This window comes from Danio rerio, chromosome 7 (assembly GCF_049306965.1).
Source record: "Danio rerio strain Tuebingen ecotype United States chromosome 7, GRCz12tu, whole genome shotgun sequence".
Classification (NCBI taxonomy): Eukaryota; Metazoa; Chordata; class Actinopteri; order Cypriniformes; family Danionidae; genus Danio; species Danio rerio.
In genome coordinates this window covers 45,441,822-45,586,000 of record NC_133182.1, presented here as the reverse complement: position 1 = coordinate 45,586,000, position 144,179 = coordinate 45,441,822, and the positions used below count along the sequence as shown (strand labels likewise).

The following is a 144,179-nucleotide window of genomic DNA, read 5'->3' as shown; positions in this document are numbered from 1 at the left end:
GCTTGGGCGATATTACGGTATTATGGTATACCGCGGGATCTAAAAATAGCAACGGTGTCAGTTTCAATACCGTTATACCGTCATAAAGTATTAAATATCCTTTATTTAATGCCTAAAAAACGTGTGTGTGGTTGTCATCACGGGACAGTGTGGAGGAGAGAGATAGAGGAAGAGGGAGGGGGAGAGGGTGAGAGGGAGAGGGAGAGAGGGACAGGGAGACGTGACGTGACGAGTCGCGCTTCAAAGTGTCCTGCAGTTTGGCAGTTTAGACTGAACAGAAGGGAGACGTGGTTAATATGAACGAGAGGTCTGCATTAGAGCTGAAGATCTTTGCCCGAACCCGGCGAGACCCGAAAAAATCCAAATCCCTGCATTAAAATCCATCCCTGCAAAGGTGAAGCAAATTATGACGAAGTAGTAAAAAAAGAGAATTTTGACGGCGGTCAAGCCAGTCAGAAAGAGCGCATTCCAGCCGCAGGTATTTAGCGGTCGCTCATACACTGCGTATTACGGTAGAGCCCTAAACCGCAAGCTGACAGGTAAAATGACGAGGCCACTCGCTACCCTTAAACTACGGTCATGGAAAATTAAATGGATGTTCCTGACTGGTATAAGATGAATAAACAATCCTACCTAAAACTTGCAAAATCAGCCAGATCAGAACTCTGCATCTCGGCCTGTAGCAGTAGCAGTGAAACGGTGTTCAGTGCTGCTGGACGCACATGAGCGCAAGACTGCGCTAAAGCCAGTGGATTTAATAATGTTCCTCCACAAACACACGTAGCCTAATCTTGGTGAGTAAAGGGTTTTAAATTATAAATAAATATTAATTAAACCATATAATCATAATGTAGACAGAGTATACAGACTAATGGTGGCATTATTCTTTTATCATTCAGCTTCAATTTAGTTACTGCCAAAATACCCGTCATCATTTAGAGTTTATTTGATTTGTTAAGCAAGATTTCTTTTCATTGGTGTGTTGGCCAATTTAAAGGCTAAGTGCATGTAGACCTACAGAGTGCTGAGATGTTACGATGTTTCAGAGGACTTATTTTATTTCTTTGTTCCAACTTTCAAGTGGGATATAGTCTACGTTTGTTACGAATAAATGCTGTTAAAACATATAAATTACTCATTCTTGAAAAAATGCATTAGAGCTGTAAGGGCTCGGACTTTATAAAGCTGTCAATCAAAATGTACGTGTCGGACTCGGGACCTATCGGGTATAATTTTTATGGCCCGATTACAGCTCTCTGCATTCCCGCGGGAGCCGGCCAGATTTCTTACGGTGTGGGAGTAAATTTCTGAATAAATCGCGGGAGAGATGTGTGTGTGTTTGTGTAAGACAGAGAAAGTCTCTCTCTCTCTCTCTCTCTCTCTCTCTCTCTCTCTCTCTCTCTCTCTCTCTGCCTAAGGTCGCATAGAATGTATTCAGTTTCTGAATGGTTTAGGCTCAAGCCAACAGTTTGGTGACGCTGTCTGAGCCTTACGTCATAATTTTTTTTATTACGCCGGTAATACCGGATACCGGGGTAAAATATGGAGGCGGTTTGGCGGTCTCAAAATTTGGACACCGCCCAAGCCTAATATATATATATATATATATATATATATATATATATATATATATATATATATATATATATATATGTATTCGCAAATCCATACAGGCCACTGTGTAAGCTTTTTCAGATCTCAAATTTCTCTCGCAGGTGGCATTTGTACCTTGCTGTTTGTGTAAATCCACCAGATTGACTGATCGATAGACCTGTCCACCCACTTCCCTAAACCCAACTGACAGTTTTAAAAAGCAATCCAGACAAAGAAAAGCCCTTGTCTGATTTGTACCACGTTTTCAGATTTTACCACATTCTCACCCTGTTATTGACTTGTTTATTTAAATTTTTTGGCTATTGTTTTTGTCTTACCTGCCTTCTAGAATCGTTCTTCGCTGGACTCAAACCCCATTATTGTGGTCAACTCCTCTCTGTGCCACAAGTCCGCTGACATACATGGCAAGCTACTGGACATACTAACAGCACGAAAGCCATCCATACGGAGATAACCAGTCAACTGGTAAGCGTGAAAAGGAACAGCATCATACTGACCCATAGCATTAGTTTTAGGATGAAATGCAGCCATACGTTCCTTTGGCTACATAAATCATGATCTCCAGAAATGTATATAGGGCTACGTTTTCAGAATGAGTCTGTGTTCCCTATGCTATAACTTATGTTTTTGATTAACAACAACGAAATTTGGTTTTAAATATACAATTTTGGGCATTTCATTAATTGTTCATTTCACTAAAATATAAATATTAAGGATTTTACTCTTCCATTTTGTTTTTTTCCAATATATTATCATATATAATATATCAGTAAGTATTTGTGTTTCATTCTGAATCAGACGGCAGTGCAGTGAAGCCTCTGCGTTAATGAAAATCTGTAGCTTGAAAGATTTGTCATTTTCAGGGAGGCAAACATTTTCACCCAGGAGAAAATAAAGCTGTTCGGAGTTCTCTATAATAATCTGACCCCAGGGGGAACCGCGGCTTGCTGGGAAAAAAAAAAAAAGAGTAGTCTTCACTCTCTCACCGTGATCCTTCTGTTTACCATTGACTATTCAGCACAGACTGTTCCATGCACACTTCTCTGTCAGAAACAAAGCTGTCTGTGACTTCTGCAAGAAATGCTCGAGTACAAGGTAAGATGGCATTAAAAATCGAGTAAGCGCTTTATTTCAGCTGTCCAAATGTCAACATACAACAGCGCATTCAGCAAGCCGTTGTTTTCACAAACATTACAACTGCAGCAAAACTGACTGAGAAGTTGTCTCTCTGTCACACGGGTATCATCATTAGGTGATTATGTTGACCAGTATGTCAGCATTCATGACAGCAGCTTCAGGAGAACTGCAGTCAGAATAAGTGCTAGTAGGCAGATTCTCATCTCCAACACCACAACAAAATAAATCCCAACTTCTCAAAGACTCCCATCAAAGGTCCTCCTTTCCACCAGCGAAGGACACGCACGTCTAACAACAGGGATCCTTTTTATCCCAACCCTCTTTTTTTAGCCCTGCCCGTTTCAGCACAAGATTGCAACATTCACAACACATCTTCAATCTCACGAGAGATGACAGCTGCACATCTGTTTCCCCCTCCTTCACTTTCAAGGAACGGATCAGTCAACAGCCTCCAGAACGCCACCAGCTGCGCTTTGTAAAACACCGACTGAACGTGAACATCTTCCTGACTCGGACTCATGATCGAATCAGTTATGGTTCTACTGATGGTACTGTCAAAATGCCAGCAGATGTTTGGGAACAGCTGGAGTGGAGATTCTGCCAATCAGCACGTGAGCCATGTGTTTAGGAATTCAACGGGTTGATCTGCATACTAACTGAGCGCAGATCAGTTTTTTTGGCATGACGGTTACTGACTGCCAATGATACATTACTCAGGAGAAAACTTTTCAAACATATTTCTTCTCTTTCCCGCAGAAGTGTCTAGCGCAGGACCTAATCATTATATAACAACATCATAAAAGCTTCATGCAGGCAATATGACTTTATGAGCATAGTTGTCAAGCTGTCAGAAGAATCTGGTCTTGTTTTAAAGTCTCATAGGAGGATATATTGCACAAGCTATTGAAGGGGCAATTTGATCTTCCTGTGGCAGGTTAATGCTGATTTGATGCTTTAGGATTTAGTGCCGGACCATCCATCCTTCTTTCCTCCACCCCGTCTGGCATTCTCATCCGCTGTCTCCAGTCACAAATCGTCAGGGGAGCGGCACACCACCCACCTAAGCATTTAATGAGATATTATATTAAGAGGGTATTAATTTGTTTCCATTTTCATATGCTTATTAAAATCCCAGGCTGGCCGCAGGCATTTAAAAACGGCCCTTTTAATTTCATTTAGACACAGTATACATGTTTTCTCTCTCCATAAAACAGAATTAAGGCTTAGTCTTTAAATGAAGAGCTGTCATGCAGGATTTGTGTGTGTTTATGTGTGTGTGTGTGTACTGTATGAGTGTGTATGTGTGTGTGTGCCCATGTGTCTACCTATCTCAGAGGGGACATTAGTTTCATTACACACCCACTAATAGGGGACCTGGAGCCAAGAGGGGATATTTTTCCTGTGTGTATGTGTGTGTGTGTGTGTGTTAACATAGTGGCAACCAAATATCCTCACCTGAAATTATTTGCATTGTAAAAACTATCCAAATAAAGAAAATAAATACTGTATGGATGCGCTGGAAGCATTTTTTCCAGAATTATCATTGGAAAAAATGACAGAATAGTGTGACATTTTTAACTTCACTTAAATAAAATGACCCTGACCAATATTGAAGGTATGTTCCAAAACAGAGGACTCAAAATAGCCATTTAGGAGTATTTATAAAGGTAGAAGTTATAATTACTTTATTTCTTTTTGTATGATTTTTATTTATTTATTTATTTATTTATTTTTTGACATTTTGGGTATTTAAAAGCGTAATTTCCTTCTATGCTTTTCCTCTGGAGTGTAAACACATGAAAGTGATTACTAGGGCAGTATAATGCTGTCTTATGACTGCAGTTTCTAAGTTACCAAAGTGAACTAGCACCTGAATTCCTTACCAATCAATTCATGTTAATTATTGTTGCCTAAACTATGCTATTATTGCCAGTTTTTGTTTACTATATAGCACAGGATGTACCCAATTAGCCTGAAAGCTTGGTGTTTGCACTTCACCTATATGTATTCATATATATATATATATATATATATATATATATATATATATATATATATATATATATATATATATATATATATATATATATATCTTTTTTTTTTTTTTTTCATGTTATTGTTTGTTAAATTAAGATTGGGACCTTTAAATTTTTGGTTTAAAAATGAAAAATGTAATCATTAATTGCAATCACTTTTTTTGTTTGTTATTATTTAATTGTCTATTTTATTATATAATATTCATTAAGTGATAGAAATCACATTATGTCCAATGTTGTTCACTTTACAAAATAAGCACATATTAAAGGGCACCTATTTACCATTTTCAATATTTAAGATAAATATTGTGTGTCTCCAGAATGTGTCTGTAAAGTTTCAGCTCAAAACACCCATCAGATCTTTTTTTTTTTTACCTTTCAGAATTGGATTTTTCTGCTCTGAACACAATGTAGATGTTTTTTGTTGCCTGTGCCTTTAATGCTAGTTCCCCCAACCCACCATTCCCATGTGACTGTCAGAGTGTGCATCAATCTCCACCTCGGCTGTGTCAGATAAACAGCACAGTGACAGACAAGGCAGATCTCACGTAACGTTTAAGAGAAATACCACAGTAAGAACTTTCCCAATGATTATTTGATGTATTTGTTGTGGAGTTGCAATGATGAGTCACACACAGTGTGCGTGTTTAACTTTGCACTGTTTTTGCACACAAATGTGACAGGATACATGTTAATATTCACTGCTGTATGGATATCCATTATGTTAACGTACAAAATAAACCTGATTTAACGGAACAAAATGAAATTAAAGCACCTTCTTTTATAATTGTACTTACATGTGGCTGCGGTGATAAAGTAAAGCTGAGGTAAATCTCTGTAATTCATTAAAAACATGCACTGTTTTAAAATCATTTTAAAGCTGTAAAACTCATTCTCACATTTAATGATAATTGATGATCACAGAGAGCTCAACAGATCTTTTAAAGTCTCCAAGAAATATATTTGAACCATATGATTTCGTTAGCTCATATTAGCTGTTTCCATACAAAAATCCTAATTTACTTTGTGCAAAACTGGATTAACGTTTTAATCTAACAAGTCAGATATCAACAGTAAAAAAAAATGCTGCATTAGGAGAAACTGGGCAAATCTTTTTTTTTATTTAATTTGTCAAATTTAACTGCAGTTTAGCACTTTTATTCAGGAACATTTCATGCATGCCCCCTGTGACAGACGAGATATTGGATGCAACTATGAACTGCTGAAAGAGTTTTGTTTTAAATGGAATTTGATATCGCACACTGAATGGGAGAAAAAAAAGCATAAGAATAAACCCAAAGAATAGTGTCAAACAGCTGTGTGTGTGTGTTTGTGGACAATCCTTTCGCAAAACACAGGGTAAAGTTCTGTAATAGTTTGATCGCTGTGTTTACTTGTCTGTACTGTACTTCAATAATGCAATGAAAATCATTGTACTTTACATGTCCTAACTCAATTTCTGTTTAGTTCCATTATGACCTTAATCGGATTAAATTATTCAAAAATCACTGTTTAACATAAAAACATAACACAAAGTCCACATTTAAAGTCAACAGAGATCTTAATAGTCCAAGCAAATGTGACTCAATGAAAGTAAGAAATACCTTCAATAAATTATTGAATGCAACTTAAACAACTATACAATAACATTAAGATTCATTAATCGAGTTAAAGCAACAAGTTTGCATAATTTAAGCAAACTTCAATTATATATTTCAGTTTGTTTGTTTTTTTTTGTTCGTTTGTTTTTGTTTTTTTTTTTTACTTGAGATTATGCTTTTTGGTACATGCTGCATGTGGATTTCTGTAAGTCTACAATGTGGAATATTTAGATACATTAGAAGTAAATGCTAAAAGAATGTATGTGTGTTTGGTACATTTTTTTTTTTTTTTTTTTGCTTATTTTTCTGGATGAAGGGTTTTCTACCTTAGGGAATCACGCTGGATAAACAGAAACATGGAAAACACTTTTTTCATAACTTGAAAGCACATTATTCTTGTGTACGCATGCAGATGTGTGAGCCATTATGCACAAGTTTAATTAGGGAGAATCAAAAAGCTTTAGCATACTGAATGAGGACAACCCTCGTGTCCCCTTCTAGAAAGTGTTCACTGTAATCACAACATTAACACAAACACCAGCATGCCACCAGGGAACAAACAAGGCTATTTATCCTGTTCCCTCCTCAAAGAAAACCATAAAACACATTTTAATTGTAATAATTACAATACTCTGTCTGTGCAGGGGAATTATTTACTTTTTAATTATATTTCTATAGTGTATGCATAGTTACATTTCACATTCATGTAAATTAAATTAGATCTGATTTGAAATCTGTATTCTGGTTAATAAATATATATATATATATATATATATATATATATATATATATATATATATATATATATATATATATATATATATATATATATATATATATATATATTTATTTATATATATATATATATATATATATATATATATATATTTTTTTTTTTTTAAAAGCTAAAATTATGAGCAATAGAATATGCTTATTTAAAAAGAAAAAAAACTAAATTGTTTATCAGATGAAATATTAACATTCATTAATTCATTTTCTTTTCGGCTTAGTCGCTTTATTAATCAGGGGTTGCAACAGCAGAATGAACTGCCAAAATATTAACAAAAATAATTAATTACTCCTACATATTGCCCTAATTTAACTTAAAGGTGTAATTTCTAGAGAAAGTAGTCTGTAATAATAAATTAATAATACTATATAATTATATATTTTTTCATTCATACTACAAATATTAGCAATACCCAGTCAGTCCAAATGTCCAGTAAAGGAGATGGTATTTTAATCCAGAATTGGTAGTGCAGAAACTGCAGTCAGTCCTAAAATCCATCATTACTTTATTTGAGCACTGTCAAGCTCATTAACTGTCATTAACTACATCTCATTTGCGCATTTTGAGGACTTTGCCTGTGGAGTTTGCATACGAGGACTGAATTTAGAGGATATCTCTTTTTTGAAAAGATTTTTATAATGTTGAAATAATGCTTTCTTTGAATGTCATTTTGCTTTTCTAAATGAGGAAATCAGACATTGTTTTGCAAAAATCTTTTTAAAAGATTTAACGAAGTCGTGTGGCAACACAGTGTGTGAAAATAGTCAGCCTCTAATGGTAAACAAATTATTCATTCTAATTTTTTATAATCATTCATTCATTTTCCTTCAGTCCCTTTATTCATCAGTCTCCACAGCAGAATGAACCACCTTTGGATCAAAAACCCTTGGTTTATCACCCTTGATAAAAACGAATTAATATTCTTCCTTTGGACATGTCATCTTAGGGGAAATCCCCGCTCATTAGCGACAATCTCTTCTGCCATTAGAGTTATTATTGTATACCTGCTAAAGATAATGTCAGCAACTAATAGGAACATAAGGTGTTTTGGTATATAAAAATGAACACTGTAGGCTCCAACCTTCAGGGATAACTTTAGTCCTGTTGTAAATCTGCTACTATGTTGAGGCACATCCATTTGTAGCTCCTATCTCTTTTGAAAATAGCACAATCTAATGTAATTTAAATTGACAGTCATTAAAATTTCAATTCCAAAACCACCATTTTGATCTAAGTCTAAGTGCTGTTTCAAAGAGTTATACAAAATGCTTTGTGTGGTATTTTGAGCTTAAACTTCCCCAGCAGCCATTAAAAGACATTAATATTAGGTTAGATTTAGGTCATGACGCCAGGTGACCAAATTTGAAGTTTAGCCATCGTCTAATGACAACGTTATTTCGATGTCCAATAATGACGTCATTTGGTTGATTTTAGATTGACCAAAATCCAAAGTCGAGACAGCATCTTAAACCAACATCATAATGACATCAAATACTGACATTTACCATCAAATATAGCAACCAAAATCTATTGTCTGATAGACGTCATGGTGGTAACATCCACACAACGTTAAGCTGTATCATCATTAGACATTGATATTTGGTTGATTTTAGGTAGGAAGTTGGACATTGATGTCGGCCTGTCAATGGGTTCTGACGCCAACCCGATTTTCATTTCCAAAAAAAATAGAATGTAACCATCTGAAGTCCTGTGCCTGCTGGGTCACCTCTAGAGAAATCAGAGACTTAAAAAGGGGCATCATAGGTCTCCTTTAAACCTCCAAACATGTAAGGATTTCTTCAGTTTATTATTACAAAATTGTGGTGGTATGGTGAAATAATAGTTCCCCCCAAATAAAAAATTACAAAGTACAGTCTAAAAATATTTTTTATTTTAATTTTTTTTCAAAGCCAAAATTGTGTAAATATGGAAAAACACTACTGCTGGGTTGAAATTGTACTTTAAATAGTGAAGAAAATAACATAGAAATGAACCCAGTGGTTGCATTTAACCTCAGTATTGACTTGAAACAATCCACCATTTTTAGAGAGAAGATACACCTTAAATGGAAGGTTATTTAAGGGCAATAATAATAAAAAAAATACTTTAAAATTGTCCACCACTGAAAATAGCACAGAAATATGAGCTGTATTGAAACTGAATATGGCCTCACACTCACAGTACAAGAATTACATATTTTAAGATCATGAAGAGACTCTGAATTTGCTCGTCTTTTAAGTGTCTCTTCACCTTCACAGATCCATCGTTTTTCAGAAAGTCCCATATATTATTTATAGACCCAACACTTCTTTTCTTTGCATGTCTTTTACCTCTCCGTTATTGATTGCCTTGATCTCCATTGCATCCAGAGCATCTTTTTGCTTCTCTCCAGAGCATGCTTTCCCTTTTATTACATTTTCTTTTGCTCTTTATTGGTTATGAAGCATTTGGTCAAATGGACACACACAGATAAAGGTGGGTTTGTGCCAGTCATGCTGCTTTTGTCTCTAAACAGACTGTCAAGAGGTATCTTTTTTCTTTAGCTGAGCCATACTGTAGACTTTTCATTTTCACTCACCCACACACACACATGCACATTTTTAAAAGGAAAATATAAATAAATAAAGATAATGACTTTCCCTTATTTAAGTTTCATACTATTCCTCAAATGGAAAGTGCAGAAGTAAACTTAGCTTATTATTATTTTAGTTTTGCACAAACTAAAAATGATTATGTGGTGTCTGCAAAAAAAGGACTGAATTTGTAGTCTGGACATTGTTTTATTTAAACTTAAAGTCTAGAGTTTGGACACAACAACACGATAACGCTTGATGACTGACTGTAAGTATAGTAAGTTCATGAAAATAATGCTTAATGGTTCAAGTTGTACAGCATTTACTCTATGAGACCTAACTATTTGTGCACTTATCTAATTCTTCATTCATTCATTTTCCTTCGGCCTAGTCTCTACTAGGTCGCCACAGTGGAATGAACAGCCTAATCTAATTTTTTATAGTCTTTGCTGTTGTTTTTTGTATTACATTTTTACATTTCTTTAATAAGCTCTAACTTACTGTGCATAAATAGACAAACATGTTACCTTTAAATCATGAAACATGCACCAGATGTCACATTCTGACTGTTTACATTAATTTTCAGGCACTTTTATTTTGTATCTGTCTTACTTGCTGTGTTCTTTCTTCATGTCAGTCATTATTTAACATGGATAAATGTAATAATATCAATTGAAGTATTTTATTTAATCATCATTGTGGATGCAACATTCTCATTTTACTTAATTTCCTTACCAATGGTGTTTGGATTTCAATTCTATTTTTTATGTTTTTTTTTTTTTTTTTTATGTTTTGCCTCTGTGGCTTTATTGAGTAAATAAAATGACCATATGAGTGATTCTAGAAATGGTAAAAAAAAAATTTGTCTTTAAGATAAACCCTCTATACTTTTTCATGAACAAAAGCTTGAAATTGTTTTGAATAATAGCACAAACTATATTAAGTTACCCATGAATATAGCGTTTAAGGACATTTTGTCTTGATATTAACTTAAAGAGTCCCACTGTACTTAAAGACTCCCATTTGACTATATATGCCCTATAAATTACACAGTTTCAATTATTGTGAAATAATTAGGTTGAATTTTTATCTTTTTAGAGTATTTACTCTTTTAGGTTTAACATTTGCATTAAACATCAATTTTGTTTACTATTAGTCATTTCAGTTATATAAAGAATGCATATAACTATCTGTGTTTAAGTTGTAGACAACTCTGTTACATTGGTTGTGCAATGACAAAATGATTTTTAAGAAAAAAACACTTACAGAAAAAAACAAAAACAAAAGCAAAAAAAATGACTTGCTCCAAATGATGCCAATTCCTCTGGCAGGAAGCTTTGGAAGGCACTCAGGCATGTCATTTATTTCTCTCTCGTTTGTTCAAAAAGTTTAAGATGCGTTAATAATTGATTCATTATTTGTCAACTCTGTTTCAGTAGTTTTCTCAGTCACTTTTTAGAAACAATATAATAAATTTCTATTTTAGACATGCCATAAGTATGGCCAGACAGAATCTGCGGACATGTTTTGCTATTTCTGTGCAGAAATTTGGTAAAAATCTGTAGATTTATATGGCATCATTTTGAGAGTATCATAACTAAAACCTTAATATATGAAATAAAAAGTAATACCTTTTAAACTTGTATTTAATGTTTACAATGCAAATCCAATTAGATCCACTTTATTTGGTAAACAAAGCAAGTCCTTTGAATTTACACACATATACTCAAGTAAATCAACAGAATCAATGATGGGCTAAAAATCTGTGGAATTCTGTGCGCACAGATCCCGTCCGGACCTATCCGGTTTGAATTTATGGTCTTGAGCTGACATACAAAATGGTTGAACATGTCAACTCTTGTTATTGTCAATTCTGTTATGGTTTTGAAATAATTAGCAATAAGTTAGACAACAATTATTTACTAAATTAAAAGTTTCCTATCACATTTAAGCATATTGCATTATATGATAATAACAATGGATACATTTCACTGCAAATGATAGATTTATTGGGTATTAAAGTTTAAGCAAAATGAAAAGACTTTAAATGTACTCGCATTACTGGAATGCGTCTGCTGTGTTACTTTGCATAACTCTCCCTCATTGTCATGTTTTAAGATGTATTACTTCATAAATTTAACTTCCAATTAATTCTTATTAAATATCTTAAAATAGTGTGAATATTTTGCGAAAATGATCAAAGGATGCCTAATGATGCATCTGAGTATTTTGTCATATTATTGATTCAGTTCCTCATAAACAGAATTATCAGCCTTTTTTCTTTTTAATTTTATACACACAGATGTGGTGTTGGCCATGCAGAGATGATGGTTCATTTGGGCTGCATGAGAGGAAGATGATACTGAGAGTGGTTATGGCGGATAATAAGATACAATACTGTACAGTAACTTTTACTTCACTGCTTTCAAAAGTATATACTTTGCACATTTATCAAAAAATTAACAGAAAAAACACTCTCATTATTTTTGAATACGTCATTGTAAAAAATTAGTCTGCCCTCATTTCCTAAAAGGGATGAATTATGATAAAAAAGAGAAGTTAACACTTTTTTTGTCGCTGCATGGGTATGAGGCACGGAGATCCATCTCATCAATGGTGTGGATACTGCATTAACATGGAGATATAGAAAGAACAGCTATGAGAACAACAACTTCATTAAACTAAAACTGTATAAGAGCTATAAGTTTAAGATAGTTCTGATTCTGATGAAACTAGGGTACTACTGTAAACATCTCCAGTAAGATCTTCAACATTGTCCTCATTTTTTCTCACATTGTTCACCTCTGGTTAGATCACAGTGACAACTGTGATACAAAATTAAAACAACATTGACACTGGTCTTGATATCTAACCAACATTCAGTGCATGATCACAGTGCATTTCAACTCACTTGTCAAAAAGGCTTAAAATCAGAATACCAAATTTTATATGCTAGCACCAGCATAGATGTGTAACCTTGAAAAGTAAAAAAAGTGCCCTATCAGAACCTGTTCTACAGTTTTCATTTATTTAATTGAATTTCACCTTTCAAAGGAAAAAAAAACCCAAAATGACCTCATTAGCAGTCAAATTACACAAGGGCAGTTGTCAACTCAGAGGGAAACCACGGTGCTAGAGAAAATCAAACAAACAGAAAAAGAGTTTGTGATGTTAATGATGAATAATGAAAGGGTCATTCAGCTAATGACAAACCTACAATCACATGGGATGGCCATAAACTCTTAATGTCTTTATGTGATTGCTCTCAAAATGGTTGAAAGGGGAGAAAAAACTCCACACACCCAAGCATCTGAACCAATTTCCTTTAATCTGAAAATGTTCTACTTCAGTGTAATCATATTAATGTGGTGTCTGCGTATGCTGCTTTGAGAATTAGCAGAAATCTTTTGGTAAAGTTTTGTAAAGGCCAACTCACAAACAAACACTAACAAAAAGCAACAAATGAGTTGACCATTGAATTTAGAATGCTGTAATTAATTATGGTCATGTTCTCACTGCAACAACAATTGCTTCACACAATCAATTAATCAAATGATCCATGTGAGGGCTAAAAAAAGATTACGTCAGAGTTTGTTGGTGTTAAAAATCATATCACACTGCTCAGACATTCTGTGCTCCAACAAATGCCAATTGAACATGCTCAGTAGGGTGAAAACAAACTCAAACAATGGCAACAGACACTGTCAGGGATAACATACTGATCCAACCAACTCCAACAAACTTCTTTGTTGGCGTCTGTCTGTGCCGTGTGAATAGGCCTTAAGAAGCAGAGTCTGTCATGCCTCCTCAAGGGTAAGGGAAACCTGGAAGAGAAGACCACACATAAACAACGTTTAAGTTGAAATAAGTATTTTTATTATTTGGGAAAATGGTTTTATTTAAAGAATTTTGAGAAATTTTAGCTTCAGACGCTGACAAGGCCAAAATAATTTTAAAAGTCAAAGAAAATCAATTGTCCTCTGATTTTTCAAGTTCTCAAACTTCCCCAATTCACTGTCCAAAAACATTCAACAAAAATAAATGGCATTGCTATCCCCACGTTTCCAATTTCCTATAGCCTATATTTTATAGCTGTTTACAATGAGAGACAAACAAATCCACATAGGGTCTATTTGTAAATCAAAGTTGGAGAACAGACAATGGCTATGTTTACATGGATATTAGTGATCAAATTATTTGCCTTAATCTGAATAAGACAATAATAAGATTAAGGTATTCACATAAGTTGCTTTTAGATTTTGCCTTTCATGGTCCCGCTTTACATGTTATAGTACATTATTTGATTAACATCATTGTGTCAGCACAATATCCATATTTCCTCCTGAGTTTCATGTAATTTTGTGTTTCATTCTTAAATTGTTGACTTTAACTGCAGTTTGACACTTTCACTTACATTCAGGAACATTTCATGCATGCCCCCCATGACAAACGAGACATTGTATATGAATATGAACTACTGGAAGAGTGTTGTTTTAATGGAATTTGATACTGCACGCTGAATGGGAGAAAAAAAAAAAACAGATTTCACAATGCAGGTGTCTGTGGTCCTTTACTGACTGGGTAGGTGCAGAGAATAGTGTGAAACAGCCGTGTGTGCATAGACTGTCCTGTCACAAAATTTGCCGAAAATACAACATGATGGTAATAGTTTGATTGTGGTGCTTATGTCTGTACTGCATTTCAACAATGCGACTAAAATCAGCATACTCCACATGTCTTAATTTAATTTCTGTTTAGATTTATTATGACCTTAATCATATTAAAGTAATAATTAAAAATAAATAAATAAATAAATAATGTAAAAAAAAAAAAAAACTGTTTACATGATAGACGCATCAGACTATTGTCTTAATCATATTAAAATCTGATTGTTCTGATTGTGTCCATGTAAACATACTCATTGGTGGTCAGTATTTCAAATAGTTAGCTAATATAGTTAGCACACTAGTAAATTTTAATATTTGCTAGAGTACAACTAACTACCAGCATCAACAACACAAAACACACAGCAAGTGAGCACAAGACTAATACAAGAATACAGATCCTGGATCTGCAAAATTTTGCATCAAAAATGCATAAAAAAAGCATTTTGACATTGGTAAGGGTGGCTGCAACTTTTGCGAAGCATCAAATCACCAGCCTATAGCTGTCAAAACATGTGCATGACTGCAAAAAATATTATTTCTTTACAAAAACAAACAAACGAACAAAATACTGTTGAAAATCGTACATGTCTATCATTCTACAGAAATTGTACTAAAGCTGGATTGGTATCTTTAAATAGTACGCATTTGTATCTAAAAAGTCCATATTAATAAATGTCCTCTTTGACTCTTTGAAGTTTTATATATGTATATTAACATAAATATTATACATTATTTTAAATTATAAATGTGTATATATATATAAACTTTTTTTAAACTATTTTACTTTTTATAATTGAGTAATCCATGTACAAAGAACAGACCCCTGGAGTTTGACCTCATTAATCCTTGAAACTTTCGCTACCTCACAAAACACATCAAAAATCTGTAGCAGCAATTTTGCATAGAGCATATTAAAAACAGAATTTTTTTTTTTCCTCTATATGAGAGCTCAGCTGGACTCAGGTGTGGATAACAGTGCACGCAACGTGCGACAACAATACCTGTCTAAGGAACATTGTTTACCCGAGAGCTTTTCTCATCTGCAAATGGTGAGATCCAGGTGTAAACATGTTAGCACCACAATCAAACTTATCGTCGTGTAGGATTTTCACCGGTTTCCGGGAAATATGGAGGTTTTTGTCGCTCATTCGCCATGCAGTGACAAACATTGCATGAAAAATACACGCTTAGAGCAGTTCCTCGAAAAAAAATATCTCTTTTGTCACGAGGGACATAAATGAATTCCCTGAATAAAAAGACTCCTGCTCAATAGTAAATACATACTAGACAACAGAGATTACAGCGTCAAATGAGCAAACATTTATCAGTTGTGGATGTGCAGAATGCAGCAACCAGGATGAACAAACATCCTTCTCTGTGGTTGATCCATGAGAAGACATCTGTCCTACACCTCTCAGAGAACCACTCCACTGTGGAGAGGTTGATTCAATTACACAAGGCAGCAGAAGGCCTGCTACACTCCCTTAACCCAAAGCTTCCACGACTAAACTTCTTCACATCTGATCTCATCACAGATTATTGGCTAAAAAAAAAAAAAAACGAGGTCCTAATTTATATTAGGTGGTCTTTACTTCTCACCGTACCTCATTTATGGTCTCTCCTTCTGTTCACTGTGTTATAGATTACCACTAGTCATCTGCTTTTATTTGCAGTCACAGATACATAGGTCATGTGGGTTAAATTGTTCCATCTGTCACGTATTTCTTTTTTCCTATTTATACCACTGTATTTCCCTTTTTTTTTTGTCAGTATGTTGTTAATCGTTTCTCTGTTGCTCACCTTGTACCTGTTTTCAGGATGCAGTAAGCGACTGTCCCGTTGGTTTGGGTTTTTTCCCTGTCACTTTCTCAGCGCTCACCTGACACCCACTTAGGTTGTTATCACTCGATAAAATGGGTGTTATCAGTAGCTATCAGTTGATTGATATGGGCCAGTAGGGTCCATCTGCACCTACTGCTAGGCTCAGAAGTCTGTTATCATCATCCATCCACATGGATAATCAGCTATACTAATAGAGAAGACACAAGATCCAGATTTATTTTTACATAACTGTGATGGTTCCGTTTAGAGTTGGGGTAGGGGTAGAGCAGCCAAATGAGATCTTTAGCTGATTAACCATGTGGATTAACCAGCAGTGGTGGAACAAGTACTGAAAAATTATACTTATGCAAAAGTACCATTACTTGCCCAAAGATGTAGCACAAGTAGAGTAAAAGTATCAGTTGTAAATATTACTCAAAATATGAGTAAATAGTAGCCCTTTTCAAAGTACACACATCTTTCTGGACACTTTTTTTACTTCCAAATGGTTTGCTGCATTTATAAAATGCCCATGTCTTGAGGTTCAGTTTGGTGCGATTTCCCTCCTTCTTTGTCAGTATGTTGTCAATTTTTTCAGTTCATGACGCTCTGTTGCTCACCTTGTACCTGTGTCCAGGTTGCGAAGAGCAAGAGTCCCATTGATTTGGATTTTTCCATGCTACTTTCTAAGCTCTCACGCGACACCCGTTTTAAATGTTATCACTCTATTGAATGGGCGTTATTAAGGTAAACATCCACCATCTTCTTATTAGTGGCATGCTGTCTAAACAGTCTCTGGGTCATTGTGTGTAAAGATTTTGGACATCTTCTTGGATGCTTTTAATACTTCCAAATGGTTTGCAGCATTTATAAAGCACCCATGTCTTGAGATTGTTCAGTATGGTGTGCTTTACTTTATATGTGTGATTTGATTGGACGGGTATCAAAGGACTAATTTGTCTACTTTAGCCAATCCCCATGGACAAGAAAAAAATAAAGTAGTGACTGCAAGTTGAAGGAAAGTAGTGGAGTAAAAGTACTGATACATCACTAAAAATGTACACAAGGGAAATTAAAAGTACACATATTCCAAATTACAATTCCTGAGAAAAACTACCCAATTTCAGTGATTTGAGTATTTGTAATTTGTTACATTACACCACTGCCTACTAGTAGGCGCAGAAGGCCCCTACTGCCCCATATCCATCAGCTGATAACCACAAATAATGGCCATTCAATCGAGTGATAACACTCGAATCGGCTGCATCTGACCAAGTGTTTACTAGGAATTGTTGGTCTCTTCTCCAGGACTGTGCCCCTTTGATATCCCTCTATGTTCAGCCAGGTTTTTTTTTTTTTTTTTTTTTTTTTTTTTTTTTTTTGTCCCTGGGACTCACTACTCTATAAACACTTTTTTTCTATAATTGAGTTCACAATTTTTTCCCTTTGACACTACTATGCACTTGCATCACAAAATAAATGCAATATATTTACTGTATTGCAGAATACTTCTGGTGCACTTGAGGTGGGAAACATGTAGGGTTAGGGACAGGTTTGGTGGTATAGGCTTATGGGTGGGTTAAATGTAAGAGATGATCAGCAGTGATTAATTAATTACAGAAATTGATTACAGGTGTTAATTACATGCTGGTATTTAATTAATCATTAGTACAATATAAAAATGTGTATTTACACAAGTCCATTGTGATCACATTACAATCAGTTAAGTACATACAGTTGAAGTCAGAATTATTAGGCCCCCTGAATTATTAGCCCCCCTGTTTATTTTTTTCTCCAATTTTTGTTTAACTTTTGTTAGATTTTTCAACACATTTCTAATCATAATAGTTTTAATAACTCATTTTTAAAAACTGATTTATTTTATCTTTGTCATAATGACAGTATATAATATTTGACTAGATATTTTTCAAGACACTTCTTTACAGCTTAAATTGACATTTAAAGGCTTAACTAGCTTAATTAGGTTAACTAAGCAGGTTAGGGTAATTAGGCAAGTATTGTATAACCCTGGTTTGTTCTAGACTATTGGGGGAAATATAGCTTAAAGGGGCTAATAATTTTGACCTTAAAACGGATTTTTAAAAATGTATAACTGCTTTCATTCTAGCCTAAATAAAACAAATAAGACTTTCTCCAGAAGGAAAAAATATTGTCAGACATACTGTGAAAATGTCCTTGCTCTGGTTAACAAAATTTGGGAAATATTTAAAAAAGAAGAAACAAATCAAAGAGGGGCTAATAATTCTGACTTCAACTGTATTACTTAAGGCCACCTAATATAAAGTGAGACCACAAAAGATATATAAGGATATATTAGTAAGAATGGATTTTTAACTACAGCAGTTCGAAATGTAGTTTTGCAGAATGACTAAAAAAATGATTAGTAAGATGGTGAAATACTGCACATTTCTAGTCAAACCATCTTTCTGCAATACTAAAAATGAAAATAAGGGCAGCATTAATAGCTAAAAAAAACAAAAAAATAAATAAAAATGTGTCAGAGTGTTGTTAGTAAGTGATTGCATGTTATTGCATTCACAATTTTAATTCACAAATACTTAAATAATGAAATTATTTAATGACAATAGTTTGTTATGGTTGCAACTGAATTAGTTACAGAATAACTGTATAAAATGATCAAACATGAAATGATATAAACATATGATAATAATTGTACCCAGCTTAAATGTAAAATAAATTTACCTGAGAGAGAGAGAGAGAGAGAGAGAGTAGTGGAGCGAGACAGAAGGAGGGAGAGACGAAGGACAGAAAGTAGGCCTCGAAGAGAGCCTGATAGCAGAAGAGTCAGAGAAGATAAGTAGGAAAAGAAGTAGGAAAAGCCACAGCAAGAAAAGGGGAAGAGCAAAATGTACCACCTATTTCTGAATCTTTCTTGATCATGTGACCAAATCCCAAATACTGAGACATACAAACTCAACCAAACTCAAACCAATCAACATGTGACCACATGGTAAAAGTCCTCACACATATTAACCAGGCCTTGATCTTATCAAAATCTGCCTTTGAAATCTGTACAAACCTTCTTGGTGAAAAAGGAATGTTTTGCCATATATACAAATATATATGACAATTTACACTCTAACATATAGATATATTGATTGTTTTTTTCTTTTGGTAAAATGGGCCGATTGCTCCCGAAAATTAAATTGTTGGGTGGCCCATTGGTTGCATTGTGGTCATATTAGTTGCTTTTCAAAGCATATGGAAAAAGTTGCACATGACACAACAGAGGACAATGATTCTTCAGCCAGGAAATCACTTTTTATGGAACAAAGCCACCATTAGCAGCAAAGGGCTTTCAAAACCCCCTAGACTATGGGGCTGATTTCCCTCTGCCGCTGTTAAATGCATGACAAAAATTGGAGCGAGCTGATTAGATCAATCTAATAGTGAAAGCTAAATGAATTTTCAGAGGGCCACTTTAGGGAGGTGATGGAAGTGACTCAGCTACAAAGTCAGGTGGGATAGAAAGCGGAGGCGTGTTTTTACACTAAAATCAAATTAAAAGTGTTTCGCGGTCTTCATCACTGTCCTTCTTTCTTCTTCTCCTTCACGCAATGCCCTGGATGTTCTCATTGCAAGAGTGAAAGATGCGAAATGCTTTTCTAATGAAGTTCAGCTAAAGTCCGGTAAAAACACTATGTGATTATACAAAGCTAAAATTGTGTCAGTTTTATTGTTATTAATATTTGCTTTATTGATGAGATGGCTAACTTTTACATCGTTTTCATGGAGTTATAATGAAGGAACATTTAGTGCAAAGTAATATCAGCTAATGAATGTGTCAGATGCATGAGAAAAAAATGAATATTATTGACAAAGTAATTTAAGTGCACTTTGTGGCCAAAAAAGTCCCTATTTCGATTTAAGAGTTTAAAAGTTTTGGCTTGGTTCATTATTGCAATGGTAAGTATGTTGCTGGCATGTTACTGTATATCTTTGGCAAACATTTTAACTGATGTCCTATGCAGTTTCTTATTTTTCAAAAAAAACAAAAAAAACAAAAAAAAAAGCAAAAAATAAAAATAAAACACACAATGGAACTTGGAAGACGTCTTGGATATATTCCAAGTGTCAGTGCCAAGGTTCATCAGGCTTGAAATGTGAAAATGATTCAGGGAGCATGAAGAGGCATCATAAACGATTTGGCCACCACAGAAGCTTTAACCCAATTGACCGTTTTTAAAGATGTGCTGGTGTCGGCTTTACAAAGTGGTTTGAGTCTCCGATTGTCAATATACTAGGATACGATCCGATATATTAGCGATACATTTGTGACATATTGCGATGCAACACGATACAATTCACACCCATATCACGATACAATGCGATAATTCAGCACTAACTAATTAGATCAAGTTTATGAGATGATGTGAAAGAGGATGCTGTGCCATTGAATGAGTTTGATTATTTATTAACCAGGCAAAACCATGACTTTTTTTTACAAACTGGCTTTTCTCTCAGAGCCAGAGTGTCAGTTTACAGTAGAGGGCCATTTTAGAACATATAGCACAAATTATTTAAGTATTTCCAAGATAATCAGAATGTATAAGTGGAATATATATTATAAATGTATATATTTGCACTCTTTTAACATAAAGGTTTAGCATTGCACAACAAGAATTGTTATTTAACTTTTCAACTATGAAAACAAGTTTTACAAAGATATATTTTGCCACTGAATATTCAAAAATTTAAGGTTGTGAACTAGCAGTGTTATGCTGCTTTGAAACATCACTGTCACTGTAAACAACAGGCTAATAAAAATATAACAAACCAGCAATCTTCTTGCTTTGAGGTGGTCAAACTACCCACTGTGCCACCGTGACACCCATTATTTTTATCATTATTATTATTAATATTATTATTGTAATTAAATAAAAATTAACAGGAGGAGGTGTTTAAAACCTTCGTTCTCCATGACACTAGGCTGAATAACTTTGCAGATGAACAATGCAATAACATCCATTATTGGCATAGAGCGCACAAAACTGTTGCGCATGGAAAAAAACTTGCAATGCTTTTCTCACCACTTTTGGAGCTGGTAGCTACAGTTGAAGCAGTGCGAAAGCCGGGGATGCAGGAACACTGGAAGATGCTTCCACAACAACACCATGGCGCCGCTTCAAGTGAGATTTCAGATTAGTTGTACTGCCCGCGTATTTACAGATGCGCGGCACATTTTGCAAATTGCATCTGTCCTGTCAAGTCGTACATCCTTAAATCCATAATCCTTTTAATCCATCCGGACACCTGATACACTGTTGTAGTGTAAGTGTACACATCCGCAAATCCGTTGCTAAGGCATACTTTATGTAGGTCGATTAAATTATGCACCAAAAACAGGTTGACAACAATTGCTAATAAATAAAAAATACATTCTATATTAAAAATATAAGCTGTATCATGGAAACACCGATGCATCTCGCAAAAACCGATGCATCTCGATTTGCTTCCAAAATTTTATTCATCCTCTGCTGCTCTACCGATGCACTCGCATCGTGCACGCGCATGACCACGTATCGATACATATCGATTAATCTTCCCATCCCAACAATAAACAGTGTGATAATGGCTGAAAATGCATTGATGTAGAAAAATAAAGTGGCATCAAAATAAAGCCAACATTTGTCTCTAAAAATCCGGGAGTACGTGGAGGTGGTGGGGGGTGAGTTCGGGGGGTGTGGTGTCTGAATAACACAGTTGAGAACCGGGTTAGTAACTGTGGTGTTAGTAACTGTACCATGGACCGAGTTTCAGGCGATTGTTGTGATCAGATACTAGATACTAAGTTGATCCAGGGATGTTAAAGACTGTACCAAAAAGCTGAGGACCGGGTGGTTGGGTGGGTGAAATTACAGCAGTTTACCAGGAGAAATAACAAAATGGGAGAGTGGCGGGTTCATGGGTCTAAAATACAGGAGACTCCTGGGAAAAAGTGAGTGTTGGCAGGTATGATTACAAATAAAACAAATACACATAATCAAAGCTAAATGGGTATGTTTTGTTGCACATTTTAGATGACAAATCCACAGGAGGGCAATGTCTACATTTGTGCAAATCTGAAATACACTATTCTGGGTATGTTTGTTGAAAAGGAATGAAAATTGTTGGCGTCATACTGCCCCATATAATTCACTTTACCTAAAATCTGCAGTCAAATGTTTATTTAACAAACGGAAGTATTTCCATAGAGCCGGTGTTGCTTATAAAAAACATTTGTAAAGAGTTTTATTGCAGCAGTTTATTTATGCTTGAAAAAAGTAATTGGCACTGAATAGAACATACAGTATTGACGACTTTTACCCTTACTTAACCAAACCAGTCAACAAGTCTTCTTTTTGAACGCATTAGCACTTTGTTGCTGAATGTTGTTTTTTTTTTAAAGACCTGACTATTTTAAGACCTGACTTCAACAGTTATGAGACAGAAAGCAGGATGGCCAGTTGATTTTTTATTTTTTTTGGCTTTATTTATAATTTATGATTGAATAATATTGATTGCTCTCCTCCCAAATCAACTCCACTTTGTTTTTCACCAGCAGGTCTTTTTTGTTTGATTAGTGCACCTTTAAGCCTACTTCCAGCATGAATAACCAAACTTTTTAACTCTTAAAATCAGATACTTTCAATCTTTCACTTGAGTGATATGCAGATTTTGGAATTCACAATGAAAAATAACTGCTTAATGGAAATCCACAGATCCACATATTTGTTAAAATGCACATAAAATTTATAGGACATAAACATGTTATTCTCTATGTGCAACCGAACCAACATTGGTGAAAGCAAGCAATGTAATCAAAGACAAACTGATGAATGCGCACAGAATACATACACGCGCAGCTCTCGCACTGCTCCTGCTTGACGCTGACGTGTGTCCCACTGTTTATTTTTCCCTAATTTCTGTTTAACAGAGACAAGATTTTTTCAACTCATTTCCAAACATAATAGTTTTAATAACTCATTTCTAATAACCGATTTATTTTATCTTTGCAATGACAGTAAATAATATTTGACTAGATATTTTCCAAGAGACTTCTATACAGCTTAAAGTGACAACTAAAGACTTAAATGGGGCTAATAATTCTGACTTCAACTGTGTGTGTGTGTGTGTGTGTGTGTGTGTGTGTGTATATAGTCATGTACAGTATATATATATATATATATATATATATATATATATATATATATATATATATATATATATATATATATATATATATATTTATATATTGTCTGATAAGGATAAATGTGTATGTGCATCAAAGTGGTTCATTATTGTTACCTCCCAGAACTGTCTTGAGCACCTGCTTCAAAACAAAGTGGTCTTGTGCCTCCAAAAGCCATCGTGCATTCATTGCGTTTTGTCTTTGTCTACTGAGGGGCAAGTAATTTATTATATAAGAAAAAATGCACACCGTGTTTTCTCCTAATGCAGCAATTTACATTTTTCATTTCGATACTTGGCGCCAGTATATCAGAATGTGATTGTTTTGTTCTCTTTGACTCACTGGATGGAAACAGTGCTTTATTTGCAAGTGCTTCATTTGATATCCAGTTTTGTGCTTAGGCCTATTGCATCTTTGAGTGGAAACTACCCTGTAAAGCCCACCAGTCAACTTTATCAAATGAAATGAGTGTAGTTAACTCAAAATTGACTGCAAGTTAATTCTACTCATTTGAAAACAGTTTTGAACTCAGTGTTGAAGATGATGAGTTAACTAAATACCTCATTACTTCAACTTAAATGGAGTAAGTTCAAAGTACTCATTAGGATTTGTTTTTTTTAACTCAAATGGTTTGTAGCAATCAGTTTCCTCAAACTGTTTGAGTTGGCTTAACTTATTGGGTTTATAGTACTCAGTTGGTTTGAGTTCTCTTAAATGGAGTAAGTTCACAGTACTCATTGGGATTCGTTTTTAAACTTAAATGAATCGGTTTCCTCAATTGGTTTATGTTACTTTAACTTTTTGAGTTTTACAATGAAAGCCATTTTTGGGGTAACCTTTACTTTACACAGTGAAGTACTCAATTCTTTCTGTTTACTATTTATGCTTTCACCATTTGCCTATTAATGTTGCTGCAGCTAGTATATGTTGTATTGTTTCAATTGAACACACACATTTTTGCAGCAAAAAGTTGTTGTATTTATTTTTGTGTGTGTGCATTTTACATACATATTTTAACAGCTAATGAACTGGAGGTCTCACCCATTTCCAAATAATAATAATAATAATAATAATGATAAACTCAATCAGTAAAATAAACTGTCCAATCTGAGCTGTGTTTTTCTTTTCATTAATTCCTGCCTGCCTGTATATTTATGTGCAGAGTGTAAGTATTTATTTATTTATGTAGGAGTGTTTCGAGCATCCCTGACCTCCTGCATTTTTTCACTATGATATCACTAATATATTTTTTTAATATGCTTGATTATCGGTGGATATTATTTAATGATTTAATAGCACATTTATTTATTTCAAATGTGCTAATGTTAAATGCATCGCAACCATGAAATATGCATTCCATTTCAAAAATATTTAGCTTATGTGCAGCAGGTTCCTTTCTGGCAGAGACCTGTAGCTCAGTGAATCTATTAGCCTGTTGATGGCTGTTCATCAGGACCATTCCTAGCCTTGGAGAACAGATCAGGTTGATAAAAGGATGTAAAAGGATTAGGGCTTCAGACAGCCAAAGAGTGGAAACAGAGAGAGAAATGGGATTACTGCTCTTCTCACTGCGGTTTCCGTTCATGCTGGGTGGTTTACTTCAATGTAAGAGAGAGAGAGGAAAAAAGGAGTTATGCGAATCACACAAAAGGGAATTATGAATAAGACAAGACAAAATGTTTTGATCTTTTTATATTTTTATTGTGCTTTTTTATTATTAAATTTGCACAGATTATGTTTTAAAAGCACACTACATGAAGATTTTCAGCAAAAAGGATATGTAACAACCAGAGGGCATTTTAAATAATGCATTTTTGATAGCTTGCCTACAATAGAATAATGTTAAATTGGAAGGAAGATGTGTTTTAAATAGTTCACAACTTATTCTGTATTTATGAACTATGGTGATGCGTTTCATCAAATACGTTCATTGCTGTTTGATCATATTATTATTTTTGAGGACCTAGTAAGACTTAAAGCATAGTGGTGGACAGTGACAACACATTTTTTTGTTTGTTATAATTTCATTGTCATAATATTCATTCATTCTTTTGTTAATTTTCCTTTGCCACAGCGGAATTAACTGCCAACTTATCCAGCATATGTTTCATGCAGTGGATGGCCTTCAAGCTGCAACTCAGAACTGGGAAACATCCATACACTATCATTCACACCCACACACTACGGCCAGTTTCATTCATTCATTCATTTTCTTTTCGGCTTAGTCCTTACTAATCTGGGGTCATCACAGTAGAAATGAACTGCCAACTTATCCAGCATATGTTTTATGCAAGGGATGCCCTTCCAGCTGCAACCCATCACTGGGAAATATGGCCAATTTAGTTTATTCAGTTCACCTATAGCACATGTCTTTGGACTGTGGGGAAAACCGGAGCACCTGGAGGAAACCCACACCAACACGGGGAGAACATACAAACTCCACACAGAAATGCCACTGACCCAGCCGGCAATCGAACCAGCGAGGTTCTTGCTATGAGAAGACCACTAAGCCAACATGTCGCCCTTCTTTTTAATTTTTATATTTCACATTCCATATGCACTTCCTAAAAACATGCCTGAATCAATCTTTGTTATTTTAACTGCAGAATTCACCTCTCATGAAGTGTTTGTGTCTGAATCATGATGTGGGTGTGCAAATTGCACTAAATTATTTATTTCTGAATGGACTACAACTCTGTTTCAAAACAAACAAGTCAAGGATGCATTATTCCACAGTATAATTCATTTTTGGAGAAACTAGCAACATGAACCATTTTAGTGGCATCAAGCAGGTAGTGGAGTCAAACAGTAGGTTCTGCTAATTAAAAGTAATCTCAAATTAATGTTGAAAGGGCACCTATTTGACTCTTTTTACAAGATTTAAGATAAGCCTTTGGTGTTACCAGAATGTGTCTGTAAAGTTTCAGCTCAAAATAGCCATCAGATTATTTATTATAGCCTCCAGAATCTTAAGCCCCTTTCACACATACAGACCTTTCCGGAAAATTGCCGGCAATTTTCCGGAAAGGTTGTATGTGTGAACAGGTCCTTTTTGAAAATACCGGTAAATTCGTTCTGGCTATTTTCCAGAAAGAGAAGTTATAACATTACGGGCAATTTGCCGGAATGCTGCGCTGTGTGAATGCAGAAGGAAGATTCCCGTAATAAGCGCGTGCACGTCTAGAACTAGCTGACGTGAGACGTCTGCTTTAGCCAATCACAACAGTCAGACGCATTTACGTCCACGTGGTTTGTGAGGATAAAAGCCTTTGAATATTTTTCCAGACACATTTAGCTGCTAGACGTTAGTCAGATCACGTTTATATGTTCTTCTTAATGCCAACTGTGTAAATAATCATCGATGAGATGCTTATGATAAGCTGTTGTTTGTTTACCTTCAAGCTTTGCGTGCGCCTATGAGCGCCTGCACACGCACATATTATGAGAATCTCGACATGCGAAAGTGATCCTGCGAAAGTTGTTCACAATATTGATCATCCACAGAGTTTGTAATTTAGTCAAATGTTTACAAATACAAGCGCAGCCGTTTAAAGCTCATTTGTGGTGAATGATGTCAGAATTTACCGGTATTTTGGAATGGATGTGTGAATGCTCTTTTCCGGAAAATTTCCGTAACGTCCTCGCCTGTGTGAACAGCGCTTTTTTCAATATACCGGTAAAGTCGTTCCGGAAATTTTCCGGATATTTACCGGTATCACTGTGTGAAAGGGGCTTTAGTGTCTGAGTACATTGTGGCTGTTTTTGTTGCTTGTGGCTTTAAATGCAAATGAGCTGCTTCTCCCTGCCCAAAGTTCCCACATGCCATCCTGCTTCTTATCATGCGTTACATCACATAAACAGCACAGTGACAGAGACAGACTCGAATAAAGCTGAAATACAGCTCATTAGTCAAAAATACCAAGTAGGTATATTTGACATATTTGTGGTGGAGATTGTTCAAGCCTTTCTGAAATGATGAGTCTCACACAAATGTCATTTTCAGTACACACACACATGCATGTACAGTTGAAGTCAGATTTATTAGCCCCTTTGATTTTGTTTTTTAAATGATATTTAACAGAGCAAGGAAATTTTCACAGCATGTCTGATAATATTTTTTTCTTCTGGAGAAAGTCCTATTTGTTTTATTTCCGCTAGAATAAAGGCAGTTTTTAAATTAGCCCCTTTAAACTATTTTGTTTTTGAAAGTCTACAAAACCAACCATCATTATACAATAACTTGCCTAATTACCCTAACCTGCCTAGTTAACCTAACTAACCTAGTTAAGCCTTTAAATGTCACTTTAAGTTGTATAGAAGCGATTTAAAAAATATATATATATATATATATATATATATATATATATATATATATATATATATATATTATTTACTGTCGGCATGGCAAAGAGAGTTGTTGGCAAACATGGCAAAATGAGTTATTAAAACTATTACATTTGAAATTTGCTGAAAAAAATGTTCTCTCCGTTAAACAGAAATAGGGGAATAAATAGATAGGGTAACTAATAATTCAGGGGGGCTAATAATTCTGACATTAACTGTATGTGCATTTACTGACACGATGCGACTGTGGTGATTATAGCGGTTAAGAATTACATGGCAATTTTATTTTCTTTATTACAAGCATGCACAGTTTTAAAACCTTTTAAACTTAGTTGAAACATATTTTAATCCCAGTTTCTTTAGGTTCCCTTTAAATAGAGTAGCTCCTCTCCTGTATAAAAAACAACCAATAGAGTTTTGTTTTATCACAGCTCTTCCAGTTTGATTGGTCAAAACTTGATGAGAAACTGAAGTATAAGGCGACCTAAAAAAAAACAAAGTAGATCCATTTAGGTAGAAGTGACAAACTATAAGCTTTTGATGTTTATATCTTCTAAATGCACATTTTTGTGACTGTTTTGTAAAACTCTAGCTTATATTTATCCTTAACACTAACATACAGATACAAACATCTAAAAACAGTCATTTTAATTATGCGGGACCTTTAAATAATGAACATGGCGTCTAAGGTCTGCTTCACCATTTTTGTTCTTTGTTATTTTGCCTGATTATGCACAATCAACATGTTATTAGTTTTATAAAGATTTAAACCAACAATTGTTCATGTCCATGACCATATAGACAAGATGACCCATGTCATATGACCCAAATTTAGGTCACTTTCACTTGAGACATTAGGCATTCTTTACTATTTCACTGAAGTACTTGTTTTGGGTACTTTGCCTACTACTGCTAAAACAAAATAAGCTGTATTAGTAAATCATGTTTTTTGCTGGGAAATCTCATATATAGATATGTATCTGAGTACTCATTTCTAGCAGAGAGAATAATTTACAATCCATTTGGCGGCAGTCATTGTCTTTGTTGATGTGGGGTGAGGTAAGGCCATTTTCCTCATTTCCTCTCATTGAGCAGACCTGGGGGCAGGATATGATTTAAAGTAGACAGCAATTTTACTGGGAATGACTGGCACCAGACCCCATGAACCTTTGCAACAGAACATAGCCATTGGGGACGTTTTCCTGTTTGCATTTTGCATATTTGTTGAAATTCGCCCGTGGCTTTGCTGCACTCTAATTCAATGTTCCATATTAGACTTGTCCGTAACTGTAAAATATAACTATATTTATTAGTACAACAGTTCTGTCTGGTTCTTGAATCTGATTGGCTGATAGCCGTGCAATATTTTACCAGTAACTTCACACAAAGGCCTCTTCAACCTTTACTGTGTATTACTCCACCCACATACAGCCAGCAACAAGCAGAGATGCTACAGTTTGACAAATATTACTGTTGTTAGACAACAAAATGTACTTTTGAGGCTATAGTCGAGAATGTAGTTGTTTAGATTGCAACTACTCAGTTCATTTGTAAGAATAGTGCCTATTTTAAAATATTTACAATTTCTGAGAAAGTTTGTTGGTGGCCAAAAACTATCCGTAAGATGGCGCCAGGACTGCATAATAAGCCCTTGCTTTGTGTGTTTTCTTAAGAGCGAATAAGAAGCTGAAAAACGGAAGCCTCGTGGTTTTTAAGGTGGATGGGATAGAGTCAATAAGAAGCTGCAAATAAGAAGCTGGATTCAGTCTCGTCCCCTCTTATCGCAAACACAACAGCAGTCTAGTGATTGCTGTTTTTTTCTAGGTTAATTATTGTGATATTGTAACGGTCGCTTAATGTTTGATATGCATTGTGTATAAATGTGCCCTTTAAGAGGACTTCTGTGGTTGTTTTGCCTTTGAGATGTAAGCACGCATGTATGGGAGCTCAGTTCAGTTCAGCCAGCTCTGAGGAGAAGTGTGTGATGGTCACGCTACCGCTGTATCATTCTTTTATTTCAATAATGAAACATTTTATTTTGCGACGGATGTTTCAGTGTCTTTTTCTTTTCCTTTTGCCTACTAATGTCGTTGACTGGCATGTGTGTAGTCGACATCACTTGGGAGAAAGGCATAAAGGTATATAAAGGTATATACAGTTGAAGTCAGAATTATTAGCCCCTCTGAATTATTAGTCCCCTATTTAATTTTTTCCTCAATTTCCTAATTTCAAGTTCCCATTTCTAAACATAGTTTAATAACCTATCTCTAATAACTGATTTATTTTATCTTTGCCATGATGACAGTAAATAATATTTTGCTAGATATTTTTCAATACACTTCTATACAGCTTAAAGTGATATTTAAAAGCTTAACTAGGTTAATTAGGTATTTAGGCAAGTTATTGTATAGTGATCGTTTGTTCTGTAGACTATCGAAAAAAAAGGGGCTAGTAAATTTGTCCCTAAAACAATTTTTTTCTTATTAAAAACTGCTTTTATTCTAGTTGAAATAACACAAATAAGACTTTCTCCAAAAGAAAAAATATATATTATCAGACATATTATCTGACCAACTAAACTTCTCTGACCACATTTCTAGAACTGCTCGATCGTGCAGATTCGCACTCTATAACATCAGAAAGATTCGACCCTTCTTATCTAAACATGCAGCTCAACTCCCTGTTCAAGCTCTTGTTCTCTCCAAACTGGATTACTGCAACTCTCTACTAGTTGGGCTTCCAGCTAACTCTATCAAGCCTCTTCAACTGCTCCAGAATGCAGCAGCACGAGTGGTCTTCAATGAACCTAAACGAGCACATGTCACTCCGCTGCTAGTCCGTTTGCACTGGCTGCAAGTTGCTGCTCGCATCAAATTCAAAGCTCTGATGTTTGCCTACAAAGTGACTTCTGGCCTTGCTCCTTCTTATCTGCGCTCACTTCTGCAGATCTATGTGCCCTCCAGAAACTTGCATTCTGTGAATGAACGTCGCCTCGTGGTTCCACCCCAAAGAGGGAAGAAATCACTTTCGGGAACGCTCATGCTCAATCTGCCCAGTTGGTGGAATGAACTCCCTAACTGCATCAGAACAGCAGAGTCACTCGCTATTTTCAAGAAACGACTAAAAACTCAACTATTTAGTCTCCACTTCACTTCCTAATCTGCAATTGCCTCTCTGAATATCACACTAACTGTACAAAAAAAAAAAAAATCTAATACTACTAATACTTCCCTTCTTAGACTTTACAGACCTGAAACTTGCCTATGGCACTTATTCATTGTTGCTCTTAGTTGTGTAAATTGCTTCCTTGTCCTCATTTGTAAGTCGCTTTGGATAAAAGCGTCTGCTAAATGACTAAATGTAAATGTAAATGTACATATTGTGAAAATTACCTTGCTCTGTTAAACATAATTTAGGAAATATTAAAAATAGAAAAAAAAATTCAAAGGGGGGCTAATAAATTCTGACTTCAACTGTATTTATATATATATATATATATATATATATATATATATATATATATATATATATATATATATATATATATATATATATATATATATATATATATATATATATATTCACACACACACACAAACACACACAGTTATTTTTATTTTTTATATTACTTACTTGCATATGTTTGGCAAAAACATTATTGCCCCTATCATACACCTGGAGCAATAAGGCACAAGACACCCATGGCGTGATTTGTTGCTATTTTCAGACCAGCGCAACTCTAATTTTCAAGTTTTGCACCACATTATTTAAAAAGAAAATCCATTTGCACCGCTTTGTGGACCCAAGGGTGTTCTGGTCTAAAAAGATGTGTTAAGAGGCATTGCTATTTTGAATTAGACTGCGTTATTGACTGACTAAAAGCCAGTCTAAAGTAAAGCGCACAGTGCGTTAGTTATGAGCCTATGCAGGTCCAAACGCTTACACATTTTTTAAAACACATAGGATGTACAGCAACACACAAATTTCTTTACACACGAAAAAAATTTAAGTATTAAAATATTACAAAAGTTATTATTTTCTAAATAAATACAAAAACCACTGCCTCCATGCCTTCTTCGTGTTGGGGGGCTTTTTTCAGTTTATTCATGACAATTTGCATTCGTATAATGTTGTTATTATTAGCAGTATTATTAATTATTAGCATTATTTGCATCGCATTCTTATATACAAAAGTAAAGGAGTAGAGTAAAAGTAAAATAAAGTGAAAGTAAAGAGGCCAAATGGAGGAGGCTTGTTCTTTATTCTTGTACTGCAGATGGTCTGTTTAACTGTTTTCTCGCAAGTGAGGCATTCAGTTTTTCCACTTACAAAGTCCGCCATGTAAATAGCAAATGTGTCATGGCGCGACACAACTGACTATTAAAGGGAATGTGGGATGAGACTCTGATTGGTTTATTGCATGTTTTGCTCGAAACACACCCATAACTCATTAAGAGAATAAGCACAACCCTGTTAGACCATTCGCCACGGCGCAAACTGTATTTTTCCATCCTTAAAATAGCAAAAGTGGATTCAGACACACGCTTTAAGCTTTTACGCCATGTGCTTTAGACTTTGCGCCTAGATCATTAAATAGAGCCCTACATGTGCCACTGCAGGTTTGTGAAAATGTATTTGCTTTTGTGTGCAACAACACTCTTTGTTTTTATTATCGGCCAGACAGATCAATTAAAGGGAGAATTAAGCTCTTGTGCCTAATGCGAGGCTTGAGGAAGAAAGGACTTTTTTTTGACATCTGGAAATTTTTGCCATCATGAAATCAATGACTTCTATGAAGTCCTTGGAGGGCTTTTTCTTGCAGGACTGACAGACCAATTATGGGCTTGGGAATGTGCAATACTTCGATATCTCCAGTCACACTAATGCCGGCCCAATCCCTGTCGCAGCACAGAGAACAGATACAGTAAGATCCCATCAAAGGCTGTGGTCCTCACTTTCTGTGCTGGTGCACACGCACACACTGTGCCCTAATGAAGAGAAATAAACCACTGAAATATCACTTAGCCAGAGCAGCCAGAGACAGCAGGTTCTATCATTAGTGCGCAGTGCATGCAGACACTGTGCGCTCAATCCCTCATGCACTGTGTGCTGAAGAAACAACCCAAGATTATCATGGCTTCAGTGCCTATTAGTGTATTAGGGAAAGAGAAGCTGTGATTGGCAGCCAGAGGACCAGCAGTCTGGGGTGATTTCCCAATTAAACAGAGCAGCGAGTGGCTCTAGCCAGTTTGTGTTAAGGAAAAAGTGCAGGATACATGGTTTTTGGGATATTTACAATGGCCAGACGGGAGAGAATAATGTATCCCTGCGACTGCGCAAAAAAGGGAATATTAGTTTGCCAAGATGACAGTTTTGTTTTGATGCAACCTACATCTGAGATTGAATAAACTTGCTTAAGCTGTGCCTTTGTTTATACTAAAACATTCTGTTTTATCAGGCTTGGCTCTTTGATCCACCCTTTTATGATGAATGGTATATGTATCTGAAGACACTTTCTAAGATGCTTGAGTAATTGGTGAGGAAAACATTTTTTTTTTGTGTGTGTTTTTTTTTTCTTTTTTCTAAGAGATGTACTTTTATTCAGTGGTTGTTGAAGCTTATTAAAACTTGAAAGGCCTCCAGGATTCAATTTTGTTCACAGGAGAGTGAGAATGTATATGGTATAATTAGGGGATGCTTCTATTATTTCATTCATTCATTTTCTTTTTGGCTTGGTCCAGCAACTTATCCAGCATATGTTTTACAGAGCGGATGCCTTTCTAGCTGCAACCCATCACTGGAAGACACCCATACACACTCATTCACAAACATACACTACGGACAATTTAACTTACCCAATTCACCTAAATTGCGAGTTTTTAACTTGAGGAGGAAACCGGAGCACCCGGATAAAACCACTGTAAACACGGGGAGAACATGCAAACTCCACACAGAAATGCCAACTGACCCAATCGAGGCTCAAACCAGCAACCTTCTTAAAAATAGAGCCCCTGATGTTAAAACAGGATCCAAATCCCTTTCATATTGAGGAACACCGCAATGTGATGTAACGGATTGTTGATTACAGAACTGTACTGTAATAGATTTTTGACATTTTTTTTTGTTGTTTTTTTGTTTTTTGTCAAGATGTTGTTTATGACATCAGATTAATCAGTTTACTTATAAACCATTAATATAAACATTTTTAAATGAAAAAAAAACTCTGTAAATTCCAGCATAAAACACACCAAATAATTTCAACATGTATTCCCTTTATACGGCTTACTAAGTCAACTCAGTCAGTATAAGTCCAGCTTAATTCAATCAATTTTGAGTTCATGTAATTTGTTTCCATTAAGTACAGGAAACTTTCATCAATATATTAGTGAAAGTAGTTAATTTCATTTAATTAATTAGACTGTTCTATTTGATGGTTAATGCAAAAAATATATATAAGAACTATAAGGCAAAATATTTCAGTTTGGTCTGACAGTGAAAATGAGGGCAGTGGCTGTGCTCTCCTCGTGTGCCCAGTCAGCTGAAGTGCTGAAGAAACTGGCTGCATCTGCTTCAGCCCAGTGATTCAGCCTGTCAGTCCCACTGGAGAATCAACCAAAAGCACAGTGATGTCCCCAATGCCAACATCCTCAGCATTTTCACCGTCCCTGAGAAGCCTCACATCAAACACACTTCTCAGTGCTGCCTGGTAGTCAGCATATTTTGCACGTAATGGTCAAAAAAAGTGCATATATATTATTTAAACATATAATAACATAAAATGTGTTTTTCTTATACTGGCAATATCAGAGTATATACAAGTTTATTTGCTTATACAAATGTAATCACTAGATTAATCTACAGTTTTAAAAGGTTTATGTATTGTTTATTAGGCTAAGGTTTCATTGAAATAAGCATTTCTCAATTACTGTTGTCCAGAAAGTAGTCAACCAAACAAAATAACAAACATATTTCTGCAGAAGAGTCCGAATGCCATGATATCAGATAATGTTTATTAATTATTGTTTATTAATCTTCTATAGAACTGTAATTATTTACATACATATTAATATAGTATTATTTTGACATGTAATTTGTATTCTACTAATGGCTGTTATGTTGGTTGGTTGACTGACTGACTGACTGACTGGTTGGGTAATTGGTTGGTTGGTTGTTTGACTGACTGGTTGTTTGACTGACCGTTGGTTGGTTGGTTGGTTGGTTGGTTGGTTGGTTGGTTGGTAGGTTGGTTGGTAGGTTGGTTGACTGACTGACTGGAGAGGGGTCTGGCTGCAGACTCGGTGCAGTGCAATCTGAGCTGCATCTAATGCTTTCTAATGCGCTCACCTAACCCCACTCCTAACCCTACCCATCACAGTGACGTCACTCACTCCATTAAGTGCATTGAGTCTGACATTGCATTGCTGAGTGATGCAATCTCAGCTGCATCATCACGGCTGCATCCAGACACTACTGACTGACTAACTAGTTGGTTGGTTGGTTGACTGACTGGTTATTTGACTGATGATTGGTTGGTTAGTTGGTTGGTTGGTTGGTTGGTTGGTTGGTTAGATAGTTGGTTAGATAGTTGATTATTTGGTTGGTTTTTTGACTGAATGGTTGGTTGCTAAGGTCTCAATTTTCATCCTTACAAACATCGGTGAACATTAGTAACCTGAGTCGCTAAATTGTACGATTCAAACTACACCTTTAGAGAAACATAGTTTCTGGCTGTGTTCTATTACAACACCCAACCCAAACCCTCCCACCCCACCCCCACTGACTGGTTGGATAGTTGGTTGATTCTTAAGTAGGTTGTATGGCTGTTTGACTGACTGGTTAAATAGTTAACATACTGACTAATTGGCTGGATGATTGTTTAAAAATAACAATCTTTTGCAAATGAGATGTCCCTCAATGTTCCTTACTTGAACTGTTTGTGTAGTTATTAAGGTTGTAAAAACAAATCAATTATAATGAAATAACTGAAAATAATCAAGAACAAATTTGATTTTCCTGCACTTTTCTATGGATTGAATTGGTCATTTTGATATTTTAGCATTTGCTTTAAAATATTGTGCAAACTATTGGTTTAGTTTTAGCATACAGTGACACATTTTGAATATGTTTAACCTTTTTTGTTAATAATTGTAGCATCTAATACACAGAAACAGTACTGTAGATTTATTGTATGCTTTTCAGTGTTGTTTTAACATCATTATCTCTCAAAGTTGAATTCATATTAATCGGATACATATGCTATGTGCTCAAAGTGTGTGTATCAACTTGGCTTTCCACCAACCCTCTGAGTCTTTAATCAGCAGTGTGGCTGAAATCCAGAGTAAACACATGAATCTACTGCAAGACTGAATATCTGTAATACTCTCCTCAAAACCTGTGGTTAACCCTGGCACACTCCCAAAATACAGCCCACAAAATACTGTACAAAATCTCAGTCAAAGTCATTGCAAAAAACATAAAGAACGAACAAAACCCCTACTTGTGGATAGTCATGACTTCAGAAGTGTTTGACTTTCTGACCGTATGTGAAGGGAGAAAAGCTATGGCAGTGCTCACACTAAATAGGTCAGTACTGCTGGGTGAGTATCTGCGTGGCACACATTTCTACACTAATATACCTCCCCTCATGCTCATCAACCCTGACAATGATATTGTAATCTGTGACTTGTTTCCAACCTAGTAATGCCCTCATTTCAAAACTGTATGTGTTCGCTATCTACTCTATGTGCCTCGTGCTTGTTTTATCACACCTGTTCATTCTTTATTCATCACAACCAGCCACTCAAAGCCTTTTGCAGGATTTTCAATTCTCTCCCTGCAAACTTTTGAACAACTTCTGTTATTATGGCAGAATAACAGACCTACTTGCACTGAAAATGTCAGAAGCACTCAGCAGGACAAAGACAGACCCAGATTCTAGTTTTGTTCCTGGCCGTTGTGTAAGGGTCATGATTCTCAACGGGATACTGATATCAGATGACCTTCGGAAAGGTCCTGTGGATTAAATAATTTAATAATGTGTGTCTAAATGTGTGGGTGTAGATTTAGTTACTCAATTTTATGTGAATGTCTGTGTTTGTTTATCAAACATCTGCTGAAAAGTAATATTTAGACTCAGTTACCTTTCTTCAGGTGAAACAATAGATCTGATTTTGGATTTGTTGAAATAAATTGAGTTTGTTCTCAGAGCACCTTTAAAAATCCTCTTATTTGTGCTCAACCAATCAGGGAAGAAGGAAGGATGTCGGAGATTATCTACTTTCCCTATCAACTGGCATTAAACCTAGTGGAGATTACTGCAGTCTTTGTTGTAATGAATAAACCGCAGAAACTGGCATGTGGTAAGACTGACCCCTTGTGGCATCATGATCATTTCTGCTGTTGCTTTACCCTCAGATAAAGCAAGATGCCGAGATAAAAATTATATCAGCTCAAAAGCCCTCTTTTTTCCCACATTCTCGCTTTGATATCTTTGAGAATCAGGACATTTTTGAGAGCAGCGTTTGGGTTTAATCAGCCGCTGCAGAGAAAATGAGTTATTTGATATTTTGAGACAGTTAAACTTCCTCAGACACACCACAGAAGGTCTTTGATCTTGTGAAGCTCTCCAAATGTATTTGCATGTAAAGATCATTGTGTTTCCACTGCTATATCCATCAAACCTCTAATCAGTTTTACACTTGACATGAGACTATCCTGTCTCTGAAAGTTTACACAGGGGTGATGGTCTTGTCTGTCTACATGTGAGAGTGATGTTAAATTGCAGAGAGAAGAGAACCACTGGTGGCAATGGCTTTAAAAAAAGTTTACACTTTACAATAACAGTACATGAAAAATGATAATTAATCATTATTTCATACTAGTTCGATGTGTAAACTAAACATTACTACTTTATGATTTAATGATGAGTTAAGACACACACTAATCATGAACTAACTCTAATTACAACATTAGTCATAAGACTTATTCATGTCTGAATTTTGTTAATTAATGTATTAATTAACATTTAAGTTTAAGCTAAATGTAACCAACATGAACTCATGAGCTGTATTACTATGCCATGACGTTACTTGTAGGGGCACCTCATCATTAACTTATCCTTAACTACTCATTAGCTCCTGTGTTTAAACTGTTGATGTTGACAGAATGCTTTTCTACTGTTATTCAGTGTAAATACACTAGACTGACGTACACAAGGAGTTCATGAGTAGCTAAGGATTAGTTAATGATTATGTGCCCCTCCAAGTAAAGTCATAATTATACATTAACATATCATGAGTTCATAATGGTTGAATAAAGCATAAACTAATGTTGTAATTAATACATTAATTAACAATCATGTAATAACAAGTATTTGAGGTAGCCGTTATTGAACTCATGTGACTCATGTTGTAGTCAAAGTTAGTTCATGATTAGCGCATGCCTTAACTCATCATTAGTTCATTATAAAGTAATGTTTAATTCTCATATTAACACATCATTATTCATATACTGTATTTATAAAGTGTTATTGTGCAATGTGATGTTTACGTAATTGTTTTCTGTGATGCTCATGTGTGCTTTCTACTTCAGTGGTTATCAAAAAGGGGTGCAGGGGCTCAGCAAACATCCTAAAATAGTTTATGCTGAGTATCCTAAATGTACTGAATTGAGCTTAATGATACTTGAATAAGACAAGACAAGACAAAAATGTGGGTGTTTGATTGATTGATTGATTGATTGATTGATTGATTGATTGATTGATTGATTGATTGATTGATTGATTGATTGATTGATTGATTGATTGATTGATAATGGTTTGATATAGTATTTCTCATGCCTCCTAAAAGAGAATACAGAGCAGCAAATCAAAAAAACTTGTTTTTATTGTTCTAATTAAAATAATGCATCAAATAAAATACATTAAATGTTACTTTATAAATTGTTTTAACTTATTCAAAAAATTGCATATTATTCAATTATAATACTGGAATTTATATAAAAAAAATAATATATTATTCAGTTATTATATATTTTTGAGATCAGCCTTAAAAATAATATATGGCAAATGCATATGATTTAATGTTCAAAATAAGTTCAGGTTTAGATAATTCATCATTAGGGGTAGTAGTTGTAGTACAGTTAAGGTTAAATTGCACAGTGTTTCTTGCACAATACTATGTTAAGATAACATCAAAATGCTTGTACCATATGATTTTTTTTTTTTCATTTTGCTGTTTATATACAACTTTGGCAAACCTGCTGGTTTGTACAAACATAAAAAACAAAGCTTGAAGTGAGATTTTTTTACCCCACACCTATAGCCACGCCCCCACATTAAGCCACACCCCATTTATTTAGAAATATATAAAAACTAAAAATACGTTATTGTAATATTTAAATATGTAATATTAAAATATTTATTTTAAATAGAGTATTTTTACTATCATACAATTATTCTATTCTAAATAAATAAATAAAAGAACATTTTCAATTCAAAATGTAACTGGAAAACAATATAAAGACACAACTGAAGTAAAATGTTAAAATCATTTAAGAAATATTTTCCATAAATAAGATCGCTGATTCGAGTCCCGGCTGGGTCAGTTGGTGTTTCTGTGTGGGGATGGCATGTTCTCCCCATGTTTGCGTGGGTTTCCTTCAGGTGCTCCGGTTTCCCCACAGTCAAAACACATGTGCTTTAGGTCAGTTAAATAAACTAAATTGGCCAACATGCTGGAACAGTTGGTGGTTAATCCTGCTGTGGCAACCTCTGAAATAGAGATTAAGCCAAATAAAAATTAATGAATGAATTAATGAATATTAATTAAGTTATAATGAAAATCTATAGACAACAAAAAGATATGTTTTACAGAATTATCTGTTATGTGTTGTTTCTTGGCCAAGAATTGGATTTATTATGACTTCATCCCTCCTTTCTGCTTCATACAAAACATAAATAAATACATCTATCAGGAGCTATGCTTAGTCAAAAAATATATATTATTTAAACTTTAGTTTTGTCAACTTCCAAAACTATGCATGCCGACATCTTTACATAAAAGGCTGTTACCCCTGCCATAAAATGCCCCTCTCAAATGTGCATCTTCTAACCTAAATGTATATTAAATAGCAGTTATGACACTAATGAAGGGATTTCAAACTCAATTCATGGTGGGCCGCAGCCCTGCACAGTTTAGTTCCAACCCTGCTCCAAAACACTTACCTGTAGGATTCAAACAAGCCTGAATGACTCAATTAGTTTTATCAGGTGTGTTTAATTAGGGTTGGAACTAAACTGTGCAGGGCTGCGGCCCACCAGGAATTGAGTTTCACATACCTGCACTAATGAGAGAGAACTCTTCCTTTGCAGAACAATATAGATACTTTTTTTTTTACAGTTATTTGTAAACCTAGTACTTTTTAAAATGTGTTTCACCTATTGTTTTGCTTTATCCATCAAGATAATGTTCATATTACGTTTACTCAATTATGCCACTTGGTTTTTATGTAGACTGAATACTGTAAGATTATGTGAGAGTTGGCAGCCCTGTTACTATTGGTTATGTTTAGGGGTTGTAATATATTTTCAAATTTATTCTAAATCATAACCATTTAGCACCAATCATTGGTCTTTCCAAACTGCAGTGTGCTCTGCAATATGGTCTACTGCAATAGTGTATTTGATTCTAAGACTTTTCAGCATTACTCACTGGGCACAACTGTGAAACAAACTAGAAGCAATACACAACAATGATTTTGCAAAACTGTCACCACAGTCTGAGCTGGAAACTAACATTTCACCCAATAGGCTTTGATCAATACATGCATTTGTCTGTGTTCAAATGCAAAAATGTTCTCTCAGAAAGGTTGTTGTAGCACATAAATAAATATTCCTTTGTTAATTTCCACCCTATAAAATTAACCTTTGACCTTCACAGAAGCACATAGAAGCAGTCAGCAGATGAATGGTGCTCTCTCAACAGGCCAATGCAGAGCAGTAATGCCAAATTTATAGTCTCATTGGTTGGAAAAGAGCCTGCAATAAAAGCACTTGTCCATTAAATATAACATGTGACTCTCTTGATAATCTCTTTGTCTATAAATCCTTTGTGCGGATGATTCAGCATCTCATGAAGAGACTCATTATGAACTGCAGCAGTGGCCAACACTGTGCTAGATTAACGTGATGTATAATTGAATAAAACTCACGCTGCATTCTCAAAATAGCAGAGCTTCTAAGAATAAAGAAAATGTATGCCATGCAACAACACATTATCAGAAGTATGCATGGCTCTAAAACAACTATTGTGGAACAATGTTTAACTTCCCCATGGAAGCTAATGCAAACATTTAATTGTTAGGATGACAGATACTGCAGTGTGTGTGTGTGTGTGGAAGTGTCATGTCCAGTCATGCTTCTACTAGCATGTGATGTGCCTCTGCTGTGTAAATGTCAGTCAGTGTAGCCATGTCAATGTGAGCCTGAACTAGACAGAAAATGAAGAGGACACGGCTTAGGCTAATGCCTGCTCTCTAAAATAAAACCTGACATGGGTCTTTCACGTATATTCGGGTTGTAAGCATTATTAGAGATCTAGAACGCTGGGAAAGCGCCTGCATAGAGACCCTGCATCGCTGGTGAAGATTGTGGGTGTTTACAAGGGTTTGACTGATAAACATGAATTTGCAGCTAAATTGCTAGCAGTGCCAAACAGCATTTGTTTACATCCTTGTTTACTTCCTGGCTACAATATACCGTTAACACTAGACACTGTGCATGTAATAGATCACTTTTACAAATAAAAAATACTTCCAGGTTTTGCTTCACAATCCACAGCTTTGTCTATTATGGTTGGAGCTGCGCCGTCTTTAAGGAGTTTTTAGTCGAATTCAGCACTGAACTGGAGAGATTCTCTCTCTGTTTAATCAAGGGCGAGGTTACAAGGTGGATGAATGCTGCTTAGATTTGTAAGCATATGCTTGACCTTAAAACTAATTTTAGTTACTTGCTTTCTCCTGCCTGTTGTGCTGGAGTGTTCTGGTTACACTGGGCTCCTCAGCACCAATATATGAGTTAAATACTTCTGTCTCAATGTGTTTGAGGTTGCGAAATTCTGTTGTACAGCACTGTGAAAAGGGGCAGGATTAAACAAGACATTAAATAAGCAAGCCATTGGTCCATATTTTAAATTTCAGTACAGAGAAGTCATGTTTTAATTTTCGATTGATCTCACAAAGCCATGTGATGCGATTTAACCAGCCTGATCTCACGAGAAAACGTAAGTATTTTACGTTTTGCCAGTTTAGTGGCTAATTCGTACGAAATTGTTTGATTTTAAAAAGGAGGCATACCTAACCCTACCCCTAAACCCAACCGTCATTGGGGGATGAGCAAATCATAATAAATTGTACAAATTAGATCGTATGAATTCATACAAATTAGCCACTAAATCAAAAAGTTACGAATTGCCGTGAGATTGTGTTGGATTTAACAGGTCAGAATTCGCCAAGCTTGGCTTGGACAAGCTTGCGTTTCCAGTCTGTTGCATTCTCATGCATATAAATGCAAGTCTATGGGTCAGAAAGTGCAGTGTGACCGTGTCTTTGTCTATTATGGTTGGAGCTGTGCCTTCTTTTAGGACTTTTTAGTTGAATTCAGCACTGAACTGAGAGATTCTGAAAGCTGTCCTTTGTTAAATGCTAGAGCTATAATAATAATTAAAATTCAATTGTAAGCACTTCTCTTTTTGTGTAGTGTCTTCTGGAAGCTTAACTACAGAAACTGAAGAAGCTCTATGGAAATAGCAGCATTTGGACAGCATTTTAGGTTTCTCTGCCATAACATTACATTGCCTCTGGCCACACCTCTTCACTGCACCGGGTGTATGCGGGTGAGATATGTGTGTAACCTAAAGCGTTTGTAATTTCATTAACCCGGATGTATTTTCTTAGTAGGCCCCAAACTTTGTTAAAAGCCTCCGTAAAAGCCAATGTCTCCCGTTGCTTTGAACTTGAATACTGAGCGTATTACATTCAAAGATGTTATTTATGTTCAAACAGCTACACCCCTAACACCCCTTTAAAGTTGTCTAGCCTAACTAAAAAGGATTTTCAGTAGCTCAGTACTTTCTCCTTGTGTCATTCCATCTTTTTTTTCACATAACTAATTTTTCTTAATTTATTTTCTGTGTATTTGAATGTGTGGATTGCTTGGGTTTTTCACAAAAATCTGGGTCAATTTTATATCAACAACTACTTTAGAACTATATTTAGCAGGAAAAACCATGTTGTGTTCAAGTCAGATTTGGATTACTGGTCTATTGCTGTTTGGTTAAAGGAATAAAGGCAGTTCTCCTGTTTCACTGGTGCCTAATATGCCTATAATAATTCGGTCAAAAGACTCTTAAAATCCAAAATAAGAATTGATTGGCTGATTAATTACCTACCCTCTCTGTTTAATCAAGGGCAAGGTTCCAAGGTGGATGAATGCTGCTTAGATTTGTAAGCATATGCTTGACCTTAAAACTAATTTTAGTTACTTGCTTTCTCCTGCCTGTTGTGCTGGAGTGTTCTGGTTACACTGGGCTCCTCAGCATCAATATATGGGTTAAATACTTCTGTCTCAATGTGTTTGAGGTTGCAAAATTCTTTTGTACGGCACTGTGAAAAGGGGCGCGATTAAACAAGACATTAAAAAAGCAAGCAATTGGTCCATATTTTAAATGTTACAGAGAAGTACTGTTTTGATCTTTGATTGGTCTTACAAAGCCATGTGATGCAATTTCACAGGTCAGAATTCGTCAAGCTTGAACTTGAGGGTAATACAATATGTGCAGCAGAATAATCAGTGAACCAAACAAAGAAACAGGTTGTTGTAATTATTGAAACAATGAGCCAGTTACAACATAGTAGAATCGTGAAGATAGGGATAATAAGCCGAATAGCTGTGTCTTAATGCTGCAGTCACATTAGAGTTTGTACGTGGGAAATTCTGTTGTGCAGCGCTGCGCTGCGCTGCGAAAAAGGGCGGGATTAAAAAAAGATGATTAGACATTTAAAAAAAGTTTCTGTCTGTTTTCATCCTTGATGGTCTCACGCAATCATGTGATGACATTTTGCAGGTCAGAGTTCACTAAACTTGAACTTTCCAATGCAGGAAAATGCAAAACTTGCTGCACGACCTTGCGTTTTCTATCTGACGCATTCACTTGCCTATAAATGGAAGTCTATGGGGAGAAAAGTGCAGTGTGACAACAGCTATATTCTGTGGCTGCATGTGAGATATAGGGCTCTATTTTGATGATCCATGTGCAAAGCGCAGGGCGCAAACGCATTAAGGGCGTGTATGAATCCACTTTTGCTTACATAAGGATGGAAGAATATGCTTTGTGTCGTGGCGCATGGTCTAAAAGGGTTGAGCTTATTTTCTTAATGAGATATAGGTGTGTTTTGAGAATAAACCAATCAGAGTCTCATCTCCCATTCCCTTTTAAGAGCCAGTTGAGTCACGCCATGGTGCATTTGCTATTTACATAACGTAAAGTAAGTGAAAGTGGAAAAACTGAGCATTTCACTAGCAACAAAACAGTTAAACAGAGCATCTTCAGAGCGCGAATGAGAGATAAGGCATCTAACAATCTACTTTCACTTTCACTCTCGTGGATAGGGAACCCTTGTACGCACAGATATCCATTGGCCTATACAAAACTAATTTCATCTGTTAAGCACAAATATTTGTTTCAAAACTATTTTTAAATTCAATTTTAATTTCCAGCAAACGAATAAATGAACAATAATAACGAAGTGTAAAACTGAGTTATATCCTAATACACATCCTGTGCCCTACATGGTCTGAAACCTGACAGGTGGGCAAATCTAAGCTTGTTTTTAATAAAACAAATATAAATGTGGATATAATAAATAATACTAATAATAACATTATACAAAAGCAAATTGTTATGAATGAACTGAAAAAGCCCCCGAGTTGAAGAACGCATGAAAGTATGGATTTTAAATTCATGTAGGCTAGAAAATAATATGTTTTGTAATATTTTAATCCTTTATATTTATATCCTATATATATCCTTATTATATCCTATATATTTCCTTATTTTTATTCTTTTTCACATGTAAAGATATTTGCGTATTGCTCTACACCTTGTGTGTATTAAGCAGTGTGTAAGCGAGGCGCAAAACTATCGCACTCTGCGCTGGACAATAGACCGGCTATGTTCTGGTCTATTGAAAAATCTATTATAGTTTCTCAAAATAGCAATGTGCCAGTAATGCGCCTCAAAACACCTTCCTTTTTAGACCAAACGCTTACAGGCGCACATATGAGCACAAATGCATTTGCTATTTAAACAGCGTGGTTGCTATTAAAACATCAAAATGAGTCTTGTGCCAAGCTGAAACCAGCAAACAACAATTGCGTTGCGCCTTGCGCCACATTGCGCCGGGTGTATGATAGGGCCCCTAGACTTCAAAGGTGAGTCCTTTGAAGTCTACACAGGCCGAGGCGAACATTGTGAAATAAGATAGTTGAGCTATATACTGATCTTGTCACCTAGCAACCTTGGCAGCTTTCGTTAATGAGTGACAGTAACATTTGTATTGACTTTTTCTCAAAGTGATTTTAAAACAAGCATTTTGATAGCAAAACAAAATTCCCAAAATGTAGAAATATTAATATATAATATAATTCCCTATTTCCTATGCATTCAACACATAAAAATGTAAAAGGTCTATGAAATGACTTCTTAGTATGATTTGTTCATTTACATATCAAAGTAAACTGAAACCTAATTCATACAGTTCATACAAATATCATTAATATCATTTATTCATTCATTTTCTTTTTGGCTTAGTCCCTTTTTTATTCTGGGGTTGCAACAGCAGAATGAACTGCCAACTTATCCAGCACATGTTTTATGCAGTGGATGCCCTTCCAGCTGCAACCCATCACTGAAAAGCACCCATTCACACTCACCCACACACATACACTACGGTCAGTTTAGCTTACCTAATTCACCTGTACCACATGTTTTTTGGACTGTGGGGGAAACCGGAGCACCTGAAAGAAACCCATGCAAATGCAGGGAACATGAAAACTCCACAAAGGAATGTCAACTGACCCAGCTGAGGCTCGAACCAGCGACCATCTTGGAGTGAGGCAAATGTGCTATCCACTGTGCCACCGCGTCACCATCATAAATATCATAATTTATACAAATAAGCTAGAATGTACATAAATTGGATGAGGCAGCAAAATACCAACCAGTAACAACAACAAGCCTCAAATTAGTTTGAATTGAGACAACTTTCAAATGCTTCCTTCATAGGATTCAGCCTCTGAAATTTAACACAGCCAATGCAAGCATTTCATGTCTGTAAAGGTGTGGTCAGACAACACTTTTTGCCCCACTGACTTTCATTCATGCACATCCAAATCTATCAGACAGCAAACTGCATGTGTTAGTGAACTCTAACTTGTGAATTTGCATCACTTGAATGTCACCTGAACCTAAAGAAGATCAAAACACAACCTTTCTGTACAGAAATTCAACACGTGTTTTATCCTGCTCCTTTTAAGTGAAACCAACAGAAAGATTCTGTGACCATGAAGCATATACAGTATATATCTATATAAATATGGCCCAGTGGTTAGCACTGTCGCCTCTGATTCTCTGATTCAATTACCGGCTCGGCCATTTAGCATTTCTGTGTGGAGTTTGCATGTTCTCCCCATGTTGGCGTGGGTTTTCTCCAGGTGCTCCGGTTTCTCCCACAGTACAAAGACATGCTCTATAGATGAATTGAATAGACTAAATTGTCCATAGTGCATGAGTGTGTATATACAGTAGATGATTCCCAGCACTCGGTTGCAGCTGAAAGCAAGGGCATCTGCTGTGTAAACCATGTGCTGGATAAGTTGGCGGTTCATTCCACTGTGGTGACCCCAGATAAGTAAAGGGACTAAGCCAAAATAATAATAATAATAAGGACCTACAGAAAAAGCACGTTTCAGTAGAATGACCCAGAATGTTGTAAAATTATGTTCTACACCAGGGGTGGCCAAACTCGGTCCTGGAGGGCTGGTGTCTTGCATAGTTTAGCTCCAACTTCCTTCAACACACCTGCTTGGAAGTTTTTTGTATACCTAGAATGAGTTATAGCTATTTCAGGTGTGTTTAATTGGGGTTGAAAATAAAATATGCAGGACATCGGCCCTCCAGGACCGAGTTTGGACACCCCTGTTCTACACAGAACCAAAAACAAAAACATCGACTTTTATTTAAAAACTTTTATTTTGAAAACCGAGTACACTTCCGGGTTTTTCGCCTGGGTTGTGGTCATTTGTGTTTGGCTTCGAAGTAGAGTTAGCGACTTGATTAGCTAGTACTGCTAAAATACTAGTAACTTACTGGTCATAAATTCATTGTCGAGGGTGTAATAATGTCTGGTGGAACTCGACTAGAGAACGCCAATCCTCTGATATTTCAGCGGTCAGGGGAAAGACTGCTCACCTCCACTGATGAAGATGAAGATGTGGCGGACCCCATCGATGTCAGAGAGATCTTCGATATCCTTTCGTAGTACACCGTACATCACTTTTAGGCTACACCACTGCTTTGACAAGTCGACCTGGTTGCTTTGAATTATCTGCCACCATAGCAGTTATTTACTTCTGCAATCTGCTTGAGTTCACAAACTCATTTAAGTGTTCCTGTATACTAGAGTCAGACCTTAACTAATTAACTTACATTTGATCAGGTCGATCAATGACCCCGAGCACCCGCTGTCTCTCGAAGAGCTCAATGTGGTGGAACAAGTGCGTGTCAATGTGAGTCTGAGTGGTTTGCACAATAGCAGAACTCCTCGAATAAATAAATATGAAAAATTTGTTCACACTTTACAATAAGGTTTCATTAGTTACTAAGGTAAAGTTGATTTTATATTCCCTCATTCGTTCAGTGACAGCTTGTGACATTCATTCATATTTCTTTTATTATTATTATTATTATTATTATTCTCTCTGTATTGTTTACCCTGGTACTTTGAATTTAATAACTGAAATCACACGTAAATATGACTTCAAAACAACTTTAGCATTATTAAAATGAAATGTTGTACTTTGATAGTCATTGGCTGCTAATATGATGTTAATATTAGGAATTAGCAAAGAATACTTAAATAAAGTCATATTATTAGGGAGAAAGTCAGAATGTGTAAATATAAAACCAACTTTACCTCAATTCATTAGTTAATATGTTTACTAACATGGACTAAGTATAAGCAACGCTTGTGCAGCATTCATTAATCATAGTAACTAAGTTCAACATTCACTAATGCATTATTGAAATTCCAAATTCATGCTTGTTATTAGTTAATGCACCGTGAGTTTATATAAACTACAGTAATAATAGACTGTATTATATGGTAGTAGTACCTTATTGTAAAGTGTTACCAAATGTTTGAACTCTTCTATGAAAGTATAATTCTTCAAGGAAAAAAGAAATTCAATGCATAATATAAATAATTCATAATAAGTTATTGTGATGCATCATTCTTTCTCTCTGTTTCGAGTCTCAGTTCAAACATTTTTCTCAGAATAGATATAAATTAACTACCCCACCAAAATAAACATTTTTGGATTGCATTTCTTAACTCGTAATGTCACCAGTTAACGCAATGCATTTTTTCAACACATCCCATAATTTCAAAAATATTAACCTCTACCAAATAGTTGACATGTTGGTTTATGGTAAAAGTACCGGAGTTGATACATATACTATAAAAATCAGAAAATATGAAATTTAAGACCAAATTTATTTAAAAGCATAATAAAAATCTAACATTTTTGAACACTAAATCATCTTTGTTTTTTGAAGTATGCCATAAAATATTTCAGATGCTTATTTAACCGCAGGGTTTCCGTTGGGTCTTAAAAAGTCTTAAAATATCTTAAATCCCAAAATCTGAATTTTAGGCCTTAATAAGTCCTGAATTTACAGAAATATTGTTTTGAAGGTCTTAAATCTTTTTTTTTTTTTTTAAAAACAAGTCCTAATTTTCATTTGTTCATGTATTGCTAACCAACCTGGCCAAAACCCATGCAATCACCTGCAATCCATATACATAAATATTTTTATGTAATGATTAAAGTATTATGATCTTTAACACTACTTATCATAATAGTTGAACTATTTCCCTTACAATAGCAATTGTTTAAAAGTGCTCCATGTATTTACTGCTAAGGATACTGGCTTGGACAGATTGTTGCGCATAGATTTAGTTTATTATCATATTTAAACTTTTAAAACATTTGTCTTTTTTTTTTTTTTACGTATTCAATGATATATACATACATACATACATACATACATACATACATACATACATACATACATACATAAATTAAATTAGACTCAAAAAAGGCTAAGAGCTAAGGAATAAAAAAAAATATATATATATATACACACACATACATACATACATACATACATTTATATATATATATATATATATATATATATATATATATATATATATATATATATATATATATATATATATATATATATATATATATTATATTTTTTTTATTCCTTAGCTCTTAGCCTTTTTTGAGTCTAAAATTGTAAAAAAAAACTAAAAAAAAACAATACAAATGGTGAAGTAAAGTCTCATTTGCAAACAAGCGTTGATGCCTTTCTATCTTTTATAATATGTTTCCGGCTGAACAGGTGAATGATGAGGAGAGCACAGTGTCTGTTGAGTTCACACCGACCATCCCACACTGCAGTATGGCCACACTCATTGGCCTGTCAATCAAAGTCAAGCTGCTGCGCTCCCTGCCTGACAGATTTAAGGTACAGTGTATTTACTGAGCAACCAAACACGTTGGAACTTCTTACTGTAGGCTCTGGGCCACACATAAATCTTTTGTCTTTGTGTTGTTAGATTGACGTTCACATCACGCCTGGCACACATGCTTCTGAGGATGCAGGTAAACTGTTATGATAGAATAGTAGTTAATAAAGAAAAAAAAGTGTGTGTGTGTGTGTGTGTGTGTGTGTGTGTGTGTGTGTGTGTGTGTGTGTGTGTGTGTGTGTGTGTGTGTGTGTGTATGTATAGCATTTTCATGTAACTTTTGACTTTTGTCTTTTGTATTATGTAATTGGCTCTCTATATAATATGATTTAACACTTGAAAAACATTTTATTTTGAGACAAAAAAATGCAAATGTATGCAATTTGTTGGATTTTTTTTGTTCTGTGAGGATGAATTTCTTTTAGCTTGTAATATATCTATAAGAGTATTATAACTGTGTACTGCACTGTTTCTATTAAATTTATATATCAGTTCTCTCCTAAGAATATACTAGATTAAGATGCTGTTTTAAGGCTTAGATCTATAATTAAAGCTTTATATTTTCTTTTGTGGTGGACAATAAAACATTAAAGCACACCACAATGAGAAATGTACAAAAAAAACTTCGGCCAAATCATGATATATTTTATATATTTTTACATGATTTTAGGAAAATAATGCATGTATAATTCAGCAATCTTAAATTGCTTCAGGACAGGTACTGTTCATGTGGATGTATAATTACCACCATTAAAATGTATTAATAACTGGGTTATTATGGCCAACTAAGCTATTTTGTTCATTTTAGTTGCTAAATATAAACATAGAAATTTCAAAGCTAATATAAAGAAAAATCATAAATGAAAATAGTAACAATAGTATTGTAACAACAAATTTCTCAGCAAAACAACATCGTTTAAAAACGGCATTTTAATAATTAAAATAATAATTATTATTATTATTTACAATAATTTACTTTCTGAATATAAATTGTATGTTATATATATATATATATATATATATATATATATATATATATATATATATATATATATATAAAATTTTAGATATATATGTTTATGTATATATTCCCTTTCTACTGCAGTCAACAAGCAGCTGGCAGACAAAGAGCGAGTGGCAGCGGCTCTGGAGAACTCTCAGCTGCTGGAGGTAGTCAACCAGTGTCTGTCCAGCAGGGGAGTGTGATCAGCTCATTCCTGCTTCATTAACAGGTCATGACTGAACTCTTGAAGGCTAATAACAGTGCCATTAATAGTGCTGTTAATTTGCTTCTTTAGAATGATTGATGCATTCAATAAACAAAATCCGATCAGAACAACTCGTATTTAAAAGGAGAGAGTGGGGGATCTATCCATACTCTGTTTAAAAAAGAGAAGAAATTATCCTAATATAAAGTCAATATGGAAACAGAATCAGTTTTATTCGCTTAAGAGTATGTGGATACAAAAAAGGTGATGCAATTTTGTGATACATCCGTGTAAATGTACAAAATGACTAATATTAGTCTGATTTGAACAAACAGATTTTAGAAAGTTTTCAAAGGAATGTATGTTAATGAAAGTGGAGAATGTGTAAAACTGAAATCATTTGCACTGCCTTGTTTATTATTAGCTTTACAGTTTTGCCAATAGAAGTATTATATGGAATATGTTTTTTGAGCGAAATGTCTGGAATGCAATGAAGCCTTTTTAACTTTAATACCTTTTTTAGTGGCCATACGTTTGGATGATATATGGTTTATAAAATTTATAATAATTATCAATAACTCCTTTTGTGTTCAATGTGGTAAACTAATTCATTTCTACAAATAATTAATTTCTAAGTCAAGTATATGGATTTACTGGTACATCAACACTTGGTTATGCATCATGAAAATGATACATCAATAACATTCTACACTTCACAAGACGATGTAACTTGTAAGATGAGCTTTTATTAAGCTTTGTCACAGACCATTGGATTTAAGCTCTTTATTACTGCATTTTCACTGACTGCTGTTATAAAATAAATGTTTCAGTTTTCTAAATGCTGCAAATGAGTCCACAGTGTTTCTTAAAGCATCAGCTAGGAAGGATGTGATGAGGTCGTTTGCAAAAAAAAACAGGTTTTATTTATTTATTTTCAGAAATTACTTATGCAGTTCTGCTCTTCAGCACTAGGAAACTGCAGCTAGAGTCATTTCCAAAAATCGTGAATATTTTTAATACACAACATAAAAACATTATGTCTGAATGTTACTGAAAAAATTAACTAAAGAACTAAAAAGGGTTCCTAAAAATATTCTATAATAAGCATAGTAAGTTGCTGTGTCTGTTTAGATTACACTTGCTTGGCTTTCAAGTCGCAAAAGTGCTTTCACTTGCATGCATTAAAAATTCATGATAGATACTATTGCATGTAACAGAACTCCTATTCAATAGTCTTTTTTTATAAACTACCAGACTAGCTAACGTTGCAAGTCTTTTTTCAGTCTGGTCATGAAAATAAACACCATTATATTGAATAAATACCATATTTTTGTCAGTCAATTATATTTAACTTTTTGCTTGTCTTGCATTTATATCATAAATATGTGCATAGTGTATATAGACGTTTTGTTTATAAAATATGCTTTTTATTTGTTTTGTTTTTGTTACTTTTTTATGGCCAGAATTGTTCCCTCACAGCTCAAATGATTAATAAAACTGTGGTTAATAATTGCCATATGATTTTTATAATATATTAAGTAATGAAAATGTGTGGTGTTTTCCTTCTGTGCATCCATTGTAATCATGTCTGGCAAATCTGTGTCTTTATTTTCGTCAAAGTTTAAAAGCAGGGTTTGGGTTTGTCCGCACCAAGATACAATCAGTACAATGCTGTTTAGTCAGTATGAATCTTTTTAGGTTTTCAATGTAGTTTTTGTGCCCGAAAAGTTGGACTAAACAATGCCAGTGAGTTTTTTGTTTTTTTCTTTCTTTCTTCTATTAAATCATTAGTGTTCATAAACTAACTCTATTACATTGTTACAGCTTCTGGTCATTCTCTGGTAACCAATATGTGGATTTGTCTGTATGACTCATCATCCTTTAAATCTGTTTTCCCCATGGTTTTGCAGTTATATACCAGGCATTGGCGTAATAGCCAAATTTTACCAAATAAAGCAGGGTATAAAACTTTGGTAAGTCACTGCAATACATTATACACATCTCCTTCACATAAAGATTCTGAAATCAGCACAGATCTGTGTTGTTTACTTGCTAAAATCTTCCTTGTACAGTAGATTGGTTATTTTAAAAACGCTGAAGAATAAGTCTGATTAAACGTAAATAAATGTCTGCATGTCATACCAATCTTTTTACGCTAGATGGCAACATTGAACAATCTTTAAATGAACTCCAGCAGCGTGACAAAAGGTAAATTTGCCCTTGAGAAATACAGCATGTCTTACGTAGAAACACATGAAATTATGTAATGGTGATGTACAAACCTGCCTGAGCCTTACATCATGTTACCAGCATCAATACAACTCTGAAAATAACAAAGTGCAGATGGAGTAATAATTACACTATAAGAACAGACAAACACAACACTACAATAATTATATAAGCATTAATGTAAATAAAATCTGCTACATACAGAACATTTTGAATAAAAAAACTACTTTAAATTATTTTGGGGAAAATCCTTTTTTTTTAAGGTGATATGCAGGTTTGCTTTTTTATTTTTATTTTTTTAGAATATTCAGATTCTTAAAATGTAACAGTTACAAAGTAATCTAAACATATTTTGCAAAATAAAAAATAAAAAAAAAATATATATATATATATATATATATATATATATATATATATATATATATATATATATATATATATATATATATATTAATATATTAAATGCTCATAATTTCCCATAATTGCAGTTGCCATTTATTGATTACAAGTCTACTAAGTCTATTGCTGTAATTCACAATGTATTGTTCAGTCTCCAATTCTCAATTAGTTTTCATTTATCTAATTGATTCTCCTTATTTTTTTATAAAATTGAATCTCCACACAATTATACTTTGTTTGATTTTGAATCATCAGAAAATATGACCATTATGCCTATTGTTACTTGAAATACTTCGGAGGTCATATGCTTTGGGGTCAAATCAAATACAGTTTAACTCAGAATTATTCGGCCCCCTTTGATTTTTTATTATTATTTTTTTAATAAATATTTCCCAAATGATGCTTAACAGAGCAAGGAAATTTTCACAGTATTTCTGATATTTTTTCTTCTGGAGAAAGTCTTATTTATTTTATTTTGGCTGGATTAAAAGCAGTTTTATTTTTTAAATCCAGTTTAAGGTCAAAATTATTAGCCCCTGTAATCTTTTTTTTTTTTTTTTTTGGACAGTCTACAGATCAAACAATCAATATACAATACACAATATACAACTTGCTTAATTACCCTATCCTGCCTTAACTTAATTCACCTAGTTCAGCCTTTAAATGCCACTTTAAGCTGTATTAATGTGTCTTGAAAAAATAATTGAGTAAAATATTATTAACTGTCATCATAGTAAAGATAAATGAGTCAGTTATTACAAATCAGCTATTAAAACTATTATGTTTAGGAATGTGTTGAAAAAAAAATCTTCTTTCCGTTAAACAGAAATTGGGGGGGAAACAGGGGGCTAATAATTGTGACTTCAACTGTACATAAATGGATTTACAAACAAATACTTTAAAATAATCCAAAAATAATTCAAATAGCCTAGTCTGTGTTACTTGCTACAGTTTTTTTATTTCCAAATGTAACTTGTGGTTGATCAATGGCAGAATGTGTATTAGAATAGCCCAAAATAAGCTATTTTACCAAGCATAATTATATCCTAATTTACTACATTTTTATATGGTTTGTCCGAGCTCCGTTTAAGAGACAGCTTGAACCAGTCAAAACGAGCAAAATCTCTTTTTCATCCAAATAATGATAACAAATCAAGGCTAAATGGGTAAACAAAAAGAAGCCCAGATAGCAAAATACACTCGGGCCAGTTCCGGCTAGATTGTCGCCTGCCGGAGACTTACCCCTCGGCCCAACTTCGGCTGCCGGACTCGGGCCGGATGACTGTGGACTCACTGCCCGATTCCGGCCCGAATCAAGCGGGCCAGATGCGGCGGCCGTAAGCGAGCCGACGCTGCGCATCCGCGCCGGAATCGGCGCGAGGGTAATGTGCGCTGCGGCCCGGAGCTGGCGCGACTCCGTATTTATACACCTTATAAAACCTTTTGGTATTACATTGGTACTTGATATATGGTATTAGTTTATTTATATAACAGCAAACACAGGCTATAATGTAAACACAAAGTGTAAGCACTGCGTTTAACCTTTGAATAAAGTGCAAACTGCATACATATTCTGTAACGAAAATAATCAGACAAATGACAAAATTAATAAATGCTAAACGTTTATTGATTGCAAGAAAAAAATAGTACTAAAATTTTATAAATAATTTGTAGTGCACAAGAATATCAATATAAAAACAACAATAAAACAACACAATAAAGACACACAGAAAGATTTAAACAAAAAATCTAAAAATTACACACAAACACAGATGTTTTTAAAACAACCCTGTTTTCCCAATAGACTTGAATTAAAAATTTATAAAAAACAGCTAAAGTTTATATAAACCTAAATATAGAAACCAATTTAAGATATAGCAAGAAACATCTTAAAAATACCAATGACAATCCGTAAAATATCCAAGTCAAACTTGTGAAAAGTACTGCAGAATTCTAAAGAAACATCTTGAAACATTTTTTTAATAAAACATTAAAATAATAATAAACAAACAAACAAATAAATAAATAAATAAAAAAAAATATATATATATATATATATATAATTGCAGAAGTATAAAGTCAAACTTATTTTTAAATAAACTTGAACAAAATCAATTGCACAAACAGCAAGACATGAGTGAGATGATTATACATTTCATATATATATACACGTCTTGTGCAATTTTATATTTATAATTTTATTTGTATTACGTTTATTAAAAATGTATCAAGATGTTTCTTCATAATTTGGCGCACACACATACATACATACATACATACATACATATATACACACACACACACACACACATATATATATACACATATACATATATATATATATATATATATATATAAATGCAAATGAAAGAAACAAATTGTTCAAGTATCAGGGAACATCCTAATACACTTAAAATGTTGTTTAAAAAATAAAACAAAATAGTGATTTAGACATTTGACACATTAGCTTTCTCTTCTTTCTTCCTCCACCCCTGTCAGGGGCAAGTTGTAGCTACCTTGTAATGCATTTTTCCACTTCTTTATCAGTGGCGTGGTATGGACATTTGTCCTCACTCCATCTGTGATTAAAAGATAAACAGATAATTAGTAGTGAAGAAGTACTAATGTATAAAAAAAGAAAAAATTAGGAAAAAAGTAGGCTACCTACGAAGCAAAAAAAAAAAACAATAAAAAAAAAACAAATAAACTTAAAACACTTTGAAATTAGCAAGAGCTTGAACTTACCAGTTTCTTCATTTGTTCAGGCTGCTCCTTTAGTTGATTTTCAAGCTTTTCCAAATCAAATTGGCCAAAGGACGGTCAAATGTGTTTACATCTGGAATTTCATCACGTCTGTTTTGGTTTTGTGAGAATCAGGCCCAGCTGCTGCTTTATGACGTTGCATGATTTTAAAACTTCAGTCAGTCTTGCTAAAAAAGAAAAATAACAGATTAGTATAAATCAACCTGTAGCTTATTCTCATACAACCTCTGTAAATACATCAGTGGGTTAGACACTGCTGATATTCTCTAGTTGATCTTTACTTTCTAGCTGCATTAAACCTTAACAAATTTAGTGATGTCTTCAATTCTTACAAAGACATCACAAGATGCAATAAGTTCTGTCTTGATCTCAAACTGCACTAGAACAAAGACTGTAAATGTTCATAGGTGTACTGCAGGAGTGTCCAAACTTTTTGGGCCGAGGGCCAGATGCAAAAAAACAAACGTTGTTGCGGGCCAAATTTTAAATACATCACACAGACACGTGTGTGTGTGTGTATATATATATATATATATATATAAATACAGTTGAAGTCAGAATTGTTAGCCCCCCTAAATTATTAGCCACCGTTTATTTTTTTCCCCAATTTCTATTTAACGGAGAGTTAAACATTTTTTTCCACACATTTCTAAACATATTAGTTTTAGTAACTCATTTCTAATAACTGATTTATTTTATCTTTGCCATGATGACAGTAAATAATATTTGACTAGATATTTTTAAGACATTTCTATACAGCTTAAAGTGACATTTAAAGGCTTAACTAGGTTAATCAAGTTAACTAGTCAAGTTAAGGTAATTAGGCAAGTTATTTTATTACAATGGTTTGTTCTGAAGACTTAAGGGGCTAATAATTCTGACCTTAAAATGGTTCATAAAAAAATTTTAACCGCTTTTTATTCTAGCCGAAATAAAACATAAGTCTTTCTCCAAAAGAAAAAAATATTATCAGACATACTGTAAAAATGTTCTTGCTCTGTTAAACATCATTTGGGAAATATTTAAAAAAGAAGAAATAAATCAATGAGGGGCTAATAATTCAGACTTCAACTGTGTGTAGACAGACAGACAGACAGACAGATCATAACAAGAACTGCTGCTTAATTGAATGCATGTAATAGTGACACCCGGTGGTTATTTATTGAATTACGTTCATTTTTGTATAGCGGGCCAGATTCTATTGATATTTATAAAAAGCCTCGCGGGCCGTAGTTTGGACACGCCTGGTGTACTGGAATGTACAGTATCTGTGCATCTTGATGGTGGTCTTAAGATTTCTGCCATAGTCATTGATGGTGATGGTACTTGTGGTGCTGCATTGATTTCTGAAATCTTTATACCTGCCTTTTATCCAGCCTCTTTGTTCCAAATAATTTTTCTTCATCATGGTATAGATGTGTCTATACTGTCCCTTAATCAGATACATTTACAAAACAAAACATCACTTTAGTATAGTGCCAGGGCAAAACTCACAGGTTGTAATAGATCAATGACATAATGTTGACAGTATGTGTTTAAAATAATTGCAAACAAACCTGTTCTGTCTTTAGATGTATGACAGGCGATCATCATCCTCGTCTGTCTACCAGTCAGAAATCAGTTGCGTGTGGATGTTTGAGTCGAGCTTCCTCATATGCATCTATAATAAAACATCACATTGTTGTTAACCTCCCGTAAAGAAAAGTTCAAATCCTGAAATACTATCAAAGTTAATTAATGCATATAATACCTATAATGTAAATAATCAGTACACAGAAGGTTGCACAAGATTTATTCGGAGATTCATGCAGAGTGACAGCCTTATGAATCTGAGACATAGATTTGTAAGATTGTCAAGCACATGCATTATTCTGTACCCATGAAGATTAACCTACCATTGTGAAAAATGTTTGATGATAGCCAATAACAATAAACCATTTCAGCTGTTTGTTAAGCAATTAGTAATGTAATGTCTGAAAAGCTCAATCTATGTTGAAAATGTATCAGCAGTTTACAGCTTATAATGGAGTTTTAGCACACAACTATAACATGCCTATTCACGTTCAAAAGAGTGTGCTATTGACTTCTATGGTCGTGATGTGCTGCAAAATGATCTCACTAACCTTTGTTAAACAAGAACAATAAGACTTAACCAACAAATATTGTTACCCATTCATTTAAATCAGAATTTATCACTGTCAATAACATAAAAAAAACATCAAAATCTGCTTTAAGACGTTCAGTTTTACATTAACTGACCATTACAGCTTGAACAAAAGATATAATTGATTCACATAGGCTAAAAAATATGAATTAAAGTGCATAGTAATATATTTCTCTTGGATAATTTAAAGAGAATAGTAAACTGTCGAGTTTCGATCATTTTTCGTGACTAACTGCATAAACAAGATAAACAATAATATTTTATTAATCCAAAACGATTAGTTTTTATTTACACATAATCACAGAATTAATACTGTTGGATAAGTATACGCCTGTACAATGATTTTTTCAACATCCACGGTACTTTATAATGTTAAATCAGGAAAAAACACGTTTTGCCAAGTTAGTTAATGGATTCGTCTACAGAAACTTTCTTTAACGCAAAGTTAGCATACACACAAATTCGTTTCATGTTTCTTTAAAATAATTAAAATAGTTTTCAGTTACTACACACGTTACAATCTAACATTGTGTAAAAGGAAAAGGAACTTTCAGGCGTGTTTGTAACTGTTAGCGTTAGCATACATTAGCTCCAGTCGTGTTTCTTAAAGCAAGTTACATTTCGTATCAAACTGTTTTAAATTACTAAACGCTGTTACAACCAAACACCGTGGAAATGTTTTAAGCTCTAAATTCGCTAATTATACAGTACACAAGCAGTAAAAAGCTTACCTTTCTGACCGGAATCCACATGAGTCTTTGAAAAACCAAACTTTTTCTTCTTGTGATCTTCGTGCCATGGTGGTTGACAACCAGCTTTTTGGAGCATTACTGCCACCGTCTGGATTGGAGTTTGGATCATGAGTTTAGTCACGCATGTGTTTATTATGAAACCAACTTCTGCTTTAAAAAAAAAACAGTCAGCACAGGAGCGTGCTATCTCAAAAATAAGCAAATTTTACATAGTTTTTCTCTAGATGACATGTATAATCTATTTATAAATAATATTGTTTTGTTTGCGTCTAAACATTGCGACCATCCACACTAAATATTCTTTTTTTTTTTTTTTTTTTGCTATCGTACCATGAATGTTTTCTCAAATTATCATTAAACGTGGAGCTAACAGATTACTAGATAAAATAAGAACTTAATCAGTTGCCATCAGCCGAGTCCTTGCCAGAAGCGGCCCGGACTCTACAGACAGACTCGGGCCGGATATGGTTGACCGGAATCGGGCCAGTGCTTTACAGCCGCATCACAACCGCATGTGCGCGAGCGAGCTGCGGCCCGCACTCGGCCCGGATAACACTCGCCGATGCCGAGTCGGAGCCGGAGGCGCCGGAGGGCAGCCGAGCTCGGGCCGATTACTGCCTGCTATCTGGGAGTGTACCCTTCAAAGCAAGGCACTGTGGTGATAAAGCGTATACGCATTTACTCCATAGACAATGCAGAGAGTCGTGGCTGTAGTCTGTAGTAAAGGCGGAATATGATTCAGTGGCTCATCGTCTATGCAGCTCACGCAGGGGAGGGAAGACCCCTCTCTCTCTCTCTCTCCACCGGACGCCCGCGCACATCCGTGAATCACCCGCGCTCCTCCCTCAAAATCACGGCTCTACTATAAGAAACACGCGTGATTCTCCGAGGCAAACCCTCCCCGGCCTGACGTCACTCATTCACATAAATAAGGGCTCCGTCTCACCGGAGATCATAAGAGAAACCCTCGGCGAAGAATAACGGAGTAAAGCGGAATAACCAACTGGAATTTTTGACATTGAACGAAGATTTTATAGACGCTCAAATGTAAGTGTCATTTTCATATCTTATAACTCTGTTTCCAATAACAGCTATTATTTTTAATGTTATTAGTTGTTAAAGGCTAGTAGTAGTTGTCATTAACTGTAGAACATATAAGAAAGTGTTAAATTATTAAATATAGGCTACAGTTATTATAAATATAGTTCTACACAGACAGGTTTGGAATCATGACTTTGAACAAAGGAGACAAGTTGAGGAACATGGATAAGAGGAGAGGTAGCATGCCGTTTCCCCTGCACCTGCAGACTCTGCATCGGAGAAGTATGCCGGTGGACGACCGGGAGCTGCGCTCGATGCCCGCGGCTCAGCCCAGCGAACTGCCCGGCCTCATGCGCTTTAATGCCGACAGGAACAGCTGCGTGTCGGACTCCTCAGACTCGGTCATCTCCTCCGGCAGCGACTCGGACGGACAGGTCTACAAGGTGGTCCTCCTGGGCGAGCACGGCGTGGGCAAGTCCAGTCTGGCGAGGATATTCGGTGGAGTTGAAGACAGTAACGACTGCGAGGAAACAGGTGAATGTCTTGATTGTTTGATGTCAATTTTTATTCATTTCAGAAGACTTAATAGCCTAACAATTTTTTTTTTCAGGCAGCATCTAATCCATTTTACATACTTAAATTTATGTATTGTGTCTTCATTTTAGGAAACACATATGACAGATCTCTTGTGGTTGATGACGAGGAGACTTCCATCCTTCTGTATGACATATGGGAACAGGTAATGGCCATTTGCTAAAGTAGTTCATTTAATAAATGTAATTTGATTGAAATATAAAAAGTTAAAAAATACACAAAATAATGTTATAATATAAACATGTACATTATTAAAACGAATATAAATTTTACGTATGTACATTTTTGGGGTCTGTGGATTTATAATTAATAGTTGAGTATATATAACTAGTTAAAATGTTTTATGTTTTTCTTCCAAAATTAGAATAAATAAAATAACTAAACAGGTGCCATGTTTTCATACATGTTTAATTAACTAACTTCAGAAGAGTTTGGTTGAGTTGCCCCAAATTTAAATCACAAACCATTTGTTATGTTGACCAGTTAGCATTTTCTAGGGAGGAAAAAGGGAAAAGCTCTAAATGTTTATACTTTTTTAAATGAAATTTGGAAGAACTATTTTGAGACCTTTACAGAATGAACCTTTTTTTTCCTCAGCTGTATATATGCACACACATTAGCATTACTTGTAATTGATATTAACACTGCTTACATGTATTTCTACAGGATAACAGCCAGTGGCTGCAGGATCAGTGCATGCGTATGGGAGATGCCTATATCATCGTGTACTCGGTGACAGACAAGTCCAGCTTTGAGAAAGCTTCAGAGCTCCGAATCCAGCTGCGCAGAGCTCGTCAGTCAGAAAACATCCCTATTATCCTAGTGGGGAATAAAAGTGACCTGGTGCGCTCCCGGGAAGTTTCTATGGATGGTAAGATTCCACCCTTATATACAATTTATACCCTCTCCACTCATTATTTGCAGCTAAGAGCTCAAACAATCCAGTCTAAAAATGTTTTCCATAGCAGAATTTAAAAAAAAATTTCCGTATGTAAGAAAAAAATTCTTTAAAGAACTCTTCTCCAAAAATTATGGTGTTTTTTCTATGGCATCACTGAAAAAATGCTACTTTTATAACCCTTATTGTTTAGAGTGTAGTCATATTCTAGTTGTTGTGTATAAAGAGCTCCTGTCCCTTGAGATTTAAAGAGCAGAAAGCATAGTAATGTTGACAGTGTAGCTTGTGTCCCTCTGGTGATGGATTTATAGCTCACCCTCATCTCTTTTTTTCTGGTCTCTCTAGAGGGCAGTGCCTGTGCCGTTGTGTTTGACTGCAAGTTCATTGAGACCTCAGCCTCGCTGCATCACAATGTGCGTGACCTCTTTGAGGGCATCGTACGGCAGATTCGCCTGCGCAAGGACAGCAAAGAAGAGAACGCTCGTCGCATGGCCAACTGCAAGCGGCGTGAGAGCATCAGCAAAAAAGCCAAACGTTTCCTGGGCCGAATGGTGGCCCGCAAGAACAAGAAGATGGCCTTCAGACAGAAATCCAAATCTTGCCACGACCTTTCAGTGCTATAAAAACAATACAAACAAACTGGACTAATATGCCATCTGATACCCATGACCAGAAGCTGTGTGTTTTTAATGCTAATATAAGGACTATTTAGCTGTACAGACAAATACGAACTTGTTTTGTAAACCGAAGAAGAGATTATATATGAAACAAAACTGACAAGATCATGTTGTGTTGAGCGGCATGAGGCTTTTTATTGTTACGTTACCTTTTTCCTTCAGTGTTTTGCGGCCTTAATATGTATAGTTGTCAAGATTCTGTGCACGTAAATTAGGAGGTGATTTCACAAATCACAATGTTACCTGTGGAGAGCTGTGGTTAAGATGGCACAAAGGCGCGTTTATTTGCCTTGTGTATTTCTGTATCAGAGGAGGAACGAGCACAAGTCATACTTCTGGTTGAAACAACATATGGAATCAAATGTTACTTGAAACTGAGTGCGCAGGTTCGTAACTCAGCCAAGACACTGAACTCGATGCTTTTGGGTTTTGTTGGGGGTGGGATGGGATGGGGGTTGGGCAAGAGGCAATATAAATGCATTTCGATATAAGACGTCTGACATATTAAGTTAATCTGACATCTATGCTCCATGTGCAAATGAATGACATAGAAGCAATAAATAATGTGTTGTGAGCTGTTTCTAAAACGTTTGATTTGCACTTAATGCCATTTAATATGATTGAGTTGTGAATTTTGTTACATGTTTACAATGGTTTTATAATAAAATAAAAGATGCAATCTCTATTTTGTTGTGGCTGTTCTATGTCTGCAAATGCAGAATACACTTTACGACTTGAGGTTATAATGCCATGTAATTTATTCCCCCACACATATGCAAGCTAGAGACTTGCTAATCAGTTGAATAATTAGAGGAAACAAGTATTCTCAGACAATTAAGGAGGGTAATCATTAATCAGTTACAAAGCAGATGCAAAGCTTTTCTAACACTTGAAGCTATTCTCAGTTTCACTCACGGAAAGTCTGGACACCAGGTAAGAGCTGCTTTTTTTAAACATCAGTGGTGTAAAGTAGCAAATTAAAAATACTCAAACTACTGTAATTGAGTAGTTTTTTTTTTTTTTCACAGGAATTATAATTTACTTAATAGTTTTTAAAATATTTACTTTCCCTTGAGTACATTTTTAGTGCAGGATCAGTACTTTTACTCCAATGCTTTCCTTCAACCTGCAGTCACTACTTTATTTTTAATTGTCTAAGATGATTGGCTGAGTAGAAAAATCAGTCCTGTGATACCTGTCCAATTAAATCACACGTAAAATGTAACAACCTTAAGACAGGGGCTCTTTATAAATGCTGCAAACCATATGGAAGCGTTAAAAGGGTCCAAGAAAATGTCTAAAATCTTTACACGCATTGACCGAGAGACTGTATGTTTACTGTATGATGACTGAAATTGCCAAATGGCCTTAAACAATCACTAAATGCACTACAGAATGTTACATTATAATATTTATAATAATATTTACATACTTTTACTCTACTTGCACTGCATTTCTGGGCAAGTAATGGTACTTTTACTTGAGTATGATTTTTCAGTACTCTTGTCACCACTGTTAAACATATGAATTATTTTATTTATTTTTTATTTTTTGCTGTGTCGTTCACAGTGCATCAGAGACATTTGAAGATTTTCTTTTTTTATTTTGCAGATTTTCAAATTGCGTTGCTAGTACACTCATATTCCAGTGTAAACCTGACAAATAAGCATCAATGCAGTGGTGATTTGGTTTATTGTCTATTTAAAAGCTTCAGTTAGGTATGTTTATCTCTGTGTATGGCGCTCAAAAGCCTCTTAGTGTCTTCTGAAATATTTTTCTAAAATAAGCTTTGTTTGTCAGGCATGCACAGTACTCAGCATATATGAGTACATCTGAAATCTCTCATTTAAATTAATATTTTCTATAGGAAGCTTTACAATACTATATTTGTGTATATACAGTAGTTTGGTCAGCATGAAGCCAAATCTGGAGCTAATCTAACAAAATAACTTACGATAATGGTTCAAAAATTAGTAGCGCAAATTTATATGTTAGTGAAAACTATGAAATACAAATTTTCAAAAATAGCAAAAATCAAGAGAAACAAAAGAAATATATACAATTTAGTTGACATTTTGTAGTTTGTAATTTTTTTCTATATTTTTTTCTTTAATTTAATTTTATTATCTTTTCATTACTGAAAAATGTTCTGTGACTAAAATATTATTTTAATAAATATATCTGTTTAATAAATATATTTTGTTCAAATGCACCAATATATATATATATATATATATATATATATATATATATATATATATATATATATATATATATATATATATAACCCATATTCACTGAGAAATGGATGAAAATATTCATTTTCAAAATAGGGTGTACTCAATTATGCTGAACACTGTATGTAGGTTCAGTAATTTAACTTTTATGGCAAAGAATACAATCTTTTTAGAACCTTTTGAGTCAAAAAACCAAACATAAACACAGAAGCACCAGACAAATCTGCAATTTTGAAGAGAATATTTTTTTGATGAGGTTTTCCTAATATTTTATTCATTTATTACTAAATTTATTGTATTGTCATAGCTAACTTGTATTCTGAGTATATTAGTTCATAGATTTTGAAGAGTTATTTTGTTTAAATAAATGCACAAAACAACTATAGCCAAAATCCTGTTCCTATATAAGCAGTAACTTGACCCTTGACGTGATGTTACATTAATGAAGTGTACTCGTGTTGAACATTAACTGAAGGAAAAAGTTGTTTGATGGCAGGCTTGCTTTTTTCACTCAGTCTGTTACTTTGGCTCTTATAGGGTGCACTCAGTGTTTCTGATATTCAAATGTATTAAATTATGTGTACACATTTGCATCATGTAAACTGTTAACATACGAGTCACAAGTGGCTCTTTATAAATGTATCTGTTTTTTCCAGTAGTGGAAATCCCTTCTAAGTTGAAAAACCAAAATATGTGCAGGCTGAAAAATTACTTTGAGGCAAAGCATGGAATGTAATATGATGTTTTATGTTGTTGTTGTGGGCAGCATGGTGGCGCAGTGGGTAACACAATTGCCTCACAGCAAGAAGGTCGCTGGTTCAAACCCCAGCTGAGCCAGTTGGCATTTCTGTGTGTATTTGCATGTTTTCCCAGTGTTTCCTCCGAGTGCTCCGGTTTCCCCAACAATCCAAAAACATGTGCTATACCGCTATAGGTGAATTGAATTAGCTCAATTGACCGTAGTGTATGAGTGTGAATGATTGTGTATGGGTGTTTCCCAGTGATGGGCTGCAGCTGGAAGGGCATCCGCTGTGTAAAAAATATGCTGGATAAGTTAGCGGTTCATTCTGCTGTGGCGACCCCAGATTAATAGAGACTAAGCCGAAAAGAAAGTGAATAAATGAACAAAATTGGCCCTAGTGTATGTGTGTGAATGACTGTGTATGGGTGTTTCCCAGTGATGGGTTGCAGCTGGAAGGGCATCCGCTGCGTAAAACATATGCTAGATAAGTTGGTGGTTCATTCTACTGTGGTGACCTCTGATTAATAAAGGTACTAAGCTGAAAAAAAATGAATGAATAAATGTTTTTTTGTTGTTGTTGTTGTTTTTTCTTATAGTCAGACAGTTGCAATGGAATCTGTGAGCACTTGGTTTATTGCACTGAGCGTAAGTTCTCTTGGTCAACCGTTTTGTTTGGTGAACATAAATATTTACCGTTTACCATGGTTTAACTCCTGTAATGAATTGCTTTCTATTTTAGGTGCTGTCTCAGAACATTTTGCTTTCTGAGAGTGCTCATCTTAAAATTGGTGTTCCAGAAAACTATGATGGTATTTTCCCATGGTACCTCACCAAGGTGAGTTCCTTCTGCAAGGAGGACAAAATGACTTTGGAAGGTTTACATATTTTAAGTCCAGACCGAAGCTTTAGCTTGGCTTATAATGGATATATACTAGCTGCCATAAAAATACACTGTAAAAAAAATAATAATAAAAAAGGTAAAAATGCGGCTTTAAAAATCAGTAACATGGTTAACAGTAGGTGTTCTTAACACACAGTTGAAGTCAGAAGAATTATTAGCTCCCTGAATTTTTAGCCCCCCTGTTTATTTTTTCCCCATTTTCTGTTTACCGTAGAGAAGATTTCTTTAAAACATTTCTAAACATAATAATTTTAATAACTCATTTCTAATAACTGATTTATTTTATCTGTCATGATGACAGTAAATAATATTTGACTAGATGTTTTTCAAGACACTTCTATGCAGCTTAAAGTGACATTTAAAGGCATAACTAGGTTCATTAGGTTAACTGGGCAGGTTAGGGTAAATAGGCAAGTTATTGTATAATAATGGTTTGTTCTGTAGAAAAAATATAGCTTAAATGGGCTAATAATTTTGACCTTAAATATAAACTGCTTTTATTCTAGCCGAAATAAAACTATTAAGACTGTATAGACCAAGCAAACTGATCTCTGAGACCAAGATTCTGAACCATTTAGCAGTTTATCTCTGTGGACATGCATGTATTGTCCCTCTGGTGACCAAAATACCACAAGGATTACTGACTGAAAGAAATTCTTGTGCATGTTATTAATAGAGTGAATTAATCTGGTTAAAATGGACCGTCCTTGCGCTGTGTTGTGAATGAATAAAGAGTTCTGTGAATGTAATAATGACTGCTCATAAGAGAAGAGAAAAGACTAAAAAAGCAGAGCCATTCAATAAACCCTACATACTGCTCCCCAGAGCACTCAGAACTCAAGGTGCAATTATATATATTATATAGCAGGCATTCACGCACCAACCAGTCGTCACCAAACTAAATATGGACCCAGCTCCTGTACAATGCCTTCCTTCAAACCCCATGTCTGACATCTTTACCAGATGTTTAGTAATAGCCCAGTCGCTCTCCAAAAAGCTTTTTGCTTTGACACTGTAATTGGCGGCATTACAGAAAGACTGTGCTTCTAGTTCATCATTTTCTGCAGTTGACGCCATGTTATCAAAACAGTCTCTCCGCAGTGTCCAAATCAACTATAATGGCCTACATGCGAGTGGGTGGATAATTACCCACAACCTATGTGATCACTAAAAGGACAGAACGATGGCTGCGTAATATTGATTTAGACTTACAAAAATAAAGGACAAATGATGCATTCATGTATTTATTTATTTATTTATTTATTTATTTATTTATTTATTTGTTTGTTTGTTTGTTTGTTTGTTTGTTTGCTTGCTTGCTTGCTTGTTTGTTTGCTTGCTTGCTTGCTTATCTTATCTGAATGTTGTTCTATTTATTTATTTATTTATTATTTGTTCATTTATTTATTTGTTTGTTTGCTTATCTTATCTGAATGTGGTGTTCTATTTATTTATTTATTTATTTATTTATTTATTTATTTATTTATCTCATTAGAGTGTTGTGTTTTATTTGTTTATTTATTTATTTATTTATATTGTTTGTTTATTTTATTCGAGTGTTGTATTTTATTTAATTTATTTATTTATATTATTTGTTTGTTTATCTCATTAGAGTGTTGTGTTCTATTTATTTATTTATTTATATGGTTTGTTTGTTTGTTTGTTTATTTTATTAGATTGTTGATATCAGGCATGTGAACTGTATTTCATATTGAATGGGATAGCTACTAAGTGCCACGAAAGTCATGCTGGGTGTGATTAGTGTTTTAATCAATCTTTACTTTTTTCTAATATACATTGACATATATATATATATATATATATATATATATATATATATATATATATATATATATATATATATATATATATATATATATATATATATATATATATATATATATATCTATATGGTATATATATATATGGTATATATATATATGGTATATATATATATATATATATATATATATATATATATATATATATATATATATATATATATATTTATTTATTTATTTATTTTTATTTTATTTATTTTTTTAATATATATATATATATATTTTTTTTTTTAATAGAGTAACATAAAAAGATAAAAAGAATTAAATACTGGCCAGGCCATTTGGGAATCGCTGGTATGACACTGGCCCTTCAGATTTGTCTGCTATTTAAGGCGTGATCACGCTGTACTCGTTATTGGATATGCCAGTTTTGAGCACAATGCATTTATAATATGTATCCTCATGCCCAGCTTAATTCAGAATCTTTATGTGCATTGGTGTCGACCACTGAGCCACATAACTGCTGTCAACAGCAGCTGCTATTGGTCATTCACAGGCATTTAGAGAAGAGCTCAGTCAAACAAAATTACCATCTCACTGACCGATCACACTGCACAATCCTGTTTTTACACTCGCAGCCAGTGATGTACCTTTCAAGTGGAGTCAGAAAAAAAGCATAATTAATAGTTCTGAGCGTATGAATTTATATTTAGTTGTATACACTTTGTTCCACACACACACACACACACACACACACACACACACACACTCACACACACACATACATACACACATACAGTGCTCAGCATAAATGAATATACCCCTTTTGATAGTGAATGTTTTTCGGTTTCTCAACGAAATATAGGCAATACTTAAAAATAGTAAAGAAAAATTATTATTTTTATTATTATTATTATTTTATTATATTTTTAATTAATATTTGTCTAAAATATATTAATTTGGGTGTACTAATTTTTGAACTGTGATCTTTATTATTGTTGTTGTTGTTTTGGCTTTGGTACTAACTAATATAATAAATATGCACAAATATATTATTGTAAAGCATCCTATAGACCAGGATGAAACCATTCTTCTTTTGGCTTGCATGTTTGTGTTTTTGTATAATTCTATACATTTTTATTAATCTTACAGTTGCCAGATCTCCCTCTGACCTATTCTGATCTGACTGTAAATGGTGATGATGAAGGGATTTTTGGTGTGGAGTCAGGTTTCCTGTATGCCCTTAAACCTCTGGACCGAGAAAAACAGCCGTCTTACTCCTTACAGGTAAGAATCCTAAAGAGATGTCTGTCTGTCTGTCTGTCTATCTGTTCAAAATAAAACCAGCATCCACTTCAATTATTTTATTCAGTTACATTGCTGTTAACAGATGTGTTATGATGAAAATAAGAATTAGTTTAGCTTTTTAATCTACTACTAATCTGTCTTCAAACTTTGAAATAAGAATATTGTAATTTAGACCATTTATTTGCTGAAAGTGAAAATAGGTCAACTTACATTTATAATTAGAATGTTTAGTTAGTGTTTTACAATATTTTATATTTACATATTTATTTTTGTCGAGCTATTGTTGTTTTAGACAAATAAATTGAGCAGACGAATGTACATTTTCCCAGAGCTATTTGTCTTTATTTCTAGCTACTGTCACATGTGTCCCTGACTCTCAGTTCAAATAAAACCTACGTCATTGATTTGCTAGATTTTCAAAATGCAAAAAAAAAAAACACATCCGGAGGTAGTCCAAAAATAACAAACGCTGACAGAAATTGCAGGCCAATGAAACGTGAACCCAAAAGGGTTTGAGCTCTAATAAGACATGCTGCTTGAGTGCTTTGACCTGAGTGCTTTTTTTCCAGGTGTCCTTCACAAAGTCCATGCACACTCAGAGCTTCACCGTAGAGGTGTGCGTCATCGATAAGAACGACAACGTACCGGTGTTCCTGGAAGAGAGCATGAGAGGCAGCGTGCAGCTGGGTCTTCTCAAAGGTGGGTGTGTGAAGCTCAGCGGGCTCTGACTGACAACTCTTTCTGCTGGATGACTTCTGCTTACACTAATTGCAACACTTGACTTTTTCTTATTTTTCAGCCATGACATGCCATGATAAATGAGATGCTAATTTGTTAGTCTGAATGTCAAACATTTTCCACACTATACCATGAATTGGAGTAGCGTAATAGCACACAGTAGTTGTAAGTGAGTGCTGTATATATTTATCTATAAATGAGCAATATCACACGAGCAGCAGTGTGATATGGCTGTATAACAGCACTGGTGGGATGCGTGTGTTGGTGCGAGGCCACAGGCTGAGTGCCTTAGTGTCCCACCAGTGATATACAGCCATATCACACTGCTCTGAGTGTGGTATTGTGTTTATAAAATAGTTTGACAACATAATCATGTATATAAAAAAGATAATCAAACACGAAGTCTCAAAAACACTTTTTTAAGAAGAACTACTTTCTTCCACCCTTCCTTCACATTTGCAGCTGACGTCAGAACAGCAGAAACCATTGCTACTTCACAAACGTGCACTTTAGAGCTAGTATTTGCACAACTCTCTATCGTAACAGGTGATTTTGCTGACATTTTAAGATTATGAGGCTGAATGACATGAAATGCCATCAGTCTACAGAGATTTTCTAGTATTTCTCTGTTGCATTCGGGAGATCACAATAATTACCCCAAAAAAGCCAAAGCAAAGCAAACACTAGCAGATTACTAAGGTATAAATACAGCACTACAACATAAAAAAGACAGAGATTAAGGGCTTTATTTTGACGGTCCATGGGCAGAGTGCAAAACGCAGGGCGCAAACGCTTTCAGGGCGTGTCAGAACGCATTTTTGCTAATTTACGGACGGGAAAATGCGCTTTGCGCCAAGGCGTGTGGTCTAAAAGGGTTGAGTTTATTTTCTTAATGAGTTATAGGTGTGTTTTGAGAATAAACCAATTAGAGTCTCATCTCCCATTCCCTTTAAGACCCAGCTGCGTCGCGCCAAGAGCGCATTCGCTATTTACACTAAGTGGAAAAAATGAGCATTTCACAAGCAAACAGTTAACAGTTGACAATTTTTTAACAGAAAACTGTTAAACAGAGCATCTACTGCGTGAGAATGAGAGATAAATGATCTACTTTCACATTCGCTCTTGGATAGGGAAACCTTTACACACAGACATCAATTAGCCTATAAATAATTAATTTAGTTTGTTAAGCGCAAGGATTTGTTTCAAAACTATTTCTAATTTCAGCTTTAATTTCTAGCAAACGAATAAATGAACAATATAGACCAAGTGTGGTCAAAATACTGAGTTATTTCCAAATACACCTGCCATGCCCCATATGGTCTAAAACCTGACAGGTGGGCAAATCTAAGCTTGTTTTTAATAAAACAAATATAAATATGGATATATTAAATAATACTGCTAATAATAATAACATTATACAAAAGCAAATTGTTATGAATGAACTGAAAAAGCCTCCCGAGATGAAGAAGACATAAAAGCAGTTTTCATATTTATGTAGGCTAGAAAATAATGTTTTTTTAATATTTTAATCCTTTATATTTATAGTCTATATCTATTCTTATTATATCATATATATCCTTAATATTTACATTTTTTCATATGTAAAGATATTTGACTATTGCTCTCTTGTGCGTATTAAGCAGTGCGTAAGCGAGGCGCAACTCTGCACCGGAGTTTAGACCGGGTTAGTTTTGGTCTAATGAAAAATCTATTTTAGTTTCTCAAAATAGCAACGCGCCAGCGGTCCGCCTCAGAACGCCTTCCTTTTTAGACCAGAACGCCTATGGGCGCACAAATGAGCGCTAATGCATTTGCTACTTAAACAGCGCAGCGCAACGCCTCAAAACGACTCTTGCGCCAAGCTGAAACTACCAAAAGACTATTGCGCCGCGTCTTGCGCCACACTGCGCCAGGTGTATGATAGGGCCCTAACATAGAATGTCACTTACCTGATTTATAATGATTTGATCAGTTGTAGTTGCTGTTTTCTCCTCTTAGGGCTTATTATGTGGTCTCAGTCGCCATCTTGTGGCAGAATGTCAACCGTCTTTGCACTGCTCAGTATGACAGGCTAGATACTGACGTGCTAAATCTATGAAATTATGAATATTTAAAATAGGCATGAAAATTATAAATAAACTAGTTGCAATCTTAACAACTATATTCTTGTCAAAATAGCCTCAAAAGTACATTATGTTATCATTACTTTATTTTCCTTTAATTTCTGTTTTAGAATTAATTTTAAAACAATTATATTGACGGTTGCCTTTTTTTCACTAATAAGTTTTTAAAAATAATAATGTTCACTTACTTTCATGATTGTATTGTTTTGCTAATATATAAATAGCATAGTAATAGAATTTGACATAGTAATTATCTGGTAGCTTTTTTGGTCCCTTTTTACTTTCTTTCATGAGACACATGAAGAGCTATTTATGTGTGCCAGACATGAGGAATAGCTGTTTTACATGTGCATCATTGCTGTGATGAAAGAAGAAATGCTCTTGAAGCTCTGGCAGTTATGCGCTGAACATTTTCTCTGAAATGCTTGTTTGCTTGCTGAGATTGGAGTAAATAACAAAAAGAATCCTTTTTTCTCATTAATGATCAGAGATTACTCATCTCTCTTATTATAAGAACATCTGAATTAAAAGGTTTTGTACGGAGGATGAAAACGAACATACTGATTCTACATCCATTATCAGTGCAGTGAAGTCATCTTATGTTGAATACGCATTGCCAATTATTCCAGTATAGAACATTATTAATGCCCTGTGTTGAATGTCAGGCTGGTTGTGAGAATGTAAGCTGTTTTGCAATCAGTTGATTGCAATCAAACAAAGAAAAGGGCCAATTAAATGAATTTGAATGTATTCTGACTAAATTAGGCTCTAAAGACAGCTGTTGATAATGATTTTACGCATAGCCCTCTTTCTAAAAAAACAGGCAGTTTTGAACAAAGTAGTTGAGTAAAAATGACTCCAGCTAAGTGTTAATTTTCAGATGTACTTGGATACAAGTAAAAAACTTTCTACTATTAAAAGTAAACTGTATGGAATTTTTTTAGCAAGGAAACTTACCTTACTAAACTTACTTAACATACACTTATAACTGCTACTGGTTGTTAATTATAATTTAAGTGTGCAAACAGGTCAAAATATCTTAAAGTTTCTGTAAAAAAAAAAAAAAAGGCTGAATATTGAGCCTAAAACACCATTGTTTCTTCGTTCTCATGTAAATCTTGAGAGTGTAAAATCCAAGTGTAAAACAGAGCAACCAGAACCAAACACAGACTGTTATGTTGCACACTGGATCATTAATGTGTACATCCCTGGCAGCATTTTATTGGCCACAATGTTTGTCTTTGAGTTTACAGCAATGATATTTTTCCAATTGTTTTTAAGTTTATCTAAGCTTGTATTCATCATGGCGAGGCAGTGGCGCAGTGGGTAGTGCTATCGCCTCACAGCAAGAAGGTTGCTGGGTTGCTGGTTCCAACCTCGGCTCAGTTGGAATTTCTGTGTGGAGTTTGCATGTTTTCCCTGCCTTTGCATGGGTGTGCTCCGGTTTCCCCCACAGTCCAAAGACATGCGGTACAGGTGAATTGGGTAGGCTAAATTGTCCGTAGTGTATAAGTGTGTGTGAATGTGTGTGTGGATCGCCCAGAGATGGATTGCGGCTGGAAGGGCATCCGCTGCATAAAAAAACTTGCTGGATAAGTTGGCGGTTCATTCCGCTGTGGTGACCCCGGATTAATAAAGGGACTAAGCTGACAAGAAAATGAATGAATGAATGTATTCATCATACTATGTATGTGGGACTCTTATTTTGAATTTTGCAGAGGCTTTAGGGAAAAGTAAGCAGTTCTGTGAAGCAAACAGTCATACATGTATTATTTGTTTCATTAATTACCAACACTCTTGTCATTCCAACCTTCAGAACACACAATATTTTATAATATGAAATAGCAATTAATATGAAAATTGTGAAATTAAAGCTAGGCCTGTAGTCCAGAGATCTAGTCCCTGCGTCAGGCCAGGGTGCACCCATATAGCCTTTAAAATGTGCAAGCGGCAGTGGAGGCACACTCTATACACATACACTGGAGAAAACTAGACTAGTGGGTGATGTGAATTCATTACATGTTTTGGTCTTTAAATACAACTCTCTTGAGCTCTAAAATAAAAAAAAAGAAGAAATTTGCCATTAAATTAATTTTAGTAGAAATGCAACTGCCAGTCATTTTCACATCAGTTTTTCAGATAGAGGATATGTAGCATAATAAAAATGTTTAGTTCACTGCACAGTCCAACAGTAGTCCACACTATTAGTAATATTTTAATTCATTATATTATTGATTATTTATATTATTAAAATTAAGCTAAAATGAACAGAATGTTTGTTTAAATGTTTGCTTTCATTTTCAAATGGCTAAAGCGCACTTTTACAGTTGTAAAAAGTAACATCCCATTATACAGCAGCGGTCTAGTTAGGACACTTAAAAAGTGCCTTTTGAGTTTAAAGATGATCGGCCTGCAAAGTCAAGTTTGACAGTGTTAGAATAAAATAGGTATATAGAGTGAGAGTAAGTGGATTTGCTGCAGATCAGCCTCTCACATACACTGCTGGTAGGCTGAATAATAATCTTAAAAACAATGCAATTTAGGCTATACTGCTATTTGCTCATGCAAAATAAACACTAGAAAATATACTGTAGGGCTATTTTAACAGTTAAAATACTGTTGGTATATCGATATATCAGGTTGGATCTCAGATTTATTGCGCTTTTTAAATAAATTAAAAAAAAAACAAAGCAGCTGCTTGCCATTGCGACAGCAATAAGAAGAAGGTTGCACACAGTTGCAACCTTCGAAATCTTTCATTCTTAAGGGCCCTTTAAAGTGTTCAGTTTTGTACTTCAATATAACAGCCATGATTGTTTTCACTCCTAAGTGCCCTTCAGAGGATGATATATTTTTGTTGGAATGCACCATTACTCTGACCAGATCCTTTGAATCAGTGAGATTATGATTCAAAGACATGTACAAGTTTGTTTCGTCCAATTTACAACCTAATTGTTCCCTGCAAATTGTGAACCCATTTTACACGTTATTGAGCTTATTCAAATTCATTCAAATCAAGCACAGTAAATAGAAGATGACATTTCTCTGTTTCATTTTTTTTATTTATTTATTTACTTTCAAACATTTGAATTGTAAGTGGTATTTACTTATAAAATGTTGCTTTGTGACCAATTCTGTTTGCTTCCTGTTTCCTTTCACACTGTCTGTATTAATAAAATGCACAGAAATATATTTCTAAGAAAGAGCTATTTCTGAAATTCAGTTGTGTTAAATAAACACCATTTGCTCATCAGTCTAAATGTGTCAATCCAGTCTCTTTATATAGATTGTAATAAATTATTATTTTTTTTAAATCTGCTGTCTGTCTGTGTGTTTGTGTCATTTTCACAGGTATCCCGTTCATGCAGGTGGAAGCGCTGGACCGAGACGACCGAAACACTGCCCACGCAGACCTGCGCTTTAGTCTTCTGGACCAGATACCGCGCATCCCTGCCAGCCACATGTTCTCAATCGACTCCATCACTGGAGAAGTGTCCCTCACAGAAGATGGTAATACTTGCCTCTGACTAACATGATGATTAATGAATAGTCTGACTCATATATTCGGTAAAGAAGAATTAATAATGTATTAGATCAGTTAGTGCCTCCATGTCATTGCGTTGACTAAGACCTTGAAAATATGGAATACTTAATCTGTTATGTGAGTATTGGGTTACATTTTAATTTGGGCACCAATCAACAGTATTAGAAAAATGTTATAAAAAAAGGAGAGTTCCAGTCCTTGATTCTAAATGGTTGAGCCACATTTGATGCTGTTGTGAAATACTCTACAAGCATACGCCTGTGACTGTTGCATGGCAACCATTCCACTATTGAAAAAATGTACAAAAGCATGCACATAACTTTAAACGACTGCTCAGCCAAACAGCAAAAATTGCAAAGTCATATATTTAAAAAGGCAGCAACACCAAAAATGCCAATTCATTAAATTTAAAAAATTAATTACAAGGCGTATTTGAAATGTTACATGCCTTCTAACAATTCCACTATTGCAATTGCTTTGCTTTGTTTTCTGAAACCTTGATATGTTTATAGAATAACCAATTTATAAAAGTAATAAGACACATGAATCTGTGTTTTACTATGACTTTTTAAGGCCTTATCATACACCTGGTGCAATAAGACGCCAAGACGTGTTTTGGAATGCGTGTGTTGCTTTTTTCAGACCAATGCAACCCTAATTTTCCCGTTTTGTGCCACGTTGTTTAAATAGCAAATCCATTTGAGCCACTTTGTGGACTCATGCGTGTGCCAGTCTAGAAAAGCGGTGTGTTAATGCACGTTGTTTCTATTTTGAGGAAGTAAAATAGACTGTGCAATAGACCAGCTGCAGACAGATCTAAAGTCCAGAGCAGAGCGCATTAGCTGTGCGCCTTAAATGCGTCCACATTGCTTAATACACACAGGATGTACAGCAATATGCAAAATATCTTTACATATGAAAAACAATTGAATATATTACAAAAATGATTATTTTCTACATCAATATAAAAACCACTGCCTCCTTGTCTTCTTCATCTCGGGGAGCTTTTTTAGTTTATTCATGATAACTTGCTTTTGTTTAATGTTATCAGTATTATTATTATTATTAGTAGTAGTAGTAGTAGTAGTGTCACCGACTCGGTCCCAGTCATTCCCCTCGCTGGCCATATTCACCGGACTATCAACCATTACATCATCCATTGACTGATTAGCACTCACACCTGCACTACATTTCCTAATCACCTGGCTCACGCTTATAAGCAGCACACACACACAGCTTCATTGCGAAGTCTTGTTCTGCCCTAGCTAACACTACTGAGCATTCTCATCCTTGCCTGCTTTCCCGTTGTGATCTTGCTTTGTTTACTGACCCAGTCCTGCCTGCTGCCTGCCTTGTACTTCAGCCTTAATCCCGACTTTGATCCTCGCCGCCTGCCTTGAACTCTAGCCTGCTTACCGACTCTGATACTAGCCGCCTGCCTCTGACCCATGCCTGCATACTCATCCTATGTTTACCTGCTGCTAGCCCAACGACTATATACTACTGTGTTTGATGTAAGTTTGCGCATGCTCAACATCTGTGTGCTATTTGTTATTAAACTGTGTTTATTAAAAAAACTGCAGATGGATCCCTCTGTGTCAGCCACTTCGTTACAAGTAGTAGTAATATTTGTTATATGCACATTTATATTTGTTTTATTAAAAACAAGCTTAGACCTGTCAGGTTTTGGACCACATGAAGCTTAGCACGTGTGTTTGGATATAACTCTGTTGTTTCACCACACTTCGTTATTACTGTTCATTTATTTGTTTGCTGAAAATTAGAACTGAATTTAGAAATAGTTTTAAAACAAATCTTTGCGTGTACAAACTAAATTAATTATGTATTCTAAAGGATGTCTTCAGTGCTGTGAATACAACACCATTTCATTATCCACAAAAGAGAGAAATAGAAAGTAAAGAGGCCAAACGGAGGAGGCTCGTTCTTTATCCTTGCGCTGCAGATGGTCTGTTAAATTGTTTTCTTTCTAGTAAAGCGTTTAGTTTTTCTACTTACATAGTCCGTCATGTAAATAGAAAATGCATCATGGCAGAATGCAACAGACTCTTAAAGGGAATGGGAGATGAGACTCTGACTGGTTTATTCTCAAAACACACCCAGAACTCATTAAAATAATAAGCTCAACCCTGTTAGATCATGCACTGTGGCACAGAGCGTATCTTTCTGTGCTTAAAATAGCAAAAGTGTATTCAGACATGCCCTTAATGCTTTTGTGCCATGCGCTTTAGACTTACTTACAGTAGATCATTAAAATAGAGTATTCTGAAAGGTGGTAGCTTTATGTCATACCTTACCATTTTTAATATGCCTTGTTTTTTTTTTTTTTTTTTTCTACTAAATGTACAACATAGTAGAATATCGGTCTGATGCATTTTAACTCATTTGGATGATCATTTGTTTTCATTTATATATTTTATTTACTTTATTATTTTACTTATTTTTTTATTTTTGTTTTTTAAGACAATGTTTACAGCATAGAATATCTGTTAAATGCATTATCACTTGTTTTTTTTTTTTATGTAGAATTTTTTTTTTCATTCTAGTTCTTAAGATGTGAACCTAATGAGACCAAACCTAAAGGACTTTGACTCAACTGAAAGGACTGAGTATATAAACACCATGAAATAATGAATCATTACATTGATGAAGGCTTATAGTCTTTATTTAATAAATTTTTTGAGTGCAGACCATCTTTTGCTTTCAACCTTAGCTGTTATAATTTTACTCTAAACCACTGCTTCTCTGAGGTTAATTCAACTCAATCTCAAAGCAATTCTGAACTTTTTGATTTAGTGGCTAATTTGTATGAATTCACACAATCTATTTCATACATTCTTACAATTCTGTTTTGTACGATTTGCTCATCACCCAATGACGATTGGGTTTAGGGGTGGGGTTGGGTGCTATGTCTCCTTTTTAAAATCGTACATTTTCATACAGCTGAACTCATACGAATTTGTATGAATTAGCCACTAAACTGACAAAACGTAAAATACTTACATTTTCTTGTGAGATCGGGCTGAATTAATCAGTTAATCATTAATCAGGTTCAATAATCTAGTAATATTACACTTATTAGCAAGATATTAATAGTGAGAATTGGTCCTCAAGCTGAAGTGTTACTGAATTTTGGACTGATGGCCTCTGAGACACAGAAGCTGAAAGAAAGTGTCCCTTCTTGTCTTCATCTGTCACACATTTCAGCCCAAATTCACCATGAAATCTGCTAATAACTCTCACCCTTTCACTCAGTTAGTTCATCACGCTCTGCACATTGCATTGTTAACACAGCTGTTCACAAGATTGCACCTTGGTTCTTAAAGCATGGCCACAAAATGAAAATGATTTTGGATTACTGCCAAACCTCACAAAGCCAAAAAAGCATGCTGGTTAATTTGAATGAGTCAGAAAGACTCCGAACACATCAGGTCATCTCACATGAGTCTGGTTCAAACGCACCCAGAACAGCCTGGCATTAACTCAGAGAGAGAAAAACAGAGAGAGATAAAAACAGGATTAATGCGCTCAGAGTGTGTTTGTACACTGTGTTTTCATGTGCCGTTTCAGACAAAAGATGCTTTTGTAATCCAAGTCTTTAGTGCTGGCTTTGATTTGCTTTGAGCCATGGGGTGATATACCTTGTGTTAAACCTGCTTGATGGTTAGGTAATGTGCAAAACCTGCAGCCATATAAAGTTTAAAGTTACATTTGACTTCTTTTTTGTTTTGTATTTTTAGTGAAAGAAATTAATCATTTAACATTCAATCAGAGTGTATTAAATGAATTAAATTAAATGCCACATTAAAAATGCTATAGTAAATTATATAGTGTTCGGCAATCATATTGTAAAGTGTATTACTTTGTATGCTTTATACATTCTACTTTATATTTTAATGTATACTTTATAAATTGTAGTATTTACAACTCTTTGGTTATGACACTGTATTAACTATACCGTACGGATAAACTGTAATAAATATTATAGTACTTTTACTACAGTAAGTTGTATTGATTTAAGGTAAGGTGTATTTAATAACATACTTAGATATAGGGTATACGGTACATTGTACAGATATTTTTACATTAAATCTGAAAGTGTAAGATGCGTGTTGTGTGGCTGACAGTAATATCAGTACATTATGCTGCCCATAGTAAACGTGCATTCTGACGACCTGGCGAGGAAAGTAAAAACAATGGAAAACAAATAGACAGATTACAGTTGAACCACTGAAGTCACATGGAATGTTTTGGGAATGTTTTCAATTTTACAACCCCTTTGGAGGGCTAGAGAGCTCTCAGAATAAATATCTTAATTTGTGTTTCTAAATTGGTTTCTAGGCATTGAAATAAGGGTGAGTTGTTAATAACATAAATTTCAGATTGTTTAAACATTGTTCAGATTGTTTTTTCTCATTACACAGTATTTATTTTCCTTTGAGTCTTTTCTTTTTCTACTACTTGTGTGTGTGTGGTGTGTGTGTGTGTGTGTGTGTTTGTGTGTGTGTGTGTGTGTGTGTGTGTGTGTCTCTCTTTCTCTCTCTCTCTCTCTCTCTCTCTCTCTCTCTCTCTCTCTATATATATATATATATATATATATATATATATATATATATATATATATATATATATAYAYATATATATATATATATATATATATATATATATATATATATATATATATATATATATATATATATATATATAAATATATATATATATATATGGACTTCTTTGGGCCAACTCAAGGACCAGTTGTCCTGTGAGGGTCCATGTGTTTGTGAGTGCATGTATATAAATAGTTAGATTTTTGAACATGTATTGAGTATTGAAAACTTCATGTTTTTTTTCCAAACATTCCAAACATTAAAATAAAACAAAACAAAAAAAAAATCAGAAAAATTAGTTATGTGTATTAACAAATAGGACGACACAAGAAGAAAGTACTAAACTACTGAAAAGTGTTAAATACTTGAACTAAAATACTTTTTTGGTTATGGCAGCTTTAAGATGACTCTCAAGTGGAGAATGAAGTCACATGAATTGCTCAGGTGTGAGTTTTTCACAGGCTTCAACAGTGTAAAAATCTTTATTAAAAAATTAAAGCTTTAAATTGTATTTTATATGGGATTCAAGTCACGTGATTGGCTCGGCCATTCTACAGCTTGATTTTTTTATTTTTATTTTTTTTCTGAAAGCATTTTAAAGTTTCCTTGTCTCACCCTGGCTTCATCTTCATCATAATGTAGATGTTGGATTGAAACAGGCTGCTGAAAAACTACTGAGAGATTTCAGCTGCTGTCAGGCTTTCATTACCTTTTTACACCTCCCTTTCTTTGTGTTTTCAATACTTTTTCTCTGCATCATTTCATTTCATTACACATAACATTTCTTTGATTGTTACTAACATCTGGTGAAAATTTCAAGTCAACGACACCTTTAGGAATGTGTGTTCAAAGAAAAATGGTGACGTGTTCAATACTTATTTTCCCCGCTGTAAGCATAGATACCTTTGTAAACATATCCATCTGTGCAGGTGCTTCAACATTGGATCCAGAGATGTGTGGCCGCTACAAGCTCTCTGTAATGGTGCAGGACATGGCAGGCAAGGCCAATGCTTTCTTCTCCACTGGAACTGTGCTGGTGGAAGTGACTGGGAATGCATGGGCCTCTCCAGACCCTGTGAGGCTGCAGGAGAATCTGCCTGGACCATATCCCATCCCAATCTCACAGGTATGATGAAAAGAGCACTGGCGGCATGACACAGATGGGCATAGGTGAGTATGTTTCATATTGCGTGCATCCTCTTCAAAGGCGAGTGTGGCAACATCCCATAATTGCACAAGGCTTTCATCATCACATGACCTCTTGCTTGATGTTCAGATTTTGTAATATTATTCATGACTCACTGCCATCTTAGCAAAAATTCCCATATTTGAAATGCCTAATATTGTGATGGTAAATATGCTATATATCATACTGTATAATATATTTATAAGAATATGTACGGTTTATATTAGGACTACCGAATGCTAAGGAAAATTCTGTTGTTCTCAGTTATCTTCAGTGAAACTCATAGCTATAGTATTTCCATTAGCTGACCATTTTTGTTGCTTAGTTACATGCCCTGTCAATCATCTTCTCACGTCCTCCACATGTATATAACATTTAACTTCTTTTCACGTTGTAGCAGTACTTTAATCTGCCAATGTATTGTGGGAAATATTAGATATTAAAATGTGCATCCACCAGAAATAGAAAACCATCTGCAACACAGGTTCATTTTGAAAACGTAGCCCTATACATTTCTGGAGATGGTGAATTATGTAGCCAGTGCTACAAATGCTGCATTCCGTTTTAAAACGGCAGTATGACACCATTCCTTCCCTTGCACAGCTGACCGCTCACCTCTGTATGGACGGCTTTCCTGCTGTTACTAGTTTGTTCAGTTTATTCGCCATGTATGTCGGTGGACTTAAGACACTGAGAGGAGTTGACCACTATGACGGGGTTCGAGTCCGGTAAAGAACGGTTACAGAAAGCAGGTAAGACAAAAACAGAAGACAAAAAATGAAGTAAACAAGTAAATAACTTGAGAACAGCAGGTACCATTGGCACTCACGTGAGATATTTTAGATCTCCAAAAGCGTACACAGCGGCCTCTGGCCGATTCACGAGAACAAAAACTGCAAATAAACGTAGCTCCTGGGACACATTTTGCTCTCTCCAGAAATGTGTATAGGGGTATGTAAGCTGAATGAGCCTGGCTTGACCATCTGGATAACTTTGGAATATTAATTGTTTGGTATCATACTAAAGTTTTGGTGCACACTCATTATTTTTAAAAATACATTTTAGGATGCAAGGTGTATGCCGCATGGAATGCAGCATTTCTATGAGTTCCATGAGAAATAATTTCTATAAATTATTTGATTATTGGAATAAAATATTTAAAACTTTGAAAGATGTGTTCGACATAGCTCTGAATACAAATCCGCTTCTGACCCTTTTTGGTTTGGCAATAGATGCAAACCTTTCAGTAATAGTCCGAAAGGCTTTAGCTTTTACTACTTTAGCAAAATGTCTCTCCACCCTTTTTGATGCATGAAAGAAGTGTTTAGTTGCATTAAATCACTTCCTGGTTCTTTAAAGACCTTTGAGGTGTGGCACCCCTTTTTAGATTATTTGCTGGCTGACTCTTATGATTCAATAATAGATGAATATTTAATTATTATTCATTTTCATTTTTTACCTAATTATCATCATCATCACCATCATTATTATTATTATTGTTATTATTATTATTATTATTATTATTATTATTATCATCATTATTATTATTATTATTATTATTATTATCATTATTATTATTATTATTATTATTATTTCCTTTTAATTATGTTTATTTGGTTTTGTCTATGAGAAGTTAAAGGCTGTTGAGGGAGAAAAGAGTTTATTTGGGGTAGTGTTTACAACAATAATTATAAAAATGAATGGTGCAATTGATATTCCAAGTTGAAAACTTCAAAGAAATTTAATATAGAAATTATCCTTATACATGGGAGATTTTTTAGGACAAAAACCTGAAAAGTATCTTAAAATACAGCATATCTATGTATGTGGTAACCACTGCTGAATTGACTGGAGCCAATTGAATTATTAGAAAATAATGCTCTCCTGTTATCAGTTATTCCTTATATGATATACTTGCTCTGTATTTAATATAGAGCATTTACTTTTTTACATCATATCCATTGGCTTAATTTGCTTAATTTTACTTTAATTTGAACCGGAAAGACTAAATCTGTTGGTTGTAGGAGGTGTAAAAAGATGTAAAAAAGTGACATGAGAGAAAGGCTCAAATACAGTCAGCCATACTAGTGTGTGCACTGCACAGTGTAGTGGAAAGTGTGTTTGCAGAATCATCTTTTATTACAGTAACAAGTTGTTCGTGGGTTTGTGGCAAAAAAAAATAAAAAAATCATCCTCTCTATACTGTATGAATGCCTCCTACACACACCACGCATTTCCACCCACTACAAGTCCTGGATCACAAATTTTTTTTCTCTGTTCCAGCCAGAGTTACAGTGCAAGTTACTCCAGGGATGTTCAAGCTGTTTGATTTATTGCTATGCTAAAAATATTAGGCCTGTTAGAATGCTAATTATTATCACAACACTATAAAGTATATCATATATCATACATATTTTTAAAACGTCTTGGCTAAATAAACTATTTGGTAAATGTGCTTTGTAGCAGAATGTACTGGATGTGTTCATTAGGATATTTTGAAGTTTACTTTGTGGTTATACATAGGCTTGTCGCAGTGATTAATAGATTGACCTATTGTTCAATACATGGTCTGATTTAGCTGACTGCTCTGTCTTTTCTTCTGCTCTATGAGGTGATATAGTGTTCAGACAGCTAGCAAACAGTAAATAGTGACAGGTAAAAGTGTTACTTAAGCTGTTATGTAGTGTTTTCATGACAACTCCCTCCGATTTGAAAGAATCAATCCAAAAAGATTTAGTTTCAAAGGGGTAACCTGCTGTGTTTCCTTTCAATTGCTGAGATATAAAATTAAATTAAATTAAATTAAATTAAATTAAATTAAATTAAATTAAATTAAATTAAATTAAATTAAATTAAATTAAATTAAACTGAATTTAATTTAATTTAATTTAATTTAATTTAATTTAATTTAATTTAATTTAATTTAATTTAATTTAATTTAATTTAATTTAATTTAATTTAACTAATTTGTCATTTTCGTTCAGGAGAACTATTTGTATTACGATTTAGGCATTATAAAATATATATTTATAACAATATCAAAAGAAGACTGTTTGTTAAAATAATTATTTATTCATTAAATTACATAGTGAAACAGGATCAGTGTGTTATGTGTGTTTGTGTTATGCTATTAGTCATGCATTATCATTGTTATTAGTTTAATGTTAAATCATGGTAATATAGACTAATAAAAATACCCTTGTTTATCAACCTTTTTAAAGGGTGCACTTGCAATATTATTCTAATAAATTTTCTTTTTATAGTCAGAACCATAAAATGATCTTAAAGGGGACCTGTTAGGGGAGCGCGGGGCACAAAGTAATGCAGGGCAAATTGTAACACCGAGTTAAAGGTATTTGCTCAGGGTTAACCATGGCACGCTTCCGAGGTTTTCACCACAGTGTCGGCAGACGTCTTCCTGCCAATTATTGAAAATTTGGATGAGAAACACAGGAGAAACCCTTTTTGTAGCATAAAAGTATTTTATTATAGTTTTTTATAAAAAAAAATCTGTAAAAGTATGTACGTAAAATCTTATATTGTTGTGATTAACATCTTCTAGGCTAAAAGATGAAATAATTTTGAAGGATATAAAAACACACAATGACTGCTAGCCAGTTTTGAGGAAATCATGACACAGATGGGTTAGTTGTAACAGGATGTTACTATTAAGCCACACACTGTTGGACACCAAATGTTTTTTTTTTTAATAGAGAATATTTTTATTTGAAAAAAATGTTGCTAATAATGCAAATAAATGTACTGTATAATGATGAATACATGGATAATGATGCAAATAGATTCAAATGTGTTTGTCCAATAAACAAATAAATACGTAAACATATTGTGCTATATAGAATAAAAAAGAAATGAGCCGATTACTGAGGAAATATAGCTACTATTTGAAGTAAATTGAATTTAAATTAATTGTGTGAAATCTACCTTTAAATGCATGTGTTACAACTAATCCTCTGTCGGTTACAACTTGCCCCGCAGGTTGGGTAAATAGTAACAGTTTTACTCCTGGCACTTTTGGCAATACTACACAGAAACCATAGGTCCGGCGATCATAATTGCAGTGCTCATTGGTAGGAGAAGCTTGTGTGTTATTAGTAAAAAAAAAAAAAAAATGTTTTGTCTAACCACATTACTTTTTTCATTATTTGACCAAAACCAAAAAGTGTTACTTTGTGCCCCGCTCTCCCCTATGCAAAAATTACTTTTATAAAGACTTTTTAACACAGTTGTGTGGCAACAGTCTGTGAATATACTGTCAGCTTCTAGTAGTAAAAGTTTATTAATTGTATTTTTTATAATCACACTTCTTAAAAACAGTCTGCAGAAACTCTTTGATTGACATTCTCACTTTGTATGTATATGTATGGGGAAACACCGCCATGATATCTCCCTTATTAGCATAAGATGTTAGTCTTGTTTTTGAATCTGCAACTATGCAGACACATAGGCATTTATTGCTCTGCCCTCTTTTAAAAAGATGGCTGGGAGCACAATCTCATATGAATTTAAAGTGTCAGTCACTAAAACGGCACAATTAAGATTAAAGCCTAAAATTGAGAGTTTCAAAAATATTGTGTGTAGTATTTTATTGGTATATTAGTTTAATGGTGTATTTGTATATTGTTAAGCACAATATTTATTTACCAAAATGAAGCACACCAAAGAATTAACAGATATTGTGATAGGACTAGTATGGGATACTGTATACAGAGCTATACAAGGTTACAGAAATGAAAATGATGCTGTGAGGATGGATAATATGAACCAGTGGATATACAGACTAATCATCTGAAGGAAAAAAAAGAAACAGAAAAGCTGTATCCAGAATATAAGTATGATCTTCACAGCCTTATTTCATCTCATTAAAGGGATAGTTCACCCAAAAATGACAATGTACTCACTATGAACTCACCCTCAAATAATTCCAAATGAGTTTATGTGTTTCTTGCTTCTGTTAAACAAAAAAAGAAGATATACTGAAGAATGTCAATGGTTTCAGGTTTCCATCATTTTTTAAATATCTTCTTTTGTGTTTGACAGAACATATCAACTCCTAAAGGTTCGAAACAAGTAAAGGCTGAAACAGAGTTGTCATTTTTTGGATGAACTATCCCTTTAAATTGTATAATTAATATTGGTTTTAAACTGAAAAATAAAACGATTCAAAGACAATTCCTTAGATTTACTATTACTATAGTTTTATTTTTATGTTAAGTGTTTGTAAACAACTTATTTGGGCTGAATTTAAACAAATAAATCAAGTCGAGCTTTACTAAATTAAATTTGTTTTATTTAAATTTCATATAAATTGTTTGCAACAATTTTGCAAAAATAGTTTTTTCAGTGTAAAGGGACGCTTTTTGTTTGCGTTTATTGTTTATTGTTTATTTTTTCCAGCAAAAAGTGCCCTGGTGTGAACGGGCATTAATAGTAGTATTGGCCTTGATATATGCAATTAATTGTGATTTAAACATGCAATTTGTTTAAAACAGCCAATTTAATCTTGATACAAAACATGCTGTAATTTAATAATGCAGTTTTATTTTTTTTAAATCAGTTCACATCAAAGAGCTAGCTCCTAATGTAAGGATGTTAGATAATGAATAATATTGTGTGTGCTATACGTCCAGGTTTTCTCTCTGGAATTGTTTTTTTTTTTTTTTTTTTTTTATGGGAAAAGCCTTTTGCCACCCCCTCATGTGTGCTACACTGTGCATGTGGGCGGTTGGAGTTGCACTGGTTATGAAACAGATTAGTGGTCATGAAGGACCGTGTGTGTGTCGTGTATTTCTCTCTGTTTCTCATAGCAACGCTGCTCGCCACATTTCACCCTTCTCCATTTTTCTACTTGTGAAGCGATATAGAAATAAAGCTAAAAAAGTTGCCTCAATCCTCTTAACTCTGTGTGTTCCTACACAACACGTTTCAGATAAAGAGCTTTATTTGATCATAATGCTTAGTGGTTGAGCTGAGCTTGGGATGCCAGCTTTGTTTGTTTGCTTTCACTCAAATCCTCCAAGTCCAGGGGTGACACAAAATTCAGGAGAGCAGCTAAATTGAGCAGCTGGTGGTTCAAACTGTGTTTAGCTGATGCCAAAATAGAGCAGTCAAATTTTTCTGTCTTTTTTTATTCAATTGACTCTTCATTATGACAAATCACAGCTCAAGTGTCACAATTTGCTATATGTGGCTAAGTGCATAAGAGACAGTTGGAGAGACAGCATAAACGTTTTCAATTGGTATGTTCAGATGAGGCCTGTGAAAGATGTCTTGAAGCTTCAGCGTGAAATATGCTGTATTGTGCAGATGTGTTAGCCCCCCATTAGTTCTGGTGTTCAGTAAAGCTGTAATGAGCAACCAGATTTATGTTTTGGTCTCTTCGTTAGAGTACAAAACAAAAGTTTTTAGTGTGTGAGGTATTTAGTGTATTAGCCCTATAAATATACTACAAAGATCATCTTAAGGATTTAGGCAATTAAATTAAATCTGTCTGTCTGCCTGTCTATCTGTCTAAGTAATCATATACCACCTCTATAGTTTCACTTAGGGATGCACCAAATTTTTTATTTTTTTTTTGTCAGATATTGATTACAAATAACTTTTAATATTTGGAGACTGATAGCCGATATATAGCTAGCTGATAAATATACATATTTTAAAATGTTATTTTTTCTATATTGAACAACTGATTTTATTATAAAAACTTGGAACAGAAAAGTTTGAACTGACCTTATGAACTGAATGTTTAAAATTGTCTTATATAGCCTACTCAGAGCCAAAAAAAGCAATTATTATTACATAATTATTATATATTATTAAGTGTAATAAACTAATTATCATAACTATTATAATACTTGGTTAAAATTACTTTGTTGTAAAATAGAAAAAGCAAACAATAATGTTTCACATTAAAATTAATTACTATAGTTAATTATTTACTCAATATATAATATAGTCTATATATTATATTATCTTAACTGATTATCTGATTATAAACTACTGTATTTTTCTTAACTGTCAGCAACTGTTAGTAATATATATATATATATATATATATATATATATATATATATATATATATATATATATATATATATATATATATATATATATATATATATATATATATATATATATATATACATACACACACACACACACACACACACACATATATATATATATATATATATATATATATATATATATATATATATATATATATATATATATATATAAATTATTATTATTAATTATTACCAGTTAATTTGTTTGTAATGCTAAATTTGTTGCAACTGTAATTACAACAAATTACCAGTACTTTATGGCTTAAAAACAATATATTGCTTACTTTAAACTACTATTGTATATAATGTGTAAAATCATTACTTAAAAAGTTATTAGAAAATTAAGCAAATAAATACTATTAAATCCCTTGAGTAGAATATTAATGTAATATCATACATTTGTTACACGTAAAAATATTTTTATTTCATATAAAGATGTATTAGTGCCTATTAAACCTGTCCAATTTAGATCGTTCAGCAAGGCCAGCAAATGAGTATGATTGACTGATCATCTTTGATGATGACTGGTAGAAAACTGTTCAGTCTATTATATTGAATGGCGATCGGAAACAACGCTTCCCATTCGCTCCTCTTGATCACAATATTTGTAAAATAGTATATACTATTGTTTATTTTGTTCAATATGTATTAACAATATACAATTATATTAATGACAATGTCCGGGAAGAAGTTAATAACGGTAACATCCGTCGTAACTATATATGGTTTGCCTAGATCGTGTGTGCTGGATTGTGTGTGCCTGAAACATGTGTGGTTCTGCGGGTCTGCAGCTGGATATTACTGGAAGTTTTAGGTAGTACAGTGCTGTCACTGTAAAACACATAGATTAACAGTATACTACTGTAACCATACTGTAAAGTAATTTATGTGTTACCTGATTTATACTAAAGATTTTATTATGTTTGTGCTGAATTCATTTTTTTATGTGATACTGATAATGTTACAAAATATCTTTGTTGGCTGACAAATGACTGATGACACACTCCACTAAAAAAGTGTTCTCTGAAGAACTAATTACACACTTTTAAAAGACACACATCAAAAGACAAACCTTTTTAAAAATCATTGGCAAGTTTTCTTTTACCACACATTTTCAGCCTCAGCGAGAGCTGTCATTCTCCTGTCTTTCTACAAGGATGACTTTGTTGTTTATAAACTTGACCAAGTCTATAGGAACAAAGAAGCCTGTAATTACAACGTATGTTTAAATTTCGACTAAATAAAATATCACCCTACAACCCAAGACTGGTTGCTCACTAAAGCTAAGCAGAGCTGAGGCTGGTCAGTACCGGGATGGGAGACCACATGGGAAAACTAGGTAGCTGTTGAAAGTGGTGTTTGTGATGATGCCAGCGGGATGTGCTTACCCTGTGGTCTGTGTGAGTCCTAATGCCCCAGTATACCGAAGGGGACATTATACTGTCAGTAGCCGCGTTTCCACTATCGCACCTAAAGCGAGCGAGCCAGGACGAGCCAAGGCCAGTCGCGTTTCCACTGTCACTTCCGGGGCCTAATTGGGCCAAATCGGGGCTTTCTTGGGGCCAGCGGCCGGCCTTTTTCGGCCCGCCGAATACCTTGGGCCAAAGAGGGCCCGCCTGGGCTTCGGGGCGGAGTGAAAGGAGAGGCGGACACAGTTTTCCGATCGCACATGAGTACATGCGCGAAACACATAACAAATAAATAAATAAGGGAAAGAAAACATCTGGAACAAATTATAGGCTGGGGTCTTTTTGCGTATGATCGCCCCTATGTTTCTCTTTTAAATGTAAGGCTGTTGCATAAAAAAACAAAGTAGGTTTAATTTATAATTGACATTTCTTTGCTGCGTCCTCCTTGATGTTTCAATAACGCGTAATAGTTAATACACCATATTAAAGAAACAGCAGGCAGTAAAGGTTTTAGAGAGTTTTTGTCAAGTTTAAAAGGTGTTTTGTGCGCGTTTAGGTGCCTGTATGTGTGTGTGAGACCGAGGAAAAGAGCGCTCCCTTCATAGCTCTGTTGATGCTGCAAGCGCCTTTTTTCTTTTCTTTTTTATTGTTTTTATTTATTTTGGAGATAATACACATATATGAATACAACTGAAAGACATTAAACTTTACAAATTTCGTGTCCACTTTTGTAGGCTCAAAACAATAGTGTCATAACTAGATAAAATAGCCTAAGCTATATTGAAATAATTTAAAGAATTACAAATATCAGATATAATAAAATCACATTAAAAAAATAAACCAATATAAAACTAACAAAAGCTAGCTATAACAATTAGGTATTATATCAAACTGTTTTAAAGCCATAAACTTTCATTTTTCAAAAGCCTCTCTGAAAAAAAAGATTTTAGATATTTTCTAAAAACAAGAAACACCGGAGAATGTTTTAAATATTATTTATAAAGTATTTGGATATGATGATATTAATCAAATCACGCAAACAGCATTTTCGGGATTGAGTGAAAGCAGAAATTAGGCGACCTTTTTCTGTCTTCCAGCTGCGCAGCACTTTCTTGACGCATCGGGGAAAACTGCAAGTTCAAAATGTGTTCTGTGTCCTCAAACAAGTGTGTATGTTTTTATATGACGTGGTAAAATGAAAAAAGGAAATTTCAAATACACAAAGAGCTTTATTAGTGCATCGCTGCTGAGCGCATGCAATATAGGCTATATATTATTACATGCTGCTCTTATGTGCTGAAACACTTAACACTTTCCTTTACTTAAGATTTTATAACCAACATCTTTAAATAAAGGGAATCGCCTAACTTAGTGTCATAAAGCCTATAGTGAGCATTTGGGATGAATGTTGGACAGCGTCTGTCTAACTGAGGATGTTATAAAATACATTTTATATCGAGTTATTAACAGAGAATTTTATATAGGCCTATGTGGTGTTATATTATGGATGTGCGCTCCCTGCGCTGGGTCCCTCCGTTAGTGGCAAGACCACTGGATTTTGATGCCAACAGTCGGTCGGCAGGTAAATGAATATGATTAATGAGAACACACAGGCATGTGCGTATAGACATACATTGTACTGCTGTACAGTAACGTGTCATTTGTTTGTTTTGGTTGTCCTTATTTTAATAGTTTTGTGATGATGCGGTGTGCTTTATCTGCCTGATTCCCGCTGAAGTGGGCGGATTGAGTGACGTTTGATTCGGGGGATGTTCTGGGGGCGGGGTTTACTTGACGCGCTGCGAGCTACTAGCCCGACAGTGGAAACGCGACATGATTTCGGCCTCACTGCTCAACCTCCCGGGCGATTGGCCCGGCCTGCCCCGGTAAAAGCCCTGGCTCAACTGGCCTGATAGTGGAAATGCGGCTAGTGAGCAGTGTCATTTGAATAAGATGTTATACTGAGGCCCTGACTGTCGGTGCTCATTAATAACAATTTTTATAAAGATTAGGGGTGCAATCCTTGCCAAATTTCCTTCCCCGGCACTTACCTATCCACCAAGTCCTCCTCATCCTCTGAATTGGCTCTATCTCTGTTCTCTCCACTCCACCTGCAGCTGATGAGTACTCTGGTGCATTTGTCTTGAGGTTGTCATTGCATCATTTAGGTATAGTAGGGTATCACTTAGTATCACTTAGGTATTAAAATCCTGAATCTCTTCATTAAACTTTGAATTTGGCGTGAACCTGAAGTTGCTGAGACTTTTAATTCATTATGTTTATGTACTTTCAAATGAAATGGAATATTGATTGGGGGTGGGGCATTTTTTTGCACCCTCATAGCAAACTATTGGTAAGGGAGGGCATTGATATGCAGTTGCTATGGAAGCTCTAAGGTTGACATCAACAGAAGGAGCGCTACTCCAAAGGCAGAAGCAATTGGTCAGACTTACATTGAAGATAACCAAAATATTTTCCCCAATGAATTAACTTGCACAGGTTAATTATTCACCTTAATAACAATGTGAGCTAACGAAATAAACATTGTAAATTTTGATTTCTCGCGGACTTTAAACATGCCAAAGCTCCTTTCTCCTTATCACTATAATACATTTTCAGCATCCAGCTGTTAACACTCTCTCTTGTCAGTCCACAGCACTAAACATCAAAGGCACGGACAGACCCGTCCTAAGAGGATTCTATCATGTCTATCTAAAACAGGCCCCGCAAACTAAACAGATGACATCACCTTAGTTGGTGCTCACCAATTTTAGAACAGCGGGACGACACGCATTAATCTCTTCAAAGCTCTGCTCGCTTGTCGCTTCATAACAGTGCGGGCAGGTCATCTTTAGAGAGGGCCGCTGGTGTATACAAAGTGCTTGAGTTTGGAGAGCCATCTCCATAACAAACAGCTGGAGGGTGAGGTATTGAGGAGATACATATGTCCCCCTCGCTCGCCTTCTAACGGGCTCCACTCCTTCTTCGGTGCGTTTCCACACCCCTTCCAGAACCGTTTGCATCATTTGTGGCAGCGCAGTGGAAAATCCCTCCATGGCGAGGGCAGCTGGTTTGTTTTGGCAGATGCAGGCCTCACCGCACTTATCAGCAGTGCCTAAACATGCAGGGTTTTCCTCAAACACTGTATCTCATCGCTGTATAAATCTGACGTCCAAGCCATTTAGATTGTGCTCTCATTTTTGCCTTGTGAATATTGTATAATGAAATGGTTTAATATATGATGTAATGGTTTGCTCTGTCATTCAAACATGTTTTGGTTGTTTTGTTTATGTGTGTTCCCAGGTGAAGTGGAGCGGGAGTCCGGTTGAGTATAGTCTTGAGGGAGAGTTTCCAGAAATGCTCTTCACTATCAACAGAGAAGGGATCATTTACCTGAATGCTCCTCTGGACAGAGAAACACAAGACCAGGTGAAGAAAAAGCAAACTTCAGTCACACTCGTGTAGATTTACATACAGTACTAAAACTTGATTTCACAGTAAAGACTAGATTTAAGTGAAGTATGGGACATTTAAGTCATTTATTTGAATGTGTCTTAGAATAAAAAGCATTATGGGTGTTCATCTTGAGAAAAAAAGGCACTGAATAGTTTTACGAATAACCAGCGCAAGCTAGTTTACATTTAAACAACTCTGAATTTGTATTGTTAGATTTTCTTAACAAATAAATCTAATGTACAAATATATGGATATCTGTTACTTCTTTAAATAATAGCAAAATAGCAATGCTTTTACATTTTATATTGCTATTTTATTATTTTAATAAGGTGTACATTATGAAATCTCTTAGTAAAAACTTTAAACTGATCACACTTGTAGGGCCACTAGTTGTTCTTTCAAAACCTGACATCATGCTTTCATTGTAGTTACACATGCTTTCATTTCAGCTAATCATTGCTTAATAAAACAAGATCATTGTGATTTGTATTGAAAACAGTTGGTTTAATCATTAAAACACAAGAGTGAGATCTTTTTTTTTAACCTAATAATTTTAACAGTCAGTTCATTTAGTAGCAAACAAGCTGGTTTCAAATAACCATCGGTCCTGAATTAATGCTACTGTAAGACTGTATACACAGCCATCACAGCAAGTGTTAGACTTACAGCATGTTCAAACAAACTGACAAAGCTATATATTTTTATTAAATCTTAATACAAAATTATATAACTACTTATCAAGTCATTTACATATGTAAGCAAAAACATGCAGTAATTGTATTTCTTGACTGAAAGCTCTTGCAGCAGTTTGTAATTTACAAAAAATCTGACAACAATCAGATTTTGCCTTCGTTTATATTTATTTCTTTAATCAAGTATTCCGGCTAGGATCTTGAAGCTTTAGCTGAGCCCTCCACGCAAGCCTGTTTTGGCACACAGCACACCAAATCCTGACTACTTCATATAATCTTGTTCACTAGCTCATATAATCCTTAAGTATGATGCAAGTAAGTTACTGTTACAAGTCATGCTTGAGGAGTGTATTAACTAGTGAACTTGGATAAGAGACTTTTTTTCCCTCCTTATTCTCACCAAAATATAAATTCATCACAAATACAATAACAATTATGATGGCCAAGAAAGATGAAAATATGCTGCAAAAAAATAATAATAAAAAAAAAATTTGAGAAGACATCTTTATCAATTTGACAAAAGAGCCTCATGCAAATTCTCGTAACATAGGCAAATGCAGAAATGCACGACAAATACACCAGACAGTATGAAACAGAAATATGCTGGGGGTCATCAAAATGTGTTGTTGTAGATGTAAGAGGTGACATTTATGCATATTGTTGTTTTAATATTTTTAGGTCTAATAATATGACAAATTAACTCCCCTCTCAGATCTCCAACAGCACTTTTTGCGGTTCCTCAACATATTTCTATAGTGGTCTGTGCTTTGTGTTTTTGTATTTGCTTGTGTTGTGAGATTTTGCATGGATGTGTGCTACCAAACTTATAAAGATGTTTTGTTTTTTCAATTTGTCAGTGTTATATTATATATATTATAATTATTAATATTATTATTTATATATGTTTGTTCTTAGCTTGCACCACATTTGAGCTCTCTCAGCCACTGTCGGGCAGATTTACTGTCCAAAATCTGTAAAAATGTGAAGAGTTTTTAATTAAAAATCAACATTTTGCATTTTGTTATACTTTAGAATCCAGTTTAATCCTGTGTTTGAAAGCTGAACTTTCAGTGAGCATTGTTGTTTTCATAATGCAGTAAAAGACCCCAATGCAATTGACATACAGAATTGTTGCTGTTTTTCCCACTTTTAGTTTCACATTGACATAGTGGTGGAGAGGCCAGATGGCAGAGAGATTGCTAAGCCTGTGGAGCTGAGAGTGATGGTGGGCGACGCCAATGACAACAGACCCACTTTTCCACAGATGCAGTACCACACTGTGGTCAAAGAGCTGGCAACTAAAGGTCACACACACACACATTGAAATTTGTAGTTTACGAGGACTCTTTACAGGTCTAATGTATTGTATACAGTAAAATAGTAAAACTTACTACAGTATACCACCCTTACCCCTAAACCCAACCCTGAAAGAAAACTCAGCTAAGTGTGAATAAGACATAAGACTTTAAGTATTATTTTGGTCACACTTAATTTTGATGGTCCGTTTGTTACATTGCATCTACATGTCAACTAATTCTCATTAGATTATAAGTAGACTGTTAGGGTTGGGGTTAGGGTTAGTGTAAGTTGACATGAACTTGCAAAGTTTCTTATAGTCAGTTAATGTCTGTTGAAGGCGCATATCAACAAATATTAAGCAGACAGTCTACTAATACTCAATTGGACCATCAAAATAAAGTGTTACTATTATTTTTTCATGTGCATTGAATTACGAGGACACAAGGCATGTCACCATAAACCAGTTTAGTATAGTAGAATTAGCTCATAGCTCATACTCACTATAAACTGTATATATAATACTGTCTACATATATATATATATATATATATATATATATATATATATATATATATATATATATATATATATATATATATATATAAAACTGTATATAAAAAAACTATATAATACTGTCACTATAAACATTTCTGTCCTTGTAAACCACCAAAACCAGTATGCACACACAAACACAAAACAATCTTGTACAGATATCTTTATGGGGACTTCCAATAGACATAATGATGCTTATACTGTAAAAAATTCTATTCTATTCTCTTACACCTAAACCCTCACTTGAAACATTCTGCATTTTTATATTTTTTAAAATACATTCTGTGTGATTTATTAACCTTTTTTTCCTGACAGGGACCAAACAAATGTACCCACAAGGGTAAAATGTAGAGATATAGTGATACGTGTGGGGATATTTGGTCTTTATACAAAGCACACACCCATACACTAACAGTAGGTTCATGCAGTGGTGTGATCATCTTCTGCTTTCAGGTACAGAGATTCTGACTGTCCAAGCTGCCGATAATGACGATCCGAAAACAGACAACGTGCGTATATTTTATCGTCTGGTTGGCCAGATGCCCGAGACTCCCAGGAACTTGTTCCGTGTGGACCGGGACTCTGGAGTCATCACAGTGCAGGCAGACAGCATGGAGGGAACTGCTCCACAATACACACTCACCATCACGGCAGAGGACGCTAAAGGTCGACACAACACTGATCAATGCAAAACTACTCTACAAAAATCACTGTGTAATTAAAGCAGTGCGATTCCATGCATTAGTGTCTGATTAGTTGTCTGATTAGAAACACTTTCTTTTTAAATTTCAGATTGTGATGCTTAAACACCATTGTATATTACAATTAAGAGTAGTTACTGTATGCTGTATTTCAAGAAAATCTTATTTCATTCTTTCTACTTCAAAACGTCATGTGTAATTTAGTGTTAGTTTTTTTGCAGTTTCTTTTTTAAACAGTTTGCTAGAATGAGTTTGTTAAATATGTTGTAAAATTAACAGCATTACTTGCCTTTTTGATGCTATTAATACTGAAAAGTTTACAAGTACATTGTAAATTAACAATTGCAAATTAACACTAATAATTGTTCATTTAAAGTGCACTTGTAAATTTTACAGTATTACTGGCAATTGTTACAGTTTTACTGACAAAAATATGCTGTAGTTTTAGTTTCAAAGGGCACCTATGATGAAAATCAACTTTTGGGAGCTAATGGACAGAACTGTGTGTAGGTATAGTGTGCCAGTCATATTGGGGTGATAGAAACACAATAAGTTTTTTTTTTTTTTATTGACGTTAAAATAGGATCCAAACCCCTCCCATATTGAGACCAAGCGCAACTGAGCTCACCGATTGACATCATATCATCAGGACAGGACATGCGCAAAGCAACCGGGATTAAAAGATCTGTTGAGCTCGCTGTGATCCTCAATCGTCATCAAATGTGACAAAAAACGAGTTTTACAAGTTTAACACATTTTTTTAAAACACTGCATGTTTGCAATAAATTACAGTGATTTACTTCAGTTTTACTTCATCACTACAGATACATATCAGTACAATTATAAAGGAAGATGCTTCAATCCCAGTTTGTGAAAGTTAAATTAGGTTTATTTTGTACATTAACAGAACAGATATCCATACATTAGTTGATGTTACCATGTATCCCGTCGCATTTGCTGTGCAAAATCAGTGCGAAGTTAAACGCGTGTGCTGTGTGTGTGTGCATAAACTTTGTAAGGACATTGTGTGTGACTCATCATTGCAGAAAGACTTGAATTAACTCCACAACAAATACATCAAATAATCATTGGGAAAGTTCTTACTGTAGGATTTCTCACAAGCTTTACATGAGATCTACTTCCTTCATGTCTGTCATTGTGCTGTTTATCTGACACAGCCGAGGCAGAGATTGAAGCACACTCTGACAGGCACATGGGAATGGTGGGCGGTGAGTACAAGCATTAAATGTACAGTCAACAAAAACAGCTACAAAATGCTAAGAGCTGAAAATTACACAGTTCTGAAAGCTATAATAAATAATCTGATGGGTGTTTTGAGCTGAAACTTTACAGACACATTCTGGAGACACAAAAGATTCTCACAAAAATCTTGAAAAGGGGGTAAAATGGGTGCCCTTTAATTGGTAAAATGCAAGTAATACTGTCAAATTTACAGCTATTTTTAACGGTGTACACCATACTTTTATTGTAGTGTATTTATGTAGCAGCTACTCTAATGCCTCTTGTGTGTCAGACATCACAATACACCATGCAGGTTCTGATATGCTGCTAGCAAAGTGAGTTCTTGCTGTATGTTTTATATTGTAGCTCTCCTGATGATAATGGCAGTCATTAATGCTGCATTATTGTTGTAAATAGTTGATCAATATCTTCTCTATGTTGTTCTTAGGGTTGAACAGCTCCTGCACTGTCATCGTTAAAGTTTTGGATGAAAACAACAACCCACCGATTTTCTCCCATCTTGAGGTAAGAGCTGTGAGGAAAGTGTGAGTACTACTGCCACAGCCAAATCCCCCTGCAGCCCATGACCGGTTACTCACTGAAGCTAAGCAGGGCTGAGTCTTGTCAGTACCTGGATGGGCGACCATGAGAAAACTAGGTGGCTGTTGGAAGTTGTTTTAGTGAGACCAGTAGGGGGCTCTTAACCTGCGGTCTGTGTGAGTCCTAATGCCTCAGTAAAGAGAAGGGTACACTATTCTGTCAGTGAGTACCGTCTTTCGGATGAGACATTAAAACTGAAGTCCTGACTCTCTGAGGTCATTAAAATTGCCATGACCTCCCTCATGATTGTGAAGCATGATTAGATGTAAGGCCATACACGATAAATGTGCTATATAAATATTTATTACATTACAAAACTTTTCCTCTGTTTGATATTATTTTCAGTTTCGTGAATGAGATCAGTTACCTTCTGATACTTTTGATTATGCTGATTATGATGTTGTTGTTGTCTATCAACCTCTCTCTCACACACTCTCTCTTTAAGATACTCTCTCTCTCTTCTTATCTTTTTTTCTTTGACTATGTGTTTATCTTCAAGACTGTGCTCTAGAAAATGTGATTTACAGAGAGAGCGAGAGATGTGATAAAGAGCTTTCAGGGAGAATCCATGCTTTAATCTCGGGCTTATGGGTCTGTAATAATTTGGCTGGCAGTGTTTCTTTTTATAGCATTGTGCTCTTCAAATGGCCAGTGTTCACAGCTATAACTGGATGAGAGCAATTAAGACAGTTTATTTCTGCATGTCATCAGTAATGAGCTCAAGTCTCCTGATTGAAGTTAAATGCATTTGTACCTTAGTTTCATTGTGATGCGCATATTTAAAAAAAGCAAAACAACATTTCTAATTGCCAAGTTATGGATTTATTTTATTACATTCAAATTAACTCAAGCCTATCACTGTCAGTTAGCTGTACTGAATTTGTACAGCATGCATATTACAGACTGAACAGTACACATCAGAACAGTTTTTGATGTATGTTTGTTGATTGATTGATTGATTGATCGATTTTTTGGTTGGTAAATTAATTGATTGATTGATTGATTGATTGATTGGTTGGTTGGTTGATTAAATTAATTGAATGATCTTAATTCATCTTAATAAATAAAAACAATCTTTAAAAAATTATTTAATGTAATAATCGAGAATTAAGTTTGAATATATATTAGCACGATGTATTAAAATATGTATATGTTAAAATGTATCATATTTATTACATATATTATTATTATTGTTATTATTATTTTAACTAATTTATTTTAATTTAATTTTAATTTATTAATTAATTTATTTTTATTATTTATTTTAGTTTATTTTTATTTAATTTTCTTTTTTATTATTATTATAATTTGTATTTATATATTTATATTTATTTCTATATTTTTTTTAATTAGAGACTTTTAATATTACTTAAAATATTAGTTATCACCTTATAATCTTTAACATTATTTTCAATGTGTGTGTGTGTGTGTGTGTGTGTGTGTGTGTGTGTGTGTATATATATATATATTAGGGATGTAACGGTATCAGAATTTCACGGTACGGTAATACCTCGGTATCAATGTCACGGTACGGTATTTATTGAATCATTTACAGGAAAAAACAAAACTTATGAAAATACTCCAAAAAAGTGCCAAAAGTGTCAATGACATACAAATTAGCCATCTATCTGTAAGCTTTGAAACAGGAACTTCAATTTTAATAACAAAAAATTATTAAACCATGTAAAAAAATAAAGTTTCAATTTAGTATTGTTGAAAACTCATCACATTCAACATTTAATCACACTCAGCCCATCTACCCAGATGAGAGCTCTGCTAGTCGGACTTCTCATCAAGCATCTCCCGCTGGATCTAATCTCACTATATTTATTAAACGGGATATTTCATTTATCTTGTTGTGTTTATCTAACGACATATTCCCTGACTTTGGTCATTGGAATCTATTACTTGTTCTCAGGTAACGTGTTTTGGCTGAGCGCAAAGATAAGTTAATGATTAATGTAACCACGTACATTCTGTATATTGACTGATCGCTTGCCTTTATTTCCTATAATGTATAAACTTATTGTATGTTATACTTTTAAAATGGCCATTATCGATTCTTAAAACTGATACTCAGCAAAAGAGAGGCTGTGTTTCGTATTTTCACTGAAATTGAAAGGAGGCAGTGTTTTTATCGGCTCCGTTTTGTTATAAATATCCTCACAGTGAAAATGACGCTCATCTTATGCAGCACGACGCCTCAACATTTCTGCTGTCTAAGTTGCTAATATTAAAATGAAAATAGGCAGTTCCTTAAATCATGTTTACATTTTATTGTTGAGAAAGTGAAACAACGAAGCCAGGGTGATGTGAATGAAGTTATAAAGTACACTGTTCCCTTTGAAGATTTACCCGTGTCCTCGGTATAATCTGCTTTTCCATATCAAACTGAGAAGAAGAGACTGCAGCCTTGATCAAACTTGCGAAGTCTGAACTTACACGGAGAAGATGCAGGACTGAACTGTGTGTGTTAGGCTACTTAATATTGAGGAAAAGAGCCAATCAGAGAGGCGAATGTCGGCAGCCCCGCTTCCGTTTTCAGATGTACATGACAGTTTATAAGTATCACACACCAGACGCGCACATTCGAATGATATTTAACATGAAACTAATCAGATGGCGCTCTGTGGCGCGGCTGAAAAATGAACTGCGTCCTGAGCCGTCACCGGGCGCCGCCGGGCGCCGCCGACTTGCGGCGCCGGTGTGTGTATCCTGATAGAAACCTATGTTTAGAATTCTAAAATACATGGCGCTGCGTGGCACTGCGCGGCGCGCCGCCGAGCGCCGCTTCTGGTGTGCGACCTGCTTTAGAGTTTTCCAGCTCTTTTCATCCCCGCTTCTAGCAGCACACTCCATTTCCGCATTACTGGATCTGTAGCGACAACAGACCGCAAGGGATGATGGTCAAGCATGGGCTGATGGCAATTGTAGTTTTCGCTACATCCCGTTCGCTTCATTCGCCTGAGCAAATTTTCTCAGAAGACCTATAGTTTTACCGAGTCATGCGACTTCGGTAATATCGAAAAAAATTAATATTGCGGTATGACGGTATTTATAATACCGTTACATCCCTAATATATATATATATATATATATATATATATATATATATATATATATATATATATATATATATATATATATATACATATATATATATATGTATATATACGCTGATCTAAAAATACTATATTATATAAACTAAAAATACACACGGCTGTGACATTACTGTTCACATAACATGTCTGATTTACCTATTTTTAGCTGAATGTATTTTCCCGAGGTGATGTTCTAAATATGACCACATACTAAATTTGTAGCGTTGTCTATTTATGGTACATGAGCACATTTGCTTATGCAGAACAGCCCTGAGCGCATATCTGATGTCAACATCTTTGTTCATTGATGCGGCCAAGCTGAATTATAAACAGTGCCATGACCGCTGACAAAAATGATGAAAAGCGATGAGCAAAAGGAGAGCAGATACAGGATAAAGGCAGGCAGTGGCTCCTGGAAAATACCCTGCGTGTTCCTCCTACGTGTTGTGAATAATACAGGAGATGGACGTACGTGGGTGCAGCAGGAAAGACAGATGAGTTAAAAAGCAGTGCTAGCTTGAATTCAGAAGGTAGATCCAGTCTGAAAGAAAAAAGAAGACAGGCTCTGATTCTGGAAACTTCCATGAACATCGCTTGCTGTGCCCATTTCCTTTTCATTATGCATTCCTCAGTGTAGGTGACAGTGAAGTCGCTGTGATGTATTTGAAGCTCCTTTATTTACAGTAACGAACACCATTGTTTTTAAGATACTGCTTACATGCTGTTTTCCTGATTGACATTGTCATTCACACAAACTCTAGTTCCTTTCTTTGTCTTTTTTCTTATTTGAATACGCTATATTTCTTCATTTAAATGTGAAATGTGGGTTCTAACAAAATATTTTCAGTAACATTAAAAAGCTTGCTTGTAAGTCATTTGTAACATTAGTCTGTTAAAGATGAACTGACATTAACCCAAACGTTTTTTGTTTGTGTTTTGTTTTTTTGAGTCAATAAAAAATATATTAAAGTTTTTATTTGTGTAAATAAAAAAGAAACCTGATCAGCTTAGTTTTACCTCATTAAAATAAAGTAGCAAAAACATTTCTTCTAATGACTTTTGTCATCTTTTTATTTTATATAATTATTATTTTTGTAGAGAAAAAAAATGTAAAAGCAATGTGTACTGCTAATATTTTATTGCATGTAAACTGTAATTTTCCAGTAGACAGAGCTACCCTGTAAACTGAGATGTTTATATATATATATATATATATATATATATATATATATATATATATATATATATATATATATATATATATATATATATATATATATATATATATATATATATATATATATATATATTCTATCATAATATATATTCAAAAATACATAGGAACTATGTTAGACTTAATGTTCTCCATCTTCTAATTTTGAAAAAATATATATATTTCTGTTTCTGCAGTACGGCCCATTCCACCTGGCTGAGGACTCGTCGGTGGGAACCACAGTGACTGTTGTGTCTGCATGGGATGCGGATGAGTGGGGTGGAGACAGCTGGCAGGTGGACTACAGGCTTGAATCTGGGAATGAGGAGGAGGTTTTTACCCTACTGAATGACAGGCAGACTAATGAAGCTGCTCTCATCCTTGATAAGGTATTGGCTTGGCCTGACTACAGTCAGTCAATTAAAGTAAGTAGTATGCCAGTAATATTGGCACTCTTGGTAAATATGGGCAAATAAGGCTGTGAAAAATATTACTTGTAGTAGCACGAGAACATGAAGACAAATAAACAAAACTTGATTAACGTATAAACAAAAAGTTGCATTTGAAAAACTGCATGTATCTGCACATAAGATTTTTAGGACAGGATGAATTAAATAGATTCCAGATTTCAGAATAGTTGCCTCTCTGACAAAAATTGTCAGATACTTACAAACCATACAAAAATGGAGATCTTAATTCTTCAGCTTTAAGATGATTTCCCTAAAATTGACCGACTGGTTTTGTGGTCTATGGTTATATATTTAAATGCTGAAGATTAAACAACAGCAACCAATCACCTGTCCCATGTTGTAATTATCTTTTGTGTCCAGTAGAGTTTTATGAAATTTGGAGTAAGAAATTTAGTTTGGTTTCACAGCTTTTTTTGCTTATATTGTCCAGGAGTGCCAGTATTAGCAGAGGGCATTATATGCAGAGATAAACATCAAACCAAGATTCTTTTCAAAAGTGCTTTATGCAGTATAATTGTTGAGGAGAGGTGAAAGTGGGAAAAGAAAGATTTTATTGAACTGTTTTTTTTTTCACTATTTTAAGTGGGGGGATATTTAGTTATGCTTCTTGTTTACCAAGTTTATAATCTGGGATTTGATATTTATGTTCCATCAGAAAAGATCTAAACATGTCCAAGTGAGCCACATTCAGTTTTGTGAAGTGCTTACAGGATGGGACGAACATTGCAGATGCTCATCGTCAAATCACTAAAATGTGTGATTGTTCATGCACTTGAGTTACTATAATTATCTCAGTGTTTACCTTTGCTGAACAGTTTCATTTATACTTGCTGATATTTTTATAGGCACAGTTAAGTGCATGATGAGGTCGGAGTGTTAAGTTACCACTCAACCCGCACAGAGTTCAAACAGTAACTTTCAAGCAAAACATCTGGAATCAAAGGGGTTTTAAATCATGTATACTGTATGTTTAAAAGGCAAAAAAGGAGTTTCAAGCACATTAACGAGAGTGTAAATCTTCCACCGTATATTAAGTTGAAGTCAGAATTATTTGCCCCCCTTTTATTTATTTATTTTTTTTTTAAATAATCCTTAAATTATGTTAAACAGAGCAAGGAAATTTTCACAGTATGTCTGATAATATTTTTTTTCTTCTGAAGAGTCTTTTTTTGTTTCATTTTGGCTAGAATAAAAGCAGTTTTTAATTTTTTTAAATAGTTTTAAGTTTTATTATTAGCCCCTTTAAGCTATTTTTTTTTCCGATAGTAGATAAAAAACATTGTTATACAATAACTTGCCTAATTACCCTAACCTGCCTAGTTAACCTAATTAACCTAGTTAAGCTTTTAAATGTCACTTTAAGCTGTATAGAAGTGTCTTGAAAAATATGTAGTCTAATATTATTCAATGTCATCATGGCAAAGATAAAATAAATCAGTTATTAGAAATGAGTTATTAAAACTGTTATGTTTAAAAATGTGTTTAAAAAATCTCTCATTTAACAAAAAAATAAACAAATCAGTGAAAAAATAAACAGGGGGGCTAATAATTCAGGGGGGCTAGGGGCCAATAATTTAATGCAACAGTCATTAGTGTCATTTGCTCTGTTACATAATTTTAAATGTTGTCTTGTCAAACAAATATGACAACTGTACAAACAACTACATCATAATCTTTTTCTTTGTCAGGACAGTTTGACATCATCAAGACAACATAACTTGTCATAAATCTGTCATAAACATGAGGCCATTATTACTGTGTCATGAATTGTATAACAGGATTTGTATAGCAAATATTTTCTTGACCTCAACAATTTGAATATGTCATTATTCTTTTCAGCTTAGTCCCTTTATTAATCGGGTTCGCCACAGCGAATGAGCCACAAACTCATCCAGCATATGTTTTACACAGCGGATTCCCTTCCAGCTGCAACTCATACACTCTCATTCACACACATACACTATGGACAATTTTAGCTTACCTAATTCACCTATAGCACATGTCTTTGGACTTCTGGGTGAAACTGGAGCACCCGGAGGAAACCCACACAAACACGAGGAGAACATAGAAACTCCACACAGAAATGCTAACTGTCACAGTCGAGGCTCGAATCAGCCACCCTCTTGCTGTGAGGCGATATTGCTACCCACTGCGCCACCATGACGCCCCAAATTTGTCATTAACATGTCAATAAATATTAATGATGCTGTTATAGAATTATTGACAGAATATTTATTTTTTAGTTTTTAATGAGACATTTTAATGAAAAATTCATTTTGTTTCTCTGGAAAAAGTGATCTGAAAAATAAACATGACACATTAATTAATAATGACAGTCATGTTTATGACAGATTTATGACATGTTGTCTAGGTGAAGTCAAGCTGTCATGACAAAGAAACAGACAGCTTACAATGTATTTATGTCAAGCCATAACAAAGAAATGAAAAAATGTCATTTTGCTGAGTGAATAAAACTTAGGGTGCACTCACAATACACTATCTGAACTGTGCCTGGGTGCGTTTCCCGGTTCATTTGACAACTGTGGGTGCTCCAAATTGGGCCCAGGCGTGGTTCAGTCAGTCGGCCCTGGCCCAGTTGTAAGAGGTGTGCCAGAGTGCAGTTTGGTTGGGCTTGACGCTGTATGCTTGTATTGTGAGCACAAAGAGACGTCACTTTTAAGGGACTATTTCATGTGAGTGTATTATTCATTCTTACTGTCCAATGAACGCAAACTGTCATAGTTTAATAAACATGCAATTCCCTCGCTCCACATCAGCTGCACCTTCAGCAAACCTCCTAATACCTGCAGCACAAGGACTTTTCTGATCATTTATGAGCGTCAAAAGTTGTGAATCTGTTCTGCTAAATATTTTTCTGCGTGTCACTGCATCCCAAACGGCTAAAAATAATACAGAACAATATAACTAAAGCAATGTCCACTTAGCTGAGAGAGGGCGCTTCTCTTCCTGTTAAACTGAAAAGTCGCATCATCGATGACATAGGCGTGCTCTGGCTCTGAAGTAAAATGCAATGTGAGTGCAGGCCGTCGAGGGAGAGGGGAGGGGGGACAACCATGCTTTGGCATGGTTCAAGGCAACTGTTCCTGTGTGAGTACACACTCACTGATAGTTGTCATAAGCATGCATAAAGTCTCCTTACTATTCATGGTATCTTATTAATACAACTTGTTTGAAACATTGAAATAGTCACTTTTCTTTCATATGCTTTTTGTGTAAATCACATTTAATATGATACAACAACACAATGGGACTGGTCTTATCTTTAACCCATATACTGTTCAAGTGAAAGAAAGGAATTTGCATCTGTTTGAATCACAAATACATTCAGGCCTAGTTATTTCCTTGCAAATGTCGCTTTTTTTGCTCTAACACATTGTCATATGTTTATTTTCAGTTAAGTCAAGTGTTATAGATATTCTTTGTGGCTATTTTATTAAAACAAACAGTTACGTCATTCTTTAACAGGCGGCATCGGGCTAGGGCTCAAGGCCTGATCCTCACTGTGACCTACATTCCCTTCAGGTGATGCAGTTGTTCCACCGCAGGATCAGCACAAGGGCATGATTAGTGTCAATGATTCCCCTGACTCTGTGCACCCTTTATGTCACAAGCAACCAGCTTGATTCATTTCTGACATCTTTTATTCATGTTCTAGTAGCTTTTCTTCACACTGCAAGCTGTGAGGTGATGACATTTCAACAGAGGGGGAAATCTGATATCTACCAATAATATCTTGCAAATGAGACATTTGATTTCCATTGTGTTTATCTGTGTTCTTGTTTACTCTGCAAATCTCTCTTGGTTGTTGTTCCGGATTAGCAATTGAATTGTATTCTTAATTAGAAGGCACTAATTACAGTATGTCACGTTTGCAGCCTAGACAATCAATGCTGGAGACCATATGCGATCCATATTTCTTAAATAGAAAGCCTGTTTTGGGGTAAACAAGAGTTAGATACACAATTTCCTGTTGCCTTGAAAACTTTTAAAGCAATGGGTCGATGTTTTCACAAAAAAAAATTGGGAGGTAAAAAGTCTGTTTGTTTTTATACAGTGATTGGCTGAGGATTTGAGAATGGCTCATTTTTGTCCATCATGACAGGTGTACTGCACACACTTATGAATGTTTAGGAAAGGAAACTCTAAATTTTATGAGGAGCATTGTGTAACACTTTTAGAAATCCATTGCAGAGAGCAGCAGAGAGTATGCGATGGCTCAAAAAAAGGGAAGATAACAAGAACTGGCATATGTTAAATGTAAACTTAATCATAAACAAACGTATGCAAAGCCCTCAATGCATTACTGGTTCATTAACATACACAAAACAACTTTTTCAGACCTGATTCTTGCTCCTCTTTTTCTGTTATCACTCCTAAAGTGAAAGGTAAGCAGTCAGTCAAGCTTACATTACGATTTCCACTTTAATAATAAAAAAAGATAGGTCAAACCAGATTAATGTATCCTTTCTGGAGTAAATGGCATGCTTTTCTATAGATTTATAAAATAGGGTGCCACCGTCTTGGAATATCGACATATCTTTAATCATGGTTGGTTCCATTATCTAGGTTGAACAGATACAGTAGTAGTAATGGACTGACCATGGAGTCTGAGAAAACAAATTTAACCTGATGCGTGGAATCACTGATGCAGTTCTCTGAACACCAAATAAATACAACAAAACAAACTAACACTGTCTATTATTTGTAATTGAATATGTAGCTAATATACAAAAATTTAGGATATGGACATATCTGGTGGACAGCGAGGTGGCGCAGAGGGTAGTGCTGTCGCCTCACAGCATGAAGGTCACTGGTTCGAGCCTCAGCTGGGTTAGTTGCCATTTCTGTGTGGAGTTTGAATGTTCTCAACGTGTTGGCGTGGTTTTCCTCCGGATGCTCCGGTTTCCCCTCCAAAAACATGCGCTATTGTCTAATTGGGTAAGCTAAATTGTCTGTAGTGTATGTATGTGAATAAGAGTGTATGGGTGTTTCCCAGTGATGGGTTGCAGCTGGAAGGGAATCATCTGCGTAGAACACATGCTGGATAAATTGATGGTTCATTCCGCTGTGGAATAAAAGAACTAAGCTGAAATGAAAATGAATGAATGAGATATCTGGTCAGTTTGCTCAGTAACTCACTTGGTACCATCTTGTACTTGTGATGCCCCAGGTGAAAAAAAAAATATAATTAAATGCAATTAAAATACACTTAAATACCCGCAAATACATTTTTAGTACATTGTTATTTTTTGTGTTAAATACAAGTTTGATGGTTTTACACTATAAATATACTAATTAAAGTATGTTTATACTTCAGTAGGACTTTAGTACACTTGACAAAAGTATACTAAATACCAGTAATACTTAAATACATTTTTAGTACTACAATAAAGTACACTACAGAAAAAAACATCCAAAATGGTTTTATTAGTGTGTTTTTCTAAAGTGTGTTTTAAATGCTTTAAACATTAGTTGATTTTTAGTACACTGTTTACATACTAATACTAAGTTTAAAATAAGTTAATATATAAAAAATCTATTAGTAATGTATTGTAGTGGAAGTACATTTTCCCAAAAGTTGTATTTAAGTACACTTAATATGAATGCATTATTATCACTAACACTTAAATTGATTTTGAGTGTGGTCATTTTAAGTTTATATTAAATTGACTTTATTAAAAATCCATTACTAATGTTTTGTAGTAGAAGTACATTTTCCCAAAAGTTGTACTTAAGTACACTTAATGTGAATGCAATATTATCACTTACACTTAAATTGATTTTGAGTGTGGTAATCTTACCAAAACATTATTGTCTTAAAGTATGTGTGTGTTGTAGGTCAAGGAATGATCAGGAAAGCCAAGAATGGGCATGCAGAAGGGATGATATGTTTGAGTATCTAGTGTAGTCAATAATATGATAATCTAAGGAAACATATGTTTTACATTGCATACTCTAAAATTGTTCTGGACTGTTTATCCTTCTACTTAATTATTTTTTGTCTAACCAATTACGTGAGGATGTCTAAACAATCCAATGACATAGGTTTGTTGACTGTGTTAGCATAAATATAACTGTATTCTGAATTAAGGAAGGATTATACTTTAAATTAGTCATAAATGTATTTAAATGTTTAAAATTAGGGTTTAAGTGTATTTCTAGTTGTAACTAAATATATATTTTTTAAAATACAGATATAGTATGTTAAAAACACATTTTAGTTCAATTTCATGGTGTCTCAAAATAGCACAGTTGAGTACACTTAGATGGTATTAACTTTATCTTAACATATACTTAATACTATCTTTTAGAACATTAAGTACAAAATTAGTGTGTGAAAATAGAGCACTTAGTACTAAAAAAAGTATAATTAGTGTACTTAAAGTGTATTTTAGCACACTGCTTTCACATTTTGTATATTCTTTTAATATATTACTTTTATGCTTTAAGTTATTCTTAAATATATTTCTAAATTTTTAAAAGTAGGGTTCAAGTGTATTTCTAGTTGTAATTAAATATATATTTTTAAATGCAGATATAGTATGTTAAAAGCACATTTTAGTTCAATTTCAGGGTGTCTCAAAATAGCACAGTTGAGTACACTTAGATGGTATTAAGTTTATCTTAACATATTAATACTATCTTTTAGTACATTAAGTACAAAATTAGTGTGCGAAAATAGAGCACTTTTAGTACTGAAAAGTGTACCAAGTATACTTAAATAAAGTGCATTTTAGTACACTTTTTTTTTTTTTACCTGGGGCAGAACACTGCTTCCCTAAACACAATCAGTAGTGTTTTCAGAAGCGAGTGTGAGAGAAATATGTACTACGTACACCTCGTTTTACCTTATTTTTTCATTTATATTCTCTGTTTAGGGGAAATGTGCTTCAGGTTTAGGTCAGTGGTTCGCTGGTCTTGATGATCTGCTGGATGTGTACAAGAAGGACATATATCTGAAACATACAACAAAAAATGTATAAAAAGTAACATTTCAGATTCACTAATGGAAAAAACATATATATAGGAAGTACCCTCAATTGTCATTTGCAACAAAACGTACTCAGAGCAATGTATTTTATTCATTCATTTATTCATTTCTGGCTCAATTTTTTTTTTTTCTATTTATTCATTATTACTTTTATTAATATGGGGTCGCCACAGCGGGATGAACCACCAAATTATATTCATATTGTGATAAAGTCGCATTAACTGTCACCGTTGGGAAAGTAGCACTGGCAGTTACACACACACACATTCTCACGCACACACATACTTGCAAACACACACACAGACAGACAGACGCGCTGACAAGTAGACATACTCACAGACCCACATGGACATATTTTATAAATCCACTCTCCGCAATGCATAAGTCATTCATAGGCATTTTATACAACTCCACTTCACCTGTTGTGTTGTCTTTTCCGTTTGGTGTTTGTCTGTGTATGGGTAGTCAGGCTTCCGGTCGCGATCGGTCAAACCGAGCAAATTGGAAATGCCGGTAGAAGAATGCATGGGATTGTGTGCGCATGCACACTGCGATCGGAAGCTGACGAAACCATTATGTTTGTGAATAGGTGTTTTTTGTTTATGAAGTGTGTATTATGTAGTTATTTATATTTGGAAAGTTTATATTTTGTTTTCAATTATATATTAGGGATTGATTGTCTTTATGTGTTCAATGTGAAGTGTGGATTATGTTAAGTTTTTTAATGTTTGTGTATTTGTCAAATTTAATGCTTACCTTTGAATGGCATAGCCCACAATCGGGCGGGAGTTTAGGCTATATAAGTCAGAGCCAAACTCTCATACAACGCTTGGTTACCAAGTCAATGCAAGAGTGCTACTGTGGTGTGAATATCTTGTGGATACATGTTATCGTTATTATTACTTGGCTGGGCTGCCCAGGTATATTAACCGCCACCCATATATTAAGTAACACTTTTTTTTTTTTTTTTTTTTAACTATTAATAACATCTTTTTACACTTTTTGTATCCTCTCAAAAAAACAAACATCCACAATCAATTATGTAGTAGAAAATCTTCTCTCATTCACCAGTTTCATTCTGTGCCTGGGAGACCTGTCAACAATTGTGCAGTTTCACATGATCCTTAGACCCGCAGAGACGTGAATTTTTGGGACTTAAAAACTTAAACGGTTCGGATTTCAAAATCTTCTAAAACAGTAGTTCTCAAACATTTTTCTTCAAGTACCACCTTAGAAAAAAAATGTTTCTCCAAGTATAACCAAAATGAGCAGTGTTGAAATACAGTAGCAAAGAAGGCCCAGTAAAGCAGCTACAGCTCTGCACAGTTAAAAAACCTGACAGATTACCTCAGAAATTTAGGCTATATATCACATATGGCATATTATATACATCATTTTTAATCCATTTTGAAATATATGTAGCATGTACATGACACATTTCATTCCTCCGTGTACCATTAGAAGGAAGCCTGCGTACCACTAATGGTACACGTACCACAGTTTGAGAACCACTGTTCTAAAATGTCCGGAATTCAACGTTTGCTTTCGCTTTCTAAAGCTTGTATGAATGTTTGCATTACTCTTTTATGAAAGACTACTTTCTGCCTGGTTTCACAGCTGACAGCGCACAAACAGCTGTGATACAGAGAGAAAAAAGTTAATAATAATCGATTAATTATTCTAAACTACTCAGAAAAACTTTACTATACACTGTCAGTAAAAGGTACATATTTGTACCGGAAGGGTCCAAAATAGTACCTCAAAGGTACTTTTTTAGGTACATTTGGGCTCTTATATATACCTATGAGGTTCTACTGTGGACATTTTGGGTACAAATATGTGTATTTTGAAAAGGTACTGCACCAATGACAGCTCCTGTACCTTTGTTTTTGAGTGTACATTCGAAGAGGACAAAATGAAATCTAAACCGGCTGCAAAATATATGTACACCAATAGTAATGGTTAATCTACACATTTGCCTTAAAAATCTACTTGTTTTGATCTTACAATTATGATAATTTATTTAGAGATATTGTCTGATTTTATTCCTTTTTCTGTCATTTATTTCTCATTTGCTAATTATTTTATTGCTTTGATGATGTTGATATATTATATAGGCTATTTTATATACATATCTAAAACGCTTTGGCATTCAAGTTTGCTTTGAAATTGAAAGAGAGAAAGAAGTGGATTTTCCCTGTCAGTATAGGTCAGTATTGCTCCTGAATAGCATAAATCTACTTCTTTAAGTCTTTTTTTTTTACTTTTAAGCCATTAAAAAGAACCATTATAATAACATGTCATAATAAATACAATAATTATTAAGAATAAAATTATGTTTTGTTTTGTTGCATATAGTTTACTATTTATGTGATGTGGGTAAATGGTGTTTTAATCCAGCTACCACCACAAGTATACTTCAAACCTGTAGGAAGCACTGCATTTGTACCATCACAGTTGACATGATCATTTGTTTTCCGTCTTAGTAAGATTTTCATTGTTGTTGTGGTTGCTGATGATTTTTTATCAAACATCCTTACTGGTGAATAGTTGACAGTTAAGTTAAATAGGAAATATAAATGAAAAGAAATGGACTGTTGTGGACAGAGTGTTTTGACATGATGAGTAATGACATGTCATCATGACCCTGTCCCAGATCCACATTTAAACTCATTCTGTTACCTTTCGTCTTATATCCATGTTTTCCTGGAAGACAGCCCAATGTATGACTTATAGTCAGAATGACGTCAGCAAAGATGTACGCATCCAAAGATATATCTTCAGTATAATGAACGACATCAGAGCGCACAATGGGTCACTCAGAATATGATTTGAACTATTTTTACCTTTAGAAATGCAGGTTGACACGTTGTGATGACTAGCGAGAGACACAATCATACAGTGTGATTTTGTCCTTGACTACAGTGTGCTGGAACAGATTATTGAGAGAACTGCCTGTGAAAGTCAGATCATTGCTCTTTGTTCTTTTGTTATGCATTTTGGGAGTCAAAAAAGAGGCTTTATTTTCATTAGAAACAGCCCTTCATGGATGAGAAAAAAACAGAACTGTATTAACAGTGTGTCCATTGGTTTCTTGTGTTGTAGGTGCTGGACTTTGAGCGTGAGAATGAGTATATACTGGTGCTCAGCGCTCAGAACCCTGTCGCTCTGGTGCGGGGCAGATACGGACCTGCATCCACCGCCACTGTCACCATTTTCATTGATGACATCAACGAAGGTCCTGTTTTGTCCCAAAGCCACTATGAGGTCACTGTCAGAGAAGGGGAGGAGCCAGGACGAGTTATTGCCACAATCAGAGGATATGACCCTGACTCTCATCCAATCAGGTAAGCTAATATTTAATTCTTTGAATTACTAGTAAATATGCAGTTGCCACCCAACACAGTTCAAACAGCATTTGTACATTATGTTTACCATTCGGCAAAAGTTTGATTGACAGATTATCTGACCAGTCATAATGCTGATGTAATAGGCTCCCCATTGCTGTCTGCCATTTTGTGCATTAAAATAATCCTGAAGTGGATTAAGTAGATTAACATAGGTGAATTTAAACATGCCTGTATGGGACTTGTGATGTAGACAACAGGTTACCGGACAAGTAATAGGGAGTGGTAACAGGCTAATTGAGGGGGGATGTGGAGGAATGGCATCTCCATAATGGAAAAAATAACATAAAGCATCCCCTTTTGTAAAACCACCATCCCCCCTTACTATCCCCTTCAGATTAACAAGAGTGTGTATAATGTAAAACTTGTAATGCAAATTAAATATTAAAATTCTCTATTTATGGTAATCTATGACTTTAGAGCTCAATATCTTAAGGCGTCACGCACAAGCGCAATACAGTGCATTACATCATTTCTTGCAATTTTCAAAATGTCCAAGAGAGCAGTTTAGACAAAACTTTTTTAATTCTTTTATAAAAAGAGAACCGAGGTATGATATTCAGTGGTTTAATATTATATATGTATGCTGTGCCTGCCATGCATAACTGTATTTCAGAACATTTTAGGCGGCTTGGCGTGGATGTAACTTAAGCTATTCTATTTTCACTATAAAACACAGTTAACAGGGCTTGCTAACAATTACTTTAGCGACTGAAGCTTCTAACACCGCAAATATCTAAGTTACAGCAGATTCTAGGTTCCCCGTTTCTAAAATGAACCGCTATTATTATCCCTAAAATCAAAACGCAAACGATGATGCATTTTTATGATCACTGTTGTCTAAATGTTGCTTTGTTTGGAAGATGCTTCTAAACAGCTCAAACGCTGTACATCTCTGTTTTGTTTATAAATGAATCTTGAGCTTTGATATGAGACAATGATTCAGTCGTCCATTCAGAAAGACATTTGTGAATGAATCAGCTGTTCATACAACTTAATTAAATGAATCATTCAGTGACGGAGACTTGACTTCATATACTGGCGGTTTTAGTTTTGAAATAAATGTATCTAAATGCTAACCTTGTTTTTTCTTTGTCATCTTTGTTGTGTCAAGAAAATCTACAAAGATGGCAGAAAGTACATCACTTGTTTTATTTATTTTACAAAAGCAGTTTTTTCCCCAATATATACAGTTGAAGTCAGAATTATTAGCCCCCCTTATATATATATATATATATATATATATATTAGTGATGTAACGGTATCAGAATTTCACGGTACGGTAATACCTCGGTATGAATGTAACTTTACGGTATTTATTGAATCATTTACAGGAAAAAACAAAACTTATGAAAATACTCCGAAAAAGTGCCAAAAATGTCAATGACATACAAATTAGCCATCTATCTGTAAGCTTTGAAACAGGAACTTCAATTTTAATAAAAAAAAAAAAAAATTAAACCATGTAAAAAAATTAAGTTTCAATTTAGTAGTGTTGAAAACTCATCACATTCAACATTTAATCACTCTCTCACTCACTTAGACAGAGATGGGTTTAAAGGAAAATTATCATATAAATATAATCTGGTAAAAGCTGGTATCTCTGGGTATTTACAATGTCCCCTGCAACAAAAAAACCCTCTCATTTGGAACTGAGGTTTCTGGGACAAGAGAGATATGACTTGGCCCAGGTTGACAGCAGTGGGTAACGTTGTGCATTGTCTTTCCCCCACTTGAGAAGACAAACCATAAGTGAGATAGAGATCTCATGTCTGCATCAATCTGAACAGTGTGCTGTGTTTCTGCAGTCCCCATGACTGATTATTAGTCCTATTCCCCAACTTGCAGGCACGTGCACACACAGTGCTCAACCTGTGCAGTGCACATGCCCTTTTTAGTCTTGGATAGAAAGTTCCCTTCCAAAATGATCAAAAGTGCCCCCGCGACGCGACATACCCTCCGTCCCCGCTTTACAGTAAGTTACGCGCGCGACAACACAGCTGATGAGAACTCGCGCGACAACACCACTATTCACTACGCGCGCGACAACACAGCTGATAAGAACTCGCGCGACAACACCACTATTCAGTACGCGCGCGGTGACAACACCCGCTTTAGGGTTTTCCAGCTCTTTTTGATCCCCGCTTCTAGCAGCACACTCCATTTCCGCATTACTGGATCTGTAGCGACAACAGAACGCAAGGGATTATGGCCAAGCCTGGGCTGATGGGAATTGTAGTTTCCGGTACCTCCCGTTCGCTTCATTCGCCTGAGCAAATATTCTCAGAAGACCTATAGTTTTACCGAGTCATGCGACTACGGTAATATCGAAAAAAAATAATATTGCGGTATGACGGTATTTACAATACCGTTACATCCCTAATATATATATATTTATTATTATTATTATTTTTTTAATATTTCCAAAATGACGTTTAACAAAGCAAGGAAATTTTCACAGTATGTCTGATAATATTTTTTTCTTCTGGAGAAAATCTTATTTGTTTTATTTTGGCTAGTAATGTCACTTTAAGCTGTATAGAAGTTTCTTGAAAAATATCTTACTAAAATAGTATGTACTTGCATCATGGCATATAAATAAATAATAATTAATAAATAAATAAATCAGTTATTTTAAATGAGTAAAACTATTATGTTTAGAAATGTGTTGAGAAAGCTGTACAAAAAAAGTAGACAACTTTAAAAGATGTTTTACTGTTGTCTGTACAACAGAAATTGTGTTTTGATTTTAAGTCGAGCACAGTAAAGATATCTACCGTACAGACAGTTGTTTGTGAGCTATAAAGCTCTACTTATGTCACTTATTGTAGATGTCTGAGAAATTACCAGTTTTTCTCTTCAGTCTCATTTTTCTTGTGATGTTGTAGTTCAGTTTTACCATGAAATTTGTTGGCTATAACTTTGCTCTTTATTTTGTTTACTACTTTTATGTCCTGAATGTATCATTTTAATGCATATTGCAGACCTGTTTCTTTGATTGTCTGAAATAATCTTTTATTTCAGAAAAGTTTTTTTTTTTTTTGAGATATTACTTAAAAATTATTTTTCCATTGTGTGGGCAAATTTACAAGGAAATATCAAGTACTTTCCAGTTGGTTTCACAATCCATTTGCTTTCCAAATATATCAATATTAAAATTGTAACCGTCTTTGCAATGTGCCATATAAACACCAACAATACTTACAATATCATAATGCAAACCCTGCAGAAAAGTGAGAGAAAATAGATGACAATACAAGAGCTTGTTGTCTGTAGGCTGTTAAGAGAAGCTTGGCTGGAAACTGGTAATTTATTTCACCACACAGGATCAAATAAATAAAGGGTTTAGGAAAGCATATACGTTTTATTGCTTTATTTTACAGACAATATATTTAGACGGAAATGGTTTAAATTTGACCTTTAATCACCATGCAGTATATGTATGCGGGTATAGTTGAAGTCAAAATTATTAGCCCCATTTATTTTTTCCCCCAATTTCTGTTTAATGGAGAGAAGATTTCTTCAACACATTTCTAAACATAATAGCTTTAATAACTCATCTGTAATTACTGATTTATTTTATCTTTGCCATGATGACAGTAAATAATATTTTACTAGATATTTTTTAAAGACACTTCTATACAGCTTAATGTGGCATTTAAAGGCTTAACTAGGTTTATTAGTTCACTAGGCAGGTTAGGGTAACTAGGCAAGTTATTGTATAGTGATGGTTTGTTCTGTAGACCAGTGGTTCCCAACCTTTTTCTTAGGGGCCCCCCCTATGAACGTATACAAACATTGGAGCCCCCCCACCATTTAAATACACACGCACGCACACACATATGTACTACATATATATATATATATATATATATATATATATATATATATATATATATATATATATATATATAATATACTGTATGTGTGTGTTTGTGTAATATTAATATATAATATGTATAGAAAATATAAATTAATCACTTTTAACTTGTCTTGGCCATCAATAAAACCAAAATTTTGGTAGGCTTTGTCATACTGTTTAATCTTTTTCTTCACCTCTGAAGAATCACTGCATTTCCATTTCCCTGCCGATTTTGTTTTTATTTGCCTTTACGACACATTGACAAGCACATTTCGTGAGTGAGCAAAATTTTAATAATTATTTAAAGTTATTTATTTTATTTATTTTACTATTATGTTGGAATTTACATATATAATAGCAGGGCTGCTCGATTTTGGGAAAAATCATAATCACGATTATTTTGGTCATAATTGTAATCACGATTATTCAAAACGATTATCAGTTAAAGTCAAAATTATTAGCGCTCCTGAGATTTTTTTAATATAAATATTTCCCAAATTATGTTTAACAGAACAAGGAATTTTAACAGTATTTCCTATAATATGTTTTCTTCTAGGCTTATTTGTTTTATTTTAGCTAGAATAAAAGCAGATTTAAATATTTTGAAACCAATTTAAGGTCAATATTATTAGCCCCCTTAAGCAATAAATATTTTGATTGTCTGCAGAAGAAACTACTGTTATACAATGACTTGCCTTATTACCCTAATTAAGCCTTTGAACTGCGCTTTAATCTGAATGCTTGTATTTTTAAAAAAATTTCTAGTAAAATATTATGTACTGTCATCATAGCAAAGATAAAAGAAATCAGTAATTAGAAATGAGATATTAAAACTATTATGTTCAGAAATAATAATAAAAAAAACTTCTTTCCATGAAACAGAAATTGGGAGGAAAAGGGTTGCTAATATTCAGGAGAGCTAATAATTCTGACTTCAAGTGTATACATACAGTTATTTTCCACCCTGCAAAGGAAAGAGAAATAAATACAATATATTAAAAATATAAAACAAACTGTGCTTTAAGCATCATCACTGTAAGAAAAACACTTTAGCTACAAAAATCCTTTAGTCAAGACTAGTGAGGTATTTTCTCGTTGTTTGATTAATAATCATAAAAACAGGCGGCAGTAGGAATATTTCTCACTGTCTCTTTGGTTTCTCTTTCACGTGTCTTTTGATCCTCAACTCGTTTGTTTATTACACAAATGAGGGTTGAAATAAATAATCACTAAACACCGCGTTTTGACACCTATTTGACCATTAAAGCGCTCACGCTAATGACTTTAGATGTCTGCGCTCCTCTGCTCGTCTCAGTGTGCGAATGAGCGAATGCTGACTGGCCGCGTGCTTCTGACTGAGTGTGCGTGCTGCACGAGGTCTTTCGCGCTTTTAGGAGCAACACGTTTACAACTGGAAAGGTGGCGGTATATGATGCAATAATCATTTATCTCGATTAATGCTTTTTATAATCGTTTGAAATCGAATTAATAATCGATTAATTGCACAGCCCTATATAATAGTAGAGCATTTTTATGCCTTTTTCTACCTCAATACTTATACTCTCCCGCGCCCCCCTTGTGAACTCTGGCGCCCCCCTTAGGGGGGCGCGGACCCTAGGTTGGGAACCACTGCTGTAGACTATCGAAAACAAAATTGCATAAAGGGGCTAATATTATTGTCCTTAAAATTGTTTAAAAATAAAAAAACATCTTTTACTCTAGCCGAAATAAAACAAGTAAGACTTTAAGAAGAAAAAAATATTATCAGATATACTGTGAAAATTTCCTTAATAATAATAATACCTTTTATTTTTAGGCGCCTTTCAAAGCACTCAAGGACACCTTACAGCAGATTACATGTACATCATAAAAATACAAGCAGTAAAAATGACAATCAGCATAAAATGAAACCAGCAAATCATTAAAAGCTATCCTAAACAAAAATGTCTTTATCTGAGATTTAAAATTGGAAACAGAGTCCATCTGGCGAATGTGCAAAGGCAGGGAATTCCATAACTTTGGTGCTGTACAACTAAAAGCCCTGCCTCCAAATGACTTCATCTTAAAGTGTGGGACAGATAACAGTTCAGCAGAAGATGATCTCAGTGAGCGTGAAGGAGTGTACAATTGAAGAAGATCAGAAAGATAGTGAGGGGCCAGGTTATGAAGAGCTTTGTATGTTAAGAGGAGGATTTTGTATTGTATACGATAGTGAACAGGAAGCCAGTGCAGGTGAAAGAGAATTGGAGTTATGTGATCAGAAGTACGCGAGCAGGTAACTATCCTAGCCGCTGAATTCTGAATTAACTGTAGTCTATGAAGTTGTTTATCAGGAATACCAGAGAGAAGCGAGTTACAGTAATCAATCCGTGATGTAACCAAAGCATGAATAAGCTCTTCGGTACTTTGTTGAGATAGTGAAGGGCGAAGTCTTGCAATGTTACGCAAATGAAAAAAGGCAGAACGTGAGATATTACTAATTTGAGAACTAAATGAGAGCATGCCATCCAGTATAACCCCAAGACTTTTCACGTGGGTTGAGAAATTGACTGGGGAGTTATCAACAAACAGGGTAAAAGATTGAGCTTTGGATAAAACAGATTTTGAGCCAACCAAGAGGGCTTCGGTTTTACTGGCATTTAACTTTAAGAAATTATTAGTCATCCATTTATTAATCTCATTTAGACATTTGGTAAGGTCAGAAGGGGGGTGCGATGTTGTAGGTTTTGTGGAGATATAAACTTGTGTATCGTCTGCATAAAAATGAAAATGTATGCCAAAAGAACGAAATATATGACCTAAAGGTAGGATATAAATAATAAATAAAAGTGGCCCCAATACTGACCCTTGAGGAACACCATGAAGGACTGAAACAGGATCGGAGTGTCTATTCTTTATCTGCACAAACTGTTTTCTGTCACTTAAATAGGAAGAGAACCAGCAAAGTGCGTTGTCAGCTATTCCTATAGAAGCCATTCGTTCCAATAATAATGAATCACTAATAGTATCGAAAGCTGCAGTAATATCTAAAAGAATAAGTATGGACAGGTAACCAGAATCAGCAGCTAAAAGAAGATCATTTACAACCTTAGTGAGGGCTGTTTCTGTGCTGTGTTTAGGGCGAAACCCAGATTGAAAGTGCTCATAGATGTTATTAGTAAGCAGATGTGAGTGAAGTTGAGCTGCTACTGTTGTTTCCAGTATTTTTGAAAAAAAGGGAAGGTTGGCAATTGGCCTAAAATTGTTTAGGTCATTAGTATCAGCCCCAGTCTTTTTGAGTATTGGAGTGATAGAGGCCATTTTTAAAGATGAAGGAACAGTAGCAGTTGATAGTGAAGAACACTCTTTAGATGTAATAAAAGAGGATAGTGAATTAATGCAAGACTTAACTAAAACAGTAGGTAGGGGATCAAGTGAGCAGGTAGAGGTCTTAGACTTCATGATCTCCCTAGTAATAAAATCAACTGAGGGCAGTTCAAAATTAGAGAGAATACTTAGTGACCCGCTAATATGGCTATAATCATACTGATAATTGGGAGCAATTATCAGTATGATTATTTGCTCTGTTAAACATCATTTGGGAAATATTTAAAAAAGAAAGAAAGTTCAAAAGGGCCCTATGTATAACAAGACATTGAAACAACTAAAATAAAATATGCATAGGTAAAAGTGGCGTTTAAAGTGCCAAATGTTTCTATGCCAACTAATACTGTCATTATCAGGTATTGTCTCCTGGTCAGATTGCGGATTGGACACAATGTACAAGCAGGTGCTGTCCTGCCGTTCAAATGCGTCCAGATAATTTCATGAACATGACATGACTGATGACTGATTCGGCTTCCTCATCTAAACAGCAGGGGAAGTCTTTAATACAGGAAATCAGAGGACTGTCACAAGAAGAGTTACTTGTTGAAATAAATTCCAATCAAGCTGTTTCAAGGTTTCATTAATTGAATTTATTTTAAATAAAATTGAATTCAAACATTATTATAATAGATATATAATTGTAATAGTAATTAATAGTATTACCATTTTAAATAACAACTATAAACAGTAGTTACTACATGTTTAAATGTTACTTTTTTCATCTTTTAGTAGGATTACTCTGGTCTTCAAGACCACATGATCCTTCAGAAATCATCTTACACAGTGTTTTAGTGCTTAGGAAACAAACTTTTATCACATTGCTTTTATCACTGTACAAACCCTAATGCATTTTATCCTGGATTGTTTGGGTTATATTAATAATGTTATATTTAATAAAGTTATATTTAAAGTTCTATTAAGTTTGTATATATTTAATTACTCTTTTGACAAACATTTATTAATTGCACAATTTAGAAAAAGCAATCTAATATTTAAACATGAAATACAGTATATTTAGCTTTGGTTACGTTTGCTACATTTGCTACATTAAACTCTCCTTAAATGAACCTACACTATTGAAACATGCATGAGGCCTTCTTTGAAGCACGTATGCACAGATCTGATCTCAGAATGTATACTGAAATCCACACCATTGATCAGATTTACAGTTAAAGCTAATCATATTAGCTCTCAAGCAAGTATTTCCCAATTAAGTGATGTTAATAGTGCAAGGACATTTTCACAATATTCATATTATATTTTTTTCTTCTGAAGAATATATTATTTATTTTAGTTAGGCTTGAATAAAATACTTTTTTGTGTCAATGTTTTTGGTCCCCTTAATATATATATATATATATATATATATATATATATATATATATATATATATATATATATATATATATATATATATATATATATATATATATTTTTTTTTTTTTTTTATATATACTTTTTTTTTGCATCACTGCTGTTCAATGAATTGCTTATTTACATCCAACTTGCCTAGTTAACCTAAATAACATAGTTAAACCTTTAAATTGCACTTTAAGTTGAACAATATTATTTTGCAAAATAACTAATAAACTAGTATGTATTGTCACCATGCCAAAAACAAAATCAATTAGTAATTAGAAATAAGGTATTAAAGGATCATGAGACTGCTCTCTTTCAGTTCAAGTCTACTTTAGAATATAAACACTATAAATGAGGAGCATTTTCCTCCAGAAGCCCCTGGTCTGAATGCAGAGAGTCACAGTGGACTACAGCTGGTCTCTTACCTTATGTATTTCGGTAAATCTGGAGGATTTAAAACATGTGCGAACACAGCAGCACAGCAATTTGTCTGAATGGTAATAAACTCAACTGATAAAACACAGTCCGCCATTCTACAGCTCTCTCGACAAAAATGCTTGCTGCAGATTGGCTGGATCGGCCCTGACATTGCGGGACAAACATGAAACCCTGTGGATCATGGAAACAAACACATACTGTATGACCCTCCATCTCACAGCTTAACAGGTCTGTCCATATGGGTCTGTCATTGAAAAGCACGTGCATTCATGAGTAATCAAGTAGCAGAGTCTTTTAATTGGATAAGAAAACTCCACTATGAATAATAATGGAAAACCGACACATCATCACTGGACTGGCTGATTGGCGCTATGTCACTAATTTTGATCCCGCCACAATAACTATTTTAAACCCGGAAGATGGAATTAGCTGACAAAAGTATAAAATTATAATTTTTTTCCCACATTTAAAGCTGAGGGGTGCTAACATTATCTGATCAGATGCTCAACACACACAAATCAGTTAAAATCTTTAAAAAAAAAAAAGTACTCAGTGGTGTCTTGAACCTTTAAAACTGTTGGGTTATTAATATCACTAACTATTGTGTCAGTATAATATTATGTAGTAGGTAAACATTGTGTTGAATATTCACTATAGGATTTGAATTAATAGTGTAAAAAGTAATTTCACTGGAAGGTTAACAATTTAATAGTTTTATTTTGTATATGTTTTTAATGTTTGAATAGCTTGATTCCTATAAAACAAAATGACGTGACCCAAACTCTTACTCGCCTTTCTTCAGGTATTCGCTGAGAGGAGACACTAAGAGGTATTTCTCCATCGGGAAGTATTCAGGAGAGCTCAAGACAGTCCAGGCTTTGGACAGAGAGGAGAACCACACCTACACCATGGAGGTGGTGGCAGAAGATGGCCGTAAGACATACTTTTTTTACTTCTCTTCTCTCTCTGGAAGGTCTGTCAATTCATGTTGTTTGTTTGAGAAAATGTGTTCATCAAACCAAAGTTATTACACAGAGCAAGTATAAGAAGAAGATGCTATCAGTGCGAGACATCTGGGAAAATCAACATCCCTCAGCTTTCTCTTTTTCAAAATCAGCAGTGCTGCAGAGACACTTGACATTTCAAGATGCTGTGACAGCCTCTATTCACGATCAAATCTCATTGAAAATTCTGGGCCACGTCCACACGCCTTGAGAAAAATCTCAGACATTATAACTGGCAGTGAATGAGTCACCAGCTGAGATGCTGTGTGTGTGTGTGTGTGTGTGTGTGTGTGTGTGTGTGTGTGTGTGTGTGTGTGTGTGTGTGTGTGTGTGTGTGTGTGTGTGTGTGTGTGTGTGTGTGTGTGTGTGTGTGTGTGTGTGTGTGTGTGTGTGTGTGTGTGTGTGTGTGTACGTGTTTTTGTGACATATCAGGACACAAATCTGTATAATGACATGGGTATGACACAGGTATTACAAAAAGGAGGTGAAATATGAGGACATTGGTGACGTCCTCGTTTCTCAAAATGCTTATAAATCCTACAGAATGAGTTTAATCGGAGAGTAAAGCTGCACACAGTCTCCTGTGATGGTAGGGTTTAGGGGTGGGGTGGGGTGAGGGCAATACAATATACGGCTTGGGCTGCATAAAATGAATGGAAACCTATGTGATGTCCCCACTTTTCACAAAAACAAACGTGTGTGTGTGTGTGTGTGTGCGTGTGTGTGTGCGTGTGTGTGTGCGTGTGTGTGTGTGTGTGTGTGTGTGTGTGTGTGTGTGTGTGTGTGTGTGTGTGTGTGTGTGCGTGTGTGCGTGTGTGCGTGTGTGCGTGTGTGCGTGTGTGTGTGTGTGTAAACATGGTATTTATCACATGGCGGGGACCTAGATTACATTGATACAATTCTTCTTATACCTTGTGGGGACATTTTTGATCCCCATAAAGAAGATGGCTAATACAATATACTTGAAGACAAAATGTTTAGCCCTGTCAGTGTGAATGAGTATGTATGGATGTTTCCCAGAGATGGGTTGCGGCTGGGAAGGCAATCGCTGCGTAAGAATGTATGCTGGATAAGCTGGCGGTTCATCCCACTGTGGCGAACACAGATTAATAAAGAGACTAAGCCGAATAAAAAATGATTGAATGAATGCATTTTTGCAAGATACTAGTATTCAGCTTGAAGTGCAATTTAAAGGCTTATCTAGGTCAATTGGTGCATGTTAACGAGTGTTGTGCTAGTTACTGAAAAATAGTAACTAGTTATAGTTACAGTAACTCAATTACTTTATCTATTAATTACACCAAAAGTAACGCGTTACTGTTAAAAGTAATTTTTGAGTTTTCCCACAGAACATTTTTAATGCTCCCATTAATGGTCTTATAACGTCCTTTCAGTGCTGCATGGAGTGTACACTGTTGAATCACTTTACAGTTTTAGTTAATTTGCATTCTTACAACTAAAACACAAGACAGAGTTAAACAAAAAGTCGTTTTTTAACACTAATTTATTTAAGTCAGACCAGCAGCACAAAAATGAAAAAAAAAACAGGGTGATGAACCAGAAACCAAATTATTATTATTATAATTAATCAGATTAATCAGAAACAAAAAAGCAAAAACTAAATTTGCTTTAGCCTCATGAAAGTTTGTATTTAACCCGTAAACATGTTCTCTTACAGCTTGAGTATGAAACCTAGCAACAATATACAACAAACACAAAACCTTTATCAAATAAAGTAATCTGTATGATCATATATGTTATGCATTTTAAACAAACAAAAAAATAAAAGCACAGTCTCTCTTGTGTGCACTCAGTCTCTCTCATACACACACACACACTCAGTCTACCTCATGCGCATTTGGTCTCTGCTTTCTCTTGACTTTTGTTCAGTCTGGTGCCTTATACACGATGCATCTTCTTTATCGTAGTTGGTTGGCATCCATCAATCCCAGAAATGTCGCTGTAAACAGGAAGATGTAGGCTAGACTGCAGCCTTACACTCTCAGAAATAAAGGTACAAGAACTGTCACTGGGGTAGTACCTTTTCAAAAGATACAGATTTTTACTTAAAGGGTCCATATTGGTACCTCAAAAAACATTTATTTGTACTTAAAAATTTTAAGAGGTACACTTTTGTATTTTTTAGGTACTGATGTGTACCCTTGAGGTATTAATATGAATCCTTTCGGTATCGGTACAAATGTATAGCTTTTGAAAAGGTACCACCCCAGTGACAGCTCGAGTACCTTTATTTTTGAGAGTGTACTAACTTACTAAGTAACAGACAAAGGCATCATATTGTAACGATAATGGAGTTACAATATTTAAGAAGTAGTATGTTACAGTATTAGTTACTATCAAAAGTAATGCGTTACAGTAACACAGTACTAATAACGCGTTATTGCCTAACACTGCTTCTAGCTATTAATATTTATTAAATCGATATGCAATTATCAAACTACCCTCAAATTAAACGTGGTATGTCAGCAGCTTATGTAAAGTAAGCTGTGTATTCAAAGTACAAAATCTGTTTTTGTATAACAGCTATAAAAGTATGTAAAACATATTTATCTCTCGAGCACATTTGGCCTCTTTTGCGTGCACTCTGTCTTTTGTCCAGTCTGGCGCCTCATACACGACACGTCTTCTTTACGGTGATCGGTTGCCATCCACCAATCCCTCAATGCGTCTTCGTTGTAAGAAAGGCATTATTAGTAACGCATTATTGCCCAACACTGATGTCAACTTTATATTTATTTATTTATTTATTTATTTATTTATTTTATTATTTTTTAAATTTTGTATGTATTTATTCATTTGTTTAATTATTTTGTGTATTTATTTATTGATTGATTTTGTGTATTTATTTATTTATATTGTGTTTTTATGTATTTTTTTAATTTAATTATTTTGTGTATTTATTTTTTATTTATTTTGTGTATTTATTTATTTACTTATTTATTCATACATTTTTGTGTATTTATTTATTTATTTACTTATTTTGTCCTGGGTTAAACATCACTAGGGACATATTTGAAAAAGAAAAAATAACCACAGCAGGGCTAAAAATTTTGCCTTGATAATTAATTTAGCCTTATTTAAACTGCATGAATACAGTATTTTGAGTTCAGAAAGTTTTCTGTTGGTTTGGGATAAGAATATACAGTCTGTTTCAAATGCAATATAATAAGCATGATGTATTTAGAAACTCCACCTTTATTACATGGATACCCGACATGTGTGGGTCTTGTATGCATGTTTATGTTTGTGTTCTGGTTTTGGTGGTTTGTAAGGACAGAAATGTGTATAATGATATGTGTATGACATTGCACTCTATTGAGGTGGTTAATGAGGACATGCCTTGTGTCCTCATAATTCAAAATGATTAAAAATCATACTTAACAGGGCCTTTTGACACTTTGTCACAGGTGTGCTGTGAGGGTTGGGTTTAGAGGTAGGGGTGGTGTAAGGGCATATAATAACTGGTTTTATTGTAAAAAAATAAAAAAAAATGCATTGCACGTCCCCGTAACATATCTAAACCAACATCTGTGTGTGTGTGTCTGTGTATCTGTCTGTGTGTGGCACTGAGTTCCTCCTCATACCTGAAGGCAGGGAGCAGATCAGAGACTTGAGGTGTGAAGGTCATTCAGTTCACACTCCAATTACGTTTGCCGTTCTTAAAAGAGAAATCAGTCCAGAATGCACAGTCACAAATGTTTATGGGGAGAACGAAAGCAGAGAGATGAGACGAGAACAAGAGATATGACTCACTATTCCCTGTCTTATGCGTGGTCTCGAGTGTTGAAGCAGGGTCGAAAATGAGAGGGAGGACAGAGAAATGAAGACACTGTAGATGAAATAGAAAAATAATACACATGCTTCTATATGTTGACCTTCAAGAACTTTATTGCACTCTGGGCAGAAGAAAGATTGATAAAAATAGACAGAGAGGGTTACAAAGGCTGAAGGAAATAAATTACACCACACACTTTTCAGAAATGTATTTTAAAAGCAGTGAAATTTAGCAGAAACAATAGTCAGCAGGGGCAGAGATGTATTTTTACTTCAAATTGCAATATTTGCCTTTTAGAATTGATTTACAGACCATTTTACAGTTTTAAGACAGTTTTAAAATTACATTTAACTATTTAAATCTGGTTTGTCTTTTATTTTTCTACAAAAAAAAATAAATAAATAAATAAAACTGCTAAGAATTATACAGTACTCAACATTAATGTTTACACTACCTGATAAAAGTCTTGTTGGCTATCCAAGTTTTAGGAACAACAAATAATAATTTGACTTCAGGTTAATCATTGATATTAGAAGTGGCTTATATCAAAGGCAAATGCCTCTAGATTAAGCTTATTTTACCAAAATAAAATATGATCATGCTTTGATCATTAATTATTTAATTAGGACAGTAAGGTCTGACTTTGCTTAGACAAAATTCTTGTCTCTTAACAAAAGTAACGTAGAGTATAGAATATGAAGGCATGGTGCAGTGGAAATATTAATAATATTGTGTATGACTCCCAAGAGCTTGGAGGACTGTATCCATACATCTCCGCAATGACTCAAATAACTTATTAATAAGGTCCTCTAGAATGACAAAGAAAGCGTTCTTGCAGGACTCCCAGAGTTCATCAAGATTCTTTGGATTCATCTGTTTAGTGCCTCCTCCTTCATCTTACCCCAGACATGCTCAATAATGTTCATGTCTGGTGACTGGGCTGGCCAATCCTAGAGCACCTTGACCTTCTTTGCTTTCAGGAACGTTGATATGGAGACTGAAGTATGAGGAGCACTATCTTGCTGAAGAATTTGCCCTGTCCTTTGGTTTGTAATGAAATAGGCAGTATAAATGTCTTGATATCTTGTTGATGTTGTCATCCACTTTGCAGATCTCTCGCACGCCCCCCATACTGAATGTAACCCCAAACCATGACTTTTCCTTCACCGAACTTGACTGATATCTGTGGAAATCTTGGGTCCATGCGGGTTCCAATAGGTCTTCTGCAGTATTTGTGATGATTAGGATGCAGTTCAACAGATGAGTCATCAGAAAAATCTACCTTCTACCAAAAATTAGTGCACCCATATTAATATGTTGTGAGAAAAAAATATTAAAATGTTACATATCGGAAAAATCAAGTGAAACATAAAAAATAACATAAAATTCAACTGATATTCTGTGGTTTGTAATTATATTATTGTATTTTTTGCAATAACTTCTTTGGGTGATCGAACTCTTATTTTAATGGTTAGAACTCATTGATAAAACTGTTTTGTTTAAATGCACAAAAAATTGTGAATTAATTAGTTTGTGAAATTAGTAAAATAGAAATTTATAAAAAATTAAAATTCGAAAGGGAGTGTGTGCAGCAAGGTGGCTCAGTGGTTAGCACTGTCACCTCACAGCAAGAAGGTTACCGGTTTGAGTGCAGGCTTGGGCCAGTTGGCATTTCTGTGTGGAGTTTGCATGTTCTCCCCGTGTTGGCGTGAGTTTCCTCCGGGTGCTCCGGTGTCCCCCACAGTTCAAAGACATGCGCTATAGTTGAATTGGGTAGGCTAAATTGGCTGTAGTGTATGAGTGTGTATGTGTGAATGTGAGAGTGTATGGGTGTTTCTCAGTACTGGGTTGCAGCAGGAAGGGCATCTGCTATGTAAGGATCGTTTCTAATTGACAGTTCCACAATCACGCTTAAAATGTCAAGGTGATAGAGCTTTTTCAGTTGCAGCTCCAAAACTCTAAAACAATCTTCCACTCTCCTTAAGAACACCTTCAACTTTTGAAGCTTTTAATCATGTGTTGTGAGTTTATGTATTTTGGTTTTGTGTATGTTTGCTTGTGTTTTAAGTATTTTTATGTACAGCCCTTTGGTACTCATTGTGGTTTGTTGAAAGTGCTAGGAATACATTGAGTTGAGTAAAACATATCCTGGAATAGTTGGTGTTTTATTTTGCTGTGGCAACCTCTGAAGTGGAGACTAAACTGAAGAAGAATGAATGAATGAATGAATGAATGAATGAATGAATGAATGAATGATTGATTAAAAAGGGATATACTCATGTATGCTGAGCACTGTATATTGTAAAAATATGTGGCAATAAACTAAGTATAGAAAATGTGTGGTAACATTTTACAATAATGTTCTATTAGTTAATAGATAATTAATGTATTCTAACATTGATAAACAATCAACAATACATTTATTACACTATTTATTCACCTTTGTCAATATCAGTCAATAAAAATACAGACATTTGTTATTGTTTCATTTGTAACTAGCACGAGTTTAACAATTAGACATTTTAACAGTTCACAATGATTATTAGGTGTTGCACAGGTATTGCTCATTATTAGTTCATACATGACTAGTGTATGACAGTGCACAACTACACTGTAAAAATATTTGTTAATAAACAGTTTCCGTATTGTGATTTACAATTGTTGTTTTCTGTTCATTTACAGTTGTGAATTGCATTATCGGACCTTGATCTCTGCTCTGTTGGGTTTTGATGTTGAAAATTCAACTCTACAGTTTAACAAAGTGACTTAATTGACATTTTAGTAGTTTTAAATAATGTATCGGATAGGAAATAATATATAAAAAGTAAGTCTGTAAAATAACAGAAAATGTACAGGTAGTTTATTACTGCTAAGGTTGTTGTACAGTAATATGCAACACCAACACAGAAAATATATAACGTTTAACATAAATATGTTAACAAAATATACATTTTCGAACTTTCAAGGTAAAAAATTGTTGGAAGAAAGATTGGACATAACGAAAAGTGTATATCTATCTATCTATCTATCTATCTATCTATCTATCTATCTATCTATCTATCTATCTATCTATCTATCTATCTATCTATCTATCTATCTATCTATCTATCTATCTATCTATCTATCATACACACACACACACACACACACACACACACACACACACATATGACGAGGCAGTGGCGCAGTAGGTAGTGCTGTCACCTCACAGCAAGAAGGTCGCTAGGTCGCTGGTTCGAACCTCGACTCAGTTGGTGTTTCTGTGTGGAGTTTGCATGTTCTCCCTGCCTTCGCGTGGGTTTCCTCCGGGTGCTCCGGTTTCCCCCACAGTCCAAAGACATGCGGTACAGGTGAATTGTAGGCTAAATTGTCAAAACAAGCAAAATATAGCTGTATACATGCTCTTTTACTCAACAAAACCTTTCTTTAAAAAAATGACATTTAAAAAATAATTATTGTCATGTATAAAAAATTATTCACTGTAATCTTTAGTTCTCAGATCACCAACTACACATGAATGGGAAGTTAATCTCCTATTAAAGCAATGATAAGTATCCCATGATTATTAAAACATATTTTAAAAATAACTGTAAGCAAAATTAAGCAGGTGAAAAACACTGTGTGTGATAATGAACGGATTATTATGCACCCACAGTTAAAGTTAGGCCTATAATCTGTTCAAAGAATGGTTAAAGCAAAAGCGGGAACTACTGCTGCTTATAAAAAGACATTTTTAGTTACATGCCCAATGTTTCAGGTTTTTTTATATAAAATTATGTAGCAAAATAAAAGAACAATAGAAGGCAAAATAAATGTTTTGCTAATAAATACAGCTTTAAAATAAGCATTTTCTCTAGACAACCAGTTTGGGCCTTTAAAAAATATTCTGAGAAAAAGGTGGGCCTTGAAGTGAAAAAGGTTGAGAAACCCTGCCATAGTGGACCACAAGTAAATTCATGGAACAAGTGTTGCATGGACACCTTAAGATAGTCTCACCACAAATGATTGATATTTCTTCATCTACTGTCTCCTCTAGGTAACTCCTCTCTGTCCGCCTCCACACTGGTGACTGTACACATTCTGGATGTGAATGACAACAGCCCGGTTCTGGTGGGCGATTATTCCTGGAAGTACCTGTGCACACCTCGCTGGGAGGATCAGGCTCTGGTTCTGGCCTCTCGGGACAGTGATGGCCCTCAGCATGGAGGAAGGCTCAACTTCTCCCTCCGCAGTGATGCCACTGTCCGCCGCACCTGGAAACTCACCCCCATCAATGGTTCGTGTATCCTACTCTTCCACCTGTTGAGCAATAGCTGTGTTGAGTAAGAAGGGACAAACTCACCAAGAACTACATGACCCATCTTTAAAAACCTAGTCTGTCAGTCATTTTAAAAAGCACACGCTTCTCCAGTGTATAATTCCTGTAATGTTCCCAAACCTTCAATAATCACAATAGCGCTGACACCAGTTGCGCTGACCTCCGCTAGCAATGACGTCAATGTGGATAAAATTAGAGATCTGAAAACAGAAAAAAGTGCTGTTCGGTAGATGTAGCGTCCAGGCAGTCAAACTGAAACGTCATCTGAATTGGGTGTAATGCTTACCACCCGCTGAATCACACACACACACGGCGCAGAGTGTACTGACAAAGAAGGAAATTGCCCTCCATGTCTAGTGTCTTCAGATGAATCTGTCTTGGACGTAATAAGCGTAATGGCTCTCGTCCTGATAGCTTTAGGCATCATTAATGTGCCAAGCTGATGCCGGTGAGCAGGTTGACTTAGTTGCAGCGTGTGAGTCATGAACCAAAATCAAATTGAATTTGCTCAGTCTTTTTTTTTTTCTTTTCTTCCTCATTCTCTGTCTCAGTATTTCTCAGTCGATGTTCCTCTTGTTAATAGTTTAAAAGGATTTCTGTAGTGACATTGGGTAATTATGCTGCTTTCATTTATACCTCACAGTTGGGGCTGGTTGGTTGAGAGGCTAAAATTGTACTTCCATTGACATTTCATTAATTTATCCTTCGTACGTCCAATAGTGTTACCTTTTTTCCACCTTTTGCTCTCTCTCCTCCAATTGTAAGTCATTTAGCTTTACCTGATCCATCATGACAGTGTGTGGAAAGTGATGGGGAGGCATGACGTAGTATGGTGTCTGTAGGTGGCAATCTATATTACACCCTGAACATGTCTTTGCTTGTGAGCTGTGTCCACTCATTACACAAGAGCACATCTTTCATGTCTGATAAAACCTTGTAGAGGACAATTCATTCATCCATTCGTTCATTTTCCTTTGCCATAATCTCTGTTTCTGCCACAGCGGAATGAACCAATTTCATTCCAATTTCAATTCATTCATTCATTCATTCATTCATTTTCTTTTCTGCTTAGTGCCTTTATTAATCTGTTCCAGCAGAATGAACCGCCAACTATTCCAGCATATGTTTTATATAGCGGATGCCCTTTCTAGCCACAACCCAGGGAAACACCTATACACACTCATTCACACACACTACGGACAATTTTGTTATTCGCCCATAGCATGTCTTTGGACTGTGGGGGAAACTGCAGCACCCGGAGGAAACACGGGGAGAACAAACTCCACACAGAAATGCCAACTGGCCCATCCATGACTCAAACAAGCAACCATCTTGCACCGTGACACCAGTAATGCCCAAATTGATTCCCATTCACTTTAATCAGGTGTTGCCGAACTGCATTGTGGATCCGTCGGTGCCGATTCAGCAACATTGCTCGATTGAGAAGTTGGGAATTTCTCAACTTTCCAAGTGCCAATGGATGCATCAGCCAATCTATTGCTTTATGCAAATCAACCTGCACGGACAGTAGACGTTTGCAGACTAATTTTATTGGCTGACGCTGCCATGATTATTGCTTCAGCCCCAGCTTCAGACACACCCTTTGTCAAGCATTGATGCTGAAGCCCTGTGTGAATCGGGCATAAAGAACAATTCATAAATGAAGATACCTGTTACAATCCAATGTAGTTCTGCTTTTTAATTACAAATTAATTGAGGGTTTAAAAAAAACAAGATAAAGAATTACACTAACAGTTTAAATGTAAAAAGCAAAGAAAAATGATTTAAACTTTAATAAAATAAAATATATAAAAAATATATAAAAAAATAATATATATATATACACATACATATCTTCAGTTTACTCCTTATTGATAGCAAGCATCTTTAGCGTAGATTATGAATGCAACCTGCAAAATTGAGTGTTCCATTTAAAAAAAACACTCTAAGGAAAATGATTAATATGCTTAAACATTTGCATATTCATGAACATTTGCATATACATAAAACATTTCGTATTATTTTAGTAAATGGCACTGTTTATATATTGCAAGTGCCCAAAATATGAAGGTCTGTGATGCAGTTTCATGGATGTTTTGACTATATAACATTGGGATGTAAAAAATAAGGCATAACCACCCCCATCTCTGCACCCTCCCAAAAAATATCCTCCAAATTAATATATATGTCTATCTGGAGCTTTTTTATAGTAAAAAAGAGTTGGAATGATCTGTAATATGCTTGTTATTATTATTATTATTATTATTATTATTATTATTATTTCCAAAGGATAAAATAAATAGTAAACATTAGAAAAAGCTTTAAATATATTAGCAAACAGTTTATTATAAATCTGTTATAAAGAAATTGAATTAAGTTATCAAATCTCATTAACCTTTTACCTTAACTGTATAATGTAAATATTCTGATTAAAGAGCAGTGAATGAAGCTTTCATTTAGATTTTTTGTTTGTTTACTTTGTCCATTTAAAAATGCACACATTTATAATGAAAGCGTTCGATTGCTTTCCTCACTTTTTATGCTTTTTAAGACAGAATTTGTTGTTTTTAAAAGAAAACCCACCAAGACTGGCATGTTAGATGTTATTATTATTATTATTATTATTATTATTATTATTATTATTATTATGTTTGTTCAAACATGCGGCCAAAACCCGATTCCACCTTTGCTCTGCTTCAAATCGCGTGTACAGAATGTTTGGGATACAGCGTCTATTTATCACCATAGAGCGCATCTGACAGTCGCGCTCAGCTAAATGAACCGACTGTTTTGAAAATTGCAAATGAGGGGCAATGGCGCCTGTAATGGAATGTAAGTGAATCCTGCAATTTTTATATATATTTCAAAGTGTTTTCATGCCTAAAAAAAAAAACAAAAGCACAGAACAGATTCACATTTAAGAGTAAGGGGCGTCCCCCTGGTGGTTCGGATGTATGTGTTGCATATAGGGAGGATTCATCTTTTAATGTGTATTGCCACCCTTCATATAAAGATTAAAAATATGGGAGAGATATGGTAAAACACCTTTACGGGATGACAGTGGAATACAATTGTAAAGAGAATCCCAGAAGAAAACTGGGTTGACGGGTACGGCTTTGACCTCCTTTGTGAGATCTTTGTCGCAGTCTTATAACTGAAAACTATGCCTATTAGACAGATCAAGTAGTTTCTTAGAATGATGTGAAGGCCATGGCCAACATATTGGCCACCTCTGACAAGAGGGATACTTGTGAAAGATAAACCTGCACTGGTTAAGTACTGGTGACCCCTTTAGTCCCTTGTTGACTAGCACATTAAAGGACTCAAGTGTCAAAGGACACTAGTGGGGTTTCTTGGACTGTTGATAAGATTGAGCAGAGCTTGATAACACCCCCTTGTTTACTGGACTGAGTTTTCGCTTCTGCGTCACACAGACAAATCCCGATTAGGCCCAGTCGGGAGTTTTTCCATTAGATTTACTCAGCAGCATTACACTTGACCACTTAACCCTCCTGTTATGTTAGAATCCATTTGCCCTTCAGTTTAAAAAAATGACCCAACTTCACTAAAAGTTACATTTTATTTCAATACTCAAATCTATTTTGCCTGAAGAAACAACTTCTTCATCACAAACACTGTGAATGTCTAGGTTTTCATCAATGTTTAATCAAGGAGCAACACTTGTTTTTGACTTAATTAAAGGGTATTTTTTATTACTAAAGGTACACAGTTGTAAAAAAGAAAAAGAAAAACAGTATTTAAAAAACTTTAAGCAACAGATTTAAAATTGTGCGCATGTGTTGTAGTGTGCATGTGTGTGCCTGTAGATTTTGTGGTGATTTTGTAGCTAGTGGATCAAAACTGACCCAAAGGCCAACCATTGTATATACCGTTACATTTACGTTACATTTACCGTTACATTACCGTTACACATATATTCTCAATCATAAACAACTTAATGACATCTTAAAAAGATGTGTCATTTTAGCACATATAGAGTAATTAGGCTAATTTGACACTGTAGATAATATCAGTATCATGTCATTTGGACTACACAATAGCTGGTCTGTTTCTAGCATTTTTTTAAATGATTATGTTTATTAGAATGTTTATTAGAGTGTTGCTTTCTGACATCCTAGCATATTACTAATGTTGCTAATATTCTTTGAGAGCGTATAGTTTAAGGACTGTCTCTATTATGTTATTCTTCCTGTTCACTGAAACCTTTGCTCCATGAAAAGTCCCACATTGCACTGTGAAAAGCAGGGAGACTTAATGTTTACTATGGTCTTTATGGTTACTATTGTTCAATGCAAAAGTGTGCCAATTCAGCTAACATAATCTATAATAATTATTCTTTGATTAATGTAAAAACAACAACAAAAAATCATTAAAGCTTTGCTGAAAGCGCCGAAAACAAACACTGTCATAACCCAACAAGACCACACTACTTTTTATTGATACTGTTGCTGTAGGTAGAAGACCTATACTGCCCCTTTACTGCTGATTGGCTTTAAGGTGGTTTTTCAACACTGGTCAAAAGTGTTTTTTGATATTGTTAGTGCACTTTTAATACATTTTATTTAAGCATAAACATTCAAAGCAAGACACAGATAAAATTCCTTAAAGGCAAAGTCATTTCACCTGGTGGCCATCTCTGAAATGCCACTCGAGCAGTAGATTTGGGCATTCTGTCTGAATAGGGAAACATCTAATTCTCCAAAACTGCTTGGCAAGTTTAGGATTACATCACATATTTCAAATCAGCAAAAACAACAACAACTGGCTCTTAAGTTTAGTTTCTAAAAGACCAAATCAAACAAAATCTGCATATTTTCATGTTGCCAAGGCCAATGCGCATGCGCACTCAAAAGGAACGAGATCACGAAACCAACCTCATTTATGGCATTCCAAATAATGTCTTCCTTTGGATTGTCTGGATAATCATCTGAAGAAATTCACAACTTGGTCTTGATGACTAATCTCCTCCTCAGTTTGACAGTGAAGTTTGTGGGTGTTACAGCAATTGCTGTCATGTGATGTGCTTTTGATGGGGCGGACAGATTACAAAACCCCAAAAAGTTTTGTTTTTTTATTAGAAAGTACAGATTTCAGGCTTTATGTGGACATATTGCTAATATTTCAGCACATTTGTTGAACACCAAACTGTGTTAAACACACGTCCCCTAAAGAAAAACGTTAGTCTATAGCAAGCAATGATTAGCTCCTGTATAGTAGGCGGGGCTTCATTTGCCATATTGATCAGTACACGTTTCCCCATTCAAACTATACGAGTCGCACATCTTGTGTATGCTAGAGTCTTTGACACAGAACAATTCAGAATCCAAATGTTATTGATTAATGTCTGAAATGTTTATGGTGTAAAGGAATGGTGCATATTACAATGGGGTTTGGGGGTGATTGACGGTGTCAAAATATGATGTATGGGGGGGTTAGCCCTTTAATACTGACAAATAGTTCACTCTGATCTGTTTTTAAACAATAATGTTAATCATAAAAAATAGACTATATAAATATACATTTGACCACCCTTATTATGGTTCACCAATAATAATTCAACAGTCTGAAACATCAAAAGTGTTCACAAGACTCTTTTCTCCTAAAAAAGGTGTTTTTATCTACATATAGCCTAAAAGTAAGGTCAAATTAGATGAAGTTTGTATAGTCTGACCTATGGAAACAGCTAAAAGAGCTACTGTAATCAGAGGATACTGAATACATAAAATATCCCTCAAAAAACTTAAATATGTTCTATAAATAAACTAAATCTATTCATTCATTTTCTTCTTGGCTTAGTTCCTTTATTATTCTGGGGTCACCACAGCAGAATGAACTGCCAATTTATCCATGCATATGTTTTACGCAGCAGATGCCCTTCCAGCTGCAACCCATCACTGGGAAACACCCATACATGCTCATTTACACACACACACACACACAAGCTTACCGAATTCACCACGTCTTTGGACTGTGGGGGAGACCGGAGCACCCAGAGGAAACCCATGCTAACACAGGGAGAACATGCAGACTCCACACAGAAATGCCAACTGACCCAGCCGAGGATCAAACCAGTGACCTTCTAGCTGTGAGGTGATCGTGCTACCCACTGCACCACCGTGATGTCCTAAACTACATCTAATTAACAATAAATATAAAAACGACTGAAGCATGTATTACAGTAAATAATTGGAAAAGTTGACCCCCTGCTCGTCTACGTATATAATTCACACATTGTGTTAAGGTTTTTAAACGCTTATATAAAACAATCAGTGTTTTTAGCTATGATGTAGTTTAAATTACATTTAGTATCCTGATGTGACATTGTACAAAGAGGACATCTCATTTCACCATTAATGTCTCATATCCAAGGTCCTAGCTGTCCTTACCAAAGCCCAAATTTGTGTTCACGACATGCTGATTCACAACCTTTGGAGCTTGGGAGCAGACTGAGATGCGCCCTGTGTCAAGCACCTGCACAATAACATTGTTCTTTATGTGTAATCCTTCAAAGAAATGTCAGCTGGGTTTTCATTGTTTCAACAGACACCCACACCAACCTGTCTTTGAATGTGCCATATCTGCCGCCAGAGGTTTACATTGTACCTTTTACCATCTCAGACAGCAGCTCTCCTCCTAGAAGCACGTTCATCAATCTGCCAGGTAACAAACGCACACTAACCTAGAGCTGAACGAAGGAAAAGAGGGCATGCATGCGTAAAGAAAGAAACCATGCACGTCATTTGATTACAATCATACGCTGTATTTATAAGCTGTCTGAACACAATGTGAAATTGGCTCACTGGAGACCGTAATATTCACCGGAGGTCACAAATGGTGTGTTTAATTTTAGATCTCTCAATATGTTCCACCGACACATAAAAACGCAATTCAGCCACATGTCAATGGCAAAACAAGCAGAGTCACGTCATTTAAACAAGCATAGTCACGCATTATTAGAAATGTAAAAACTGTCTCAGTGGCTGTTTAGGCTGTTTTATATTAAACAATTTAGCTCTAATGTACCCACTCATTATCTAAAATGATACAATTGTTCTCAGCTTACTGATGTGAAGTTGTTAGTATCTCAAGACATGCTTTTTTTTCCTATCAATTTAAATTTAGTTTAAAAAAAGGTCCCACTTTATATTGTTTCCTTAACTACTATGTACTTACATCAAAAAATAAATAAATACAGTTTACTTACTGTGTTTATAATGTGTTTGAGTTGGGATAGAGGTTGGGTTATGGACAGGTTTGGTGGTATGAGTAGGTTTAAGGGTGGGTTAAGGTGTAAGGGGTGGTCAACAGTGTATTTACAAATGTAATTACAAAAGGTAATTACAGATGTAGTTACATACATGTATTTAATCAAGCATAACACAGTAAATACATGTGTTTATACAATAAGTACATTGTAATAAACTATTAATTCCTGTGTAGTTACATATTAGTTAAGGCCACTTAATATAAAGTGGGACCAAAAAAAAAAAATCTGAATGGAATATTATAGTATATGTTATATATTACACAGGTGTAGTTGGTCAGAATTATTAGCCCCCCTTTGAACATTTTTTTCTTTTTTAAATATTTCCCAGATGATGTTTAACAGAGCAAGAAAATTTTCACAGTATGTCACAAATTATTGAAATAAATCAACACAGGCTCATTCTGAAAACGTAGTCCTGTATACATTTCTGGAGACCGTGAATTATGTAGTCAGGAGTACGTATGGCTGCATTTCATTTTTTAAACAAACGCTACGGCGGTATAAAGCTGTTCCTTTTCACGCTTACCAGCTGTCCACTTACCTCAGTGTGGACGACTTTCCCGCTGCAACCAGTTTGTCCAGTTAGCTCGTCATGAAAGACAGCAGGCTTGGGACGCAGAAAGAAGTTGACCATGAGAAAGGGGGTTGATATCGGGGAAGAACAGTTCCAGAAAGCAGGTAATACAAAAAAAAAAAAACTAAAAAAATAAAATAAACAAGTAATTAACAGGGTGAGAATGTGGTAAAATCTGAAAATGTGGTGAAAATCAGACGAGGTCTTTTCTTTTTCTGCTACTTTTGAAATCATTAATTGGGTTTAGAGAAGTGATTGGGCGGGTCAATCCATAAAATTGGTTGGGTTTAGGGAAGGAGGAGAGTGGGTCAGTCGGTTGGTCGGTCGGTCAGCCAGCCAGTCTGTCAGTCAGTCATTCAGTCAGTCAACAGCAACCTTTGGTGGGTTTACGTGAAAACAGCAGGCTCGAATAGCACTCGCGAGAGAAATATGAGATATGAAAAAGCATACACAGCGGCCTCTCGTGGATTCGCGAAAACAAAAACTGCAAAAATACGCACCTCCTGGGACGTATTTCGCACCCTCCAGAAACATATATAGAGGCACGTTTTCAGAATGAGCCAAGGTTGAAATAAATAGACTTTCCCTCGATATTCTATTTTTTGGGCACATACCTGTATTAGATATTATATGTTGCTGATAGTGATTATTACTTACCAAATGTATTGTATCATTACTGCTTACAAATTACATAATGAAAATTAGTTAACACTTTAGTTTAGGTCACAATTCATGCTGTTTACTACTATCTTATTACTTGCCTATTATTAAGATATTAATTGTATATTAGTAGTTATAAAGTATGATCTCATTCTACATCCCTAATCCTACCCAATAAAAAATAAATGTATATTGTATTTTACCCAATAAATTTATTTATTGTATTGTATGTGGCGCCACATTATATTATATTTTATATATATATATATATATATATATATATATATATATATATATATATATATATATATATATATATATATATGAACAGAATAATTTGATGAAATGATGCTTTTAATCAGTTTACTGTATTAATTTATAAGGCTGTAATATTAGTAGGTCATTCAAAGTTTAAACTCCAAAACAAGCAGTGTTGTCTTAATTACAGCAAAAATACCAAAGTAATTACCTTGACCTTCAGTTACAAAATCTGTATGCTAATGCTGTTCATTTTTGTCTCCGCTTGTTCATGCACCCACATCCATTGGTTTAATAGCTTCTCTCCTGAAACGTTCTTTTCACACAGTCTCCTGTGATGCATAGCACAGCCACAGGTGCATGGCATCTCTCTCTCTCTCTCTCTCTCTCTCTCTCTCTCTCTCTCTCTCTCTCTCTCTCATCTTGTCTGAGTTTCCTGCCAGCCTCCCCTGAGACCTCACCCATGCAATCATCTTCACCTAGTGCTCCATATGTCCAATTTCCCCATGTGCAGCCATTGCCCGTCTAATTCAGTTAAAAAAACAAGCTCAGTGGTCATTGTCTCTCTCACAGTGACGGTTTGCCCATGCAACGTGAGGGGGAACTGCAGAACAGCACCAAAACAGCTGGAGGGCATGCCCACCATTCAGTCAACAGTGGGCATCCTGCTAGGAACGCTGGGAGTTATAGGTGAGACGTGTGCACACTCATTCAGTACATCCTGAGGTGATCGCAAACAGAAGAGGGTAACACGATTTGCGCTTCCTGCAATCACATTTGATGTTCTTGTTTACAGGTGTTATACTGATTGTTATATTCGTGAGACTCTCCTACCAGAATGCAACACCACCAAACAAAGACTGCCAGGAACGGGTGCCGCTCAATGTGTCTCTGTAGTTATGGAGGTCTTTGGAGACTACTGGGTCAATTGTTAATTGAATCAATTGATGGATTTTTTTTTTCTGCTTAAATGTTAGGTTTCAGCAGGCATACAGTGCATCTGGGAAGTATTTATAGCACTTCACTTTTTTCACATTTTTATGTTACAGCCTTATTCCAAAATGGATTAAATTAATTTATTTCCTTAAAATTCGACACACAACACCCCATAATGACAATGTGAAAAAAAATTTTTTGAAACTGTGCAAATTTATTAAAAATAAGAAACCTGAAAAATCACAGCCTTTACCGTGAAGCTCTAAATTGAGTTCATTTACATTCTGTTTCCACTGATCATTCTTGAGATGTTTCAGCAGCTTTTTGGAGTTCACTTGTGGTAAATTCAGTTAACTGGACCTGATTTGAAAAGGCATACACCCATCTGTATAAGGTCCCAGGGTTGACAGTGCATGTCAAAGCACAAACCAAGCATGAAGACAAAGGAATTGTCTGTAGACCTTTGGCACAGGATTGTCTCAAGGCACAAGGCTGAGGAAGCTTACTCTGAACTCTGATTCTGCTCCTCTGAAAGTTCCAATGAGCACAGTGGCCTCCATCATCCAGATGTGGAAGATGTTTGGAACCACCAGAACTCTTCTTAGAGCTGGCTGGCCATCTAAGCCTAGTGATCGGGGAAGAAGGGCCTTAGTCAGGAAGGTGATCAATAACTTGATGGTCACTCTGTCTGAGCTCCAGCATTCTTCTGTGGAGAGAGAAGAACTTTACAGAAGGACGACTATCTGTGCAACATTCCACCAATCAGGCCTGTATGGTAGATTGGCTAGACGGAAGACACTTCTTTTGAAAGGGCACATAGCAGCCCACCTGGAATTTGCCAAAAGGCATCTGAAACAAAATTCTCTGCTCTGATGAGACTAAAATGGAGCTCTTTGCAGTGAAAGCCAGGTGTTACTTTTGGAGAAAACCAGGCACTGCTCATCACCAGGCTAATACCATTCCTACAGTGAAGCATGGAACACCATGCTGTGGGGAGGTTATTCAGCAGCAGGAACTGGAAGACTAGTCAGGTTAGAGGGATAGATAAATTCAGTAAATGTACAGAGAAATCCTGAATGAAAAGCTGCTTCAGAGTGCTCTTGACCTCAGACTGGGGCAACGGTTCATCTTCCAGCAGGACAATGACCCAGCACAGCGCCAAAATATTAATGGTGTGGCGCTTCACAACAACTCAGTCAATGCCCTTGAGTGGCCCAGCCAGAGTCCAGATTTAAATCCTATTGAACATCTCTGGAGTGATCTGAAAATAGCTTTACACCATCACTTTTTTATCCAACCCGATAGAACTTGAGAGGTTCTGCAAATAGGGATGGACAAAAATTCCCCAAAACAGGTGTGTCAAGCTTGTGGCATCATATTCAAAAAGACTTGAGGCTGTAATTGCTGCCAAAGATGCAGCAAGTATTATGCAAAGGCTTTGATGCTTATGTACATGTGATTTTTCAGGTTTTTTATTTTTAATAAATTTGCAACAATTTCAAAAACTATTTTTCCATTTTTTATTATGGGGTACTGTGTGTAGAATTTTGAGTAAATAAACAAATTTAATCCACCCAGGCTGTGACAAAAAAAATAAAAATTGTGGAAAAAGTGAAGCACTATGAATACTTTTCCGGATACACTGTATGTTTAGTAGACATGCAAGTGTGAGGCATTCAACACCTCTGTCGGCTTGAGGTAGTTATGTGTTGTTTATTTGTTTTTTATGCTTTGTAGTCACATAATCATTTTGCAAGTATAGAATATTATGGTCTATAAGATATATATACATTTTAAAAGATTAAAGAAAGAAAAGGAGTAAGAAAAGTAGGCTCTGAAAGCAATGTTTTTCTCTGTCCATGTTTTCAAATATTATGTGATAGCTTTGAAATTCGCAGGGTCATAAAATCATGCCATATGTCACGGCATTTGAATGATTTTAACATAAATTCACTAATGACATGTGGACATACTAACACAGCGTATGCCTGCCTTTAGTTTGGTCGCTTACACACATAGGCTGCATTTACACTGAATGGTTTAAGTTACTTAATTTTTTCTCCCATGTGGCACAGACTAGATATGGCCCATGTATGTGTAAGCAGGAAAAAATCACATGGATTCTGATTTACTTAAATCAGAGTTAGGCCTTGTTTATACATGAAAATTTTTTCGATATGAATCGGATCTGTGTTTTCATGTCTGTAGTGTAAGCAGGTAGATCGAATTTTCACCTGTCAATGCGAGTTGTGCGTCATTAAAAACCACAGAGAATGACGTCGAGTCTGACACTTTCTCAAACCTTAAATCTCATACACAAGGACTAAAAAACCTAAAAGAGTGAGATATTAATCAGTATCCTCATGTAACCAATATAAACTATATATATATATATATATATATATATATATATATATATATATATATATATATATATATATATATGTATATATATAGGTGTGTGTGTGTATATATATAATAACTAAATAATATAAAAACAGT

General features: G+C 34.9%; 3 protein-coding genes and 2 long non-coding RNA genes across 7 annotated transcripts; 3 read left to right on the top strand and 2 right to left on the bottom strand.

The window, feature by feature from the left end:
• Positions 1 to 47,182: 47,182 nt before the first annotated feature.
• On the top strand, positions 47,183 to 51,721 carry ciao2b (cytosolic iron-sulfur assembly component 2B). The gene is given in 5 exon segments (NM_001002449.1): positions 47,183 to 47,378; positions 47,560 to 47,639; positions 49,543 to 49,668; positions 49,760 to 49,805; positions 50,775 to 51,721. Coding segments are annotated over 5 exon segments (480 nt in total). The 5' UTR covers positions 47,183 to 47,251; the 3' UTR covers positions 50,876 to 51,721.
• Positions 51,722 to 56,319: 4,598 nt separating this feature from the next.
• LOC141375108 (uncharacterized) lies at positions 56,320 to 59,234 on the bottom strand. Its single transcript, XR_012382599.1, has 4 exons — positions 59,164 to 59,234; positions 57,825 to 57,928; positions 57,630 to 57,700; positions 56,320 to 56,435 (listed from the first exon to the last, which is right to left on the bottom strand). It is a non-coding gene; the product is annotated as an uncharacterized lncRNA (long non-coding RNA).
• Positions 59,235 to 60,138: 904 nt separating this feature from the next.
• Positions 60,139 to 63,079, top strand: rrad (Ras-related associated with diabetes). Of its 3 annotated transcripts, none has more exons than XM_021477408.3 (5): positions 60,139 to 60,231; positions 60,492 to 60,759; positions 60,891 to 60,964; positions 61,486 to 61,690; positions 62,063 to 63,079. In XM_021477408.3, exons 2-5 carry the CDS (start codon positions 60,510 to 60,512, stop codon positions 62,338 to 62,340), a joined length of 807 nt encoding a protein of 268 aa, XP_021333083.1. In that variant the 5' UTR covers positions 60,139 to 60,231; positions 60,492 to 60,509; the 3' UTR covers positions 62,341 to 63,079.
• A 212-nt stretch (positions 63,080 to 63,291) lies between these two features.
• Positions 63,292 to 143,953, top strand: cdh16 (cadherin 16, KSP-cadherin). The gene is made up of 18 exons (XM_073907209.1): positions 63,292 to 63,327; positions 65,970 to 66,018; positions 66,113 to 66,208; positions 69,208 to 69,342; positions 69,933 to 70,062; positions 75,576 to 75,734; positions 81,323 to 81,519; positions 93,377 to 93,502; positions 95,375 to 95,525; positions 96,526 to 96,738; positions 98,464 to 98,540; positions 103,127 to 103,318; positions 113,517 to 113,758; positions 123,646 to 123,776; positions 131,680 to 131,919; positions 138,526 to 138,642; positions 141,315 to 141,431; positions 141,538 to 143,953. The coding sequence occupies exons 2-18, from the start codon at positions 65,983 to 65,985 to the stop codon at positions 141,636 to 141,638; spliced, it is 2,460 nt and encodes an 819-aa protein (XP_073763310.1). The 5' UTR covers positions 63,292 to 63,327; positions 65,970 to 65,982; the 3' UTR covers positions 141,639 to 143,953.
• LOC108190803 (uncharacterized) lies at positions 106,611 to 110,919 on the bottom strand. Its single transcript, NR_170232.1, has 3 exons — positions 110,831 to 110,919; positions 110,269 to 110,376; positions 106,611 to 108,485 (listed from the first exon to the last, which is right to left on the bottom strand). It is a non-coding gene; the product is annotated as an uncharacterized lncRNA (long non-coding RNA).
• Positions 143,954 to 144,179: the final 226 nt, after the last annotated feature.

Excerpts from the sequence above, each read along its gene's own strand:
- rrad (XM_021477407.3), top strand. Across the intron at positions 60,760-60,890 it reads TAACGACTGCGAGGAAACAG|GAAACACATATGACAGATCT; the intron begins GTGAATGTCTTG and ends TCTTCATTTTAG. Across the intron at positions 60,965-61,485 it reads TGTATGACATATGGGAACAG|GATAACAGCCAGTGGCTGCA; the intron begins GTAATGGCCATT and ends GTATTTCTACAG.
- cdh16 (XM_073907209.1), top strand. The coding sequence starts at position 65,983 with ATGGAATCTGTGAGCACTTGGTTTATTGCACTGAGC. Across the intron at positions 98,541-103,126 it reads CGATTTTCTCCCATCTTGAG|TACGGCCCATTCCACCTGGC; the intron begins GTAAGAGCTGTG and ends CTGTTTCTGCAG. Across the intron at positions 138,643-141,314 it reads CACGTTCATCAATCTGCCAG|TGACGGTTTGCCCATGCAAC; the intron begins GTAACAAACGCA and ends TCTCTCTCACAG.